Here is a 144179-nt window from a genome sequence, read left to right as displayed (position 1 = left end):
AACAAGATCATCCAACTCAATACCACTTATAGCATAACGCCACATGTACGAACGCCTTTGGAGTGAAATCACTTATGCTTACTCAAAGCACAACGCCACATGTACGGACGCCCTTGGAGTGAAATCACTTATGCTTTATCACACCACAAGTAATACAAGCAACTCATATATGCATACTCATAACCATCTTAAATATCAAAAATACAAATACTTCGAGATAAGTAAGTAAGGATGCACTACATAAAATTAGGAGTAGTAGATAGGGAGAATCTACCGTTCTTCTTGGCGGTAGTGACGACTACGAAAGGCAAGTCGGCTATCGAACGGAGTAACCTCCTACGGAATGCTCCCGGTAGCTTCGAAAGAGAAGGGTCTCTCTCGAAACCTAATCTTGACTAAACTACTTAAGCTTTTTGGATCGGAGGGTGGTCGGGTGGCAGTTTAATGGCGGTCTTGGATGAGTTTCTTGAAGAACACAAGAAGAAGCCAAGAACAAGAAGAACAAAAGAAAGAACAAAGAAATTCTAGAGAGAAGTTGGAGCAAGAAGTGAAGGTGTGAGTTGAAATGCTTGGAATGGGGTCCTATTTATAGAAAAATTCTTGGCTCTCTCTCCTCTCTTCAAGGCCCCCCCCCCCCCCCCCCCCCCTCTCTCTCTCCATAGCTCAAAATTTGACACTTGTCAAGCAATCTTTGAAAGATCAAGGCCTAACCCTAGGCTTGCATGGCTAAGATTTGACCCAAAGATTTGATTATGGAAAATTTTGGAAGATTTGATGGAGAGAAAGGATAAATTGTACAAGATTTGGTGCTTAAACAATAATAGAAGTACAATGGGGAGATAGATTTTGGCTGGGAAGAATATACTCCCAAAGATTTGAAAAGATGAAGAAAGATCATGGAAGGTACAACCAAATCTCCTTCTTTTCTTCTTCCTCTCTCTCTCTCTCCCTCCCTCTTTCTCTCTCGGCTTCCCTCTCCCTCTCTCTCTTAGCATTTCTCTCTCTCTCTCTCTCTCTCTCTCTCTCTCTCTCAAGTACAGTACATATATATATACACATATAATAACATAAAAGTACAAAAGTACTAGATTTTGAAATCCAAATACTCTATTAAAGAATTACAATTAGGCACATGCCTCATTAAACTAATAGATAGAGTACTTTTAGGAAATCTAGGGTCTATATATAATATTGTATATATGTACACATGCCTATATATACCTAGGTACTAAGAATCAATAGCCTAAGATTTCTCCATTAGAATATAATAAAAGTACTAGTACTAATCATCTAATAAGGGTACTAAAAATCTAGGGTTTTGATACATGTGTACAAATACCCAATATTTAAATATAGATGTGGTATCAAATACCCCAATAAAATAAAAGGCTAGGATTCTCTCCATTAAAATAATAATAAAGTATAAGTACTATTTTATTCAATAAAGTACTTTGAAAATCTAGGGTTTAGATATACCTCATTATTTTAATGCATAAAATCACATGAAAAATCCATACTTGATTATTTAAACAAAACCTTGTACCTTGTTGGAAGATTAAGGCTATTACCCAATGAGTAATAATTCTCCTTGTGGTTAATAACCAAAGGATAATAGAGGGGTGAGAGAATACCCAATAAACAAAGAATAAATGTACTTTGCACATGTGAACATACACCATTAAAATACTATATCTTCTAATTACTAAATTATTTAAATAAGAGGCCTATTGTCCAATGGACAAAGATTAACCTAACTTCTATTGACCAATGGGTAAAAGCAAAAGATTCAAAAGGTTCATCTAGTAACTAGGTGAGTTTGGTTGCTCGGTTCCTCCTAGTAGTCGGTTGGAATCTAATACGATTGGCCCCGAAGGACTAGAATCTAATTATAACGGATTATTGAGAGTAAAAATAAGTAATTCAAATAAAATTCAAATATTTAACGAAATTTTTTTACCTTCCAAAAATCAAGGCTGTTACAAGAGGGAAGATCAGAAGTCGCGAGGAAGAGAGAAAGAAGATTCTTTTTTTTTTTTTACTATTTTGTCCTAAATTCAAAATTAAATTATCTCTTATAATCAAGTATCTACTCTATAGAGTCTCAAATAAACAGAAAATACTTAATTAATTATAAGAGCTCTGGAGACAAAATTCAATTATGACTCTTTAGGACAAAATAATCAGAAAAATAAGATCTTTGCACCGGTTCAAAAGGATTGAAAATTGGAGCACTTAATATTTTTAGTGTTTCAATTTTCAATCTATTTGAACCAGTGCGAATATCTCATTTTTTTAATCATTTTATTCTAAAATGTCATAATTAAATTTTATCCCTGAAGCTTTCATAATCAAGTTTCTGCATCATAGAATCCTAAATAATCATTTTCCAACGAAGTGCCCGTGTGGAGTGTGAGTAAATTGTTGAGTTGTCATGCTCTCATTGGGTTGGCGGGAAATTCATTCTACACGGACCCTCCGTGTAGAATTTATTCTCATTTGGGAAAATGGGGTTCCATTTGGGAAAATTTCTCTCAGAATTCCCGGTCAATTGTGAAACTGGAAATACAGCTGCTCCAAGAAGTAGAGGAGTGGACCTCCTGCTTTCCACGTTGGATCCGTCTACAAGTCCGGATTAGTAGATTACAGGCTCTGCTGGTAGCAAAATTGATTGTTTAGACCCACAATCGTTTTCCAAAAGTCTTTGCAACGCCGCCCTTATTTGTTAAGAATATCTTAGAGTTTAGTAATTTGATGGTTTGCTATTGTTTAGACCCACGATCGTTTTCACAAAAAGTCTTATTGGATTATTATATAAGTATAGATTATCTTATTGCATTATTATATAGTATAAATAGTCTTATTGCATTATTGTAAACTCCGTTGGTTAAGTAGATGAAAATATAGTGTAAATTACAGTAAACCACCTTGAACTATCTCTCATTTCCAAGCTGCACCCATAATATCTAAACTCAGACACTTAAGCCCCTCAAGGTACTTGAGTTTTGACACTTTACAGCTTTCGTCAACATTTTGTCAGAATTTTGGATGAAATTACCGTTTTGTGTCAAGTTTTCTATAGAAAAGCTATAGGGACCGACGGGTCCCGTAGGAATTGGCCACTGGACGGCTGATCCGAGCCGTCCAAAAATTCTAAATAAAAACAACGAGGGGGCCTACGCGAGAATCAACGACATCCGATGTGTGTATGATATTTGATCCGACGACGGCCTAGCGCGGCTATCGGTACGATTTTCCTACAGGACCCGTCAGTCCCTATAGCATGACTCATTTCTATTATCACAATTAAAACACTCCTTTTTCAAAACAAAAAAAAAAAAAAAACCCACCAAAACACTCATTCAATAAACTCTCTTTTTCAGCGGATAAAAAAAACAAAAACTCTTTTTTTTCTTTTTTGTGACAATTCATTCAGCAAACTGATTAGTGTACAAAATTTCCAATCTCCTAGTACAATCCATCACCACCTAAAAGGCTAAAACCATTCTAGCCGGCAAGCAGGGAAAGACCCAAAGGGGGTCACGCGGGGTACGTGTCCCCACTCGAAGTTAAAATATATATTTTTATATTTTTGTATAAATTAACATAATTATAAAAGTGTGCTAACATATAAATATACACACTTGTATATATCTCAAAAATACACATATAGAATAAATTTTATGCATGAATTTCATCATACGATACATTTATGCTTGTTGTTTTAGAAGCTGTTTGTCTATTTGGAACTATTATTTCTTGATTCTAACCGTCTGGGAGAAATTTTTCAAAATAAAGTCATTAACAAAACTAGCTCAATCATTCTAAAACTTATTGATGATCATTAAAAACATACTTTAAAATTTGTCTGAGATTTTGTACTTATTTTTACCTAATTTAACTTAAAGTATGTGTTATAAACTTTTGTAATTAGTAATGTATGCCTTAATTTTGTACGATTTTACTGTGGTTGACTAAAAAAATAAACTTTTTCTATTATGATTAACAGGTGTCTCCACTCAACTATATTTCTGCATCTGTCCCTGCCGTCAAGCCGGTGTTCTCAACCATCACGACCTCCATGACCTCCACAAAACCTCCTGATAAGTGTCGCAGCAATAGAAATGAAAAGAAGAATAGATCAGCAAAGAGAAAATAGGAGAATTTTATTGAGTCAATAAAACAGTAAAATGGATCCTTTCATCCCTGCTTAACACGTTACAACTGATTGGATACCCTTTGCTGAGCTCACCCTTCCAATTTTATATAGTCAAGATCAAGCTAAATAATTTTTTTCAGAAATTAATTTTGAAACTCTAGTTTTAACTACTGACATTTGATTTCGTGCTTTGATCATTTGAGATTACAAAATAAAAAGTGAAGTGTCACCGGCTAAAAATGGAGTGCCAAATTCACATCTCATTTTTCCGCCTAAACTACCCACTTGACTCTAATTAAGTACCAAAACGATTGCTAACTAGTTCGCCTAAAAAAAAAAAACCGTATCTGCTATCCATAGCTGGAATCGTATCAATCCACATCCCTTAAGAAAGGCTTGTCCTTAAGGCCAAAATTTTAACAAGGAACACAAAAATCGATCAAGAAGCTGACTAGATACAATGCTAAAATGCAATTGAAATTCCCAAGCCTATGTCCTCACATCTCTTCCACACAGATTTTACTATCCACTTCAATGCTCATTGCTCACCATCCTTTCATGACTGAATCACTAAGCAAACCATTTACCTTGGACAATATTAGCAACAATTTGGCTTCTTCAATTTGGCTTCTTCATCTTCAACTGAGTAACACTCTTTCTTTTACAAACGTAATGAGTGAAGAGAGATCCCTCTAAAAAAGAAAACCCAAAGCAGATCTGGTTTTGGGGAGGGGGGTAGCCGCCTCCCCCTCCGCCCTCCTCCCCCACTCCCCCTCCCCCTCTCCCCTCCTCACCCTTTCCCCTCCTCCTCCTCTCTCTTCTCCGACGGTGTATCTTCTTATCGGTTTTGGGAGCATGTGTTGCAGTGTTCGTGGTGACCTTGTTTCAGGTGTTCCGACCTCCGGCCGGTGACCTGTGGGCTGGATCCATCATGGCTCCACCTTGTCTTTCTAGAATCCGAAGTTTAGTGGCCATTGGAGGAGGTAATAATGGCGGTTTGCGGTTAGGCTCTGATTGGTGCTAGGTTTTTTCTTTTGTTTTTTTGTTTTTTTCCGGCCGATTGGCTCGTTTTCTCCGGCTGGGTCTCCCCCAGTCTGGTCTGTACCGGTCTAGTGCTTTAAATCCGGTGGGTGTTGGTTAGTGGGCAAATAATTTTAGTTAGGGTTTTGGTGGGTGTTCGGAGTGAGGTCTGCGGTGGTTGACGGCGGTGTCGGGGATGCTTTTTGGGGGTTTTCGGCAGTGGTAGCAATGACGCCGCTGTTGGGGTTTTCTAGTAGCAGCTCTGGCCTGCTTGTTCGCCGGTGTTGTTTCCTTGTTCTGGGCCGTCAACGGCAGTTTCAGGCGTGAAGCAGTGTTTGGTCTTCGGCACGGGATTAGACTTCTTTCGCTTGTGATCTGTCTGTTGTTTGATTACAACTGTTTTTATTGATTACTGGTTTTTACTGGGATTTTATTTGATTTCTCTCTACCTAGTCCCGGATGGGATTCTCATATCGGCACTTAGTGCTGATTTGCGTTTGCAGGGTGTTCTGTAATCCCGGAGTAGGTAGTTTGGTGCAATCCAGTATTGTTGCGATGTAATCTTTGCCTTCGGGCTTGAAATGAATTGACTGATTCAAAAAAAAAATCTTCAACTAAGTAGAACTGGAGGTGTCAAATGGGCAATACTGACCCGGCCTGTTTAGCTTTGTGCCAACTGTGTTTCGTGCCGTGCCGACTAGTTTACTCTATCGTGTCGTGTTGTGCCAGTTTTTAATTGTGTCATGACGTGTTGTGTTGTGCCTTTTTTTAACCTATTGTACCCATGTCGGCACATCTCCAACCGAGTTTCGTTGGGAAAAAAAAAAAAAAAACTTCCGAAAACAGTAAAATATTTATCAACACCAAAAGTGCAAAATGTTATGATACATATAAAATTAGTATTTTGTGTGTCATACCCTTTTGTGCCAGTGCTTGTGCCCGTCTATAACTCTGTCTGTGTTGTGCCGGACGTGTCGTGCCGATCAATAACTGTGCCCTTGCCACATTTAAATGTGTCGTGTCTGTCTAAAATTGTGTCCATGTCGTGTCGTACCACATTTAAACCTAACGTGCTCGTGCCGTTCCATGCCATCCCTACCCGTTTAACACCTCTAAGTAGACCACCACTCTAGACAGTAGTTGAGAATGAGTTCTGGGCCAAATCAACACTTTAATGCATTTTGCCTCAGTAATGGACGATGTGAAAACTGGGTGATTATTGCTTGATGTGAATTCAAAGCTGCAATATTTCGAAGAACCAAAAAAAAAAAAAAGAAGGTGAATTTAAAGTTGCAAGACAAAGACACAAGCAAATTCACAATCTTCCAGCATATTTTGATATACGTTTTGAGAGAGAGAGACAGGCGGTAGTCAGTTCGCCAAGGCGGTCGACGGTGGTGTTCCGACGGCTTGCAGTTTAGCCTAGTCAACTCTGGGAGGAAGTCGCCGACGCAACCTACAACACTCACGGTAGGCGGCGAATCTTTTTTAAGAAGACTGTGGTATTACACAGGACTCGATTCGATCCTACGAAATCTGTTTGTATCTCGTCTTTATTTTCTGTCCACTGTTATTGTATTTTGTAACTTGATTTAATCTTGTAATTGTGATTGTTATCAATGAAATTGTTCTCTGGATTTTTGCCTTTTGCCGAATTTTTCCCAACAAGCTTAAGAAAGATTTTTGTTCTCTGATCGGCAATGGATTCCAGAAAAACAATTTCTGTTTTGGACTAACGTTTGGGTTGCAAGAACAGATTCGAAACAGATTAGTTTTCCATGGTGGAGTTCCACTAGTGTATGGCGAGTAATCAATCTGCTCAGCAGATTGGTTGTTGATTGATACGAGATTGTAACAGATGAATTATAGACTTTGTTCGGCTCTGGCCTAGATCAGTCGTGCGCGACCTGATCAAGTTGGTAATGGATGGTTACAGCCTTAAGGCAGTCGTGCGCGACTGGCCTCGAACTGGAGTTGATTGGCCTCTGGAGCAGTCTACTCGACTTAAGCCTTGACGTTGCTCGGCCATAACTCAATGACTAGATGAATGTTTGGCCTCTGGAGTGGCCTGCTCGGCTTATGCCGTGATGCTGCTCGGCCACATCTAGTGTTTTGCTCAGCGGATGCAGTCCTTGTGCATGGCTTTGGAATCAGCCAGTGGTGGGCTTGTTTCGGTCTTATGAGTGCTTGGCCTGAAGCAGATAAGCTAGTGGTAGGCATGCTCAGCCCTTGACACACGACCTGTTGTGTTAGCCAGCACAGGTTCCGGTTTGCTTGGCAAGAACAGTGTAGACACCCCAATCTGGGCTTCCAGATTAGTTTACTTACGGTTTTTTGATTCCCCGATGATGAAACGGATCAAGAACACCCTGGGAATGTCGAGTGTTTGAGCTTTAAGTGTTTGCAAAACCCTTGAACCTAACCTAGCCTAAGCCATTTCAAAAACCAAAAACCCTACTGGCACATGTTGGTTTTGCTCGCACGCGCCAGCCTGCGATCCGCATGCTGGTTAAAGTTGCAGCCGACCTTGTACTTTCCACTTCTGGAAGGTATCTGGAAGCTTTCCACTTCTGGAAGGTTTCTAGAAGCTTTCCATTTATGGAAGGCTTCCATTAATGGAATAGTTTCTATTAATGGAATGGTTTCCATTAATGGAATGGTTTCCTTTAATGGAATGGTTTCCTTTAATGGAGGGTTTCCATTAATGGAAGGGTCTTGCCCTATAAATACCCCACCATATGCTTCCATTTGAAGGGTTAGAAAATCCATTCCTTGGGTTAGAAAAGTTACAAAATCTTACACCCCATTTTCACACCACTTTCAACATCAAAGCTCAAACACCTTTCAAACTCAAAACCGAAGGTATAGCTTACCTTTGTTCTGTTTTCTGTTCGGATCCCTGAGGGGGGCTGGCAGGGCCAAGGCTGGTAATCAATACCAGTTCTGGTCCTAAAGCTGGCAAGGTTTCAAAAACTGTCGTGGTACGGATCAGCGCGCGACGGACCCACTCACGCGCGCGACTGTTTTAGTCTGTGCTCGCTGGTCCGCGTGGGGATTGGTTCCTACTGTTTTGTGCTTTATTATGTTATATATCACTGTTAAGTATGATAAAAATCAGCTTACTGCTTTCCTTAGTATAAAATGTTAGTCTTAGTTCAATATGAGTTTCTGCTGTTTTGGAGAACCCAGAAAAGTGTAAACCAAGCACTGGTCTGGTTGCGCCAGGGCGCGGCCATCTCGCGCCAGGGCGCACCATCGCGCGCCGGACTGGCTCCATCGCGCGACAGTGCGCCAGGGCGCACCATCGCGCGACAGAGTGACTCCATCGCGCGACGGTGCGCCAGGGCGCATCCTCGCGCGCCAGACTGACTTCGTCGCGCGATAGTATGCCTCTGACCAGTGAGTGGCCTTGCACGGGTAGCTTAGTTTTAGGTCATTATTTTGTCCCCACACTGTTTATGGGGTGTTTTATTAATTTGTAAGGCTTTAAACTCCTTTAAATTGTATATTATGCTGCTATAAACTGCGTGGTTTGTCCTGGGTGTGCACTGGTCCTTCCAGAGCCCAGATGGTTTGAGAATAAGAGTTGTGAGTTTGAGCTCACCGGCGCGCGCGTGTCTTGGAGTTGTGCGCGCAGTAGTAAACAGCATGCAGTGACTTGTTCAGTGCATGCTGGTTTCTTCCTGCGCACGTCACTCCAAAACAGGGGCCTCCCAGTTTGTTTAAACTCCCACAGCAGTCTGTTCTCATCCTATACTAACTGCTCATCCATGCTATCATTCACATCTTGCAAACTGTTACAGTTTTAATCCTCTTAAACTGTTCCCCGGCCCTAAATGGCTAAAGAATTGATTAAACAAACAGAATCGCAAACAAACATCTTTCGCAAATGCCTAAGTAGAGACCGATCTCCGGATTGGGCGAGAGGGGTGCCATAAAACCCTTCCCCTCTCGTAACCTGGCTCCCGAACCCAGATATGGTTATGACGGACTGGTTCCTTAAACTTTTTCAAATCAAACAGCGCGGCAAGTGCTTCGAAATACGGTTCCTTGGGTGTCGAACCTTCAAACCCGAGTGGCGACTCTGTATTTTTGCGAGCGCTTGCTTCCCCGCTCGCGCTCCCTCGATCTGGGCACTTGCGTCTCGGAATCCGAAAATTCCAAGGGCACGCTGCCCACAGTGGCGACTCTGCTGGGGATCAAATCAATATTGGTCTATACTTAGATTTTAATACGCTTGAGAACAATCTCACAAAAGTCTGTCAAAATAGTGAGCTTCGCGCTGCTAAAGAAAAGATTGGTGATTTAACAGGACCTCGTGTCCGGCCATCCTGACTGGGGCTTTTCCGATTGTTCTCTCGTGTAGTATCTTCTAAGTATTGATCAATAAAGAGAGCCAAATTTGAAAAGGCATTTGCGAATTTGCGATTCCATTTCATTAATCAATTTCTTTAGCATTCTCATTTGCATCGATGTGGGATAAGCCTCGTTGGATCGTTTTGGCAATCCGGCACGGTTTACCGGAGCTCGGGGACCCCGAATGACCGACAACCTTCGACGATGATGAGTCATTCTACCGCTTGACTGTTGCTTTGCGATTACGCAGGCAGCGGGAGGTATATCTTGGCTCTAGTCCTAGGAACCCGTTACAAGCCAAAACCAGCCTTTGCATATACAAAGCATTAGAACTCTCCAAACTAGGACAGGTACCTACAGGTTAAGATCTACTTGCATCTAACCCCCATATACTGTCTACGTGTTACTGCTTTCCCTATCGCATGCACTGTACATGCACTGTTTTGCATAGGAGCTCGCTTAAGGTGGTTCTTTCTTTCGAGTTTGTCATGCGCGGTCTAAGATGTTGCTAGACCCGATGAGGAGTCGTTCATTCTGTTGAATGTTCGTTATCAATCGCAAAGTCCTTAGTTCAATGAGACTTTGAGAAATCAAAATTTACTACATCCTTGGCTCATGCCCGATTGTGGATTCAACCGAAAATATGGAACAACAAAAGTAGTGATGCCATGTCACTGACGCCACCCAGGTTGAAGTGCGAAGTCACTATACACCGCGGCGTTCAAGGTTAAGGTACCATGTCATCGCCACCGGGTCATTCCAGATTCAAAGTTGAATCTTCAAACGGGACTAGCCAAAGATTTAGTCTATTTTGACTTCTTTTAGGATCTATCGATCTACTCAAGGACACATTGCCGAAAAGAATTCTGAGGATTCCGGCAACGTCTGAAACTCGTGAGGCAAACTCGTCTCTGGAACTGTACATACATACATTCTGTTTTGCGTAGGAGCATGCTTAGGGCGGCTTCTAGGTTGTCTCTCTCTTTCGAGTCTGTCTTATACTTATTAGGACGCTGCTAGACCCGATGAAGAGTCGTGCATCTCGATGGTGCATGTTGTTAATTTTTCAAAGTCCTTAGATCAGCAAGAATTTGAGAAATCAAACCTTATTAAGTCCTTGGCTCATGCCCGATTAAGGATTCGACCGACAATAAGGAACCACAAAGTATTGATGTCGTGACATTGATATCATTCAGGTTACAAGTGCCTTGTCATTTACAACCACCCCGGCTAAAGCACAGCGTTGCTCACGCCACCCCGGTTAAGGTGTCACGCCGTCAATATCGAGTTGTTTCTAATTCAAAGTCGAATCTTCAAATGGGACTAGTTAAAGACTTAGTCTGTTTTGACATCTCTTAGGATCAGTTTGATCTATTCAAAGGATACACCCTCGAAAAGATTTCCGAGGATTTTGGTAGCGTCCAAACATCATGAGACAGACTGGTCTGTAGTTGTAGAGTCTAGGAGGACACCGACGACGATGTGTACATTGCATTATTTTTGTACATAGCATGCCGCGGGAACGTCACTGAGCCTTCAATTGCTTTACTGTCTAGTTTGGAACCATTGCACCGAACAAGAGAGTACCGAAAGTAAGAGCCAAACCTACTTGGGAACGTCTGCATCATAATCCGATTCAAAGGCTTGTCAGGCTAGATTCCCTGTCAGTCACAACGGAGGCTTCTTCAGGTTCACTGTTGGCCGCCCTACAGTCGGGTTCGCCATCGATATTGCAAAAAGCCACGCCGCCGGCTTCCCCATCTTCAGCTTCTTCATCAAGCTCTATTGAAAAACCTGCGATGACAGATCAACCGCTCACTCTGGAAACCATGCTCATGAACCTCCAGAACAGTATCACTGCTATGCAACGGAGGGCTGCTCAGACAGATGCTAACATCACTCGCCTAAATGACCTTATCAACACTCGTCTTCCACCAGTGGCCGAAAAGGAAGGCGAGGACGATGAGGATGTTCATGCAGAACCCGTCTTTGTTGAGGATCCAAACCGTGAAGGCCGGCTCATTGTTCAGCCCACCCCTAGAGAGGTTCGTGTGCCTGCTCCAAATCCAAACCCCGCTATTGTTAGGCCTGTTCAAAACCCTGACATAGCTACTCTCATGGCCAAGATGGCTAAGCTGGAAGAAGCTATTTCAAAATTCAAGAAGATCAGTGCAGGGGGAATCGACCTGGATCGCCTCTGTTTGTACCCTAATGCTAGGCTTCCTGACAGATTCAAGATGCCTGACTTGGTTAAATTCGATGGGAGCGGCGATCCCAAAACTCATCTCTTTGGCTACCATGCTGCCATGAAGCTGCTGGGTGTGGAAAGTGAGGCCATGTCTCAGCTTTTCCCATAAACTCTCTCTGGGCCTGCCTTCCATTGGTTTCTGTCGCTTGACATCTCCAAAAGAAGAACTTGGGAAGACATAGGGGCTGCCTTTGTCTCGCAGTACAATTATAACTCTCAGCTCAAAATGACTACTCGTGAGTTGGAGTCCACCAAAATGGAAGCAAAGGAGTCCTTTGCGGATTTTGTTAAGAGGTGGAGAGCCAAAGCCGCTCTAATGACTGAGCGCCCGAGCGAGAGGGATCAACTTCGTATCATCTCCCGCAATCTTCAGCCTGACTTCGCCAAGCACCTCGTGTTGGTTCAAGCATCTGCAAACTTTGAGACTTTCTTCGAGTCAGGCCTAGCCATTGAGGATGCACTGCAGAGTGGAATTCTGCCTAGGGGAGACTCTTCCTCACAGGAAGCGAAGCCGCGGCCCTATTTCGGAAATAGTAGTGCTTTGTTTGGTAACAGCAACTACTCCAATACAGCTACAAGTGGGAGCGATGCTCTCACTTTCGACTCCAATCGCGCTGCCGATGTCAACCAAGTTCAAAATGCCCAAAGCTACCGGGCCCGAACCCAGCCTCGGAATTTCTCTGCCTTCGAGGCATCTCTATCCGCAGTGATGGAAAAACTCGTCAAGTCTGGGCATCTCAAGCCTTTGACCCCAACTTCTCCGCCAAAAGTTCTACCTTTTGGTTACAAACCTCACCTCTTCTGTGCCTTCCACCAAATGCCTGGCCATCCCACTGATGCATGCTGTCGTCTTCGACATGAGATTCAAGATCTCATTGACAATGGCATGGTTCAAGTTTCACCAAAGCCCAACATCATTTCCAATTCCTTGCCTCAACACAACTCTGACCCTCTGGTTGGTCAGATATCTATCACCTCAACTCAAATCAACCCGAGCTCCACCATATTCAACCCTAGCCACTATATCGTCCCAGAGAGCCAACCCAAACCAATCGTATCCATCCCGTTCGAACCGGAGATTAACATGATGGCTGTAGGTTGGGCAATTGAGGTCTTCACTGCCGACACCTGGATTGACAGTAATGAGGAGCTTACAAAGGAGTGGACTGGCCGGCTGAGGTCCATTGTTCATTGGAGCACCGAGTAGGTTTGGTCAAAGAAGCTGAGGAAGCCGAAGTGCTGTTGCTTAGGCCTGACACCCGCTGGATCCTACCTCTTTTTGCGGAAGCTATGGGTAGCTTTTTAAATATTGCATTTTCAAACCGTGTCTAGTTTGCATTGGCGTTTTGTCTGAGTCTGACACGGAGTCTTTTGCACTTGTCTAGTCTAGCTCTGAGTCGGAGGTTGTGCCTCTTGGCCCTCCACGTTGTAGCTTTTGTTTCAGGTTTCGAGTCTGCTGTACTTGGCAAACCCCGAGGGTTTTTATGATATGCTTTATCTTGCTTTTAAGTACTTCGCTAGCTTTTATATAAACTGTGTCGACTCTAACGACGAAGGGATAGATTTCGATGGGATCATCCCCAAGGAAATGTGTTCCCTCGCCGAAAGGGAAGACAAAAGGCGTGCTCAGCCTATTAAAAGGAGAAGTAGTTTCAAATAAACTTGAAAGACAAGTATAACCTCCCAAATGGTTCAAACTGATTCAACGCAGTCCCCCGAGGAGCATTGTGCCCAGTCAGAAAGGCTCAAAGAATTCATCGAAATCTTGGCATGGTCCCTCAAAGACATGCCTGGTGTTGATCCCGAGATAAAGGAACATCAAATCCCATTGCTACCAGGTGCCAAACCATGTGAAGCAAAGCTCAGAAGGTCCAGTGCCTCATACCATGTTCAAGTTTGCAGGAACAGCGTTCCACCAAGTACAAGTTAGCAAGTTCAAAATTGGTCTGGAACGAGACATGTCAACCGAAGCACACTGGACTCTGCGCTATCAAAGCTGTTTTATCTGAGGCTGTGGCCAGAGATCATCGATCTCGACGACCTCGATGGCAATCAATTTCAAATACCTTGGTCAACATGGATCAATTCAAAGTCTTTTCCCTGAGAGAAGCTCGTTGGGCTGAAAACCCCAAGGGTGGGCAGTTCCAAGCAAAAGTTAGAGCAGCCTGCTAGACCAAGAACCTATGAAGGAGGTCTAGGCAAAAGTAAAGGCAACGTTTGAAAGCTCGCTAGACCGAAAACCCGAATGGGCGGTTCTAGGCAAAAGTTAGAGCGTAAAAGGTGAGGTAAAATACTCGAGTGAACCTTAGCCTGAACTACGTTCTGACCTGATTCCCTAGCTTGGGATACGTAGGCAGTCTCTCTTTGAGACTCGGTCACATTCTATCAATTGGATCCATGGTTGACATTTTGGGTACACATCAAAGGTCGAAGAGGATCGAAGATCAAATCAAGCTGCATTGGAGGAATCAGAAGGGGGAAAACCTTTGTTTTTCAATTTTATTACAAACTGCTTCTTCAATTTACAGGCTGAGCATAAGTCTTAAAATATTTGAAGCATCAAAAACAGAACGAAATGCTAGTGGCCTTAACCGGCTCACAATTTATTCTAAGTTCAGCGAAGTCTGGTATAAGCAACCGCAACGCGTTTGTTCGAAGTGATGCGCGTTGGTCTCAAACCTGCGCACGCTTCTTACAACAGACAGTAGCAGTTAGCTACTACCCTCGAATGTCATTCCAGGGGCTTCTGCCAAGTCTTGTCATACCATGCAAGTCATATGGACTTAATGTGACTGCACGGGGGTGTCGGTTTCAGTCTGGGCCTATACAAGTCATTATCTGCGTCTTATGTCCGTTTTTGCGACATTTTTCCAGCTTTTCAATCAACTGTCGTTTCGAGATGCTTTTCTCGATTTTGTTTGTACAGGTCTTTGTGCCTTTTTGCGTCTTTCCCAAGTGTCAGTTTCACCTGTCTAAAGGGATATTGTGAGTTTTGGCACGTTAATGCCCAAAATTTCATTATCTTCCATTTGTCTAAGGATCCGCATCGTATCCTGGGGCTCTTTCTCCCTTTTCGTTCGACCTAGGAGAGTCTGTACATGCATGTGTCTCTGTGTATCGACTCAGTTCACTTGTCAATGCAAATTAGATATTAGCGGATGGTTTACATATCGATAAACTGGAAAACGCAATTGTTACATTGCTACCCTAGTATCAGTAATCCGCAAGCAGCGGAATCTCTTGAAGCAGCAAGGGCGCGTCAGCCCAAGGCCAAGCAAAGCACATCCATGGGGCTCGTCCGCCCAAGCATCAAAGAAAGGGCACGCAAGCCCACTACTGTTGCTACACGTCAATTGGGCACGCCAGCCCGCTCAATGTCTCTCTATCTTGGTGCGCATCTCCAGGGCAAAAGGCAGTAAAGTACTTGGGCTCAGTGGTAGTCCTTAGGCATTGTTGTCCTCCTAGGAGCCGCCCTTAGCTTGCATCTACATTTTCAATTTGTGCATTTTCTTAGTATGCATCTTTGCATATTGTATATCAAATGTTTAAAGCAGGAAAATTCTATGACGGAATCGCTTCTGTGGGTTAGTGCAAGTATGGGGGAATGACACACGCCACTTTCCTTGTCTCATTTGCCATGGTAACCATCAAGCGCACAACCTCGCTGTCCTGCTCTGTTGGCACTTAGAATGCATTTTGGGGAATCAGAATTCAATCCAATTCAATGGCTCGATCATTTTGTATGGTGATCCGCCCTTTTCGAATCAACGACAGCCGGTCCTGTCCATTTCTCAACGGCTCGATCATTCTGCACACTGATCTGCCCATCTCCATCAACGACAGCCGGTCCTGTCCAATCTTCAACGGCTTGATCATTTAGACTGATGATCCGCCCATCTCAATCAACGACAGCCGGTCCTGTCCAATCTTCAACGGCTCGATCATTTAGACTGATGATCCGCCCATCTCAATCAACGACAGCCGGTCCTGTCCAATCTTCAACGGCTCGATCATTTAGACTGATGATCCGCCCATCTCCATCAACGACAGCTGGTCCTGTCCATTTCTCAACGGCATGATCATTCTGCACACTGATCTGCCCGTCTCAAATCAACGACAGCCGGTCCTGTCCATTTCACAACGGCTCTATCATTCTGCACACTGATCTGCCCGTCTCAAATCAACGACAGCCGGTCCTGTCCATTTCTCAACGGCATGATCTTTCTGCACACTGATCTGCCCGACTCAAATCAACGACAGCCGGTCCTGTCCAATCTTCAACGGCTCGATCATTTAGACTGATGATCCGCCCATCTCAATCAACGACAGCCGGTCCTGTCCAATCTTCAACGGCTCGATCATTTAAACTGATGATCCGCCCATCTCAATCAACGACAGCCGGTCCTGTCCAATCTTCAACGGCTCGATCATTTAGACTGATGATCCGCCCATCTCAATCAACGACAGCCGGTCCTGTCCAATCTTCAACGGCTCGATCATTTAGACTGATGATCCGCCCATCTCCATCAACGACAGCTGGTCCTGTCCATTTCTCAACGGCATGATCATTCTGCACACTGATCTGCCCGTCTCAAATCAACGACAGCCGGTCTTGTCCATTTCACAACGGCTCGATCATTCTGCACACTGATCTGCCCGTCTCAAATCAACGACAGCCGGTCCTGTCCATTTCTCAACGGCATGATCTTTCTGCACACTGATCTGCCCGACTCAAATCAACGACAGCCGGTCCTGTCCATTTCTCAACGGCTCAATCATTCTGCACACTGATTTGCCCGTCTCAAATCAACGACAGCCGGTCCTGTCCAATCTTCAACGGCTCGATCATTTAGACTGATGATCCGCCCATCTCAATCAACGACAGCCGGTCCTGTCCAATCTTCAACGGCTCGATCATTTAGACTGATGATCCGCCCATCTCAATCAACGACAGCCGGTCCTGTCCAATCTTCAACGGCTCGATCATTTAGACTGATGATCCGCCCATCTCCATCAACGACAGCTGGTCCTGTCCATTTGTCAACGGCATGATCATTCTGCACACTGATCTGCCCGTCTCAAATCAACGACAGCCGGTCCTGTCCATTTCACAACGGCTCGATCATTCTGCACACTGATCTGCCCGTCTCAAATCAACGACAGCCGGTCCTGTCCATTTCTCAACGGCATGATCTTTCTGCACACTGATCTGCCCGACTCAAATCAACGACAGCCGGTCCTGTCATTTCTCAACGGCTCAATCATTCTGCACACTGATCTGCCCGTCTCAAATCAACGACAGCCGGTCCTGTCCAAAACTCAACGGCTCGATCATTCTGCACACTGATCAGCCCATCTCAAATCAACCACAGTCGGTCCTGTCCAATGTTCAACGGCTTGATCATTTATACTGATGATCGTCCCATCCTGTCAAATTCTTCAACGGTTTGATCACTCAGCTCATTGATCTCTCCGTCCGCATCCACGACAGCCGGTCCTGTCAAGTCCAATGACGGTCAGCCATATCGTCCGATCCAATCAACCCGATGGTCAGCCATATCATCCATGACGGTCAGCCATATCAGTCATTCAACGATGGTCAGCCATATCATCCATGACGGTCAGCCATATCAGTCATTCAACGATGGTCAGCCATATCATCCATGACGGTCAGCCATATCGTCTATCTCCACCAAATCAACGGTTCGGTCATTTATACTGATGATCCTCCCATCCAGACTTCAACGGTTCGATCATTTATACTAATGATCCTTCTTGTCAAATCCCCCAATGGTTTGATCATTCGGTACACTGATTAGCCCGTCTCTTATCACAAATCCCCCAACGGTTTGATTATTCAGCACATTGATCTCTCTGTCCACATTCACGACAGCCTGTCCTGTCCAAATTCGATCAACAAGCGGCGATTCGCACGTCCACTTCTACTTCCATCCCCGGTAATGGACAGCCAGTCCATTCCGCCGATCAGGTTCTGTAAGTATGCTTGTCTACTTTGCTAGTATGTTCTGCTCTGGATTGCCTTGAGGGGTGTCTAGAAACCTTTGACGTTACTTGTACCAAGTCAATGGTGCTTCAAGTGCCGTCAAAGGGGGGCTACTGTAGACACCCCAATCTGGGCTTCCAGATTAGTTTACTTACGGTTTTTTGATTCCCCGATGATGAAACGGATCAAGAACACCCTGGGAATGTCGAGTGTTTGAGCTTTAAGTGTTTGCAAAACCCTTGAACCTAACCTAGCCTAAGCCATTTCAAAAACCAAAAACCCTACTGGCACATGTTGGTTTTGCTCGCACGCGCCAGTCTGCGATCCGCGTGCTGGTTAAAGTTGCAGCCGACCATGTACTTTCCACTTCTGGAAGGTTTCTGGAAGCTTTCCACTTCTGGAAGGTTTCTAGAAGCTTTCCATTTATGGAAGGCTTCCATTAATGGAATAGTTTCTATTAATGGAATAGTTTCTATTAATGGAATGCTTTCCATTAATGGAAGATTTCCATTAATGGAATGGTTTCCTTTAATGGAGGGTTTCCATTAATGGAAGGGTCTTGCCCTATAAATACCCCACCATATGCTTCCATTTGAAGGGTTAGAAAATCCATTCCTTGGGTTAGAAAGGTTACAAAATCTTACACCCCATTTTCACACCACTTTCAACATCAAAGTTCAAACACCTTTCAAACTCAAAACCGAAGGTATAGCTTACCTTTGTTCTGTTTTCTGTTCGGATCCCTGAGGGGGGCTGGCAGGGCCAAGGCTGGTAATCAATACCAGTTCTGGTCCTAAAGCTGGCAAGGTTTCAAAAACTGTCGTCGTACGAATCAGCGCGCGACGGACCCACTCACGCGCGCGACTGTTCTAGTCTGTGCTCGCTGGTCCGCGTGGGGATTGGTTCCTACTGTTTTGTGCTTTATTATGTTATATATCACTGTTAAGCATGATAAAAATCAGTTTACTGCTTTCCTTAGTATAAACTGTTAGTCTTAGTTCAATATGAGTTTCTGCTGTTTTGGAGAACCCAGAAAAGTGTAAACCAAGCACTGGTCTGGTTGCGCCAGGGCGCGGCCATCTCGCGCCAGGGCGCACCATCGCGCGCCGGATTAGCTCCATCGCGCGACAGTGCGCCAGGGCGCACCATCGCGCGACAGAGTGACTCCATCGCGCGACGGTGCGCCAGGGCGCATCCTCGCGCGCCAGACTGATTTCGTCGCGCGATAGTATGCCTCTGACCAGTGAGTGGACTTGCACGGGTAGCTTAGTTTTAGGTCATTATTTTGTCCCCACACTGTTTATGGGGTGTTTTATTAATTTGTAAGGCTTTAAACTCCTTTAAATTGTATATTATGCTGCTATAAATTGCGTGGTTTGTCCTGGGTGTGCACTGGTCCTTCCAGAGCCCAGATGGTTTGAGAATAAGAGTTGTGAGTTTGAGCTCACCGGCGCGCGCGTGTCTTGGAGTTGTGCGCGCAGGAGTAAACAGCATGCAGTGACTTGTTCAGTGCATGCTGGTTTCTTCCTGCGCACGTCACTCCAAAACAGGAGCCTCCCAGTTTGTTTAAACTCCCACAGCAGTCTGTTCTCATCCTATACTAACTGCTCATCCATGCTATCATTCACATCTTGCAAACTGTTACAGTTTTAATCCTCTTAAACTGTTCCCCGGCCCTAAATGGCTAAAGAATTGATTAATCAAACAGAATCGCAAACAAACATCTTTCGCAAATGCCTAAGTAGAGACCGATCTCCGGATTGGGCGAGAGGGGTGCCATAAAACCCTTCCCCTCTCGTAACCTGGCTCCCGAACCCAGATATGGTTATGACGGACTGGTTCCTTAAACTTTTTCAAATCAAACAGCGCGGCAAGTGCTTCGAAATACGGTTCCTTGGGTGTCGGACCTTCAAACCCGAGTGGCCACTCTGTATTTTTGCGAGCGCTTGCTTCCCCGCTCGCGCTCCCTCGATCTGGGCACTTGCGTCTCGGAATCCGAAAATTCCAAGGGCACGCTGCCCACAAACAGAAGGGGAAGTTGAATGGCCACAGACTTGCTAAGTAGCAGATTGTGTATACCGTTTACCTTTCGGGGGCGCGACCCCCTGGACCCCCGTGACGGTCGATCCCCGCTGAGGGCCAGCCCTCAGACTCCCGCCCGGGGGCACTGCCCCCAGGACCCCCGCCAGGGGGCACGGCCCCCTGGGACCCCCAAGTTACATGGTATTGTGGGGATGTCATATTTAGCTTGTTTGATAGATTGTTAATCTATGCATGTATAGCTTGTCAAATTGATATTGAGATTTGTTCTCTTATATGTGGTTGTTCCTAATTTCAGGAAAACTTGACAACTGAGCAAGGAAAAACTACCGTCACTGGCAAAGACAAAGAGGCGGGTGATGTCAGCAGAAGTGGAAATGACAGTGGTGTTATTCCAACTCATGCTCCTATTCCTGGGATTCCCACTGTTCCAATGTCTCACGTGGAGAGGTCGAGCAAATTTGTTGGGGTGGACTTCAAAAGGTGGCAATAGAAGATGTTGTTCTATCTCACCACCTTGAACTTGGCAAAGTGGCTTGTTGAGGAAGCACCTGTTAATGCTGAGGATGATCCTGACACTCAGAAGCGAATTGATGTGGCCAGGTGGAAAGAGCATGACTGTATGTGCAAGAATTATATTCTGAATGCTCTAGATGATTCGTTGTATTCTGTGTATGGCGAGGCTCCGTCAGCTAAGGAGTTATGGGAATCCTTGGACAGGAAATACAAGATCGAGGGTGTCGGGTCCAAAAAGTTCGTTGTGGGCCGGTTCCTTGATTATATGATGGTGGACTCCAAGTCTGTTGCAGTCCAAGTCCAAGAGCTGCAGCTCCTTCTCAATGAGATCAGGACTGGGGGGATGATTCTGAGTGAAGCATTCCAGGTGGCTGTTGTCATCCACAAGCTACCCCCAGCATGGAAAGAATTCAAGAATAAAGAGATGACCTTGGAGGCTCTTTTCATCAAGCTCCGTATTGAAGAGGAGAATCGGGGTATGGATAGGAGTGCAAAGGCCTCCTACATGGCCAAGGCAAATATGATGGAGCATGGTCAATCTTCCAGTGTGAGGAAAAACCAGAATGACAGGCGTTCTGACAAGCAAGCTGGTAAACAGAAGGACAAGAGTGTCAATCTGTGACCGAGAGGTGGTGTTGCCAAGAAACAGAAAGAGAAGTTTCAGGGTACATGCTTGAACTGCAACAAGTTCAGGCATAAAGCTTCGGAGTGTAAGAAGCCGCCTCGCACTCAGGCACACTTGGCTCAGGTGGAGGCAGGAGTGTTCGATATTAGCCTCTCGGCTATGGTATCTGAAATGAACATGGTTGGTTCCAACCCGTAGGAATTGTGGGTAGACGCTGGGGCTACACGCCATATCTATTGTGACAGGCAGCTGTTCACTACCTTTGAGCCAATTGCTAATGGTGACAAGTTGTTCACGGGGAATTCAGCTACCTCGGATGTTGAGGGGCAGGGGAAAGTGGTCTTGAAGATGACTTCGGGAAAAGAGTTGACTCTGAATAATGTGTTGTTCGTGCCAGATATTCGTAAGAATTTGATTTCTGGTTCGCTGTTGAGCAAGCACGGCTTACGCCTAGTTTTCGAGACTGATAGGGTCACTCTAACTAAAGCTGGAATGTATGTAGGGAAATGTGACATGACCGATGGTCTCTTTAAAATGAATGTAATGACTGTTATCCCTACTATCAATAAAAAGAAATCCCTTGTTGCTTATGTGCTAGAGTCTTCCTTTTTGTGGCATGGTAGACTAGGTCATGTTAATTATGATTCTATGCGTAGATTAATTAACTTGGACCATATTCCAGCTTTCCAATTTGATAAGAAACACAAATGTGAGACTTGTGTAGAGGCTAAAATGCTGAGAGCATCTTTCAAAGCCGTACAAAGAAGCATAGAGCCTTTGGGTTTAATCCACACTGATGTGTGTGATCTAAAATATGTCCAAACTTGGGCCGGTAACAAGTATTTCATTACTTTTATCGATGATAGCACTCGATTTTGCTATGTGTATTTGATGAAAAGCAAGGATGAAGCCCTAGACAAGTTTGTTCATTACAAGGCTCAAGTTGAGAATCAACTAAGCAGAAAGATTAAGGTGGTCAGAAGCGATCGTGGTGGTGAATTTCGGTCACCGTTTGGAGAATTCTGTGCCCAACACGGGATTATCTATTGCTTGGCCTTCAAACCTCGCCTTCAAATATAAGGTTGAGAAAACCCCAAGCGTAAGGCTAGATCGTCGACAGCATAATAATCGAAAAGTCCGGGATCGTACCCACAAAGAATCGAATATAGCTTAATCGGATTGTAGGTTTTATATGGTGGTTTCGGCGTTTAAGACGGCCAACTTGGTTTTACTTTAAAAGGTTGAAATGCCAAAGAAAAAGACTAGAAAATTGTTTTATGAACTAAAAGAGGCAAGTCTAGGGATCGTCTTTCCCTTAACAAAGGCCGTTATCGGTTCTTGAATATAACTCAAGTGAGAGTCACGACCGCGCGCTCACACTCGGAAGATTTCACTTTAACGATTATGTTTTTCAGAAGATGTGATTAAACGGAACTAAACTAACCTATTTTTGCTAATGTATCTAACATGTAGGAGGCCACGAGCCCTCGGTATGTCACTTGCCAAGATCGCTTGACTAAACAACATACCAAGGAGTTAACACCCCTCGCTTAGACCAAAATGGCTAGGTTAACTTAATTTCAAAAACCATGATTTTAAGCCCGAGAGTTCGAGAACCAAACAACAACCTAAGTCATTGGGAAAGATTAGCCCAAGACTTACCCAAAAGACTACTCAATCATAGATAAAAGACTAGACATGGTAAGAAAATGGAACGAAAGATTTAACCGAAGAAAACGTAAATAAACTTGATTTATGCAAAGATCCAAAGCGTAGCTACAACATTAATAAACGAGAAATTAACATAAAACAAATACTTACTTGAGTTCTTGAATGAAATTATTAGAAAAGCTTGAAGAACATTAATGGAGTTCCTAGAAAGCAAAAAAGAAAACTTAGGACTAAAAAAAGACTAGAAATGGCCATCCAATCTATAAAAGGCATACAAGCCTATTTATAGGGCTCTAAAGTTAAGTTACAAAGGACCAAAAAGTCCCCAAAATATCCCAAAAATATTTCATAAGTGGAAATTTTTCATAAATGAAAAGTTGAAAAAGTTAACAAAAACCTGCAGATTTTCCCAGGTTGTACCGGTACTGGAAATGCCTCAGTACCGGTTCAAGGCCTTCAAACGGCTAGAAAAATTGAACTCTGGACATCATGTACCGGTACTGGGAATTGGCCAGTATCGGTACAAGCTTGACAGATTTTTGGGCAAACTTCGCGGGCTCGCTCTGGACACTCCTGAACTCGAATTTAGATGTTCTTTAGACCGTTGGAAAGCTTGTTTAGTCTACTCTCTAACCCAAGTGGTTTGGATCAAAAGTAGTTTCTATATCAAAAGTTATGACGATTCTACCCTCAGCTAGTTGGAAGATGAATTGTTTTGATAAAATCCTCACATGTCCTTCAATTCCCTTGACCCTTGGGCGACCCGAGCAACCTCCAAACCACCTTTTCATGACTTTTCGGGCACCACCACGGGATGGCACGTGGTCTTGAGCACTCGGTTGCACCCGAAGCATTCTTTGGCGTTCAAACACACCTTATTTATACGAATTATCTGAAATACACAAAAACCTACCTTACGTGCAATATCGCATAGAAACGATAATATATATGTACAAACACAACATACTAAAGTACTTAAGCACCAAGAATATGCATTATTGGGTGCTTATCATCTATGAAACCACGGCACCTTATTCGCCTCAGACTAATGGAATTGCTGAGCGCAAGAATCGTACATTGAAAGATATGATGAACGCAATGTTGATCAGTTCTGGGTTGCCTCAGAACATGTGGGGAGATGCTGTTCTCACCGCTAATTACATCCTCAATAAAATACCTCGCAAAGATGTTAGTAAAACCCCGTATGAATTGTTTAAGGGTAGGAAGCCTACCTATACATTCTTACGAACATGGGGTTGTCTAGCGAATGTGACTGTACCTCCTCCTAAGAAGGAGAAGATAAGCCCTAAAACCGTTGATTGTGTGTTCATCGGTTATGTAGACGATAGTAGTGCCTATCGATTTTCTTGTGCATGAGTCAGGTATACAAGATATTCCCAAGAATACTCTAATGGAGTCAAGGAATGCAGTGTTTTTTGAACACATATTCCCTTATAGATCCTTTGGAGAGTCAAGTTCTGCTAAATGGACCTTGCATCCGGCTAATGAAAGCGTACAAGGCCAAGAAGAGGAAGTTGATGTTGAACCACGACGTAGTAAGCGTGCTAGAACATTAACATCTTTTGGTCCTGATTTTCTAACTTATCTGGTAGAAAATGAGCCTCGGACATACCAGGAAGCTGTAAGCTGCCCTGAGGGTCCTTTGTGGAAAGAGGCCATTAAGAGTGAGATTGACTCCATACTGCAAAACCATATGTGGAAACTGGTGGATTTACCACCAGGCAGTAAGCCTCTCGGCTACAAATGGATCTTCAAAAGGAAGATGAAAGCAGATGGGTCGATTGATAAGTACAAAGCTAGGCTTGTTATCAAAGGATACAGACAAAAAGAAGGCCTAGATTACTTTGATACTTACTCACCAGTCTCGAGGATTACTTCCATCCGAATGATCATTGCGATCGCAGCTTTGCGTAACCTTGAGATACATCAAATGGATGTAAAAACAGCTTTCCTGAATGACGATTTAGATGAAGAGATCTACATGGAACAACTCGAGGGTTTTTCCATGCCAGGCCAACAAGGGAAAGTATGTATGCTTGTTAGATCATTGTATGGTCTAAAGCAAGCACCAAAACAATGGCATGAGAAATTTGACAATGTTGTGTTGTCAAGTGGTTTCAAGATCAACGAATGCGACAAGTGTGTTTATGTCAAAGACACAGACGAAGGGTACGTCATTTTGTGTCTCTACGTTGATGACATGTTCATTATTGGTAGCAATGAAAGGGTCATTCAATCTACCAAAGACATGTTAAATTCAGAGTTTGACATGAACGATATGGGCCTTGCAGATGTCATTCTGGGTGTCATGATCACCAGAACATTTGTCGGACTTGCATTGTCTCAGACACATTACGTTGACAAGATTCTTAAAAAGTTCAACTCGTTTGATTCAAGTGTCGCAAGAACTCCTGTGGATTTAAGTCTACATTTATCCAAGAATGGGGGAGAAGGCGTATCTCAATTAGAGTATTCTCGGATAATTGGGAGCCTGATGTACCTGATGAGTTGTACATGGCCCGATATAGCTTATTCAGTCAGCAGACTAAGCAGATACACGAGTAATTCAGGTCGTGATCACTGGAAGGCAATAGTCAGGGTTCTGCACTATTTAAGGTATACTCGTGATTTGGGGTTGCACTACACTAGATATCCAGCAGTACTGGAAGGGTATTTGTGATGCGAACTGGATATCCGATATGAAGGACTCGAAATCCACAAGTGGATATGTCTTTATACTTGGTGGTGCAGCTGTTTCTTGGAAATCCTCCAAACTGACGTGTATAACACGTTCAACGATGGAATTAGAGTTTATTGCTTTAGATAAAGCAGCTGAGGAGGTCGAGTGTCTCCGTCAATTTTTGGAGGATATTCCAAGTTGGCCGAAACCTGTGCCAGCGATTAGTATCCATTATAACAGTCAATCTGCAATTGGTAGGGCACAGAGTAATATGTATAATGGTAAGTCTCGACATATTCGACGTAGACATAATACCATTAGGCAACTACTCTTAAGTGGGGTTGTCGCTATTGACTATGTGAGGTCAAAGGACAATATTGCGGATCCACTAACCAAAGGGTTAAACTGAGAGTTAGTTGAGCAAGCATCGAAAGGGATGGGGCTAAAGCCACTACGCTCATAGTTACAACGGTGGTAGCCGACCTAGCTGACTGGAGATCCCAAGATCTAGGTTCAATGAGACTATCTTTTGTGAGTAGCCGAGAACGATCACTGAGGACACTCAGTCTCCTACCCATTCCTATAGTGTAGAACAGTAATACCTGTAAATGGAAAGAGGTTAAGCATTACATTTAATGACTCCTATGCGCTGGATTGCCAGGTAGGGTATAGCAGGATACCCTTTATAGGTAGGTCACCTATGTTAGTATGAAGTGGGGCCGCTTCTTTGAGAATTATGGCGAAATTCTCGAGAAAATACTCGCAGAACCAGGAAGAGGGTGTCATGGCCAAAATGAACCCAACAGTGAGAACTGAACTATGTTAGGAGAAGTCCTGTGTGACATCTATTGTCTCGATTTACATTGGCGGCAGAACAGTTCAAAGCGGGACCGCACACTGGTTTGCCAGTAAACTCGATAGGCTATTACAAGGGAAGGTTCTAGGCCAAAAGCCACCTATCCTATGCAGGAATTATCCATTGTCGCTCTCTCGGATCAACTTTATACTCTGCACCAGCATGCCGGCCAATTCCATTCATGGCAGGGATTGTTGGAAATTTTACGAAATTTTAGATGAATGAAATTGGGGCTACCGGAGGGTCTCTCAAGGCAACCGTGCTCGTTCCGTGTTCGTTGAATCTAGACGCACCATAATCAATAGACGTATTGAATTGTGGGATTCTGTAACTCCCGTAACCCTCCTCATGATGGTGTATTATTCTTGTAACCTCCATCATTTGATGGCAGCATAATGGCAGAATTAATGGCAGCATTACACCTCTTTTGCCTCCTTCACCCTATAAAAGGAGGCTCACGTTTTTGGAGAAGACACAAGCAAATTCACAATCTTCCAGCATATTTTGATATACGTTTTGAGAGAGAGAGACAGGCAGTAGTCAGTTCGCCAAGGCGGTTGACGGTGGTGTTCCGACGGCTTGCGGTTTAGCCGAGCCAACCCTGGGAGGAAGTCACCGACGCAACCTACAACACCCACGGTAGGCGGCGAATCTTTCTTAAGGAGACTGTGGTATTACACAGGACTCGGTTCGATCCTACGAAATCTGTTTGTATCTCGTATTTATTTTCTGTCCACTGTTATTGTATTTTGTAACTTGATTTAATTTTGTAATTGTGATTGTTATCAATGAAATTGTTCTCTGGATTTTTGCCTTTTGACGAATTTTTCCCAACAGAAATAAGGAAAAGCCAGCAGTCCCCAGCTTGCCACCTTGACCAATAGATGCACTAATATGATGCCTCTCTCGATTACTCGTACTATCCATATCCCTCAACCCTGGCATCCCATGTAATAGAATCCTTAGAAGGCATTTCATCAAACATGTTATAAACCTAAACCACCCACCAGTTGAATCCCCAGAGAAAATATTGAGGCAGCATGAAAAGGGAACAAAATATAGAGTGAAAGCAGAGCTTGAAAGGGGAATCACTGATTCTTGAAATGACATCTCCCCAAAAGCATATCCCCCTGGATTCCAGAACTCGTAAAACCAAGAAACGTAAAGGCAATAATGAACTGTCACAGCCAATTTAACCTTTCCAAGAAGAATTATCTGAACTTTTATTGGGTGACCCATATTTACTTCTCCATTTTTGGTTGTAACAAGATTCAACATACTGGGCTTCGAAGCAATACCTCTAAAAATATGGAGACAAAGTAGAAAGAAGCCTTAGTTGAGGGGGTTTAGTGTAATTTACCCAAAAATCTTTACGCCGGCAGGCAAGTTGATCTCATTAAATAATTAAAGTAAGTTGCGTGCACGCCACGGCAACCAAAAATCATTAAATAATTAAAGTAAGTTGCGTGCGCGACCAAAAATCATCCAGTAAAATACCAGAAATCCTATTGGTACCGACGGGTACCATAGGGAAAATGTACCGACGGCCGCCGGACGGCCGTCTCCGGCCACCGGACGGCCGATCCGAGCCGTCCAAAAATTTTAAAAAATAAAATCGAGTGGGCCTACGCGAGAATCAATGGCATCCGAGGTGTGTAGGGTACTTGATCCGAGCACCCATTTTTCGTGTATATTTGTATATACGTGTATATACACGAAAAAGGGGTACTCGGATCAAGTACTCTACACACCTCGGATGCCATTGATTCCCGCGTAGGCCCACTCGGTTTTATTTTTTAAAATTTTTGGACGGCTCGGATCGGCCGTCCGGTGGCCGGAGACGGCCGTCCGGTGGCCGTCGGTACATTTTCCCTATGGTACCGTCGGTACCAATAGCACTACTCGTAAAATACTATGAACGATTCTTCTATCGTCAGCCTTTGGGCAACCATCGGGGAATTCCAATGTTTATTACTCCCTTACTTTCTAAATAGAGGAGAGTACTAGGGAAAAAAAAATTGACAAAGAAAGTTCCTTTAAAGTGTACATGAACAGCTTAGATTCACTGTGCAGTGCATCTGAGTCGTTTATGTATACTTTAAGGGTATTTTCTTCGTCTATTTTCTTTGCATCTAGCATTTCTCTTCTAAATAAGTGTTCGATACGCAAAATTAAACCTTACAAATGATGCAAGTTTTTCATTAAAAATTTTAATATTTTTCACAATCTAATAGAATTCATTGCTATTTATTGATTTGTGAAAAAAATTTGAATTTTTTAAAGAAAAAAATGCATCTTTTTAAAGGCCTAAGTTTGCGTGCCGAACACTTAATTAAAAACAGAAGGAATAGTAGTTTGGGAAATGCTACTCACACTTGGATTGTTATGTGAGTACACAATAATCCAAACGCAATAGGAAGCACAATCTCTTATATATATGTGGGTTTCATTCACTCTGTTAGTGTGAACATCACATGTATGTAAAATGTTGTGTGAATTGTTATGTTTAGATTATTTTGTGAATAGCATTGTCCTAGTTGTTGGTACTAGCTATGTGTGGGCTGATGGTATCTCAGACAGCCAATAACCGAAGGCAAGTTGCGTGTTGCGTGGGACGGCAATCAAGAATTATTTTTGGGTCATTTTCTTTTTTGGTCAAACGGAATAGAATATTTGGGTCATTTTCGCCATCGCATAAGATATTCTTTTGGGCCACTGAAGGTGCGTTAGAAAACATTAAAAATTACTCCCTCCGTCCCTTTTTTTGTGTCCAGTATTCCATTTTGAGCTGTCCCTTAATAAGTGTCCATTTTGTAAAGTTAGGGGGGTAAAAGTTGGTGTATTGTCTATTTTGTCCCTAAAAGTAGATTTTATTTTGAAAAGTTAGTGAGTAAAAGTGTAATGATGATGGGTAAGTAGAGAAAGTGGAGGAAAAAGTTGATGTGAAAGGTGTAATGATGATGTCTTTTTAATAAGTTGGAGTTACGAAGTAGGACACTTAAAAAGGGACGGAGGGAGTACAAGTTTTCGGTTAGAAAACATTAAAAATGATACAAGATTTCGGTATTTAAACAACAGTTTGTCTTGGAACTTCCCAACTTAAAGCCCGCGTCGGAAATTGGTGCGCATTTCTTTGCTTAGCGTTAGAGCGACGCCAGTGTGTAAGCCATGGGTCGCCATACACCTTGGGAAAAAAATTACACCTACATGTGGTAGTTAGGGGTGGGTATCGTGTCATGTCATCGTGTGTTTGTGTCAGAATTTTTTCAATTATGTTGTGCCCGGGGTACCCTCATAGATTTGATTATACAATACCACTTCCTGTGACCGCTCTAAAATCAGACTTGCGGCTGCGATGTCGAATGCCATAAAAGACTTAATTGAAGCCTTCGCTAACACTGATTGGTTTTAGGAGAGATGGTGAAAAAGCAGTCCGATAAGTGGTATTAGAGCCAGAAAGTCATGGGTTCGAGTCGTGGGAGCGTCATTGTGAGGGAGGGATTATTGGGCCCGGAGTGCCCCTATGGATTTGGTTACACAATGCCACTCTCTACGACCGCTCTAAAATCAGACTTGTGGATGCGATGTCGAATGCTATAAAAGACTTAATTGAAGCCTTCACTAACACCAATTGATTTTAGAAGAGATGGTGGAAAAGCGGTCCGACATAACCCGACCTGTTTACCTTTTTGTGTTAGTGTGTCGGGTCATATTCGTGTCCTATGTCAAAAATAGCTGACCCTAACCCGCAAACTTCATATCTGCTTCGTGTCGTGTCGTGTCATGTCCTTTCATAAGTTCCTATCCCATGTCATGTCATGTCATCTCATGTTCGTGTCAGAATTCTTTCAATCATAACCTAATCTATTTAGTTTTTTGTGTTATCGTGTCATGTTATATTCGTGTTCTGTGTTAGAAATAACTTATCCTAACCAGCTAACTTCGTGTCGTGTTCTTGTATCGTGTTGGAAATGTCCACCCCATAGTATACAAGTCTCTATTTCTTTCTTTCTTTCTCTCTGTCTATCTATTTCCATTAGTATGACCCAATGTGGACACTAGACACTTTTATTCGTTACCTCTCCCTCTCTCAGGAATTATGGCAAGGAACACTGTTAAAACTTAACAACATTTTATGGTTTTCGGTTTAAACGTTTTATGGTTTTAAAATTTTTGGCATAAGTACTCAAAAAAGTGCATGTGAGTAAATATACTCAAGGAACATGTAAATTAACCTTGAATGTTGTAGGGAATATATTTTGTGTATTTTTCTTTCATTCAATGTGTAGGTATATAGTTATGGATTTCGAAAAGTAAACTAAATTGATCTTTATATGAACATATATGTACATTTTCAAACTTTATTTTAGTTTGGAAATAAAATGACTGTTTGTTATGGAGTGATTTATCAATAGAACACTTGGAAGCTAGATAAGTGAATGACCCCAAAGATAATTCCTGGAGTCACCTTTGTTTGCGGTGAACATGTTTGAGAGTAACTGCCTCAAATCTCTACATGTGTGACTTGCAATAACACGCAATATTGCTAAAAGGGTGACAATCATTGTATTAAACAGCGGTAGCAATTGAGGTATAATGGTAGTAAAAGTATCGAAATTTTTTGAAATCGTTTTTGGCACCAATGCAACCCTGTAGCTGTCGTGTAGAGGGCACAAAATCGCTATATAAAGCAATACGTAGAAGGAACTGGCCGAAATATTTTTTAGCGACGAAATGCTACATAGAGGCTGGTTTTTAAATCTATGGTGACAATCTCAAACCTGTTGGCCGCTGTACGTGGACGGAACTGGTCGTGTAGAGGGCGAAGAAAAATTCATCATCAAAAGGCACTACGTAGTGACAAAAACAGATTTCATCACCAGGTGAAAATAGAACCCAACCTTTAGTCGACAAAGAAAATTTCATCGCCCATACTAATTTTTGTCACTATTTGTGACGAAAAATTATGCAATCTGTGATGATTTTCATTCGCCTCCAAAGACCAAATTTCTTGAAGTGAACGGTGTTTTGGATCTGTGGTTCTGCTACAATAGTTTGACGGCAGAATTTTGGACTCTTCTGGACTTAAAATATTCCTGTACGTGTTGGAAATAAACTTAATTATGAAGTGGGGTCATTACGTGAGAGTTGAGGATCAAGAAAGGATTTGGAATTGAAGTTGAGGGGTCCAAGCCAAAGATAATTGATACGAGCTGGTTGTTTCGGTGAGATAAAATTAAGGGGGTGTTGAGAGATAAGTTCAGTGGTATAACTATATGTACGTGTAAACTTAATGTATAAGTATGTGCGTATGTGTGGATTGTTCAAGTGTGGATAAATTGAGAGAGAAGAGAGGAAGAAACACGGGAACCCTTTCCCCCATGAGAGCAATTTTGTTTACCCTCGAGTGGGTTTGCTCATTCGTGTTTTATTATGATAATCGGAGCCGTTAATTTTATTTGAATTCATTAGTTAGGAGACTAAACAAAAATTCAGTTTAATCAGATTTTGGAAAGTGTGTGATCTAATAGTTTAATTTTTCAGTGAAGAATTTGAAGGAAAATAAATGAACTCCTAAATGAAGCATTTACCAATGTTTGATTGAGCCAAAATTCATCATGATCTCCTAACAAATGAATTTGGAAAAATTGAACGGTTTCGATCAACCAATTGGGATACGCAATGAGCATACTCTCGCCCAAGGTGAACAAATTAGTGTGGGTGAACAAAATTGCTCTCCATGTTTGTGAGTGAGAGTATTTGTATGTGAGTTGTGAGAGTGATGAGTGCATGTGATTATGTAATTTTGAATGTTATTTGTTTGAAAGTTTAATGAAAAGAGTTGAGTTAGAGTTGAGTTGTGTGAATATCTCTCTTATACCCATTATAATAGCCCATGACATGAACCAAGGTGGTCTTGAAGTTGAAATTAATGGATGCGCGAGAGATGCTTCAACTGTTACAGGATGAAAGGGAACTATGAATCTGAGTCATTCGTTGCCCTTTCATGAACACTTATCATGTATCCTGCCAAACCTCCTTCGAAATTCATGCAGTGTTCAAGATGTGTTGAGCTACTTTCAAGACATCTCCTGACCGGGAGTGACCACAAATTGAATTACAGCAACTAAAAGAAACCTTTTTTATTTACAACTCAAGAAGTACGAATGGTTTATACACATCTTGACTAATCTCTAGAGACTGAATTCCCTAGCGAGGAGTCCAATTATCCGGGCGACCTTATTACCAAAATCCGCTTGTGGTCCCACCCAACTCATCTTCAATCAATCAAGCAAGGAGGTCCTAGTAAAATCTGTGCTCCAAGTGATTCCCATGTATGCGTTTATGTGCTTCAAAATCCCAGCCTCTTTATGCTAGCAGCTAGACTCGGTGATTAGTAATTTCTGGCGGGGAAATGGCGATAATGGAGGCTGAATTCATTGGGGAGCATGGGGTAAATTGACAGCTCCAAAAGGTATGGGAGGAATGGGTTTCAAGGACTTTGAAGCATTCAATTGTGCTCTTTTGGCGAAACACTTTTTGGAGATTGATAAAGAATCCCAACTCCTTTTGGGCTAGAGTGCTGAAAGGGATTTATTTCCTGAATAGAAAGGTTTAACATGGTGTGCGGGGAAGGGGGAGAATATTAAGTTCTGCAACGACAAATGGATTACAAATACCGTTGGGAGCAAGCTTGTTTCACTGCCTCCGCAGGAGTGTGTTTGGTCGAACGTATCAGATTTCATCTATGGTTTGGGATTTCAAGAAGCTAAAGGACTTGTGTTTCATCGGAAGAGGCGAGAGACATATCCAATATGCCAATCAGTTTAACAAAGGCTGCGGACAAGCTTGTTTGGAGCCATTACTCTTCGGGGTTTAGTCGGTGAAGTCAGTATACCATCTAGCTTATGAGGCTCGGACGAGAGTGAATCCCCACCAACCGTTGTGCTCGTACGTTCATCCAAAGGCTTTATGGTCGAAACTCTGGACAGTCCCAACAGCTCCTAAGGTGCGCCTTTTAATTTTTTATGGAAGGTTGTTAAAAGTTGGATTGCATGCGAAGCTACTTGTTTCGGAGAAAATGTGCTATCTAACATCTTTTGTTCCATTTGTGAAATGGAAAATGAAACTATTGAGCATATCCTTTTTCGTTGTTCATGGACTAGGCGGTTTGATTTGGTGGTTTGGCCTTTTGGACAAAACTTCTATGGTGCTCCCTAAGTGGTATGGAAGCACCATACTCCTAATAAACTTACCACAGAAACAAGTGTTTTATATCATTGACTAAGGCAACACTTACTATCTTATAAGGCTAAACTTACTATAAAGTATAACACTTACTCCTTCCGTCCCTTATTTTGTGTCCAGTATTTCATTTGGGCTATTCCTTAATAAGTGTCCATTTTGTAAAGTTAGTAGGTAAAAATTGGTGTATTGACTATTTTGTTTCTAAAAGTAGATTTCATTTTGAAAAGTAAGTGAGTAAAAGTGTAATGATGATGGATAAGTAGGGAAAGTGGAGGAAAAAGTTGATGTGAAAGGTATAATGATGATGTCTTTTTAATAAGTTGGAGTTACGAAGCAGGACACTTAAAAAGGGACGGGAGGAGTACTATCTTAAACATGTAAATCACAACCCTAGGATAAAAACCATCAAACAAAAAGTGGAGTAGTTTTGTTAAAAACGAGATGATTTTGTTAACTTTTAACCAAATAAATATAGAATTACTTGCTACAGAAACAAGTGTTATATATCATTGACTAAGGCAACACTTACTATCTTATAAGACTAAACTTACCATAGAGTTATGACAATACTTACTATCTTATAAGGCTCTACCACCAATGGTTGAGATGAAACCAATAAGATCCAACAGTTCATGAACATTACTTACTATCTTAACTTCTTTGTTTATGTTTAAATGTTTTTGGAACTGGATATTTCAGTGGTGCAACCATTGTTCTTCATGTACGGTTAGTTCAAAACATTAATTTACTCAAATGCATATACAGTTTTTATAGATGTTAATTTTGCGACTATGACATATGTATCATACGCGTAGAGCCTGTATTTGAATTGTAGTTAGTGTAGCATTCTTCGTTTACAATGAATCCATACATTCTATAACTTCTTCTTTTTTCATATGTTGTTTAAAGTCAGACAGATATTCATCATTCTACCTTAAAAGTGGAATTCAACGGTAAATGAGAACGAATTCTAATTCTGCTCTTGCCAATTTAACCCAAGAAGGCAAGAAAGGTTGGCTGAACATCAGAAGATTCAGAACATAGATTGTTAAGCATTGGTAGTACATTATTTGTCATTATATAACAAGTGATATAATTTAGTAACATTAAAGATCTTAGCAATAATAACAACTATGAACTTGACCCTTACCGCTAAAATTGAGAATGATATTCCCATTGTGCAACCCCTCGACCTTTTTGTGCGTTTAAAATTTTCTTGTCCGTTCCAATGAACTGATTTCCGCACCAACGTCCTCACATTCGATCCTGTAAAAGCTGAGATATTTTTAATACAGTAAAGATTGAGGTACAGCAGTGGGTGTACAGCAGCCTCGGCTAAATTCTGAAGCAAAGTTGGATGATTCGTAAACGCCTTTTCCGATATCGGATTGAGATGATTTTTTACAGGGACCGTAAATAATATGTTTTGAACAAAATGAGCGGCTCCGATCATCTTTGCGGGACCTAAAACGGGCGCAAAACCCATCTGTACGGGGCTGCTGTACACCTACTGCTGTACCATTAGCAGCTCTCTTTTTAATATAGGATATAGTAAATAAAAGCAGCTATGCGACAAAGACTTTAGACATATGAAGTGCACACAAGAGTAATGGGGCTTGCTTGAACTTTGAAATTACCTAATTAATAGATTCCGATAGGTTTTAGGAAACAATCTCAGGAATTTTTTTTTATGTTAGTCATGTGGCGTTTCCACAGCTCTCCTCACTAAAGGACCTTTTTGTACAGAGAGAGAGATGTATATATATTGCGAGGCTGAGAGAGGAGCTTGTAGCTGCTCAGTCGTCTATGAGAGAGCAGATTTCTATCATGAGATAGCATAGGGAGAGTTCAACGTTAGAGAGAGGAGAGAGGAGTTGTCGATGTTCTTAGGATAAGGTGATTAACCTTTTAATCAGTCGATATATAATTTTGTATAGGTTTTAAATACGTTATAACCCAAAACATTAAGTAATAAGGAGTACCATATACCGATAAAATTAAAAAAATTACAGATGCACCTCCGTCGTGTTCCCATCTGTGTCCATTTGTGTACCACTTGTGTCACCATGTGTCCCTGTCGTGTCTCACTAAAAATTAAATTAAATTGTTGTACGTGCCACGTAGCATGTCGGACACATTTCTAGCCACTCTCCTGCATGTCCCCGTGTATGAACACGCCAATACGGCAACCTCTAAGACTGTCGGTGCATTCACAACAAAGCTTCCAAAATTTAGATGATAAACATCATTTACTTTTCCATTTGCACAACTTAGATAGAGTGCATAAAGCAACGATAGAAACTTGGTTGTCTTACCCTTTCCAAGATCATCGACATTGGGATGGGCAACTCCCTCCCATAGTAGGATCTCCAATTTACACAAAGGAGGAATTGGAATATCTCCCATTGGTTCCCCCACACCAAAACACCCCAGGGGAAAAAACCTGAATCAAACTCCTTCATATTTCTGTCCCCTCTGATGTGCTCAATCCTCCTTGTTTTTTAATGTAAAAGTTTTCGTTGGAGTTAATTCAACGAACTCTACAATTTGTTTGTTACTCCATATGACAAAAAGTGTTAAAGGTGAGATCTATAAATTGTATGTTAGGAGTGAGATAGAGAGTAAATGGTTCATTTGATATCTTTGGGGTGTTCAAAGGGTGTTTTTTAGTTCGGGTTAAAGTACAAAAAAGAGTAAAAAGATGCAAATACAGACCATTCATATTTGTTTTTATTGTTTTTTTCCTGTTTTTTTTTCTTTTCTTTTGCAAATTTTGTACTTTGAATCCGGTAGCGTCCCTGTGTTGTACTGTGTTAGTTTTGGCTGGGTTTGTTATAATATTGGGATGATTTTGTTTTCTCAAAACAAAAATTTGCCCGTCTCTCTCTCTAGCAAGTCCTCACATTTCCGGAAAATCAGGGGATAGTCTTCTTTCTCCCTCTTTTTTTTTTTCTCTTCTTTCTCTCAAATGGGAACCAGATATATAAAAAAAATATTTGCGTACAAGCCACTGGTAAAAACTCTTTAGGGACTAAAAAAACACCGAAATGGGTCAGAAAAATCGACCCTAAAACAGTCAAATGTAGCACAAAAACTGGAAGTTTCTTGTTAAGAGTGGATAAAATAGTCAAATGGGGATGCTGTTTGGGCTTAATTAGCTTTTGGGTTTAACCTTTTTATTTTATCATTTCTAACTTATCTTTCATTGGCACTTGCATAAAAATGGATTGAGCTTCCGAGGTAACAAGAACGATATAGTGCTTATTGGAGTTCCAACTCCCGAGGAGTAAGGGCTTGTTTGATAACCTAAATTTAACACTTAAAACTAAATCAATTAAGTAATAAATGATTCAGTAGATTTGATAATGACATTATACATTGTTTAACAAATTAAGTGCTATTTAAAATGTTAAAAAAAATTAAGTAGCTTTGAACTACTTAATTCTGACTGAATTCTTGTGTACTTGCATTTAACCACTCCTCCACCACACCACCACCACCACCACCACCACTCCATCACCACCACTAGCACACCGTAGGCGCCGCCACCACTACTACCACACCGTCGCCGTCGCCGCCACCACAATTTCACCATTGCACAACTATCACTCCACCAACACTACTCACTGTTACCATTACAGCATCACTCTACCGCCACCACCACCATTACACCACCACCACCACTCCTCACTGCCACCGTTACATCACATTCACTCCACCACTACCATTATACCACTATCGCTAGCACTCCAATACCACCACCGCCGCCGCCTCCACTTCATCACCACCAACACACCACCACAATCACCATTCCACAATTATTATAAGTACATTGTGACCATTAGTAAATTAAGAGAGAATCCGAACTAAAATTAATTTATTATTTTTTTAATTCAGTACTTAATATGTTTACCAAATAGATTATCAGTTTAAAAAATTCAACATTCAGCTTTCAGTACTTAATTTTTCAGCATCCAATTTCAATTTTCAGCTTTATCAAACATGTCCTAAATCATGGGGAAATGAGTTTGATGAAGCTGATCCCTTGTGCTTAAAGGTAGTAAGATTGACTGATTTTCAGAAAAAGACAAATTACATGGGGCCAATGGCCCTAATTTCTCCTTTGGGAATTGGTTCGCATCTGATTTACTTTTCTTAAAATCAAGGTTCCCAGACTATGCATGTGATTTGAAATATTAAAAATGAAGGTTCTGCATACTCCATTAATATTAAAATCAACTATGCATGTGATTTTCTCAGTCAAACACGTGAACACTCTTTTGAAGAAAACACAAACAAAACTTGTTCTCCTCTCTCTTTATAGGAGTTTTTTTTCTCATCTCAAGCATTAGGGTTTCACAAATAGACAGTGAAACAGAAACATTCACCTTCATACACAGTGATGGAGAGACAGTACATAGAATGGGGAAGTTCCATCGATGGCAATTTGAAGCACAGCAGCATGAGCCATGGATGTAGCCGCAAAAGCAACAAGGGATCTCGATTGCACCCTCCAACCACCTAAACTTGCCAATGGAGATTCGCCGGACACATTGTGTTCGCTTCAGGTTTCTAGAACCAATTCATCTTTCTGCTCACGGTCCTTCATAAGGTTTCTCACTTTTGTGGGTTAGGTTTTGTTTTAGAGCTTTATGCCCTGTTCTCTTTGCTTTTCAAAAAATTCTCCTTAAATTTCTCTCTACTTTCAACATTTCTCTCTCTATCTCTCTCAACTTATTATTCCTACTATTTTTCAAAAAAAATTTCAAAACATAAACCAAACACAACATTCAAATCTGGTTTTTAGGCCTTTGTATGTTTGTGTTGTGTACTGTTTTATCTTGGCGTTTGAGGCCTGTAGGTGTTTGGGCAACATGCCCCCCAGTATATTCACGCTTTTGCCTGTCAGATATTCCATCCAATCTTTGATTGCAATGCCCGATATACCTTTTGTTGAGTTTTAACAAATTTTTTGCCGATCAAAAAAAACAAAAAAGAAGTTTCTTTCCGATTATTACTCTCATTTTGATCTCTACTTATCTCTATCCATTTATTACAACGACAACATCTCCCAAAAAAACCCAAACCAAATAGAGTCCTATTTTCCGCCAGTACTCTGTCTTTTGATCTCGAAACTTTCATAATGGATTGAGTGTCGCCCAACAATGGATTGCAGGATACCAGTCGGAATCAACTAACCATCATCTCGCCCGAGATTGTCTGGAATCACGATAACAGCCATCAACACCAGTATTAGAGCTGAGAGACGGTATTTGATGGTCAGGTACCAATTTCTCACAAATCCGGCCGGTAGCACATTATTGCTTGGTAGCACATCCTTGCTTGTAGAATGCTTTCATTGCAAGGTAATTTCTAACTACGACCCCTCTATTTACATTTACAAGTACGTAAAAATCTATCGTGGGCCAACACTAAAACTGATTTCTCTTAAAGAATCAGTGTTGCTACTTCAATCCATATCCGTTCGTATCTAGTCACGGTTCGTGATATTTAGGTGCCTTAATCCTCATCTTTGTGGAAGATTCCTAAGTTTTGGTATTTATTGGTTTTGATATTTTTGTTCGTACTCTTCAAGTTTTGATAAATTTCTTTCATATTTTTAGAATTAATCATTTGTTTAGACAAGAGATATAAAAGTAAAAAAATTGTGATAAACAACAAATAATAATTCGGGACATTTGGTGCTACCAAACCCAGACTATTAATGGGTATGGATAAGCTTCTCCCGTTTTTTTTTTTTGGTAAATAGATAAGCTTTTCCTTATCAACTCCTTACATCCTGTAAGAGGTATTAAGGAGGGGATATAAGAAGATGTCGGGTATACATATCCGGCCTGTGTGTTTCCGGTGTTTGTTTGGGTTTTGCTATCCGGATATAATTTGGCCGGGATATCTTTATCCCTGGGGCCTTATTTTTGGACACCCCCTTTCTCTCAAAGCAATCCGTTGAAATCACTGACGACGACCAAGAAAACGAAACAAATCGGGGTTGCACAAATTAAACAAAACTAAACAAGAAAAGGATATGAAAATTGGCGCACAAAACCCACCACAACCAAGAAAACAACTAAACAAACCCACCACGACCAAGAAAACAGCCACTATTCTGTATTTATTTTTTTGGTTCTGATAAAGAACTACAGACCTGAAAAACTGGTGTGCACAGATCGATTGCACCCACGAACCTTGTTCTTCTTTCTGAGACGATGTCAGGCGTACCAGATCGATCGCAAACCGACGCCCCGTTACACAGGACGCGTGGCCTGTGTTTCAAGCGTTAGGTCCACTTGCGACGTGGTCCGTGAAGTACACTGGAGGGTGGATCGACCAGAGCACAATACAGAGTATACGGAAGAGGATGGTGTGGAAGTAGATTGGTGGTGGATCGTGTTGACAATTGGCATCAATTCTCCACATGGGCTGCTGAGAGGTGCAGCCTTTGTTGAACCACATGGGCTGCTGAGAGGTGCAGCCTTTGTTGAAAATGGCATGACAGCCATTCTTTGAATGGCCTATAAATGGAGACCCTTTGGCTCAAAGTTTTGTATCAGAAATCAGAGAGAAGAGAGTGATACACGAGTAGATTGTGAGGCAATACTGTGTGAGTCTGAGTGATTGTTGTAATCCTCTTCCAGTAAATATAGTGAATCCGCTGCCCCTCCGTGGATGTACCCGATTATTGGGGAACCACGTAAATCCTTGTGTTTCTCTGTGTTATGTGTTTGTGTTTGCTTGGTTTGACTCTTATTCAGCACTACAATTGGTATCAGAGCACGTAGTGTAGAACCAAGAACACAAAAACCACCATAGTTTCCGACTCTGCTTCTCAGTCCGTGTTCTGTCCGAGTCACAGAGCCACGTTTTTTTCTGATCCAAGAATCCGTTTGACCACTGAGTCTTGTGCGTCCTTGCGAGACGATTCCAACGCACCAAGACCCATCGGAAACGGAGTAACAACGAGGTCACACGCTCCGTTCGACGGTTGAGCGTGAAAGAAGCTGCTGCTCGCCGGATCTGTTTTTTTATCTTTTCAGAAAACAGAGTTTTTTTTACTTTAATATCTGTAAGGAGGAAAACCAGGTGCTGGTTTTTTGACTAGTCAAAGCCAGGGAAAAAATTATCCAGTGCTACTGGCTCACCTAGAGACGCTGATGTCAGCTTGACATCATCGATCCAGAAGCTTCAGAAGGTTACGCCCAGTCAGCACGCCACGTGTCACCCAGTCACCAGACACGTCACCAGCCACATCATCAGAGGGGCTGAGTCATCAGCCACGTCATCAGCCACGTGTCTTTCCACGTCAGCGCTAGGTGTGCGCCACGTCAGCAAAAAGGCCCAGTCATTAGCGCCCAGTCAGCATTTATTGCTGAGTCAGCAGGTCCAGTCAGTCCTAACCAGAGGGAATATTCTCTGATCCAAGGAATATTCCAGAAAGTGTTATTTTGCGATTTCGGAGCCGTTTCAACTCTGATTTGCGCAAGTGAGTAGTCGTTCCTGATTATTCTCGACGTTCCGGATCCAACGCCGCACTCCGTTTTCCGTAACTCAGCTCCGACATTGGTGTTTTTTCCGTTGGTTGGCTAAAAAGCGCGTTTTTGGTGTTTTTTGTGCACCGGATATTCACGTGGGTGGAGTTTAAGGAGTTCTAATGGCGGAAGAAGAGTTTAAGGAGACCTCGGAAGTTTCTTCATCTGCAGAGAAGAATACCGAGCATCCCAAGGTCACTTCGAGCAGTTATGGGCAAAGGAATACGGTTTCCAATGCTAAGTTCGAGGTGGAGAAATTTGACGGAACAAGTAACTTCGGCATGTGGCAATGCGAAGTTTTGGATGTTCTGTATCAACAGGAGTTGGATATTACGTTAGAGGAGAGGCCGGACGACATTTCAGACAAGGATTGGATAAAGCTTAATCGCCAAGCTTGTGGCACCATCAGACTTTGTCTTACGAAGGATCAGAAATACTTCGTGATGAAGGAAACGTTAGCTAAAGAGCTATGGGAGAAATTGGAAAACAAGTACATGACGAAGAGTATTGAGAATCGGTTGTATCTCAAGAAGAAGCTCTACGGGTTCCAGTACGTGCAAGGTACGACTATGAACCAACACTTGAACAATTTCAATAAGATTTTGGCTGATTTGCAAAATCTAGACGTTTCCATAGAAGATGAGGATAAAGCTTTACTGTTGTTAAATTCATTGCCTGATACTTATGATCATTTGACTACTACTTTATTGTACGGTAAAGAAGAAATCAAGTTTAATGACGTTTCAAATGCTTTGATGAATAACGAGGTACGGAAGAGGGATCAGCAAGCTCACCGTGACCCGTCCGCATCAGCTTTGACAACAAGAGGCAGAACCGACACTAGGAGGACTGGTGGTGGAGGGCGAAGGAGGTCTCGCTCAAAATCAAGGGGGAAGTCTGTAGAGAGAAGATTGGAGAAAGACGAGTGTGCCCTTTGTCGTCAAAAGGGGCACTGGAAGAAAGATTGTCCGAACAAACAACCAGCTGCAAATGTTGCAGAGGAGACAGAGGATGATCTAGAGTCAGCACTATTAGTTTCATCATCACCTGACCATTCAGATGAGTGGATACTAGATTCGGGATGTTCCTACCACATGTGTCCCAACAGGGACTGGTTCTCGAGTTTTCAAGATCTCGATGGAGGAGTTGTTTTGCTAGGCGATAACACCGCTTGCAAAGTCCAAGGGATAGGTTCAATCCGTTTGAAGTTGCATGATGGGACGTTTAGGGTGCTAACAGACGTTCGGTATGTTCCGGACTTGAAGAAGAATCTCATTTCGCTTGGAGCCTTTGATGTGAAAGGATACAAGATTACGATGATGGGTGGAGTGCTAAAGATAGTTCGAGGGGCGCTCATTGTCTTGAAAGGTAGCCGAAAAGGAAACTTGTATTTCCTAGACGGTTGCACAGTCACAGGGAGAGTGGCCGTTACTACTAGCTCAGACGAAGACGATGCATCCAAGCTATGGCACATGCGTTTAGGGCATGCTGGCGAGAAGGCCTTACAGGGTTTAGTAAGGCAAGGCTTGTTGAAAGGGGCCAAGACAGGGAAAGTTGGCTTCTGTGAGCATTGTATATTGGGCAAACAAACTCGAGTCAAGTTTGGCACTGGAGTTCACCGCACAGAGGGGATTCTTGACTATGTTCATTCAGATGTTTGGGGGCCGACCAAAAATGTAACTTTGGGAGGCAAACGATGGTTCGTGACATTTATTGATGATTTCTCCAGACGTGTCTGGGTTTATACCATGAGGCACAAGTATGAGGTCCTTCCAATCTTCCTTCAGTGGAAGAAAATGATGGAGACGCAGACAGGAAGGAAAATCAAGAAGCTGAGGTCAGATAACGGTGGCGAGTACAAGTCAGATCCTTTTCTCCAAGTCTGTCGGGAGGAGGGGATAGTCAGACACTTCACAGTTGCGGGGACGCCGCAGCAGAATGGAGTAGCAGAGCGCATGAATCGTACTTTGGTGGAGAAAGTTCGGTGCATGTTGTCAAATGCCGGGCTTAGCAAGGCGTTCTGGGGTGAGGCTCTCAAATATGCCTCCCATCTTGTCAACCGTTTACCGTCAGCAGCAATCGGAGGGAAAACTCCGATGGAGGTATGGTTTGAGAAACCAGTTACAGATTATGATTCATTACATGTTTGGGGTTGTTCTGCTTACTATCATGTAACTGAGTCCAAGTTAGATCCACGAGCCAAGAAAGCTGTTTTCTTGGGTTTCACTTCAGGTGTTAAGGGATACAGGCTCTGGTGTCCCGAGTCCAGGAAGGTGATTCTAAGTAGGGATGTTACTTTCGACGAATCTGCTATGTTACAGCAGGTTCCTTCCAAGGAGAATGTGGAGCCGAATGCCCAGCAGCAGGTGGAGCATTCAGAACAGGCGGAGGTTGAGACTCCCCTTGTTCCAGCCAAGACTGTTCAGACAGTCAGCCGTCCTGAGGATCAACCCGTTGACCAGGATGTCATTATTGAAGAGGAGGCTTCATTACAGGAAATACCACAGCAGCCAGAATCCATTGCAACCAGCAGACCGAGGCGGGAAATCCGGAAACCTGCTCGATATGCTGATACAGTAGCTTATGCACTTCCAGTGACAGACGATGATGTCCCCTCCACTTACCGGGAGGCAGTGCAGTGTACAGATAGTAACAAGTGGAAAGAGGCAATGGATGAGGAGATGGGTTCACTCTCCAAGAATCAGACATGGGATTTGGTTCAACTTCCCAAGGGCAAGAAATCTATTGGCTGCAAGTGGGTTTATGCGAAGAAGGAAGGTACAGGATCTGAGAAAGTCAGGTTCAAAGCAAGATTGGTAGCCAAGGGTTACGCACAGACAGAGGGGATCGACTACAACGAGGTGTTCTCCCCTGTCGTCAAACATTCGTCGATCAGGATCTTGCTTGCATTGGTAGCACAGTTTGACCTTGAGTTAGCCCAACTCGATGTCAAGACCGCTTTTCTACACGGAGATCTGGATGAGGAGATCTATATGGCTCAACCAGATGGTTACAGAATTGCAGGAAAGGAGAATTGGGCTTGTAAACTGAAGAAGTCGCTATACGGGTTGAAACAGTCGCCGAGACAGTGGTACAAGCGCTTCGATCGGTTTATGATGGAGCAGGGGTACACAAGAAGTCACTTTGACCATTGTGTTTACTTCTGCAAACTCCCGGATGGATCATTTGTCTATTTGCTCTTATATGTAGATGACATGCTGATTGCATGTAAGAGCAAGGTGGAGATTGACAGACTGAAGGCTCAACTCAGTAAGGAGTTTGACATGAAGGATCTCGGGGAGGCAAAGAAAATACTCGGCATGGAAATTCAGCGGGACAAGGCGAAAGGCACAGTTTGTTTGACTCAGACGCAGTATCTGAAGCGAGTGTTGCAGAGATTTGGGATTGACAGGAAAGCCAAACCTGTCAGTACACCTTTGGCCGCTCATTTTAAACTTAGTGCATCGATGTCGCCGCAGAAGGAAGACGAACGGAAGCAAATGGCTCAGGTTCCTTATGCCAATGCTGTGGGAGCTTTGATGTATGCTATGGTTTGTACGAGGCCGGACATTTCACATGCAGTTAGCATGGTCAGTCGATACATGCACAATCCAGGGAAAGAGCACTGGCAGGCTGTGAAATGGATTCTACGGTATTTTCAGGGTACTGTGGATGTTGGATTGAAGTACGAGAGAAACAGAAAACTTGGTCAGCATTTGGTTGGTTACGTGGATTCCGATTATGCTGGTGACCTAGATAAGCGACGGTCGACTACAGGGTATGTGTTTACACTTGCTGGAGGGCCAATCAGTTGGAGGTCAACGTTACAGTCAATGGTGGCTTTGTCTACTACAGAGGCAGAGTATATGGCAGTGACAGAGGCTTTCAAGGAAGCTATTTGGGTACATGGTTTGATTGAGGACTTGGGAATTGTTCAAGAAAACGTGGAGGTTTTTTGTGACAGTCAGAGTGCCATCTGTTTGGCGAAAAACCAGGTTCACCATTCCCGCACCAAGCATATCGATGTTCGGTTTCATTTCATCAGGGAGATTGTAGAGGAAGGGGATGTTCTTCTTCAGAAGATTCCGACTGCAGATAACCCTGCGGATATGCTCACCAAAGTAGTTACAGGGATCAAGTTCCAACATTGCTTGGACTTGATCAACATCTCTCGAGCAGTGCGCGCCTAAGGGCGCAGAGGGGCAGTGTTGTGTGTTGGGGGCAACATCGGACCTTTGGAGAATTGTCGTCAAGGTGGAGATTGTTGACAATTGGCATCAATTCTCCACATGGGCTGCTGAGAGGTGCAGCCTTTGTTGAACCACATGGGCTGCTGAGAGGTGCAGCCTTTGTTGAAAATGGCATGACAGCCATTCTTTGAATGGCCTATAAATGGAGACCCTTTGGCTCAAAGTTTTGTATCAGAAATCAGAGAGAAGAGAGTGATACACGAGTAGATTGTGAGGCAATACTGTGTGAGTCTGAGTGATTGTTGTAATCCTCCTCCAGTAAATATAGTGAATCCGCTGCCCCTCCGTGGATGTACCCGATTATTGGGGAACCACGTAAATCCTTGTGTTTCTCTGTGTTGTGTGTTTGTGTTTGCTTGGTTTGACTCTTATTCAGCACTACAGATCGAAACGGGCCCTCTATGTTTTTTTTTTTGACAAGTCAACCGGCCCTCTATTTGATGGCGTAAACGAAAGATGTTTGGATTGGGGGTAATACAGTGGAAGAGGATGGGGGAACAGGTGGGACTCTCGAGTGATTTTTCAGTGCCGAACGGGTATATCTTATATTGTATCCGCTCGACGTATTTGAGCCGTCCGATACACTTTTGGACGTTTTGGATTGACATCCTCTCTCCCCTCTCACTGCAACACTTTCTCATTCCTTTTTTTCTCTCTCCAAATTTGAGCTGTTCAAACACGCAATGAATGGCTTGGATACGCGAACGGATACCATGTGATACCTGCTCTGCACTGAAAAATTTTCCGGGACTCTCAATTCCCGTCCAGTCTAGTCTATCGTCCATTCCGGTTTAGTTTTGGCATTTGTGGGCCTTTGTTAAGCCTGTAACAATAATTGAAATCATTCACGTTTTAAAACTCGTCGAGGACACAGGTTTCAAAAAAATTAAGTTGATCAGATACCGTTTGATATAATTTTAAATGAAAATCTTTGTAAAAAAATGCACAACACTAGATTACATTCAATTAAACACATTTATTTTAAACTTAATACATTTAAAAATCATATCAAAACGGTATCTAATGAACTTGTTTTTTAAGATTCTCGACAGTTCCAAAAGGTGAAAGGGCCACAAATGCCGAATTTGGTCCGTATTGGACAGTAGACTGGACGGGAACAGAGTCTAAAGTGTCATTTGGATTGGCAAAATGCTTTTCCCACCCCCGACACACACCCCAATGGGTCTCATGCAGAAAGTTTAAAATAGGCTTAATTGCAAGAACACTTCATAAACTATTATTTTTTGACAACTTCACTCTTTTAAGTTTAAATTCGAACAACTACACCCCTTCTCCCATTTTCCATCCAATTCTGTTAGGAATTTGGAGACCACCAGAAAACCCTCCCTCCTCCCTCCTCTCACCACCAACACCACATCCACTCACCACCTCAGATCTCCCACGTCCTCCTCCTCCTCCCTCACCACCCAGCACACACACCATCCGATTGAAACTAATTAATTTGTCCGGTGCTTACACCTCTCGCCTATCGAAGTACCCTTTAACCAAAATTCTATTACACACGACTCCCCTCATCTCTCCTCCATTTCCTCTCCAACGCCACCAGATAAACCCAAAAAAGAAAAACCAAACCATATTTTCTCCTTTTAAATCCCCAACCCAAAAAATCAAAAAATGAGTAGCTCTAGTTACACCAATAACTACTTGCAGCACAATGGAGATGAAAGATGCAATTGTGAACGGAAAGCAATGATGAGACCCTCATTGAAATGTTAATGAATGAAAAAGCAACAAAAACTGCATAATACCAATTTAGCAACTCTAATATATAGTGAACAAACTGCCCAAAAATAGCATAATACCAGTTTTTGTAACCACAAAAACTGTCGTTTGAACAACATTGCCCTGCAATTTTAAAACACAAATACCTGCACTTTGTAGCCGTAAAGGAACCCAAAAACATTGCAGTTTGTAACAAAAAAAAAAACTGAAGTTTTGAACCAAAAAAAACTGCAGTTTTTTACCACATTGCCATACTGTTTTGAAGCACAAAAAAACACCAGTTTTGGAGCACAAATGCCTACACTTTGTAGCCCACTTTGTAACCCCAAAAACAGCAGTTTGTAACAAAAAAAACCCTGTTGTTTTGAAGCTCCAAAAACAGAAGTTTTGAACCCTAAAAAGCTGCAATTTTTTACCACATTGCCATATTGTTTTGAAGCACAAAAAACACCAGTTTTTAACCACCAAACCCTACACTTTGTAAGTTCCAAAACCTGCTGATTACACATTCAATCAATAAATCACAATTCCATAAGGCATTCCATAAATCACAATAACAGATGGTCAACAAAGGGACACAATTCCATAAGGCATTCCACAACATAACAGATTGTCAACAAAAGATGAATAAACAGTGCCCAGATTGTCAACATAAGATCAGTACATCAGTGCCCAGATTACACACTGTCATTTGTAGATATCAACACAGTACTTTGAAATAAGTCAACATAAGGTTACAAATACTACTGCCAAACTAAGACAAAGGTTCCAAAGACAGATTACACGTCAATAAGTATCCCAAAAGTACTAAATTTGGTCTTCATGATCAAGTGTTAAGACTTTTGGGTACTACCTTGGGTTGATGCTTCTACCACGAACATTGGGACGCTCTGATTGTTGTTATCTCTTGCCCACTGCATGCATAAGTTGACCTCCAAAAGGACCTTTCAGAAAACAAGCATCGAACCTAATGATTGGTCTACAACTTGCTAGGAAACCCTTCACCTATGCATCATAACTTATGAACATCCTCTGAAAAATGGAACTTGTCCATCCCAGGGTCTATCCACCTTAATTTTAGCCATGCTACCTGGTTCCGCTTTAGCACCGTCTTACAATAGTCCCACAACCTTTTGTATTGTTTAGTATGATCTCCCCGAATCTTTTCAAGAGCCTTTCTCTTTGCCCTATACACCTTGAACACTGAAACATTAATGAGCCACTCCCTCCCCACAATATTCTTCATTGATTTGACCTTAGTCTCTGGTGCATCATTTAGTTTGGCTAAGTACTAATTGGAAAGCCAAGGACCTAGGGTCAGCAATAGTATTTCTATCACCTCCACTTCTAGCTCACAATCCTCGTCAGACTCTACCCCATTGGGACAGTCATAGACAGTAAAATGCTTACAAGAGCTCAATAACAATGAGAAGAAAAATATTTAGTAACTGTTTCTCTTTTCCTTTCTAAAAATCCTAAACAAGAATTGTTATAGCCCATAATGGCATTGGATTTGTTTTTCCTTTTCTAAAAACAAGGTGAAACTGTAAATGCCTACAAGAAAGCTCAATACACAAGCAGAAAATGTTCAATAGTTTTTAATCCCAACCATGAACAACAACATTTTACTCTACTACTACAACACAAGAATTTTTTAATCCCTTAACTGAATACAACTTTTTTAAACCCTACTTTACTATATTAACAACAATATTCTACTATTAAAAGACTGGAATTTTTAAAACTCAACCCTAATTTACTATATTAGCCGTAATCCCTAATCCCCAATGCCCAATCCCCAAAATCCTCGATTCTTTTAAGCCAAATCTCTCAGACCTGTGGATTTGTAGGGGAAATCGATTTTTTATTATTGAGATCTCAAAAATTTAAGGCTTATTAAATTCGAAAACAACAAACAACAATAAATAATTTTTTACCCAGATGCATGTCAATAAACATTAAACCACCCAATTTTGTAGCCCTAAATCTCATAAATTTAGGGCATATTAAATTCGAAACACAAGAAACAACAATAAATAATTTTTTAGCCCTTATGCATGTCAATAAACAACAATAAACATCAAAACACCCAATTTTTTTGCCCTAAACCAACTTAACTTAACAAAGAACTTACAGATGGGGAAGAATCAGGTCGTCGTCGTTGTTCTCTGGGGAATCAAGTCGGCGTTGTGCAGGTCGGCGTCACCTGAAGGAGACGTCTGGATGGAAAAGAGGAGAGGAGAACAAGGAGAACTACGTTGGGTGGGTTTGGGTTTCCATCTCTGAAAGGGAGAGAGACATATGCGAAAGAGGAGGGAGAGAAGAAACAATGAAAAAAATCGAAGGAAGAGAGAGAAGAGATATTAACGTATTTTTTTTAAAAAGTGTACCTACGTAATTTTGTTGGTCTCCATCCAATTTTTTAACGGAAAATGGGGGAGGGGGTGTAGTTGCTCAAATTTGGTAGTTAGTGGGGTGAAGTTGCTCGAATTTAAACTTAAAGGGGTGAAGTTGCCAAAAAGTGATAGTTTAGGGGTGTTCTTACAATTAAGCCTTTAAAATATCCCTTCCTTTTAACTAAATTTCATTTTTATTTAATTTCTTAATTTTCTTATCTTATTTATTTAATTCATTTAAGTAATTATTTATTTTTCTATTTTTCTTTATATCTTTTGTCTCTTTTATTTATTGAATATTTTTTATAAATTTTTTCTCTTTTATTTATCCAAAATACCCCTCCCTTTCAACTAAATTATTTTTTTATTTAATTTTTTAATTCTTTTATCTTATTTATTTAATATTTTTCATGTAATTTTATTTCGTATTTATTTCTTTGTTTATCTATTTATCTATTTATCTCTTTCTATCTCTTTCTTTTTTTCTTCAATCTCACTATTGTAATGTGCGCGCCGATATGAGAAAATTGACATATTTCAAGCCTTGATCGGACAACGTTGATAATTTTGGGCAGTCAAAAATGTGCTCGGGACAATTATAGTACTGTAAAGATCAGTCCATTTAATTACCGAATTTGGGAAGCCGAAAATGTTGATCTGTGTGCCAATTAATAAATGTGGCCTATTGTTAGTTAAAAAAAAAAGACTAGACAGAAAAGAACAAAAATGTTGATTCGTGTGCCAAGAATATTTATTTAATATTTTGTATATCTCTTTTCTCTTTTATCTATTTAATATTATTTAAGTGCTTCCATTTTTAATCCGATTGAACTAGTGCGAATATTTTATTTTTTTGATCATTTTATCCTAAATAATCGTAATGAATTTTTGGCTCTTTCAACGAGCACCCCTAAGACTTCTTATTTAGTTTCAGGGGTCTCATAGGGTGCCCATTGAAAAGTCTTAGAGCCAAAAATTCATTATGACCATTTAGAATGATCAAAAAAATAAGATCTTCACATTGGTTCAACCGGATTGAAAATCCGAACACTTATTTTTTTTATACCATTTATATACTCCATCCGTTCCAAAATGAGTGACCTTTTTGGGAAAACATGTCATTTTCAATTAATTATATCTTTCACTATGAATATTTAAAAAATATGCAATATAGATCTTGTTTGATAGATTTTAATTCATTCTATTAAACAAAATTTTTAAAATCACGTAAAACTTCATAAACCGAAAGATATAAGCATTTTAAAATGACACGGAGTCCCAAAAAGGTCACTCATTTTGGAACAGAGGGAGTATTAAAATGTTTTAATTTTCAATCTGTTTGAACTGGTGCAAAGATATTATTTTTTTGATCATTTTATCTTATTATTTTATCTTAAATGGTCATAATGGATTTTTGGTTCTAAGGCCTTTCAATGGGCACTCTAAGGGAGCCCTGAAACTAAATAAAGACTTAGGGTACTCATTGAAAGGTCTTAGAGCCAAAAATTCATTACAATAATTTAGGATAAAATAATCAAAAAATTCAGATCTTCTCATCGGTTCAACCCGACTGAAATTTGGAGCACTTAATTTTTTAATCATATTTTCATGTATTGTCAATACAAACTCAATTATAACAAAATAAAATTTCATTTAAATTTATTATTATTAATTAGAAGTTTTTTATTTATTTTTCATTGTTAAGACAAATTAATTAACTAATTAAAATTATATAAAGTCAAATTTAATTGAAAATATAATTTGAGTTAACTAAATTAAAATTAAATAAGTAATTAAATAAATAAAGATATAAAATTAAGTAAATAAAAAAAAGAATTTAGTTGGGGGTGGGGGTATTTCTGTCCGGGGATCAGGGGAGGGGGGAAAAGTAGCACCCTTTGGATTGGGGTACTACTGTGATAGGAGTAAAAAGTTACTCCCTCCAACCCTTTTTTAAGTCTAGTATTACATTCTGGATTGTCTCTCAATAAGTGTTAATTTTATAAAATTAGTAGATAGAAATTGATACATTTTTCTATTTTGTCCCTAAAAGTATATTACTTTTTAAAAAGTTAGTGAGTAAAAATGTAATGGTGATGTCTCTATAAATGATAAGTAAGAAAAGTGGAGGTAAAAGTTGATGTGAAATGTGTAATGATAATATCTCATTAATAAGTTGGAGTTACGAAGTTAAACACTTAAAAAAGGAAGAAGTACTAACAAAGGGCAAAATAGAAGTTTTACACAAATGTACATCATCCACCCCCTCATATCCCTATTAAAAAAAAACAAAAGAAACCAAGTAATTTTAATCCCCACTTCTTAAATAATACTTCCTCCAACTATATTCCCTTGTTATTGTATCCCCTCCACCCTTCCAAAACATATCATTCTATCAAACAAGTCCTTAGAGTCTTCAAATGGATTTTTTTTTTTTTTGTGTGGCTATTTTAAGAGCGGTGAATGGTGAAAAGGGTTTCCAGCAGCCCTAATTGAGGCTAGCAAAACTAGGCTAAGCTACGGTACATCGGTAAAACTACCGAGCCACTTTACTCTCAATTCGTTTGTTTATTACTTCGTTTGTCTTAAAAAAGTTAGACAATTTTATGCTTTTGTTTGTTAAATAGCAAAACTTGGTAAACTTTCCATTTTAGACTTTTCTTTTCCGCATTAAACAACAATCAATTCAAGTAGACAAAAGTACACTTATCATTACACATGGAGTGTCAGTTACATATGGCCCATTCAACATATACAATTGAAATTAAAAACAAAAACTAGACTGTGGGTTGAACAACTTGGCCAACAAAAACTCCATATTCTTTCTTTGCAATAACGAAAAATTGGGAATGATTCACTTCAACTTGACTTTAAAAAAAAACACCACAGTTGGCTGAAGAACTTAGCCAAAAAAAAAAAGGAAAATCTTATGGAAAAGGAGAGAGAGCATCACCAATGCATAAAACAAAGAAAAGAAGAAAAATTTGAGAAAAAGTAGAATGACCAGAATGCTGTTATTGGACAAAAAGCATAAAAAAAAAAAATGGAGTACCTTGATTTTTAAGCTATGTAGATGAGCCAATGCTCTCTCTATGATTCCGCTTTCACATGCTAGTTGAGAAGGAAGCATTGCACCTCAAATCAATTGGTTTTTTCCAATGTGGGGCAACTTGTAATTGTTTACCGCATGAACTTTCATCACTTCAACCATACACTCTTGCAATGATACGAATACCGCATCACAAGCTCATCAACAATCTCATGTGCCTTTTGACGTTGCAATAATTGAATCGCTCTAAAAAAACCAAGATGCAAAATTTTCAAGTCTGAACTACTTGGAGGTTGAAACGGTAAATGGATATCAGATCCATCTATCGTTGCCGCTTCATGAAATTCAAGATTGAATGATTGGATATATGGTTTTACATTGTCTTGTTGAATAAATATGGTGTCATGTACACTACAACGTGGCCATTTAGACTGGATTGCTGGCAAAACTTTGTTAATCAAGCAATAGCAACAATACCATTGGTTACCGATATTATTGCCTATGTCTCCAATGTACCATGGGGCGATTTTTACTGCATCGCGGGGCTTCTTCTTTGTATATAAGAGGAAAAATATCAATCTTACCAATTAATTCCTCATTTTGGTTAGCATAAAATCGAGGCTGAGCTACCACGACCAAGAACATGACTTTTGCGATGAATATTGGGATTTGTCCCACATCGGTTAATTATCTCCGATAAAACTAGTATATGAGCTTGGGTAGCCTCTCCGCTCTTTGCAAATTGATTTGGAGTTGGATGCTTTAACAATGAACCTTTTACTTTTGCAAGTGGGTGAGGTTCTTCTTCTTTTGGAAGTAGGTAATACTTCTTTGATTCTTTTGTCATGTAGAGCCATTATTCATCAATGTGAACATAGTTGTACATGCACATGCTCTTGAATTTTCTTGGCTGATTTTTAACATTACTGGGCTTGAGCATTGAAAGGAAAAACTTGAGCTTTGCCTTCTTAGCTTCTTCTGATAAATATAGTTTCAATGCGTTGGAATTAATAGAGCTAGATTTTACCTTCTTTGATTCGCCTTTGAAGGGTTGATTTTGGGACTTCCAATGCCGCTGTCAACAAGCGAATATTTGTCCGGCGGAAAAGAGGAATTTCCCTCATTTTGGTGAAGTCCATTTATACTCATTTGCAACCGCTTCAAGGCATTTTGCTGTAGGAAACATTGATCATCACTCCATTAACAACATTGATCATCACTCCATTAACAATACGAGCCATCCCTCGATTTCAAATTCGTTCTAACATTGGTCGAGACAATTCAAAAATCTCTCTTACAGAGCTTCTCTTTAATTTTCCATCTACACTTTATAGCAAAAGTTTAAAAGATTGCTTCCCTTCCAATTTCTTTTTCATCCTACTCTTATACAACTTCTCTTGGATTTTCCATCTACACTTTGTAGCAAGAGTTTCAAAAATTGCTTCCCTTTGTTGATTGGTTAGATTTCTTTTTGTCTTGGATGAAGAGATGCAATTTCAAGTGCAGGACTCAGGATTGATTTTGGAGGAGGAAAGTATTCAGGGTATGTTTGGTTCGATGAAATCAAAGTTGGAAAGGAATGGTCATTCTAATGGCATACTAATTTTTAGGTTTGATTCACCATTAAATAATGAAATGATTATTTCAATGGAATTACTATTCACCTTAGTGAAAGAATCGTCATTCCACTAAAAAACAAAGGAATTGCCATTCCATTTTTTTGTCACACCAAAATTACTAGTGCCACTCCAAGATTCATTATTGTCACTACGAAAATTACTATTGCCATTCCAAATATTACTATTGCTACACCATTCTTTTGTGGACGAAAATGGCTTTTCTTAAGCACAACCAAACTTCACCAATTGCATTTCAACCTCAATTCATTTCATTGTCAATTCCATTCCATCAAACCAAACATACATTAGAGTAGGAAATTACCCGGTAGGAATAAGTTCGGAGAGAGAGAGAGAGAGAGAGAGAGAGAGAGAGAGAGAGAGAGAGTATAACGATCTGCTTCCGCCTTATACAATATTGTTCGCTTTGAACACCAAACCCCATCAGACTTCCCAGTGAGGTCACTCATCCCTGAATTACTCCAAGACGAGCAAGCTTAACTGGGAAGTACCGATGAGTTTTGATGCCCTTATGGCTTTAAAATGCTTTGTACAATGTAGGATGAAGATCTATTATTTATAGCACACAACTTCCACTTTACCAAGCGATGTGTGACCACCCCCAATTGACCCCTCTAGTCACTGGTTAGATAGCCCCCGTACAAGTTCCGACCCCCCTCAGGTCGGTCGACCACTACCTGGAACTTCCAGGGGTGGGGCATCAGAGAGAGAGAGAGAGAGAGAGAGAGAGAGAGAGAGAGAGAGAGAGAGAGAGAGAGAGAGAGAGAGAGAGAGAGAGAGAGAGTGTGTGTGTGTGTGTGTGTGTTTTTTCTTGGTAAGTTGTATATTTAGAGGAGAAATCTCATTTGTTAAGAAAGTCTTTAATATACTACTTTCTCTGTCCCGCAAAGTTTGACACTTTCTGAAATTTCAACTTTTAGGAGAAAAAATTTGATGTAGACTTGAAATGCAAACTTTCCAATATTACTCATGTGTACTTTCACCGGTACTTTTGACTATTTCATATTTGGTGCCCAGAATTATGGGGGGTTGTGATGCCAAAAGTTTTGGCGCTAAGAAACGTTTCAATTTTTGGCTTCAATTATAAAATGTACTTTTCCAAAATTGTGGTTCCAGAATTTCAAATTGAAAATTCAATGGAGCCAAATATTGCCTCTTGATTACTATGCAGAGACATGTGGTGACAAACTACCCGCCATTGTAGAGATATACGACCCATATGCATTCAACACCGCTGCCAAATGGGAACCTGCTTGACAGGTCCCGGGTCCAATTCAATGTTTCCTTCTCCAAATGACTCTCTCTCACTACTTCTCCTTTCCATATCTTCCCGGTTCCTACTTTTCTCTCTTTCCCTTGTCTTTTCCTTAATTTCCTTCTCCAATCACAATTATTCCCCTCATCCAAGCATAATTAATTTGTTCCCAAAATCAAGCCCCCGTTTCTCTCACACTACCCCCCTCTCTCTCTCTCTCTCTTCCAACTTATTTCTACTGGGTAGTTCCTACTCTAAATACTTTCCTCTTCCAATTTCAATCATTAATCCTGCACTTGAAATTGTTTCTCTTCATTCAAGAACAAAAAGAAATCTAATCAATCAACAATGAGAAGCAATTTTTGAAATACTATTGCTACAAAGTGTAGATAAAAAATAAAAGAATAGCTTTGTAAGAGGTTTATGCATGGTTCTCGACCAATGTCAACAATGCGCCAAATTTGGAATCGAGGGATGGCTTTTATTGCTAATGGAGAAATAGTCAATGTTTCCAGCAAAATGCCTTCAGGCGATCGCAAACGAGTACAAATCAACTTCACCAAAATGAGGGAAATTCCTCTTTCCTGCGAAACAAATATCTAGCAGCGGCAATGGAAGTCCCAAAATCAACCCTTCAAAGGCAAACCAAAGAAGGTAAAATTCGGCCCCATTCTAACGCATTGAAATCATATTTATCGGAAGAAGCTAAGAAGGCAAAACTCCAATTTTGTCTTTCAATGCTCGAGCCTAGTAATGTTGAAAATCAGCCAAGAAAATTCGAGAGCATGTGTGTATACAACTATGTTCACAGTAATGAAAAATGGTTCTACATGACAAAGAAGCAGAGAACTATTATCTACTTCCAGAAGAAAAAGAACCTCAACCACTTGCCAAAGTAAAAGGTTCATTGCGAAGGTCATGTTCTTGGCCGCGGTAGCTCGGCCTCGACTTGATGCTAACTAAAATGAGGAATTATCCGTTAAGATTGGTATTTTTTCATGTATATACAGAGAACCTGCCCGACGATGCAGTAAAAACAGCCCGGCGGGTACATTGGAGACAAAGACAATGAAATCGGTACCCAAAGGCATGTTTTGGATAAATGTACCCGAAGGTATTATTCACTTTTGCACGATTAACAAAGTTTTGCCTGCAATCTAGTTTAAATGGCCACGTTGTAGAGCACATGACACCATATCTATTCAACAAGACAATGCAAAACCACATATCCGACCATTAGATCTGAAATTTCTTGAAGCGGCCGCAAAAGATGGATTTGATAGGCGTTTACCATTTCAACCTTCAAGTAGTCAGGACATGAATGTGTTGGATCTTGATTTTTTTAAAGCGATTCATCATTGCAACATCAAGAAGCGCCTAAGACCGTTGATGAGCTTGACCATGCGGTGGAAAAACCTTTTGAACCATTGTAGGCGGATTGTCTTAAACGTGTGTTAGTATCGTTGGAAGCGTTTATGGTTGAAGTAATGAAAGTTCATGCGGTGAACAATTACAAGTAGCCCACGTTAGAAAAAACCAATTGATTTAAGGTGCGAATCTTTTTTCTCAACTTGAATGTGAAAGTGGTACCGTGGAAATAGATCATCTACAGAGCTTAAAATCAAGGTACTCCATTTTTTTTTCTTCTTTTTGTTGAATAACAACATTCTGTTCGTTCTACTTTCTTCAATTTTTTCTTCTTTCTTTGTTTTATGCATTGGTGATGCTCTGTCTCCTTTCTTTTTCAGGTTCACTCTCGAAGACTTTCCTAATTTTATTGGGCCAAGTTCTTCAATCAAATGTGGTGTTTTTTTTTGGAGTCAAGTTGAAGTGAAGCATTTTCCGGTTTTTTCTTTTGTTATTGCAAAGAAAAAACATGAGTTTTTGTTGGCCAAGTTCTTCAATCAAGGTCTAGGTCGAGTTTTTGTTGTTGTTAGTTTCAATTGTATATGCTGCATGGGCCACAAGTTATTGGTACTCCATGTGTAAATGAACAATGTATTTTTGTCTATTTGAATTGATTGTTGTCTAATTTGCAAATGAAAAGAGTAAAATGAGATGTTCACCAAGCTTTGCTATTGAGTTTTCAAACTAGACAAATATTATGAGACAAGTAAAAGTACAAAATTATCCAACTTTTTGAACGGATGAAGTATTTTACTTGGTGGTTTAATTTCTCAATCATTTTTATCAAGTCATGTGTTGTAAACATGTGTTTGGTGTTAATTAGATAGAACCGAAACTGAATAAAAATTGGACCAATCTTTAGTTTGGTTTTGGTTAGGCTCCACAACTATTCTTATAGCAAGTACATCAGCATAGGTGAAATGCCTTTTTAGAGTCTGTTCCAGAAACACAATAAGAACTTATTTTTTGTGTAATAAGAAAGCTTGTTCTGAAAAATAAGAAGGTTGGTACTTATTTTGGAAGAATTTATATAGGTACCGACCGGCCAGGGAGGGAAATCGTACCGGCAGCCGCGCCGAGCATTCTCCGGCCACCGGACGGCCGATCCGAGCCGTTCAAAAATTCTAAAAAAAAAAACGAGGGGGCCTACGCGGCAATCAACGGCATCCGAGGTGTGTAGGGTGCTTGATCCGAGCACCCATTTTCCGTGTAGGGTGCTTGATCATATATATACACCAAAAAGGAGTGCTCGGATCAAGCACCCTACACACCTTGGATGTCGTTGATTTCCGCACCTGCCCCCTCATTTTTTTTAAAAAAAAAATTTTGGACGGCTTGAATCAGTCGTTCGGTGGCCGGAGATGGCCCGGCGCAGCCGCCGATACGATTTCCCTCCGCCTGCGCCCATTATCATAGCAACAGTCTTATTTTTTGTATAAGGCAACTTCAAGCTCAAAAATCACGTATTTACACAAATAATTTTCTTACCACTATGGATCTTGTTTGATAGATCTCATTGAGATTTTTAATACGGTGCAAAAAAATTTGAAATTTTTTTTTTCATTTACATTATTTTTGAGTTTGAAAATGTGAAAGGAACTTTTTATTTGAATTTTGTGGAATGACCTTTCTTATTTTTTAATGAGAAGTGACAAAATAAATACTTATTTTTTAAGAAGATTTCCGAAACGGAGCCTTAGCTACTTTGGAGAAGAAAAACTCAGAAAACATAGCTGCATCAAATTAGGTAAAAAGGTAGGTAAAATCTATTTATGAACAGTACTTCTCTACTTTTACCTAAGCACTGTTCACACTCATTTCTTTTTTTACTATTTCTTTCTCTCTCCTCCCTCCTTTCTCCTTTGTTTTTGATCTATGAACAATACTCCTCTGTTTTTTAAAAAGAAAAAAAATAATATTTTAATATATGGTAGGTAAAATAGATAGTATTAATGCAGTATTGAAAATGATGAATAGCAAATTGTGCACTATTCATTGTTATTTTTAGCTCAAATTTTACATATGCCTGTAAACTTTTTTTTTGTTTTTTGATAATCAAAAGAGTAGGAGAGAACGACCGGCGTAGCAACCTCTTGAGCGTGACCAATATGCCTGTAAACTTGCTCTCAGTAAACTTGCTCTTATATTGGTTAGGTTTTTCTTTCTCAATATTTTAGAACCTACCGACCACGTTAAACAGGAAAGAGATGTGTCTGGTTTCCTGCAGAAAAGTCTCAAATTCTTTTAAATGCCTATTTTGCCCTTAAATATGTATTGTACATTGTTTTGTACTTTTGTGCATAAACTTTGCTGAGTCAGCAAACTTTGCCTACTTCACTTCCTTTGATTTATTCCTCTTTCACTTGTTAATAACAAGACGCAACAGGAGAAAAACACCAACCATACTTCTTTTTTATTTTCCCCCCTTTTTAGGCATGTTTGGCTAAATAAGCAAAGTGAGTTATTTACTATTTTTATTTATTTTTTGGCATTTTTTAGTTTCGCGTAAAATTTATGAATCATTGATTAATGTCTTGTATTTTCCTCCCTTTTTAGGCATCTTTGGCTAAATAAGCAAAGTGAGTTATTTACCATCTTTATTTATTTTTTGGCATTTTTTAGTTTCGCGTGAAATTTATAAATCATTGGTTAATGTCGATGGGAGGGGTTGGAACAATTAAACAATTATGAGCCAAACTAATGTTTTGTTTGGATTGGAATTTAAAATTTTTTTTGAAAAATAGTAAGAATAATAAGTGGAAAGAGAGAGAGAAATATTAAAAATAGGGAGAATCTAAAAGGAATTTTGTGAAAATTTCTTTTTAAGTTGCAAAAAAAACAAAATATTGATTTTTTTTAAAAAAAGAGAAAGATAGGCCAAAAGATCCGCAATCCAGTACAGCAGCGGGTTTTGGAAGGAGAGAGAGATTTTGCAAAATACTTTCCAACGGTTTGGGAAGAAAGTGGGTTTAAGGAGAGAAGAGAGTGGGTTTAAGAAGGAGAGGGAGAGAGAGAGTCTAGTGTAGTTTACCAAAAAAAAAAAGGGAGAGAGAGAGAGAAGTGACCCACTCCGCTGACAGCTGGAATCAAGGGAGATACGTTTCATGTGGGCCAATCATTCCGAAGTACCTCGGAGTAACAATAAAAAAGAAGAAGAAAAAGATATGTTACGCGCCACGAGATCCGTTCCCATGCCAAGGATGTGCGTATCCGACATAAAATTTATTGACTAATAGCATTCCCAATGAAATTTGGTATATTTGTGTATAAAAATATGTATTAGGATAAAAATCGATCCTATAAATATGTGTTAGATATTGCTGATATTGGAGTGTGTTAGAATATCCATAATAAATTTGATAAATTTATATGTTAAAATGTTTATTAGGATAAAAAATGAATTTCACAAATGTATATTAAAAATAATGAATATTTATATTTTATGGTTAAAGTTTGAATGATATAGGTGAAACTCGCTTATAATTTGTTAGCATAGTTGTCAAAATTTTGCACACTACAAGATTTAACACATTTTAACACATAAACTAATATAAATATTGTGGCATAAAAAATACATTTTTATTTATTAAATCTTAACACGCATAATAAAAACACTAGTTACTAAACCTGCTCTAAGACACCACCGACTTATCACTAAATCCTCACTAAAGACTCTTAACTTCTAATAAAAAAAGACTCTTAATTATGCTGTGTTTGGTTTATAATTTGAAATTTTTTTTGAAAAATAATTAAAATAATAAGTGGAGAAAGATAGAAAGAAAAATGTTAAAAATAAAAAAATATAAGAATAATTTTTTAAAATATTCTTTCTAAAAAGCAAAAGAACACAGCATATCGCCCTAGAGAACTCATCAAGGTATGATCCCCTTCTCTCTCTCTCTCTCTCTCTCTCTCGGTTCATTCCTCTCTCCCGCTCTCTCTCGGTCTGATTTTCAAGCAAGCAAAAGCTTGGTTCTGTTTTTTGAACACCCCATAACAGTCAAAGGCGACAAGGGCCTTCAATTAGCTTTCTTTACACCATATAAAGGTGAGATAATGGCCTTGGGCTCTACTTTGAAATTAAAAATTCTAAATCTAAATCAATTTAGGACAAAATTGGTTGATTTCTTAGATTTACCTCCTTTTTTTTTTATTTCAATTGTTGAATTTTTAATTTAGGAAACCTTTTCGGTTTTTTTCTCACAGGTCAAAAGTGATAATATTGTAGGGTTGTTTTTCTCACAAATTTCCTAATAATCATTTTGTGTGATGATGTAGATTCTTGACCACATTATCTGAAAATCCTTGCTGCGGCTACGCTTGTTTAATTATGGTTAGAGTGACCAACAAATCAGGAACGGATATCGTGCTAGTCTTGGAACGAGGAGATGGAGAACACTACCACTACGATAAGATTGAACTGAAAAAGGAAGAGACGACGGCGAAGGTTGACGGGGGAGAATTGCGCAAAAAATTCCGTCTAACAAAAGAAGTTTCAGTTTGGAAAGTTTACTGTCTTGAAAACTCAAAGCCCGGGATGTATATGGGGGTAGAGTTCCCACCACATAAACTCATTTCCGGCAAAAACATACACATCAAGAAGACATCTGACGAGGATAGATGGATTGCTGAGGAAGTACGTCCGACCCCCCAAAACTGGTATCTCTCTTCTCTCCGATCTATCATTAAGAGTAATTCTTTTTATGAACCTTCTTTTCTTAATAATAAATTGAATAATCAGATTTCTTTGTATTTGTTAAAGCATCCAACTCCAAACCAATTGGCAAAGAGTGGAGAGGCTGCCCAGGCTCATATACTAGCATTGGAGGAGATAATTAACCAATGTGGGACAAATCCCAACATTCCCCCGCACATGCAACCCCTGACTCGCACATGGAGAGGTAAACAAAGGATCCGGAACACACGGATCACAATGAAAGAAAGTGCAACTATGGCACAGACAAAGAGAAAAAGCCTCCGAAACTCTAGCTCTGATACCATGTTAAAGCATCAAACTCCAAACCAATTGGCAAAGAGTGGAGAGGCCGCCCAGGCTCATATACTAGTATTGGAGGAGATAATTAACCAATGTGGAACAAATCCCAACAGTATTTCAGGTTGTGCCTTTTTTTCTCATGAGCAAGCTCAATGAAAGGTGGGTAAAATAATCTGATAGCCCAATATGCATCATCCTATATGCAACATTGTTCAGTTTGTGGCTCATGTTTTATAGTGTATCCACCGAAACAATACAAATGAGATAGATGACTAATAACAAAGCTGTACTATTTTTGTGGATCATAGCTATAAAAAGCCATTAGACAACAACCACGGCCTATTTGGGTGAATTCTGAACCAGTTTCTTGTCTGTCTTCATATACATATATTTTGTCATATGTATAAATAGGCCCAGATAATTTTGCAGGTTTTATTTAGTCTTAGTAGGAAATTCACCTTAATTTGTGCATTTATATAGGCGATATGGGACAGGCCTATCAACCTCAGTAGTCAATAATACACTTCTATATGTTTAGTGTGCAGAAGGCTAACTCTGTCGCCGTACACAGTCTCTTCCATTTCAAACCTTTACATGACCACCTTTTTTTAGTCTGATTCTTTTCAGTCTTCTGTTTGTTCTTAGTTCTTACACGATTTATGCTTAGCTTTTGTTTTTATATAAATTTTCCTTAAGCTTGGTTTACATACATGGAATGTGAACTGTATCTTTGTGAGACTTCTGTTCTTTGTTTTATTCTTGAAGTTTCTCTCTGTGGCTTGTCTGTCTTTGTATTCTATTGTTTCTTGCAAGGGTTTCGGTTGCAGTTGGATTGTCTGCCCTTTGGGCATTGTATCCACACTGTATCTGTTTTAGGGTGGCTGCTGTTGGGGTGCTTGGTTATATTTTGAAGTAAATTGGACAAGAGAGTGGGAAAGGATGAGTGAGAGATGTTATAAGGAGGAGTTGTGAAAGGCTTTTAGTAGATTTTCATTACACAAAATGAGTACAACAAGGCTCTATTTATAGAGCACTTCTACCAACCTACACTTGTCTAGAATTGTCTAGAGATAAGCACATGTGCTTAATTTCATGAAAGATCTCCCATCTTCTAGAATCATCTAATTCTACCCATACAATTATTACTTCTACACACTTCTAATACAATTATTACTTCCACACACTCCTAATTATTTTTAACTTAGACACTTATTCTACATTATTCTAGAAGATTACAAATTACATTTTTTTAACACTCCTCCTTAATTTGTAATCTTCATGATCTCTTGAAATTGAGAGAATTTATCTGCTGCCACTGCTTTGGTCATTATGTCAGCTAGCTGCTCCTTCGTGTTGATGAACTCAAGCTGAATTTCTCCTTTCTGCACTAAGTCTCTGATAAAGTGATGTCGGAGCTCAATGTGCTTTGTCCTGCCATGAAAGACTGGATTTTTGCTCATTGCTATGGCTGACATATTATCGCAGTAGATGACTGCAGGGCCTTCTTCTTTATGCTCCATATCAGAAAGTATTCTTCTGAGCCATACAGCTTCACATGCTGCATCTGTTGCTGCAATATATTCTGCTTCTGCTGAGGACAAGGCAATTGTCTTTTGTTTTTTGGAATTCCAAGATATAATTTTAGTTCCCAAGCAAAATACTTGGCCAGATGTGCTCTTTCGATCGTCAATTGATCCGGCCCAATCACTATCGGTGTAGCCAATAAGCTTGCAGTCATTCTCTTTTGTATACTTGATGCCAAATTTCTTCGTCCCTTGGAGATAACGGAGGATTCGCTTGGTTGCTGCATAGTGTAGCTTGCTCGGCTCGTGCATAAATCTCGAGATAAGATTTACAGAATACACAATATCAGGCCTTGTATGAGTGAGATAGTTTAGCGATCCAACCAATCTTCGATAGGCCGTAGCATCGACCTTCTCCGCTCCATCATTTAATTGCAACTTCTCATTTAAAGAGAGGGGTGTAGAGATTGGTTTACAGTCGCTCATGCGGAATTTCTTTAATAAGTCTTCAAGATATTTTTCTTGAGAGATAAAAATCTCTCCTTTAGACTGCCTTACTTGAATGCCGAGAAAATATCTCATAAGGCCTAGATCTGTCATCTCATATTCCTTCATCATAGCATTTTTAAATTCATCGAGCATTGCTACATTGGTGCCTGTGTAGATTAAATCATCAACATAAAGGCAAACAATGAGAAAATCTTGCGTACCTCCTTTTTTGACATATAAGGATGGTTCACTTTGGCTTCTTTGAAATCCGCTTTGACAGAAGTACTTGTCAATATTGCTATTCCAAGCTTGCGGTGCTTGCTTCAAGCCGTAGAGGGCCTTCCGAAGTCGATACACTTTGCCTTCTTTTCCTTTGACTGTATAGCCTTGTGGTTGCTCCACGTAAACCTCTTCTTCTAGTTCACCATTGAGAAAAGCAGATTTAACATCGAGCTGATATACGGGAAGCTCGTGATGTGCTGCCAAGGCAAGAACTGTTCTGATGGTCTCCATGCGAGCGACAGGAGCAAATGTTTCATTGAAATCCACTCCAGGCTGCTGTGAGTAGCCTTTTGCTACTAAGCGTGCTTTGTGCTTCTGGATTGATCCATCTTCTTTGTATTTTGTCTTATAGACCCATTTGAGTCCGATTACGTCCTTTCCTTTTGGTAGCTCCACAAGATCCCACGTGTGATTTTTCTCGATAGTTGCAATTTCTTCATTCATTGCTTTTAGCCAAATTTCTTCTTTTGCTGCTTCCTCAAAATTATGTGGTTCACAAGTGAAGAAGGCAAAATCACAAGAATCATATATATCTCGTAAGGAACGTACCTTTCTTATTGGATTGAGATCATCCGACGATGAGCTCTCTGAATTGGTCCATGGGCTTTGATTTGGACCTGGGTCTGGAGTCAAAGCTTCTTCCTCATGTCCTGCATTATCAGCCTCAAAAAGCTTTGGCTCTTGGAAGGAATTGTCCTCCCACTTCCACGCCGCAGCTTCATCAAATATTACATCTCGAGAAATAGTAAATTTATTTGTGTTTGGATTATAGAGACGATAGCCCTTGGATTCGTCACTATATCCGATGAAAATATATTTCTCCCCCTTTTCGTCAAATTTTTCCCTTTTCTCTGAGGGAACTAATGCATATGCAATGCATCCGAAAATCTTTAGAAAATTTACCTGAGGCTTCTCTTTGCTCCACGCCTCATATGGTGTCTTGTTTCGAACTGCCTTAGTGGGAGAACGGTTGAGGATGAAAACAGCAGTATTGACAGCTTCGGCCCAGAATGTGTTAGGAAGCCCTTTGCCTTTAAGCATGCTCCGTGCCATCTCTGCAATTGTCTGGTTTTTTCGTTCTGCCACTCCATTTTGTTGAGGTGTTTTCCGGATTGTAAGTTGCCTCTTGATTCCTTTTTCCTGGCAATAGTCCATGAATGGAGTGTAGATGAATTCGCCACCACGATCTGTCCGAAGTGTCTTTATTTGTCTTCCGCTTTGTCTCTCCACCAATGCTTGAAATTTGAGGAATACAGAGAAAGCTTTTGATTTTTTGTCAAGGATGTATAGCCACATCATCCTTGTATAGTCATCAACAAAGAGGAGAAAATATCTTTTTCCACCAAGAGATGGTGTTCTGGTAGGGCCAAAAATATCAGAATGCACCAATTCCAAAGGCGCTTTAGCTCTCCAAGCGAATTTTGGAAATGGTAGTCTATGCATTTTTCCATATATACATCCCTCACAAACTTTATCAATTTTATCAATATTTGGTAGCCCTTTCACCATATTTTTCTCCTTTAGTAATCTCATGCCCTTGTAGTTTAAGTGGCCATATCTTAGATGCCACAAATATGAGTCATCAATTTTTTCTTCTTTAAGGGCAAAATTTTCATTAAGTGGCATTATTAACGGAAAAACTTTATTTGGAGTCATTTTGACTGTTGCCATTTTAAAATTTTTCTTTTTGTCAATGATGGTGCACTCATCACTATCAAAGTTAAGTGCATAGCCTTTTTGCAGTAATTGCCCCACGCTTAATAAGTTTTGAGTAAGCCCCGGAACATAAAAGACATCAGAAATTAGTCTTTTGTTACCTCCCTTGGTATAGACGGCAATAACTCCTTTTCCTTCGATATTCTGCAGCTTTCCATCTCCGAGCTTCACTTGTGAAGAAACTTTATCATCCAGCTGCACAAACTTTTTACGATCGCCTGTCATATGATTACTGCATCCACTATCCAAATACCAAATGTTATCTGACTCTTGTTGAGCATTCATGCAAGAGAATAGGTGTTCAGCTTCATTTTCTTCTGAAAAATTAGCTTTGTTTTTTTCTTGATTGAACCAGCAATCTCGATCAGAATGATTAGAAACCTTGCATCTCTTGCATTTAAATCTGCAATCTTTGGATGCATGATTAGATTTTTTGCAAATAATGCAAGAAGAGTTAGAGTTATCGCCATTAGGATTTCTCTGATTGTCGTATCCTTTTCCTTTGTTCCGAGCTTGAAATGCATTTTGGCCTCCCCGTCTTTGTCCGTTCATGCCTCCTCCTCGAGATGAGCCCTTCTCTTGATCTTCTTGATTCTTTCCTCCAAAATTGATTTTGCTTTGAAATGCTTGCTCCAATGATTGATTTGTGAACCTGCTCATTCTTTGTTCATGGGCCTCGAGAGAACTCATTAGTTCATGTCGAGTAAGTTTAGACAAATCCTTGGATTCTTCAATAGCGGCTACAACATGTTCAAACTTTGGAGGCAAACTCCTAAGAACCTTTTCAACGATTCTTTTATCCGGAAGGGTATCTCCATAACTTCGAATTTGATTGATAATTCCAGCAACTCGGGAAAAGAACGTTTGAACGGATTCATTTTCCTTCATTGCTAGATTATCAAAGTCTCTCCAAAGTGTTTGAAGTTTAATGGAGATAACCCTATCATAACCTTGATATTCAATTTTTAATGTCTCCCATGCTTCTTTTGAAGTTTTTGCACCCATAATTCGTGGAAAGATAGATTTGCTTACCCCACGTTGAATGTTGAGGAGGGCCAAAGCATCTCTCTTCTTGTTCTCCTTGAATTTCTTCTTCGGCATTTGCCGGTGCCTCGTATCCGCTTTCAACAAGATCCCACAATTCTTGTGAGACAAATAAAGTATGCATTTGGATGCTCCAATAGTCATAGTTCTCTCCCTCAAATATAGGGATGAGATTTTGTGCATAGTTGAAAGTGGAAGAGTTGGTCTCCATGGTGGATGAAACAAGGACAAGGATGGATCGGTTAAGCCTGCTCTGATACCAAAATTGTTGGGGTGCTTGGTTATATTTTGAAGTAAATTGGACAAGAGAGTGGGAAAGGATGAGTGAGAGATGTTATAAGGAGGAGTTGTGAAAGGCTTTTAGTAGATTTTCATTACACAAAATGAGTACAACAAGGCTCTATTTATAGAGCACTTCTACCAACCTACACTTGTCTAGAATTGTCTAGAGATAAGCACATGTGCTTAATTTCATGAAAGATCTCCCATCTTCTAGAATCATCTAATTCTACCCATACAATTATTACTTCTACACACTTCTAATACAATTATTACTTCCACACACTTCTAATTATTTTTAACTTAGACACTTATTCTACATTATTCTAGAAGATTACAAATTACATTTTTTTAACAGCTGCCTTCTCTGTTTTTGATGTTCTCTTCCTTAGGGCGACTGAATCTACAGTGACCTAACCACTTTTATCCAAAGCCCAGACACAGCTCGAGGTTCTTGCACTATCCAACGGCATCTCAAGGGCGTCATCCTTTCATAGGGAGATGTTTCTTCTAGCGAGAAAATTCCACGTAATTCTCTATCACTGTTACTATGGGTAAGGAGAAGTTTCTTTAGAACAAGTACATACCAATCAAGGTCCTCCCAACATCTCACAGTTTTCTCACCTAGTTTGCAATTCAAAATTCGCATGGAAAACTATGGTTGTGCACAAGATCCCTCCTTGACCCTCCAGACAATTGATAAAATATTAGCATAAGAAGTTGGAATTTGGAATCGAACATCTTGGATCCAAGTTATATTGACAGCAAACTATGCTGAAAGACCATCCTTATCAACACCAATCTTGCACTTCCATTTTTAGTACAAGAGCTGCATTTTTAGTCACTATGGATCCCACTTCGATATTTGTTTTGTCACCCCCTTCCCCCATAAAACAAGGTGCAATCCACTTTGGCTCTCTCTTTTTCTCCATAAAATTTGGTTTTTGTTTTCTCAAGCCCTGAATAATCCTTGCTGCAGTTAGTCCAAACCTTCTATGTTGAAATGGGGAGATTAGCAAGGATTGGTTTCACCAAAAGCTAGTCCATAGATACTTAGATCTCCATGTAGTGAATTTCTTCTTGTGCTTATCTGTCTATTATGGGTTGCACCAACAAACCTTTGTTCTCAGGTTCCTCATCATCCAAGTTACCATAGACAGTACTTATTCCGAGCACCATTGCCACACATTTTTGTACTCTTTGTCAAAACCATCGCCCCAAGATGACATTCTGGTGCTTGATTTCTGGAACTTAGAGTCCACCTTAGGTTGCATTCTTGAGTACTCTTTTTTCCAGAACTTTTTTCGGTATTTTTTAATTTGTCGTTTTGTTTTGTTTAGCTTTTTGTCCTAATTTTTAGGATTAATCAATCGTCTCGACGAGAGGAATCCGAAAAGTATATAAATATGGACGATTTTGAAAAAAGTAAATATAAGACCACACTTTAAACAAAAAAGACAGATGCTTTATACATTTTTTGTCTTTATTGACTTTTTTTTTTTTTTTTGCTTTTGGTCATAATTTTTTCTTTTTTGATTCCTGGTTGTGACGGATGATTAATCCAATGAATATTAGGCAAATCTAACAAAAGTTTAAAAAAAACTAACATCACACAAAAAACGAAAGTATCACAACCCCAAGGTGCTATTACTTTTTTGGGGCTCATTCTTAGGGGGCTTTTTCCCCAGCTTTAAATTGGCCCCATTGTGTGGACAATGGTATTTGTCCCCCACTAGTGTAAGCTTGTTTTTGGACACACTGATTACGATGCACTGATGCAGTGACAAATGTACTATATATATTTTTATTCTTGTTTTATGTCCATGGACTTTGTCTTTACCTTTGAGACTGGTATTCTCCGTTTTATTGACGTTATTCTTGCCGTGGCTTTTCTTACATGTAGATTGTGTATCTTTGTGCATTGTATCTGTTGAAGTGCTACCCATTGTATCTGTTGTAATGCTGCCTATTGTTTGGTTGCAAGTGCCATTAATACCAGGTGCAACTAGAGTTTGTGCATCTTTGTGATACTTAATGTTGTCTTGTTGATTTATTCCTGATAAAAACTAATGAAATAAATTTTCCAATTAGTTTAATTTCTATCTATATCCGACACGGTGGGGACATGGGACATACCTTGTCCATTGAACTAAATAAACATCTTTATTAGGGGACGCAGCGGGGACACGAGACTCACACGGCAGGGGTTAAATATGCAATTTCTAAATTTTTTTGTTGAGGTAAATGTGTATTATTTCTGGTATTTTGGGTTAGAAGTGTAATATGATGCATATGATGTTGCTTCTATATACAAATAGATGCTTCATGCTTCCACATTAACCATGTTTGCCGTGTGCACATTGTTCTAGAAAGCCCATGTTTGTGTCCACAATTCCATGTACATATCTGTCCTGTATGGCTTGGAGGACAAATGCAGGAGACTAAGATAAGTGTTTAGGGTATTAATAAACCCTAATAGAAATACGATCTTGATTTTGGCACTCCAAGTTTTACTGCTGGCACTCTATTTGTAGGAATGCCGGCAGTAAAAATTTGATTCCCAAAATCAATATCTTAGAAATATTATGAACTTGTATATTGGGAGTTCAAGATACAAGGTCTCAAATACCCTCTAGTCACTAATTCATGAACTCATATGGACTCAACACCTAATAAGTCATACGAGACAAGAGTCCTATGTCTCTCTTCTTTTATCTTTTTCTTTTTTCTTGCATATGTTTGGCAAGATAAGTCAAAAGTTCTTCCTTGAGATTAGCATGGAAGTTCCTATCCTATTTAGGAATATGTTAAAGCGTCGATGGGAGCGTGATGGTAGTAGAGTTTGAGGGCAAGATTTGATGTACAGGTTCTGCTTGATTTGATAGCCCAATATGCATCGTGCTGTATTTGTTTACTCTGTGGCAAGATTTAGACTCATCTCTGAGTAATTCGGGGTGGTGGGAGTTGGGAGATGTAGGTTGGCAGTCCGAGCCACAAAGTTAAACACGTGAAATCTGTTGTCTCAGTATTTGTGCTTGTGCATGTGTGATTGTTCTGCGTGTCCCGGGGCACAACATTGGTCAGTTTGTGGCTCATGTTTTATAGTGTACCACCGAAAGAATACTAAAAATATTAATTTTATTACTAATATAATAATATATCCATCTAAAATAGGAAAAAATCTTGATGTTTTTTTAAATATTTTGAATATTGTTTACTAATGACAGATGACTGATAAAAAAAACTATACTCTATTTTTGTGGATTGTAGCTAGAAAAAGCCATTCGACACCAACCACGGCCAAATTGGGTGAATTCTGAACCGTTTTCTTGTCTATCTTCATGTACGCACAACAAGAAAAATTACATTGATTGACGAATGAAAATCGTCACAAATTGCATGTTTTTGTCACAAATAATATAGGTGATGGAAAAAAATTTTGTTGACTAAAGGGTGTCGAGCATTCTACCTGGTGGCAAAATCTATTTTTTGCCACCTGTAGTGCCTTTTGACAACGAAAAATTTCGTCACGGAAAAATGACTTGTTGACGAAATTTTCTGTCACTTATGGTGCTTTTAGACAACAAAAAATTTCTTCACAAATTATTCTCTTTGGCAACGGAAAAATTCGTTGTCAAAGGTGACCCATCGGTGATGGAATTTTTCGTCACAAAAGACATTCTCATTTGTGGAAAAAATCCCACTTTCTTGGTTTCGAACCCGCGTCTCCTAGATTTTGCGCGGAAGCTTCAACCAACTACACAATACACACTTTTCAATATATGTTTGAAATATCTAATATATAACACATATTTAACATTAAAATATATTTTGAACGGCATTTTGAACTTTTAAACATTAAAATTAGCAATTTTGATAAACATGAAAATTGTAGCCCTTTGAGTTATTGTTCAAACCCAATTTAAATTATCTCAATTAGAGTTTTGAGTAAAGAGTTATGCTCGAAATATATTTGGTGAAAAGCGTAGTTCATAAATTTCGTCACCTAAGGTATCCATATGGCGACGAAATAAATTTTTCGTCACTGAAAGCTTAAAAAAGAAGACGAAATTATTTTTCGTCGCCAAAAATAACAATTTGGTGACGAAAAAAATATTTCGTCGCCAAATGGGACCAATTTGGCTACGAAAAATAATTTCGTCTCATTTTCTACTGTTTCGGCGACGAAAATTTTATTTCATCACCAAATAGGTACTTTTGGAGACGAAAATATCTTTTTCGTCGCTAAATAGTTATAATTGGTGACGAAATAATTTCAAAGCGGAAGCTGTCAAAACAGTGACGAATTTATTATTTCGTCGCCACTTTTTCATCACTAAATATACTTTTTCTTGTAGTGACAAATAGTTTCTTTTTTGTATAAATAGGACCAAATAATGTTGCAGGTTTTATTTAGTCTCATTAGTAGGAAATTTGGCTTAATTTGCGCAACTATATGGGCAATGTGGGACAAGCCTTTCAGCCTCATAAATCAATACAGTTCTAAGACGCCCAAAAAGCATTGTTTTTAGGTGTGTAGAAGGCTAACTCTGTCGTCATAGCCAGTGTCTTCCATTTGAAACCTTTACAAGATGACCTTTTTTCTGTACTCCAATTCTTTTCTCTTTTGTTTTTTTTTTCCTGTTAGTTCTTACAGTATTTATGCTTAGCTTTTGTTTTTCTAATTTTCTGTAAGCTTATTTTATATCCATAGACTGTGGTATGTATCTCTGTGTGGCTGCTGTTTGTTGGCATTTTCCTAGCCTAGCCTTGATTGTTAGTGGAGAGAATAGCAAAAATGGGGGCAAATCATGGCTGGCCCAAAACGGTAACAGCAGCCGTAGGAAATAGATAAAAACAGGGGAGGAGAGCGGAAAGGCTCTGGATCTCAAAAGGGGCAGCTCACTCTTCGGCCGCTGCTTACGTTTTTTCATTTCCCACAAACTTTAAATACTAGGGCATTACACATATAAATAAACTTGGGCCTATAATGCACGGACACGGACATGGGGACACGGAAATTCTAAAAAAATGGAAAAACGGACACGACGGAGGACACGCCACATGTATATTTATTTATATTTTTTTCAATTTTTTCTAGATTTAAATGGCAAAATGTGGACAAAACGAAAATTCCATTGTTCCAGTACCATTTAAACAAAACAAGACATCCATAAGTTCAATACAACCCTATTGAAAAATTACAGTTTAACCCCTAATTTTTTAAAAAATTTTACAATTTGTCCCCCAAAATTTTAGAAAATTACAGTTTGACTCCAATTTTTTTTTTATAAAAAAATTACACTTTGACACCTGCCATGTCCCCAGTCATGTTCCCATCGGTGTCCCACCGTGTTCCCTTCAAAAATTTATATTAAATTATGGGACACGCCATGTGGCGTGTCACATACGTGTCCCCAAGGTGTGCCCGTGTCTAGACACTGCAAAACGTTGACCTCTAGAGGTGTCGGTGCTTCATAGACTTGGGCTTACTCTAACATTGGGCCCCATAACAAGACAAAAGGTACTAGTCCAATACACAATAATACTTAGCCCAATTACAAACATGGAACTTGGTCCCAATAAAATAAAAAAGACAACAAGGAGTTAATTTCAACACTCCCCCTTAATGCCTTGTTGTAACACCCAATATTTCTCTAAAATATTGAAACTTTTCCTTTGAAAAAGCTTTGGTGAAAATGTGTCTGCCCCTTGGTCTTCGGTTGCACAATACTTGAGTTGAATCTCTTCATCTTCCACGGCCTCTCGGATGAAGTGATGCTTGATCGCAATGTGTTTGGTGCGGCTATGTTAGATGGGATTCTTTGTCATTGCAATTGTGGACTTGTTGTCACCACAAATTGGAGTAGCTTATCCTTGCTTTTCACCAACATCCTCCTTAGCCATATTGCTTGAGAGGTTGCCAATGAGGCCGACACATACTCGGCCTCGGCGGTAGATTGTGCCACAGTTTGTTGCTTCTTAGATGCTCATGAGAAGACACCCAAGCCAAGAGAAAAAGCATATCCGGAAGTGCTCTTCATATCATCAACACATCCGGCCCAGTCACTATCATATAATCCTAGCAATTTTGTATCAACATTCTTCTTATACAAAATGCCATAATCAAGTGTACCTTGTATGTATATCAAGACCCTCATAGCCACTCCAAAATGAGTGTGGCTTGCCTTGTGCATGAATCGGAATAACATACTTGTAGCATACATGATATCTGGCCCTGTGATAGTCAAGTACAACAAGCTTCCAACCAAGCTTCTATAGAATATCGGTACTTGACAATGAAGCCTTGAGGTTGATCAACAAATACTTCTTCCTCAAAGTACCATTCAAAAAGGCCAATTTCACATTGAGTTGATACAAGAACCATCCCTTCGATGCTGCTAAGGCAACAAGAGATCTAATTGTGTCATGTCAAGCCACCGGTGCAAATGTCTCTTGAAAACCAATTCTGGGTTATTGAGAATACCCTTTCGCAACAAGTCTTGCTTTGTGCTTTTGAATGGAATCATCGGGGTTGAGCTTTGTTTTGAAATCCACTTCACATTAATAACTTGTCTTTTGGAAATGACTCCCGGTGATGCTTTCCAAGTGTACAACGCCACAACCTTCACAAACTTGCTTGACTTCACGAATAGTTGGCAAACCATACACCATGTTCTTTTGTTGTAAGTTCGTCAAGCTTTGGAAATTCAAGTGTCCAAATCTTCTATGCCAAAGCCACGAGTCATCAAGCACATCCACCTTCAAGGCCACATTTTTGGAATAGCGAAAAGTGAGAGGGAAGCTTCTATTCTTCTCCATCTTGACTTTTGCTACAACTTGGTTTCTCCTCCCTTTGTCATAAATCTTGCAAGAGTTTCCTTCAAATTGGACGGTGTACCCATGCTCTATTAGTTGCCCTACACTCAACAAATTTTGCTCCAAGTCCGGAACAAGTAGCACATTCGAGATATTCCTTGTACCCTTCTTTGTCTCCACGGCAATAGTACCCTTTCCCTTTGCTTGGACCAAGGCACCATTCCCTATCTTTACATGAGAATTTGAGGAAGTATTGATCTTCACAAAGATACTCTCGTCTCCGGTCATGTGGTTACTACAACCACTATCAAGGAACCACACGTCATTCTTTTGCTCGGAAGCCGCTTGACAAGCATAAAACATGCACCCTCCACCTTCTTGCTCTTTGGTGTAATTAACTTGTTGATTGTTTGTGACTCGACAATCCTTTTTGACATGCCCAAATTTGTTGCAATTATAACATTGTGGCTTCCCTTGAAACCAACAATCTTTAGCAACATGACTATCCCTTTTGCAAATTCTACATCTTTGTTGAGTGGGCTCATCATTTCCTCTTGCTTGAAAATTGTTTCCCATTTGAAAATTGTTTTTTCCTCTTCCTCTATCATTTCAAGCTCTTCCTAGTTGAAAATTTCCACCACTTGAAAATTGCCCTCTAGATTGATTATGACTTGAAGAAGATCCTTTCACATGGGCTATGAAGCACCGACCCCTCTAGAGGTCAAAGTATCGCAGTCTTGGACATGGGTATTAAAATTTTTTATAGGGACACGGCAGGGGCCAAACTGTAATTTTTGAGGGGCCAAATTGTAAATTTTAAAAAATTTAGCGGTCAAACTGTAATTTTGTTTAAATTTTTGGGGCCAAATTGTAATTTTTAAAAATTTATGGGTGTCAAACAATAATTATTTAAATAAATAAATAAATAAATATACACGTGGCTGTCTCCCGCCGTATCTGTATCCCCATTTTTTTAGAATTTCCGTGTCCCCGTGTTGGTGTCGGTGTCGGTGTCGGTATCTGTGTCCGTGCATCATAACACATGGGGTTTAGGCGTACTAATATCATGCTTAGATTGAAAGGCACTCTCAATTGACTTTTCAGATTGCCTATTCAATCTTTGCATTTGTTTTAATGGAACCCATCAATTCTTCAACACTCATAGTGGCTAAATTTTGAGTATTTTCAATAACAGCAACAATAGGGTCATACTTCAGCAGCAAATTAATCAAGATTTTCTCAACAATTTTTTGAGTAATAACATACCCCCATATGTTTTCATTTGATTCATAACATCCATAAGTCTAGAAAAATAATCATTCAACAATTCACTATCCTTCATTTTCAAATTCTCATAATCTCTTCTCAAAGATTGGAGTTTGATGATTTTTACCTTCAAGTTGCCTTTATACTCATTGTAAAGAATATCCCATGCTTTCTTGGCTTTTGTTTCATTGATAATTCTAGGGAAAGATGTCGGAATTGCCTTGTTGAATCATGGAGAGGGCTTTTGCATTCATCTTATTATCCACCTTCAATTGTTTCCTTTGCTCGTTCGTCAAAGTCTCCACACCTTCATGAGCTTCAAACCCATCTTGAACATATTCCCAAACATCATTTGACATGAGTTGGATTTTCATCTTCACACTTCAAAAATCATAGTTTTCTCCATTGAGAAGTGGAAAAGAAAGTGGTAGAGCTCCCATGTTTTGATTGCTTGAACTTGCCATTGTTGTAGACTTTCTAGGGTTTTGTTTCCCCTTCACAAATCTTCACTCCCAACTTGTTATTGATCCAACAAAGTTCTGATACCGCTTATGTTGACATTTTCCTAGCCTAACCTTGATTGTTAGTGGAGAGGATAGCAAAAATGGGGGCAAATAATGGCTGGCCCAAAACAGTAGCAGCAGCCGTAGGAAATAGAGAAAAACAGGGGAGGAGAGCAGTAAGGCTCTGGATCTCAAAAGGGGCAGCTCACTCTTCGGCTGCTTCTTACGTTTTTTCATTTCCTACGAACTTTAAATACTAGGGCATTGCACATATAAATAAACTTGGGCTTACTCTAACATTGGGCCCCATAACAAGACAAAAGGTACTAGCCCAATACACAATAATACTTAGCCCAATTACAAACATAAAACTTGGTCCAAATAAAATAAAAAATACAAGAAGGAATTAATTTCATCACTGTTCTCATTTTTATTCTTGAAGTTCTCTCCATGGCTTGTCTGTGTTTATATCCTTTTGTTTCTGACAAGGGTTTTGGATACAGTTGGATTGTGTGCCTTTTGTGCATATTGTATCTGTACTGTATCTATGGTGGTGCTGCCTTCTGTGCTTTCTTTGTTTTTGTTGATGAATTTCTCTTCCTTACGTGGGACGTAAACTTTTAAAACGATTCTATGAATTCAATGTCCGGCTTCATGCTTAGGATCAAATCCTGTGCAGAAAGAAACCAATGTTCTAAAAGTTGCTAGGCGCTAGTCGGGCGGTCAACCACCTTCGAGCGATTAATCGGATTAATCGGCAATTAAGCGGTGCATATTAATTAGTAATCGGCGATTAAATGTTGGTCGGACCTAATTGGATAGGCCCCGCCAGTGATAAATCAGTGTTTAATCGCTGATTAATTCCTTATTTTAGAACACTGAAGGAAACTACAGTGAACAAACACTTTTATCCGAAGCCCAGGCAGAAATTTTATGTTTCCCACACTATCAACTACATCTCAATGCCGCCATCCTTCTAGAGGAAATATTTCTTCTAAAGAGTCACTACACTAATGACATGTAAACTCTTCCTAAAGACAAATGATTATACTGTTTGTGAAGTTTCTTTAGAGCAAGTACTTCTCAATCAATCCCAGAATCTCACTGAGTTCCTCAACCAGTTTTCAGTTAAAATTCTCATGGAAAACTTTGGTTCTGCACAATATCCCTCCTGGAACCTCCAGACAATTGAGAAAAATATTAGCACCTGTAGTTGAAATCCTTCTTCTTGGATTTAAAAGCAAATTATGTTGAAAGACCATCCTTACCAACACTAAACTTTCGCTTCCATTTTAGTAGAAGAGCTGCATTTTTAGTCACTACGGATCTCACTCCAATTTTGTTTTGTCACTCCTCTTTGGCTCTCACTTTTCTCCTTTGTAATTGGTTTTAATTTTTTCATGCCATGAACGTACAGCCCTTGCAGTTAGTCTAGCCAATGTCACTAGTAAATGGGGAGATTAGCAAGGACTGGTTTCACCATGCTATAGATTCTGGGATCTCCAAGTAGCAATTTCTTCTTGTATCTGTCAATTACAGGCTGCCAGCAAACCTCAGGTCTCAGGTTCCTCATCATCCAAGTGAGCATAGGAACACATAGTATACTGTTTCCGAGCACCCTTGCCCCACATTTTTGTACTCTTCGGCAAAACCATCCAATCATCAATCAGTCATTCTACTTCCCACCACCCAAAGACATTGGTTTGGTGGTTGATTTCTGGAACTTAGAGATTTGCTCTCTCCTCGGTCTCAACTCCGATCCTCAAAGGTGCTATCAACTTTTGTGGGGCATCTTTATAAGGGGCAAACCCCAGCTTTAAATGGCCCCACAATCGGTCACCTGGGGATTAGTTGAGGTGCGTCTAAGCCTGTAAGGTTATCCGTTATCCGGACACACTGAGTTATCAAAAAGGAAAATACTAAACTGACAACAACGAAGTAACAAATGAACATTTTGTTTTAATTTTTTTCCCCTACTTTTTGTTTTTTGTCCATGGATTGTGTACGTTCTGTGCATTGCCTGCTCTGTATCTATTGTAGTGCTACCTTTTGTGTGTTTAAGGTTTGGTATTTTATGCTGTCAATTGCCATTATTATCAGGTGCAACAAGAGTTCGTGCATCTTTGCGATACTCAATCTTGTTTTGTTGATTAAATCAGGTGCAACAAGAGTACGTGCATCTTTGCGATACTCGATCTTGTTTTGTTGATTAAGTCTTTGTAAAACCTAATGTATGAAAATTTTCGATTAGTTTAATATCTATACTCGTGAATGTTTTATTTGTTAAATGTTGACTACCTTTGAGACGTTTAGCATACATAATGCACTTATTTCGATACAATTCACATTTTGGTTAGTACTTTTGGTAATTTCTTAACTAAATCTTTACATGTGGTGACTCTAAGTTCGATATTGGATTCAATTTTGAGTTTTTTTTGTTTTGTTTTGTTTGGCACATGGTAGCATTTGGTTGGGTTCTCCATTCTTGTTAGATATCATGTTGCGATCACCATTGCAATTCATTATTGGTTAAATGATTTATTGGGCTGATTTATTATTTTGTTGCATGCCTTGTATGCCAAATATATGTTAAATGCGATAATTTTAAATCCACGCTTAAGAGTTTTATTTAATATATGTGCTTTGCCTTTCATTTTGTTTTAAGCTGACAAATTTATTCCAACATTTTTTCTCAGATGAGTCAGGAGGTGAGGCAAAGATTGGCAGCATCTTGGGATGTCTCATTCTTGGCTTAATGTCCCAGTTATTGCTTCTGCACTTGAAACGTTTGTGATATCTATCTGGAATGTGTTCAGACATTGGTATTGCACTATTGTTTGACTAATGTTTGATTCATGGGAGATTATGACCTATGCTTTTGACTTAGACCTATTTGGCTTTGATGTTGTTCCATATAAAAAGATTGTTGGTTTAGTGTTTTGAGAGGTCTTGGGTTCTTAGTGAACCCTATAGGATTGTAGGGCTGGTGTTTAACCCGGTCGTACTACAGGAATTACATTACTCATTGTACAGTTTCATTTTGTTGGTTGTCCACTACTCCCTCCGTCCCATAATGTTTGGCATTTTCAGGAATGCGTGCCATTTTTAAATTGCATACAATCCATAATGTCTTAGGCAATTTTTTGAACTTTGTATAATAGAACAAATTAAACTCTATCAAACAAGATCCATATTGCTTATAAAAAATATTATGGATTAAAAGATATTGTTAATTTTTTCATAAGGCTGAAATAGTGAAAGTGTCAAACATTATGGGACGGAGGGAGTATTATATAAGGATCCTTTTTTTTTTTTTTTGGCTTGAAAAACTTGCAAGTTAGTTGATTTACAAATGTGTATTACTATATGAACTCTTCAATCACTCATGGTATTGCAACCTTTCTATGCAATATCTCATACCGGCGATGGTTATTGTTGTGCGCCATGTTTGTCATGGGAGGGGAATGAAGGGATGTGTCTGGTCTTGCGGATCTACCTGTTTCAAGCCGCCTTTAGTTATAAAGTTGTCCATTTAATTTGTTATTTGGTTGTAGGGTGTTTTTATTCAGTTGTATGAAGTTTAATACCCACTAGTTCCTTTATTTGTATTACAGACATTAGGCGAAAGTACATAAACACCCACTCAACTATCACTTTGTTCCGAGGAGGCTCCTTAACATTTATATTATACCCTTATTCTATCAGTTGTCGTTCTAATCGTTTTTTTCGTTTTATTCAATTTCTTTTTTTCTTACATCAATCATTTTAAAAAGAACCTTCCGTATATAACAATAAAAAATAGTTCGAAAACAGTGGCGCGATGGCGGCAGGTGCCACGGTGGTTCTTTTGCTGATAAAAAATGAGAAGGGAAGAAGACGAGGGAAATGAGAGAGGTGTGGGAGAAGAGAAGTCCAGGAGAAGTCCAGGAGAATGGTGATGGCAATCGACGACAGCTGCTGCTTTGTTTTTCCCATCTTTATTTTTTTTTTAACTTTTCTTTAGAGAGAGAGAGAGAGAGAGAGAGTGTGTGTGTGTGTGTGTGTGTGTATTGGAGGAGAGAGAAAAAAAGGTCACCAGAACCAGTAGTTAGTCGGTTAGGGTATAGAGAGAGAATAGCTTAGATGGAGATGAGAGATTACCTGTGATTGAGAGGGGGAGAAGAATGTAGTCCTTTTAAGTAATGGTTGAGATGGTGTGTATTTTTTTTAAAAAATTGTGTGGGTAGAACCGGCCTATATATATATATTACAGTAAGCTTCTAATGCGGATCTCCGCATCCAAGCAAAGTGCAAACCACCCCATTTCTCTTCTTTTCCGATTGAATTTTGATGATCCGAGCCGTTCAATGTGTTCAGAACATGATTTTAAGGTTAGCCGCGAGAAATCGGCAAAAAAAATGATCAGGAAGAGCTTGATTTGAGCAGTTTTTATTTGAACCGTTCAATAAAAAATAAACAAAAACTGCTCGGATGAAGCCCTTCCCAGTTTTTTTTTTCTGATTTCACACGGATACCCTTAAAATCACGTTCTGAACACATTGAGCAGCTCAGATCATCGAAATTCGATCTGAAAAGGGGAGGTCCGCGCTTTGCTTGGATGCGGAGGTCCGCATTAGAAGTTTACTATATATATATATATATATATATATATATATATATATATATAAACCAAAGTTTCAGATCTGTTTGTTGATTTTGGGTTTTGATTGAAGATTGTTTGTAGAGGGAAGAAAGAGAAGGGTTAGAGGGGGTGTATGTATGTAATGCAATAAGGGTATTTTTGCTTGATTTATGGATGAGGGGGTTCATCACAAATGGTATAGAGACGGAAGGGTGTCACTTGGATAACGGAGATTAATTGAGTGGGTTTGTATGAGCGCTTTTAAATGTGATGGGGTCTTCGTGAGAAAAAGTGATAGTTGAGGGGGTGTTTATGTACTTTCACCCATACATTAATTAGTGCATTGAAGGCACGAATCAAAATCAGTATGCAACACAAATTTTCTAGTTTTGTTCCTCTAATCTCTTGAAGGCCGAGGCCCCATTCGCAAAATTTCAATTATGTGAAAAAACAATAGCTCAAGTATACCCATCAATTAACCTGAATAAACACATAAACAAACTAACAGTTGTAGTGCTCGTGTTTGAAGCCACTTATCGTTAGCCATTTTAGACACAGTATGTTAACCACGCTACCAACAACGCTACCAACTACTGATCACATCTGACAAAAATCAACTATTAACACAAAACACACTTTCTGGGCTTAGAAATAAATCAAGCTTCAGACTATAAAAAATACAATTATTAAATTTAATAATAATATAGCAACATCTAGTGTGGGCTCTCTGATCGGCGCGCTCGAGAGTCGCCACTCGGATTTTTAAGATGGATGATCCGAAAAACCGAGAGTTTTGTTTGAACGAAAAAGACTTTTGGTTTAGCGAAAACGTTGAGACGTTGGGCCCGGGGGCCACATCACGAATGTAAAAGGTTTTGTTGAAAAAACACCCCACTCACCCGGTAAGAACCGATCTCTACTTGGCATTTTCAAAGGGGAAAACTTTCAATATCATTTGAAAAATTAAACTCTTACAAGCAAAGGGGAAGGGACATGGGATTTAATATTTCACATTGGCGTGTTTGTGGTACTTACTGTACTGTAGATGATAACAAAAGTGATGCGTAGAAATGAAATAACGAGATAACAATGAACTGCCTTGATCACACACAACACTGCGCGGTGTAAAATGGTAGCTCGCACGGTTGTACGATACACCATGCGGTGTGTCAACTCATTATCAGGACATTATTATTATTCAGAACCTCGCGCGGTGTATTCGTTATCCCGTACGATATTCTTCAAAAATACCGTTCAGTATAACTCCTATCATGTTTCAGAATGACACCATACCTACCTCCAAGCTGTTGACTCAAAGTAGCTTTCTTATTTCTTTGATTAAAAATAATTTATAAAACTCCTTTTTGATGCACTTGATCCATTAAGATGATCAAGAAAACTCCTTTTGGAAAATAAAGCATGGCTTTTAGGTGTGACCTCATTCTTAAATACACCTGCAGCAGTATCTAAGCAATAATAATAGACTCAACAATGAGTGGATGTGATCAAGACAGTCGGAATAAATGAACAATAGCCTTAAAATGTCGTACGAGAGTATACCTTACATCGTGCGATGTACAACAACACCGCACAGTGTAATGGATCTAGTACAGTGCTGGTTTTAGTTTTCTGAATTTTTTTTAAATCAGTACTTAACCAAAAAGGTCAAGTGTGACTACAGAAAAGACCCCTCAGGGCCAAAGCTGAGCTTGACCCAAGGAAACTTGCTTTTACCTTCGATTTGGAGCTTGAACAAGTGTGGACGAACGAGGATGAATATGGAATAGTTGTGTGCTTGGAAGTTTAATGGTGGAGTTCCAAAACTAGCAGGATACTAAGCCTTGAAAGAAGAGAAGGAGGGAGTGTTTGGTAGAAAGGGAAATGCCTACAGAATGTCAGTGATAACTTTCTCAAGGCTTTGAGGAAAACATGGGTGTAGAAGGGGGATTTCAAGGATCAAGGGATGTATGTAGAGAGTGGAGTGGAATAGTGAGTGGAATGGAGTATGTAGTAGTGGAGAGAGAAAAATTGGGAGCCCCTTTCTCTTGAGATGAGGGGGTGTATTTATAGGCAAAGGCCAAGAACTATCAATGCAAATGGGGAAGGTGACTTCCAGGTCGACTTTTATTCCCTGCCAAGCCAACTTTGAGCTATGGCTCAAGTGAGCGTGGCCGACAGTTTTCTGAACCAGTCAGAACTTTTCCCAAAATGCCGTGTGGTTTACTTCATGATTTCGTGCGGTGTAATGAATTTCATTGTACCGTGCGGTGTAGAAGTATCTCGTGCGGTGTTCTAGGTTCAGTCCTGGGCCTTATAGACTTTTTCTGGGCTTTCCGGGTTGCGTGAGTCCACATTCAAGCTCTTGAAGGTTTTGTTTGCTTTATTTTATCATCGGGGGATTTAAAGAACCTTAGAAGCCCGGATTGGGGTGTCTACAGTAGTCCCTCTTTAACGGAACTTGAGCACCATTGATTGGTGTGAGTGACGCTTAAAAAATAGGCATCCCAATCCATTGCTCTAGGGTCTTTAAATAGAAACCAAAATGCACAAAAATCAATATGCATGCAAATGGTTAATGATGGTAGCGCTCGTGGAGCTGCCTATGTACCCTGTGTGTAGGGATTAGACTAGCGTAGTTCAATCGGGACAATGCAAGCAAAGCGAGTCTCGGGGGACAAATTACGAAATTATGCAATAAACTTGAGAAGATTGAGTGCATGTAGTTTTAAGCATCATGACAAGCCCTCAGGGGACTAAAACAAGCGTAAATAGCGAGATCAGTTCCTTTGAAGGGCCAAAACGAGCGAGATGAGTCTCAGGGAGACTAAAAAAGGGACGAGCCCTTAGAGGGCTAAAATGAGCGAGACGAGCCCTCGAGAGGCAAAATTTGAGACGAGCCCTCGAAGGGCGAGTCCCGGAGGACGAAAATAAGCCTTTTGACCAAGGCACAACATTCCATTTGATTTTTAATGCAAAATGGCCGGAATATGTCATTCCCAAGGATGATATGGGGGTGGATCGAATGGACCCATAAAAATAATTTAAATTATGGAGTCTATAACACCGTGCCGTTTGGCAGGGTGCCACGTGGTATTGCAACTTTTCATGCAACCCTTCTTCGATTTTCGAGAACAGTTGGTTGTTCAAATGTGCCTCTTAATGGCAGGCGTGCCTCTTCAGTGGCCGAGGCTCTTTTATAAGGATGGTGGTGCCTCATTCCATGCACCACCACCAAAACTCTCCAAACCTCTTTACATTCTCTTTACTTTTTCAAGAACAGGTTGCATCCGCTTTTTCAAGAACAGGTTTCTCAATGGCGGGTCTTGCTTCACGAGCGATTGCTCTGGAAGCGGAGGTGATCACTCTCCACGGAGAGATTCACTTCCTCACTCAACAAATCGCGACACTCATTTCAACAATACGCAACCTTCGCCGTGCCGTCTTGAACCTCCAGGACAAAGCCTTCGATGAGGAGGATGACGAACTCGATCCAAAGTTCGCGGAGGACAAGAAGTCCAAGAGCACGGCCGAGGATAGCGATGGCAACCCGAACGGCTCCGATGATTGTTCGGATGGGGCGGATGATGCTTTCAACGGCGGGAGCGAGTGAAGGAGGGGGATGAAGAAGAAGAAAAGGAAGCAGTAGGAGTAGGAAGCCCATTCCCCCCCTCCCCCTTTTTTTTTTTATTAAGAATGTAATGGAATTCCTGGGGTTGCCCCGGTTTAATGAATGAATGAAGTGCTTCTTTCAATTATCCATATGCTTTTACTGCTTCTGCATGAAATTCAATCAGATTAGGCTGCCATGACTTCGAATGCCAAGAAACTGGTTCTGAAATTTTAATTGTTGCGAACCCCATAATACCGTGCGCTCTTCCGAAGCCACGCACGACTTTGTAAATCATAGCACGACATTCCATATCAAAATCAAACTTTCAAAGAACCTTGAACTACGCAGTATTAAATAGGCACAGGGCCCCAAAGGTGAATGCTAGAAATCCAAACATCTCTTGAATAGGGTACGGGACCTAAGAATTCTAGATATCATAATGGTATGCCGTGCGCTTCAATCGGAACGTTGTGCGGTGTTTAATGGTTTGAACCGGGTCCAAGTTTAATTCTGAAAGAACCGGTCGAGAGGTTTATACAGGGACGGGGCGTACTGTGTACGCCCCATTGTGCAAAAACTCGCACTCTCTCTCTCTCTCTCTCTCTCTCTCTCTCTTTCTCTCGATCACACTCTCTCTCGTAACTCTCTCTCTCACTCTCTGTTCTCTCTCTCTCGTATACATTGATCATGGAGCGGAGCGACGTACTCGGTGGTGATCAACCACCAAGGGTTGAGGTTACACCACCCTCGGTTCCTCCGGAGAGCAATGCCGTGATTGAGGAGGTCTTGGTTTTGGCAGCCTCGGCCGAGGAGGTTGCGGCCTTGGCCGCCGCAACGGACGGCGACGGTGGTGATGGAGGAGTGGTCGGTGGTGACTGGGTCACGGAGAGCTCGGGTGCAATGGCACCAAGGAGCGAGGAGGAGGCCGAGGGTCGATTAGAGGTAACGGGTAGTTCAGAGGAGAGGGCCACGGAGGTTCGTGGTGGTGGTAGTCTGAACGGTGGTGAAGAGGAAAGGGCAGCGGAGGCCTCTCTTGTGAGACAGCCCCAGTCCGACTTGAGGAAGGACCTCATTGTCGATGTAATAACTCTGAATTTTAATAAATAAAAAGTTATTTATTATTCAAGTTATTATTTAAATTGCTTTGATTTTCTTTTATTTTCCTGTAGTTGGTCATAATTACACTTTAGCCCCTCAAGGATAGTTTCTTGACTTTTAAGCCCTACTAAGCAAGTCTAGTTAGCTTCTAACCGGCTTGTTGGAGAAACCAAACTAGGAAGTCACCTAGTTATTTTTCCCTAACCATAGATGGGCTATTTTGCCCATCTTGAACCTTTTGAACCTTTTCAAACCCTAGACTTGAAATTGTTTAATTATTTTCTTTTATTGTTTTGGTTTTATTCTTTATCCTTTGGACGATAAAGGTTAGGAAAACTATTATCCATTGGATAATAGAAACCCAATTCTTTATATTAAAAGGATTCAATGAAAGATTTGAGCAAAGTACTTAAAAAATAGACTTTTATAATTGCTTTAAAGTACTTTTTGATTATTTTACTATAAAATTTCCCTAGTAACTATTGTCCATTGTACAATAAAAGTTAGGGGATTTATTACCCAATGGGTAAAAGGGTTAGTCTTTCATCTAGTACAAAGGATTGAATAATTTAGTCTTTTTCTTAATTCCCATGTGTTGTAGTACACATATTTTATTATAAAAGTACTTATTAGACTTAATAGTCCTAGAATTCTCTAAGTACTCTTATATTATATTATATTGGGGTTTTTGGTACCAATTGGATTAGTTAATGGGAAGATGATCTTCCTAGATCACATGGTACCTAGATATATATAATCTGTGTACTTGGTAGACTTAAATATTGCTTAGGTACACATGTGTCAATTTATTAGTTTAATGGGAAATCTTGACCTTTAAGTCATTTTGGATTTCAAGTACCAAAAGTACCCATTATTTTATTTTGTGTTCTTGCACTAGTAGTATATATATATATATATATATATATATATATATATATATATATGTATGTGTGTGTGTGTGTGTGTGTGTGTGTGTGTATGTACCATGCAGGAGAGAGAGAGAGAGAGGAGAGAGTGAGCCGAGAGAGGAGAGAGAGGGGATTTGATGTGTACCTTGATCTTTGATCTTCCAATGTACTACCAAATCCTTGGTTGTTTACTCTTCCTAGCCAAGTATAACCACCATTGTCCTCTTTTGTACAAGTATCAAATTGTTTAACATAAGAATCTTGTACAAACCTCTTTTCTACCACAAAACCTTCCAAGAATCAAATCTAAGGACAACCCTAGCCATGCAAACCTAGCATTTTAGCCTTTGATATTCCTAGAAGCTTGATTTTGTTGGAATAAAAAAATGAGGAATGGGAGAGAGAGAGGGGGCCGACCATTGAGAGGGGAGGGGGAGTCTTGGCCTATAAATAGAAGCCATTCCAAAGCTTGAACCCACACCTTCTCACTTTGCTCTCACTTCTCTCTAGAAATTCCAAGAGTTCTTTGTTCCAAAGTTCTAGTTTTTCTTGAGTTCTTGAGAGTTCTTGAGCAAAACCACCAAACCATTTTCAAAACCACTTCTAGATCTTTAGAGTAGCTTAATTTAGTTAGCAAGTTGTTTCTAGGAAGAGAAAAGTCCATCTCTCTTCCTTTCGAAGCAATCCGAAGCCGTTACACCGCCGAATCGCAAAATCGACGACCAAAACCTGCCTAATCTACCGCCAAGAAGTAAGGTAGGATTCCTCGACCCTTAATCCGATATACTTACATATCCTACCTTTTGTTTAAAAGCCTATACTTACTAGTTTATAGGATAATGCTTTAAAGATGAGTTTACTTCTCGTTAATGAGTTTGGATCCCAAGATAAGTTTGAATTTTGACAACATGAGTTTTATGCATGAAGTGTTTGCACTACTTGTTTTTAGCAACATGAGCATGTTAGAAGATATAGAATTGGATGATCTTGCTTGTTAGTTTCAAGATTTCGTTAAATGATTTATGTTTACGTATAACCGCGGAGACTATGCATGAGAACGAGACACAAGAACCGAGAAAGTAGAAACATGGCACCTAGGGTGTGGTTAATGAAAGGGAATGTATTCCGAGAATGGAAATATTTTGAAACTAAATAATGACCGGTTTTGGGTGGCATTATGTGAGTTGTGTGTGTGTATGCCAATGGGAACCCGGCGCGGCGGAACTATTGTGAGGATATTCGGGAGACCGGCGCGGCGGAACCGAGGTTGGGTGTATGGCTTGGTTATCCGCGGTACGGAGCCAATGCAATTGTGTGCCAATGGGAACCCGGTGCGGCGGAACCATTGTGAGGATACTCGGGAACCTGGAACAGCGGAACCGAGGTTAAGTGTGTTAAACAAATGATTTTTGAAAGATGGATGGATATGTGAAAACGTTGACACAGTCTACGATGAATCGTGTAGGAGAAACTCTGAAATATTGGACACAGCGATAATAAAGGAAGTTATTGTTCTTCTAATTGTTAAGTTTAAAGAGTTAGTGGGATGAGATGTTCTATTGAGCTTTGTGGTTCACGGTGTTTCCTTTTTGGTGACCCTGGCATATTATATCGATGGCAACGCTGGTATAATATGTCAGATTTCATAGATGAGCAGGGCAAGCTTTACACCTTGGAGGCCTTCGGAGCCGAGGAGCTAGCTATGATGGAAGAATAAGCGGAGCAGTAGTTAGGAACCTTAGTTCCCTTCCGTTTGTAATAAAAGTACTTCTTTTAAGCTTTGTTATAATAAAGAGCCTGACTCAGTTTATTTTTCAATAAAATTTCTTATTTAACGTACCCAAAAATCAGGGCGTTACAGTCGAGGAGGAGCCAGTAAAGGAACATGAGATGCCGACGATGTTTACTGGTAGTGGTGAGGGTCCTAGGTCGTCTCAGCACATAGGCGTGGGAGACTTTCTAGAGACGGCATCCCTCGCCGATTTGGTCGAGACTCTGCGAGGGGTACTTGGGCTAGCGGAGGCTTTACTTGAGTCCCGCGAGAGGGAGCTACAGGCTGAGCTCAAGACTGCAGCAGCCGAGGGGCCATGGGCTGAGGAGGAGGCTGAGGGTGAGGTGGTTCCCCGGAGGATCGTGGTGGACGCAGCGGCTGTAGTCCTTAGGAGCCGAGGGGTTTATGACAAGGCGACTTACGTGCCCTTTCGGCACGTAGTGGTACCTTCACTTCTGGACGCTTACAGGCCCGAGAGGACTACTTACGATGAGGCCTTGGTCTTGCGAGACCCTCAGCAGCACTTGTCTATGCGACGAGACGAGGTACACTTTATTACTTGCATTTCAATACAATGTATCATGCTTTTAAATTTGCCACTTATGAATACTGTTCCTGTTTATTGAATACTATCACTTACTACAACAGGAGATAAAAATCTTGTGCTACGGTGGTGCGGTCGATGTGCCGAAGTTTTGGGAGAGACTCCCGAAGGCGATGAAGATGATAGTGAGGGAGGCTGGCTTTTGGGAGTTTTTTAGTGTTCTAACGAGGATGAGTAATGACCGCCAGGTGGTGAGGGCTCTTGCCAAGAGGTGGTGGGACACGAAAAATTCGTTCCACTTCACTTTCGGTGAGATGATGGTGACGCCATTGGACTTCTCGACAAACACCGGTTTGAGGGTCGGAGGTGATCCTATCCCCTACGATAATGTGACAGGGAGGTGTGCGTAGTTCCAGAGGCTTCTCCTAGGGTATGTGCTGAGGACGAAGAAGGAGGATGCACAATACGCTCAGCTTTTGGAGTTTTGGACGGGGCCTTCGGAGAGGAGAGTTCAGGAAGAGTAGATGGCATGGTGCTTTCTGTTGTACATGCTTTGCGCGTCCCTATTTCCTAAAAGGTGCAACCAAGTACACTTGTCCTTCTTGCCTGCCTTGCGAAACATCGGGGAGATAGCCCGCTTTGACTGGGGTGGTGCGACTTTAGGGGCCTGCTACGCCTTCATGGGGTCTCTTTCTCGAGGAGCGGGGAAGAGCCTCGGCGGCTACTAGCGAGTCTGGGAGGTATAAATCAAAACTTTACTCTTATTGCTAGTTAACTTTCCATTCGCCTTTGCATATCTTGTACTAACTTTGCTATACCTTGAACTTTGTAGCTTTGGATGTACGAGGTGCTGGATATGTACTCTCCCACGACGTCGTGCCCTGACGACGTGATACTTTCTTGGGCCCTTTGTTGGTTAAAGGAGTATCACGGGGTGAAGAGGGGGAAAGGCAATTTGAATGCCTATCGGTTGTACTTGGACGAGCTGCGTCCTGACCAGGTATCCACCGCTTTACTTGATTGTCCCATTCATGCTTCTCATGCATTTCAATCGAATAGTATCCTGATGTATGCTCTTGATTTGCAAGTGTACTGACGTATCTGGGATCACTTCGACGTCCCGTATGTAGCTCGGAGCATGGAGGTGACGAGGGGGAGAGTGCTTCTGGAGTCCCCTTACGGTTGGCAGTGGTACCTGGGCGATTGGGTATCATGTCAGTAATTGAGGTTGGACGCTTTCTTGGTTTCTGGACCATTCCCTCCTCTCTTGCAAAGGACGAGCGAGTACACGCTGGAGGAGGTCGAGTGGTTTACATAGCCGGACCCTCAGCTTGAGCTACTTTTCTAGGCTGGTGCTGACTACGCGGAGTACAGGTTGCAGTACCTGATGAGGAGCTTTGGGATTCAGGTTGCTTGGGAAGCGCATCAGCAGGCGAGAGGTGGTATAGGTGGTAGAGGTGGAAGAGGAGGCAGAGGAGGTCGAGGAGGACGAGGCGGTGGAAGTAGTAGTGGTAGAGGTGGTCAGAGTGGGGCTAGTTTTCTTGCACTCTCCTGGACGGTGGACGTGGTCACCGCTTAGGGGGTCTCTGATTTTGTGGAGGTTTCACACCTGGTGGAGGAGCCTCCGAAGTTCACTATTGCGGTATTGTCATGCTTCAATCTCTCTTAATGCTTGTTACCTTTAATGCATGCTCTGATGACTTTCTCATTGCACAGGTGGCTCCGGAGTATGCAAGGGAGATGGCGGCAGTCGTCTTGGGCCTGAAACAGATTGTTCGGCTGTATGCCATGGGACACGCTCTTCTGGTACATACTCGCAGGGAGGGGACAACGGTAAATTTCTACTTTCGCTTAGCTTTTATTGCCTTAACCTATGAATGCAATGCAAATGTTTTATGAATGCTATGTTTTCATAGGCTAGAGGAGGGGCCTCTCATGGGCTACGCCGGAAGTCTGTTCACATGCCTGCGCTACAGGCTCCTACCGCTATCTCTCGGGAGGAGCGACCCTCAAAGAGACAGAGACGTTCACGCCCTATCGAGGAGGAGCCTAGTGCCGACTCAGAGGAGACTGAGGAGCCAGAGGATATCGACCTAGAAGATACCTCAGAGAGCTCGGTGCTTAGAGTTGCAGTCGTCCATGAGGTCGTTAGCTCCGAGGCAGAGGAGGATGCTTCTGAGGAGGATGACGATGAGGAGGGGAGCGAGGATGATGAGGAGGATTGAGCCTCCTACCTTTTTGCTTTTTACCATTTTGGATGGAGCCTGCGTGCTTCCTTTTTGAGGGCATTTGTATGCCCTGATAGATAGGACCTTGATCACGGGGCCTGCGTGTCCCAATTTTGTACCTTGACTCATGGATGCCATTTGGCTTATATATGCGTAAGAATTGTTTCTTTATCATTTCTGTCATTCAATTCCCTTTATTATCATTGTACAAAGAAAACTGAATCACCAAAATGCATACCAGAACACATGACTAACCATGGAATATGGAACTGAGTCCGTTACATAACTCAAAGTAAAAAGCATATTGACGAGAGAATAGAGATCAAAGATGTATTTGAACAAAGTATGAAAAATTGACACTATATCTAAGAATTTTGTACAAATGACCTTATCAAAGGCTTGAACACGACCACATATGTCAATATCGACTTTTATGTCCCAAGAGATGTCTCGAAAGTTGAATTCATGCCTTGAATATGCTTTGAAAGTCAGGAAATATTGACTTTCCAAGGTCATGACTTCAAATTTTGATTAATGACTCGCACCGAAACTTGGATTAAGTCACTTTTGATCATTTTGATTTATATGACTCGAAAGAACGATTTGAAATGACTCCAAATGGATTTTGATATCCCAACTTGACTCAAGAATAGGATTTTATCGACTTTTCATACTCCAACCTTGAATTTTGAGAATTGACAGGAGGTGAGACATTCCCTGTCAAATGTGTTTTGGCAGTTGTTAGCACACCCAATGGCCTCTAATCCTTTTCCAACCTCTGGTGTCAAAAATTGAAGAAATACTGGCTCTAAAACGCTGTGCATGGCTATGGAATACTGTGCATGGTTCCATAAAACTGTGGGCTACCACAGCCCCGGGTGGATCGAGATGGCCCGAAAAACTATGTTTTTGATTTGAAAATTTGAAGAGTTGCCACCTGGATTTTATGGTTCACCACCCGAGAAATTGTTTTGATTGAAAATGATTATTTGAAATTGAAAACCAAAGATTGTTTTGGGTTCGGAAGCCATGTTACGACGGGGAAGGGTTTTACGGCACCCCCTCGCCCGATACGAAATCGGTCTCTACTAAACATTTGCGGGATTTTTTGAAAGCACTTTGTTGTATTAAACATTTAGTAAGTATCCACAGGTATGTCAAATAGAAAGTGCTGGTATACGATGTATGTTAATGAAATGATGCTAAATAATGCATGAAAAATGGAGATCACTTTCTGAAAACACTCTTGAGCGCTTGGGATTGCACTTCTAAGCGCTAAGGAGTACTGTTATTCCATCCTGCAAATTCTGGTTAGACAAACATACTCCAATAATTGGAACAACATAAATATAAGTCATTTCTCAGCAGTGAATTTGAACAACCAAGAACTGGCCTTGGCTATCCAACTCTTGCTTCATTGCACTTGAAATAAAAAATTGAACAGGTCCTGAAAGTTCTAGAATACTTCCAATATCAACAAAGGCATTAAGAGAGAATTTTCAAGGAAAGCGTAACTGAAGATTCTGGATTATTCAAAACAAAATTTAATGATATGATTATATGATCTCCAGAATGTTCATTTTCCTTGAATATTTGATCAGAAAAATGGAAACATAGACGAAACCACACCTGAGCGCTTTGAAGCATTCCTGAGCGCTCAAGAGTCCCAAAGTGCTCATTTGAAAAACTTGTTTGCAACTCTTTTGCTCTTGTTTTATGATAAGATCATTCAACCACACATCCAACACAAAGTGTTGGAATGGGCTGAATAGCCTCCCTCAGAAGAGAAACAACCTTTAGTGGTTTGAAAAAGTAGAAGAATTCTATCTTCTTGAAACAACCTTTAGTGGTTTGAAAAAGTAGAAGAATTCTATCTTCTTGAAACAACCTTTAGTGGTTTGAAAAAGTAGAAGAATTCTATCTTCTTGAGTGGAACTTTACTTCTTGGCTGGATTTTGAAGATGGAAAGGAGTAGAAAATCCAGGAATTAGGAATGAATATAACTCCTAGCTTCCTGCATTTTCTTCTAGATGAATTTGTGATGGCTTTGATTTTTGGCAAGACTTAGAAAATGATTAATTTTTTTTTTATGTGCCTAAAAGAGCTTTTCACTTGAGAATGAGAAAGTAAGGGTGCAATTTTTCGTGGTACCCCAAATGTGGCATAAGACTGCTATTTATAGGGCAAGGGACAACATTTTTGAATTTTGAAATTTAAAATGAAAATAAAATAAAAAATATTTTGAGAGGGGAAAACAACATGATTTGGTCTTCTGAAATCTCTGATGGAGATTACTGTAGCAAGACCGAATATTTGAATAAACATGGCCATGTGCTTGCTGGAAAAGCTGAAAATTCAGAGTTAAACAGTTGACCCGAGTGCTCAGGAGTGGTCCTGAGCGCTTGGGATAATCACTTCTGAGCGCTCGGGAGCGAGTAAAATCTGCCTTTTTGAAAACAGGTCCTCAGCCCTTGAGAATGGTTCTAAGCGCTGGGAACTTGTTTTTATCAAATTGATTTTGATTTTTGAACAACCAAGAAGCAAGTTCCAATTGAAACCAAGGCTTGTATTAATCCATATTCATCATCGAGGGGCCTAAAAGCTGCAAATTAAGGAATTTCAAGAGGTTTAAATTGGGTGTCTGCAGTTGCCCCTCTTTGGATGGCGCTTGGCATCATGTCTGGATATAAGTGACATTCAAAGATTGAGACAGCCCAATTTGAGCCATATTGAACCCTTAATTCAAAAATGCAAACAGAAGATGCGAAACATTGTAAATTTGAAGTCGCGTCCTTTCGAGTTGCTTACGTACCCTTTTCTGTAGGGATTAGACCAGTGTAGTTCTTTAGGGGAAATGCGAACACGTGCAATGCATGCAAGAAATAGATTCGACACGAGGCTAATGTATGGAGGGTCCATACGTCACCTTAATGAAATTTGAGAAAAATAACTTTCTTGATCGAGCAAGATGATTAGCAAAACTTTGACCGATAAAAAAATTCGACTGACTTCACTGATAAAAATACCCAAATTTTACTCGACAAGGACAATGCATCAATGATTAAGATTATTATCGATAACCTTAATTCAAGGCGAATGCATATCAGGGCTGAGATTGATTTTGTAAAATCAATTCGAGAATTAATACAAATTGGGAAAGAAATGATGCACGAGTAATCGAAAACCTGACACGAGAACCAAAAATAGGGCGAGGGATTTGAGATCACTCCCGAACGCTCAGGAGTGGTTTTGAGCGCTCGGGACCGCTACTGGGCCCAAGGCTCTTCGTCTTCCTTTTTCAAAAATAAGGGTTTCAAACCCTTTTCCGAGCGCTCAAGAACCAGAGCAATTGAACCCACGATCTCTCTCTTTCAATCGACCTCTCTCTCTCTCTCAAAACGAATTCATCCCCTTATTCAGTATGGATCGACTGGGAGAACTCAAAATTTCGGCCATACTACAGTGGGTGGTTATGTGCCAAAAATTTTGACTTAGAAGAAGAATGGGTTCGAGGGAGGAAACAGAGGAGACAGCTGGTGGTGGTGGACATGAGGCGGCGCCTGGCAGCGTGGTGGCTGCCCTGGGCGGTGCGGTGGTGACAGGGGAAGCCGGCCGGGTGTATCGCGGTGACGACAGGAAGGGCCGGTGAAGGTGCTGAAGCTTCGAGTAGCGAAGCGACGAGCGAGGGGGCCCACCCTCACACCCCTACAGTGGAGGAGTTGCTCAATGTCATGATCAGAGAGAATTACCAAGAGTTTGTTTTTTCTTTTCTCAGTGGTCGTTACTTCCCTTAACAGAAGGGAAGTTGGTTAGTTAGTTAGGGCCAGCTGAGTTAGCGCGTGCTTCTTGTAATCCTGTTACTGTGTAACTGTTTTTCCTGTTGCTTTATACCTAGGCTATAAGTAGTGGAAACGAGGGGAAGTAAGGGCATGTAATTTTCTTCTGTAAAATCATTGGGTTGGAATAAGAATCTGTCCTTCTTTTTCCATTACTTTTCCAAAGCTTTCTTCTTCTTAGTCATTACATTGGTATCGAGAGCCAGGCTTTTCTTCGCCTATGGAGAGCCATTGCAATGGCCGATGGAACTAGAGGCCAAGAATTCAAGAGATTGGATGAATCTATTCGTCTGCTTAAGGAGGGTTACGAAGTTCACAGTACCGAGATGGAAGAAATCAAGAATTCGTTGAAGGATCACGGCAAGGAAATGGGGGAAATCAAGCATTCTTTGAAAGATTTGGGGGATATTAAGGAATTGCTGACTGCTGTTACTCTGAAATACGATCAGATAGCTGCTCATATCTATGGAAAGAAACAGCCTCAAGAAGCGCCGAAGGGACGAGACAACCAGTTGGAGATTATTGGGTCTTCTCACCGTGAATTCGATCAACCACAATCTCAATCTTCTCCTGCTTTTGGTACCAGGTATGCCAAGATTGATTTTCCTAAGTTTTTTGGTGAAGATCCCAGTGGGTGGGTTTATAAATGCGAGAGGTTTTTTGAGTATAATTCCATTGATAACAACAATAAAGTGAGGTTAGCAATCTTGCATTTGGAGGAAAAAGCTATACAATGGTATCAGTGGTTTGAGAAAACCCACTGTGTAGTCAACTAGAATTTGTTTAAACAAGGGCTTATTACTCGATTTGGGCCAGATTTGTATGAGGATGCCGTTGGAGAATTGACAAAGCTTAGACAAATTGCATCTGTTAAGGAGTATTAGGAACAATTCGAAATCTTGGCCAACAAAACCCTAAATTTGCCTGAAACCTTCTTTACTAGTTGTTTTATCAGTGGGCTTAAGGAAGAAATTAGGGCTAATGTTTTGATGTTCAGACCTACGACCATATCCCAAGCCATTAGTCTGGCCAAACTTCAGGAATATAGCATTGAGGCTTTAACTAAGAAAACCAGACAAGGGATCAGGATAGGGGAATCCAATTTCGCTAACCAGTTCAAGCCTAGTAATTACTCAAACCCTGTGCGGAAGGAGCTTCCAAAGGAATTAAAGGAGAAAAAGGCCAAGGGATTGTGTTTCAAGTGTAATGAAAAATACACTAGGGGACACCAGTGCAAGAGAAAACAGTTGTATGCCTTGGATGGGGAACAGGAGGACCAAGAACTGGAGCAGTTTCAAGATGAGGGAGAAGAGGAACCTCAGGAACAGAATGAGGAATTGCAGATTTCAATTAATGCTTTCACTGGCTCAACTTCTTACAGAACAATGAGAACTCAGGGCAATGTTAAGAAAAAGCTTATTATAATTTTGATCGATTCAGGAAGTACCCACAATTTCCTTAACCTAGAAGTGATCAAGAGGGCAGGTGTGCAAACTACAGAAACAGATCCACTACCTGTATCTGTGGCAGATGGAACTAAAATGATTAGCACAACACTTTGTAAAGGCTTCAAATGGGAAATGCAAGGCACAGTTTTCCAAGCTGATATGAGGGTCCTACAGCTCAAGGGTTGTGATATGGTTCTGGGCATACAGTGGTTGGCAACTTTAGGACCAGTTAAATGGGACTTTAAGAACTTGTGTATGGATTTTTCTCTTAATTGAAGGAGGCATGTTCTAAGAGGGGGGAAGAAGGAAGTATTGCAGGTGGTTGGCCCAAAAAAAATGCAGAAGCTACTTCTCAAACAACCACAAGGACTGGTGGCACAAGTCTTTGCTTTGCAAGTTGAAGAGCAGTCTGAACCTACAAGCCTTGAAGTGCAGCAGTTGTTAGCCAAGTATGATGGAGTATTTCAAGAACCCAAAGAGTTACCCCCTTCACGAGCACATGACCATCACATTCCATTAAAATCAGGAGTTGAGCCACCCAATTCAAGACCATACAGGTACCCCTATTTTCAGAAAACTGAAATAGAGAAACAAGTAAGGGAAATGATGACATCAAGGGTAATACAAGCTAGTGTAAGCCCTTATTCCTCACCTGTTTTATTAGTTAAGAAGAAAGATGGACCATGGCGTATGTGTGTAGACTACAGGGCTTTGAACACTATCACTGTTAAGGACAAATTTCCTATTCCTGCCATAGATGAATTGTTGGATGAGTTGTGTGGAGCTAAGTACTTCTCTAAATTGGACCTACGGGCTGGATACCATCAAATTAGAGTGTTCCCACCTGACATTCCAAAAACAGCTTTTAGAACTCATGAAGGACATTATGAGTTTGTAGTAATGCCTTTTGGATTGACTAATGCTCCTTCTACTTTCCAAAGTCTCATGAATGAGGTCTTTAAAGCATACCTCAGAGATTTCATTTTGGTTTTCTTTGATGATATATTGGTATATAGTAGTACATTTAGGGACCATTTGAGGCATTTGGACCAGACACTAAGGCTACTACAGAAACATCAGCTCTATGCTAAAAGGTCAAAGTGTGTATTTGCCAAACAAGAGGTAGAATACTTGGGGCATTTAGTTTCTGACAAGGGTGTATCTGTAGAAACTACTAAAATCTCAGCTATGCTTAGCTGGCCAGTTCCTCAAACAATCAAAGAACTAAGGGGTTTTCTGGGGTTAACAGGCTACTATAGAAGATTTGTCAAGAATTATGGTAAAATTTCAGCCCCTCTGAACCAGTTGCTTAAAAAAGACTCATTCCAATGGTCTGCTACAACTACTGCAGCTTTTAATGAACTCAGGACTGCTATGACCACATTACCAGTATTGGCACTACCTAACTACACTAAACTATTTGTGGTTGAAACTGATGCATCTGGTAAAGGTTTGGGAGCTGTGCTCATGCAAGAAGGACACCCAATTGCTTATTGGAGCAAGAGCTTATCAGAAAAGAATCAAGCACTTTCTACTTATGAGAAGGAATTAATGGCAGTTTTATTAGCAGTACTCAAATGGAGACACTACTTATTGGGCATGCATTTTCTCATCAGAACTGATCACCAGAGCCTCAAATTCCTGCTAGAACAAAGGGTTGCCACTCCTTTTCAGCAAAAGTGGATTACTAAGCTCATTGGGGTATGATTATGACATTGTCTATAGGAGTGGACAAGAGAATAAGGCTGCTGATGCCTTATCTAGAAGAGAAGATTCCATTCAGGAAATTGCCACTTTGAATGCCATATCTTCAATGGCTACAAATTGGATGCCTTTTATACAACACAGTTGGCAACAAGATGGTCACTTACAGCAATTAATGGCAGATTTGGCATATGATGGTGCCACTCACCCAGGATTTTTATTAGAACAAGGGATGCTTACCTACAAAGGCAGTCTAGTGGTTGGAGATTCAGCTGAGTTAAGGGAGAAAATCATTGCAGAATACCATAATACATCAGTAGAAGGACATTCTGGTATTGACAAAACCACACGGAGGATTAAGAGAACTTTTTATTGGAAAGGTCTTAAGAAGGATGTGCAGAAGTATATCTCAGAATGTGATGTTTGTCAGAGATTTAAATGGGAAAATTTGCATGTTCCAGGGCTACTGCAACCCCTACCTATACCAAAGAAAGTATGGATAGATATCTCTATGGATTTTATTGAAGGGCTTCCTAAATCCCAAGGTAAAACAACTATATTTGTTGTAGTGGATAGGTTGACCAAATATGCCCATTTCTTGGCCCTTTCTCATCCTTATATTGCTAAAGATGTGGCTCAATTATTCTTGGACAACATCTATAAGTTGCATGGGATACCTGCTACCATTGTGTCAGATAGGGATGCAGTTTTTACTAGCACATTCTGGCAGGAGCTCTTTAAGTTGCAAGGGTGTCAACTCAATCTCAGTACAGCTTACCATCCTCAAACAGATGGCCAAACTGAAATTGTCAATAAATGTTTGGAGAACTATTTGAGATGCATGTGTGGGGACTGTCCAAAACATTGGGCAAAATGGTTGTCATTAGCAAAGTGGTGGTATAACACCTCCTATCATTCCTCCATCAAAACCACTCCTTTTTATGCTGTATATGGGCAGGAGCCACCTGATCACAACTTTATAAATGTTACGACTTCATCAGTGGCAGCAGTAGAAAATTGGGCTAAGGAAAGGGCTACCATTCTGAGGATGCTTATGGAGAATCTACATTCAGCTTAACATCGAATGAAACACTATGCTGACAAGCTAAGAACTGAAAGGGAATTCGCTGTAGGTGATTGGGTGTTTCTGAGACTACAACCATATAGGCAGACATCTCTAGCTCTGCAGAGGAACATGAAGTTGGCACCACGGTTTTATGGACCTTTTCAGGTCATTTCCAAGATTGGCAAGGTAGCTTATAGGTTGTTATTGCCAGATACAGCCCAAATTCACCCTGTGTTTCATGTATTGTTACTGAAAAAGAAGTTGGGGACAGGTGTGGTGGCTACTCCAACTCTTCCACCAGTCAATGAGGAGGGTAACATGCAAATAGAGCCAGTGGCTGTGTTGGAAAGGAAAATGGTGAAGCGTAATAACCATGCCGTAGTTCAGCGGTTGGTGCAATGGTCCAGATCATTCCCAGAAGATGCCACGTGGATCGACTATGAAGAGCTTATCTCAAAGTCCCCAAATTTCCAGCCTTGAGGTCAAGTCTGCTTTTAAGGGGAAGGGAATGTCATGATCAAAGAGAATTACCAAGAGTTTGTTTTTTCTTTTCTCAGTGGTCGTTACTTCCCTTAACAGAAGGGAAGTTGGTTAGTTAGTTAGGGCCAGCTGAGCTGGCGCGTGCTTCTTGTAATTTTGTTACTGTGTAACTGTTTTTCCTGTTGCTTTATACCTAGACTATAAGTAGTGGAAACGAGGGGAAGTAAGGGCATGTAATTTTCTTCTGTAAAATCATTGGGTTCTATAAGTAGTGGAAACGAGGGGAAGTAAGGGCATGTAATTTTCTTCTGTAAAATCATTGGGTTGGAATAAGAATCTGTCCTTCTTTTTCCATTACTTTTCCAAAGCTTTCTTCTTCTTAGTCATTACACTCAAGGCCGCAGAGGAGGGGGATGTTGGTGGCCGAAAGATGGAGACAGGGAGAGAGATTGCGACTGCGGGCCGATTCACTGCCACTCTTGTTTTGAAGACGTCTGAGGTGGCGCCGAGAGAAGGGGACAATGGAATTGGTGCTTCGCAACCGATTCCCTTAGAGGTGGGGGATTTCTTGGAGAGAGCTGACCCTTTAGACATACTTGGGGCTCTCAGAGTTGACCCAAGTGCTGCAGACGTACTGAGGGGAGCCGGATCCCCAGAGGCGAGGGCCACGGCTATGCTACTGGGTGCTTTACTAAGCCGAGGTGGCGAGGAGGCCGGGAGGATGATCTAGACCGGAGGAGGTGGGAATACCTGGTGATGGATTCGAGACAAGGGAAGAGGTAGAGGAGCGAGTGACAGCAGTGGAGGAGGCGAAAGCCTTTCTGAAGGTTACGCGTCCTGCTTTTTCTCCTGAGACTTACGCTCCACCGCTACACCTCTTCGAGCCGGTGGGGATGACTGGTTACATTCCGGCTAGCGCTGACTACCCGGGGGATTTACTCTTGAAAGATCGTAATCATCACATCTCGTCGGAGTGGACTACGGTAATAAGACTTAATAATGCTCTTTGACTGCAAATTATGCTTATTAATCTGATGATATTATTTCTGAAATTATTCTGCTGCTTTGCTTGTAATAGCGCACTACCGACGTATACGGCCATGGAGGCTCGGCCAAGTCCTTAGCGTACTTCAAGCGCTGCCCCAACGAGTGCGAACACTGGTAGAAGAAGCCAGCTTTGGACCATTTATACAGCTACTGACGGTGGTTAGAGTTGATCATGTGGTGCTGACAACTTTGACCAAGAGATTGTGGGACACCACCAACACTTTCCACTTCCGATTCGGGGAGATGACTGTGACACCTCTTGATTTTGCAGCAATCACGGGTCTTAGGGTTGGAGGAGAGCCAATTCCCTATGATTCAGGCTTAGTGAATAATGATGCAGCTTTGAGATGGTTTCTTGGACGGGTCCCATGTCACAGCGGCGGGATGGTGAAGTATGGCCAATTTACGACGTACTGGGACCATGAGCTAGAAAGCGACGAGGAGGAAGCCCAGATGGCCAGAGCTTACTTATTATATTTGTTTGGGGCTTCTCTGTTCCCATACAGACGGACGCGCGTTCATCTCAGCCTTTTGGCGGGGCTGGTAGACTTGAGGCAAGTAGGGAAGTGCGATTGGGGAGGTGCTGCGTTGTGCACACTCTATTGTTTTCTTGGAGCTTGTTCACACGGAGTCGGCAATACCGTTGGAGGGTATTGGAGAGTCGTTGAGGTATGATTTCAATTATTGCTTAAAATTATACCTTTGATATTCGTTTATTGAAGCATGAGATCTTTAGAAATAATTGAATTGACTTAAATCTTGAAAAATTTAGCTTTGGGCTTATGAAGTGTTGGGAATGTTCCCTCCCGAGAACACTTGCACAGACCTGAACCTATTTCCTCGTGGCCTCGCATGGGGGAAAAACAAAAAAATTATGAACAGAGACAATTCGCAGAGAATCACGCAGAGACAAACGCGTTTGGCCCCATTTCGGATCCCAAAAAAATCTAGAAAAATATCCATAGATTTTTGAATATTATTTTATGGGGCCCTGTAAAAAATCAGCTCCAACGGATATCGGTAAGTATTACTTTTTGATTCGTAAGGGCGAACTGACCAGTTTCGCCCCTACGAATCAAAAAATAATACTTACCAATATCCACTGGAGCCGATTTTTTACAGGGTCCCATAAAATAATATTCAAAAATTTATGGATATTTTTCTAGATTTTTTTGAGACCCGAAATGGGGCCAAACGCGTTTGTCTCTGCGTGGTTCTCTGCGAATTGTCTCTGCTGTTAGGAGAGCTCGGGGAAAAAGTATAGGAAGACGAAAGACCGTAGAGGAGAAGTGATGACTTTTTCGGTGTTGGCTGGACAATTTGACATGAGTTTCAGTATGAATCATGCTTTTTCCTTTCTTTCGTTGTGCTCAAAATTTATTCATGCTTATTTTGAGACCCAAGCAGTAAGCAGTTCGGAGAGGGCATACATTGATAGCAGAACCATTGTCAATTAGGATGGCCGGAACCCATTTCCCAAGACACTTCATGGTTAAGTGCAAAGGCTTATTATGGTCGGCTCTTTCTAGTGGGAGGTCCTTTTCGGTGAAAGCTAGGGTACGTTTGGCAAAATTAGGAGTGATGAGTGCAACCATAGCTTTTGGGGTTATGTCAGGGGTGACTTCGAACTTGGTAAGAGTATTGATGAGCCTGCAACGGTGCTCACAAGAAGACGCCAATATTCCCCAAATCGACATAGGGGCTGGGGTTTTGTCAAGCTGTTTTATGATAGGATCGGCATCGGGCGCTGGGTTTTGGTGTTGGGTAGTTTTTGGATTGGAGGTATTCTGGTTAGTGGAGCTTGAAGGGTTATTTTGGGGAATGGATGTGAAAGGGTTATTTGGGTTGGCGGATTGGTTTGGGGTGGCTGGTATGGTGGAGCTGGATGATTGGACTGTATCATTTGAGGTGGAGGTGCTCAAGATGAGCTCCCCTTCTGCAAGTTGGAAGGCCAGTAAATTCGACCACTTCTAGTAAGGTTACTGATGGTCTTGGGGGAGGATCTTGCCTGAAAATCTGGCAGGTCATCCCATAGCTTTGTCAGATTGGCATCTGCTTTCCTTTTCCCTTTATCCAACCTTGTTTTCTCCAAAGTTTTGTTAAGGAGTTCCACCTCAAGAGTGTCCCACAAGTTCTCTTCCTCTAGGGAATCCCAAAAATTATCACTTTTAATCAAGCCTTCATCGACCATTGCCTTCTTAATAGTTAGCTCTTCTCCGTCGACCCAGACAGTGACCAAATCGGCTTTTCCCCAAAGATCCTCAGAATTAAGTACTACAATATGAGGTTCATCCAGAATCTGCACAACAGGCTGTGGAAGTGTATCGTCAACAATGTAACACTGGGGGCAAACGATACTTTGTTCGGCATGCCTAGTTATGTACTCGTGGTAGTCATCCAAACCTTCCGTTACGATGTCAAGGGTTTCATCACGGAACTGGGCGAAAAGAATTCGTGGATTTAACAGGTCAGGTCCTTGTTGAACTTCTTCTCCATGAAAAAGGAGGGGCATGGTCATGATGTCAAGAGGGTCCTCATCTTTTACTGGATGCCACATGGCAGGCTCAGCCTCCCATTCCTAATCGTCCTCTTCCTCATCGGCCAGCTTGAATTCTGAGAACAGGGCGTAGAGCGAGTATCCATCGAATGGATCTGCCTGTCTTTCTTCCCACTCTTCTTTTCATGCTCCATTCTCCAATTCTTGAACATTCTCAAGCTCCTAGGTTGGCCACACACCTTCGAATAGAGCCCGATTTTCTATGTCTTGGAAAGTTTCAATTGCAGATTGCCATCTCAATTCAAACTCCCAGTCTAGCGTCTGGATCAAACAAACAGCATCTCCTGCCGGTACCCCGACAATCGGCTTTGGCTCGGCTTCGCGTACGATGTATTGGCTTGGGTCAAAAGGCAGTTTGAGATCAATGCTGTTAGTTTGGGGGTTGAAGTGCTTTGGTAGTGGGTTGGAGACAGTATTAGGCTTTTGGGGTGGAACTGGGATGGCTTTGTTGTCGATAAAGTCTTGGATGCCATGTCGGAGTCGGAAGCAATTATTGGTAAAATGACCCACATTTTGGTGGTATGCGCAGTAGGCATTAGGGTTATGAGAGGTTGGAGGTTTTTGAGGTAATGGAGTTGGGTTGAGAGGTTTCACGATATTACTTTCAACCAATTTCTCTAGCATTGCGGAGAGAGGTGCCAAGAACTGGGAGAAAATACGGGGTTGGGACCGAGGTTGACTGTTTTGGTGACAATTTGGTTGACAGGCACGGTTTGAGTGGTGTTTATGGAGGTTGGTGAAGTTGGAGTTACCAAATAGCGTGTCGCTGTTGCCAGAGTAAACCTTTTTGGCTTTAGCAGGCGCTGGTTTCGGTTTGTCGAGGATAGCAAGTTCAATGGCCAAGCCTGTGTCGAAGAATGTCTTGAAGTCTGAGCATGCCTAAGCCATGACCATGTGTTTTGCAAGAGTCGATTGCAAGTTCCTCACTATCATCCAGATCTGGTCTTTATCCAATGGCCTATCCTTCATTTAAGCTGCCTTGGCCCTCCACCTTTTCACAAAATCAACAAAGGATTCTTTAGCCTCCATCTTGGTAGATTTTAGCTCACGAGTGGTCACCTCCAGTTGGATGTTATAATCATACTGTGCTATGAAGGCTGTGCAAGTATCTTCCCAAGATCGCTTCTTCCTTTCATCCAGCGATGTAAACGAGTGAAGGGCATGACCCACCAATGTCTGGGAGAACATTTGAGCCATTGTATCTTTTGCTACACCCCACATGGAAAGAGCTCCTATGTACCCTGTCAAGTGAGCCTTCGGATCCCCTGTTCCATCAAACTTTGTAAAGTTGATGGGCCTGAATTTCTCTGGAAGCTTTGCATTGGGGAAGAGGCAAAGCTTGTTGATGTCGAAACCTGTCGCAGTGATCTTCTCACTCCTGGCTACAAACTGTTCCAATTGGGTTATTTTGGCTAGTATAGCTGTCATTTCGGGGTTTTAAGGGTTTTCAACTTCATGAGGTGGTTGTTCAAGATTGGGAGTCGGATTGGGATTTGGGTTGGAATTGGGGTTCGGATTGGGATTGGGATTTGGGAGTCGTCGAGCAACTCCGGTTATCATTAGCATTAACTGGGCGATTTGGTTGTCGATGCGCTCTCCCAGTCTTCTGATGGCTTCCCTAATCTGTCCTGCTTCATTCAACCCTTCCGGATTCGGATTCCCACCATTACCCCCACCAACGCCATTTAAGTTTTTAGGATTCGGATTCCCATCATTCGGATTCAGATTTTCATCTGGCTGTGTAACGACCCTGAATTTTGGTCAATAAAAATTTCGTTAAATATTTAAATTTTATTTGAAATACTTATTTTCTCTTGAGCGGCTATATGATTTCTTGTTAAATTTTCGTCGTAGTTAGATTTGGTCTCGACTAGAAATCCTACTTGACCAATTTAGTTAGTTTCCAACCGACTACTTAGAGGAACCAAGGAACCCAACTCACCTAGTTACTAGTTGAACCTTTTGGACCTTTTGAACCTTTGCCTTTACCCAATGGTCCATAATGGTTAGGGTAATCTTTGTTCATTGGACAATAAGCTTTTCATTATTATATTTGACTAAAAGTACATGTAGTCTTTTCAAAATCTTATTTTAAGATAAAAAGTACTTGTACTTCTTTTATCTATTGGTCCTTACCCGCTAAGGAAATTATTACCCATTGGTTAAAAGCCATTAGTCATTCTTTTGATTGATTTGTACTTGAAGATTTGACTTGTACTTTATTATTATTTAAATGGGGAGAATCCTAGCTTTTTTATTTAATTGGAGTATTTGGTACCACACCTATATTTAAATATAGGACTTTTGTCACATGCTTTAAAGTACTCTTTGATTATTTTAATATAAAAGTTTCCTTTTACCTTTTGTCCATTGGGCAATAAAAGTTAGGGGATTTGTTATCCATTGGGTAAAAGAGTTATTCTTTCACGAAGTACATGGGTTATTTAAATTATTCTTTTATTTTATCCCCATGTGATGAAAGTACATAATATTTTATTATTAAAAGTACTTAGTAGCCTTAATAGCCTTTAAGGCCTAAGATTCTCCTAGTACTCTTTTATTATTTTATATTGGGATTTTGTACCCAATTGGATTAATTTATTGGAGAGTTGATCTTCCTAGAGTACATTAGTACACTAGTTTATTTATTTAATGGGACATGTGTCTAATTAAGATTGTTTATTAGTTTTTGGATTTGGAAGAATCTTGTACTTGTACCTTTCTTATTCTTTCTTGTAATATGTGTATATATAGATATATATATATGTAGTGTACTTGAGAGAGAGAGAGAGAGAGAGAGAGAGAGAGAGAGAGAGAGAGAGAGAAATTGCCGAGAGAGAGAGAGAGAAGAGAGAGGCCGAGAGAGAGAGCGAGAGAGAGAGAGAGAGAGAGAGAGAGAGAGAGAGAGAGAGAGAGATGGGCCGAGAGAGAGAGATAGGAGATAGAGAGGGAAAGATTTTTGTTGTACTTCCTTGATCTTCTTATCTTTTCAAATCCTTGGTGAATCTTCTTCCTAACCAAAACTAACTCTCCCATTGTACTTCTATATTTGTTTTATGACCAAATCTTGTACCATTGTCTCCTTCTTTCCAAACAAATCTTCCATAATCCCATCCAAGGACAAATCTTAGCCATGCAAACCTAGGGTTAGACTTTGACCTTCCATAAAGTGCTTGACAAGTGTCAAATTGTGAGCTATGGAGAGAGGGGGGGGGGCGGCCTTGAAAGAGAGGAGAGGGCCAAGGCTTTGCCTATAAATAGAGCCACCTCCATGCCATTTAACTCACACCTTCACCTAGCAACTTCTCTCTCTAGAAAATCTTGTTCTTTCTTTTGTTCTTCATGTTCTTGAGTTGTTCTTGAGTTCTTCAAGAAACTCATCATAGGCCACCACTAAACTGCCACTCGACCACCCTTCGATCCATAAAGTAGAGTAGTGTTAGTCAAGAAGAAGTTTCGAGAGAAACCATTCTCTTTCGAAGCTCCCGAAGGCATACCGTAGGAAGTTACTCCGTCCGACCACCGACGTACTTTCCGTAGCCGCCCTACCGCCAAGAAGTAAGGTAGAATCCCTTGTCCCCTAACTCTACGTATAGAACCGTATGTTAGAATGGTAAGGAAATCCTTACTTACTTCCTATTTACTTACTCAAGTATAACGTTGTTGTTTTGAACCGCTAATTATATGAAGTGTATCTTTACCTATTTACTTTAAGTATTCGTATTTTGATCTTTAGGATGGTCATGAGTATGCATATATGAATTGCTTGTATTACTTGTGGTGTGATTAAGCATAAGTGATTTCACTCCAAAGACGTCCGTACATGTGGCGTTGTGCTTTGAATAAGCATAAGTGATACACTCTAAAGGCGTCCGTACATGTGGCGTTATGCTATAAGTAGTGATTGAGCGTGATAAGTAATATAGAATTGGATGAACTTGTTAAAATGATTCTTGCTTACTCTTGTCCTACCGCGGAGTCTTTGCATGTAACGAGACACGAGAACCGAGAAAGTAGAAACATGACACCTAGGGTGTGGTTAATAAAAGGAAATGTTTTCCGAGGAAGGAAATATTTTGAAATTACATAATGACCGGTTTTGGGTGGCATTATGTGAGTTGTGTGCGTGTGTAAAAGAAATATTTGAAAAGGGTGAAAAGTTTTGGAATCCGCAATGTGGCCGGACTTGCCCATTGTGTGAGGTGTGTGTGTGTTCCAATGGGAATCCGGAAAAAACGGAACCATTGTGAGGTTATGTGTGTTCCAATGGGAATCCGGGAAAAACGGAACCATTGTGAGGCTGTGTGTGTGTGCCAATGGGAACCCGGCGCGGCGGAACCATTGTCAGGATACTCGGGAGACCAGTGCGGCAGAACCGAGGTTGGGTGTGTAGCTTGGTTATCCGCGGTACGGAGCCAATGCAAATATTTTTGTGTGCCAATGGGAACCCGGCGCGGCGGAACCATTGTGAGGATACTCGGGAGACCGGCGCGGCGGAACCGAGGTTGGGTGTGTAGCTTGGTTATCCGCGGTACGGAGCCAATGCAAAATTGTGTGAGTTAAACAAATGATTTTTGAAAGATGAATTGGTATGCGAAAATGTTGACACGGTCTACGATGAGTCGCGTAGGAGAAACTCTGAAATCTTGGACACCAACGATAGTTGATTAACGAATGTGGATGTGTCATTGATTAGCTGCGTATATATGTATCATGTGGAAATCGATGTGTTCTTATTTCCTGTTGTTTTAAGTTATGGGTTAGCGGGTATGAGATTACTCTGCTGAGCTTTGTAGCTCACGGTGTTGCCTTTTTGGTGACCCTGACATATTATATCAGTGGTGACGCTGGTATAATGTGTCAGATTTTGTAGATAATCAGGGTAAGCAGATCACCGTGGAGGCTTTTGGAGCTGAGGAGCTGGCAAGAATGGAGGAGCAGGAGGAGCTGTAGTTAGGAACCCTAGAACCCCCTCCATTTGTGTAAATATTGAACTCTTATGGGAGTATTTGTTGTAATAAGAGCCAGACTCTATTTTGAGGTTTTTAATGAAATTGTCTTTTTAACGTACCCAAAATTCGGGGCGTTACAGGCTGTTCCATTTCCACCCAGATATCAAAGACGTTAACGGTGTCAGGCTGAGATTCGAGCTGAATCAACCTTTGTCCGATAGGTCTTGTCCAGGAGGGTATGGTCTTCTTCTTTGGCGCAATTGCTTAAGACACGATTTCTGCTTTAGAAAATATTTACGAGATTGAAAATATGCTATGTCATCATGATCGCTAACACCCTAGGGACTCTAAATTGTGATCAGCCAAAGGTTACCATGATCCTTTGAAAGTTTGACGAGCTTTAAAGGTTAGACTTACAAAAATCTTCAAGAGCAGCTGACATGATGCCTTCAACTAGAGGGGTGTAAGTGGCATGGCACTATAACCCAAGGAGTGTTGGCATTATGGCATTTACTCCGAGCGTTGATTTTTTTGAAAAGTTGAGTTGCAAAATAGCTGAATCCTTAGCCAACTTTGTTATCGCAAGGATCTGATATTTCATTGGATCTTGGCAACCTTCGGTGAGTCGCGCGAGCGAGCACCGCAGCATGACATGGATGCAATGCATCATTTAGACAAGATATATCACATAGCCCTAGCCTGTAGGTTCCTGTCCTAGTTTGGAAAGTTCTACGGCTTGCTAAACACATAGAGAGGCCAGGTTTTAGTTTGAAGGGTTCCTCGGACTAGAGTCAAGGTATGCTTCCCGGTTATTGAGCGTACACCCAATAACGATACAAACGACAGGTATGACTCATCATGGTCGAGAGTTGACGAGCATTTTGGGATTCCCTGTCACTGGCAAGCCAGGCAGAATTGCCAAAACGCAATAGCGGGGTTGAACAAAGTATATTCAAGAACAAAAAGATGGACAATGCAACAAAATATTTTTGACAATCCCGCAAATATTTTTCAAGCTTGGCTCACTGGTTTAACCAATACTTAATGAAAGCGAGCGCTTGGACAAACGGTCATGAAGTCCCATGTTGGAATGGCCGGATAGAAATCCAGCTAGAATCGCCATTTCCTTCCTTCGGCAAGCATGGAGCATTACCATTTTTTACAGACTTTCAGGTGCTCGTTTTTCCTACGCACCAACTTTTTTCTCAAGTATTGGTTAAACTCTTCTCCAGCAGAGTCGCCACTATGGGCTACCACAGCCCCGGGTGGATTGAGGCGGCCCGAAAAACTATGTTCTTGATTTGAAAATTTGAAGAGTCGCCACTCGGATTTTATGGTTCGCCACCCGAGAAACCGTTTTGATTGAAAATAATTTTTTGAAATTGAAAACCATAGATTATTTTGGGTTCAGGAGCCATGTTACGAGGGGGGAAGGGTTTTACGGCACCCCCCTCACCCGATACGAAATTGGTCTCTACTAAACATTTGCGGAATTTTTCGAAAGCACTTTGTTGCATTAAGCATTTAGCAAGTATCCACAGGTATGTCAAATAGAAAGTGCTGGCATGTGCTGGTATACGATGTATGTTAATGAAATGATTCTAAATAATGCATGAAAAATGGAGATCACTTTCTAAGAACACTCCCGAGCGCTCGGGACTGCACTCCTGAGCGCTCAGGAGTGCTGCTATTCCATCCCCTACAAATTCTGGTTAGACAAACATACTGCAATAATTGGAACAACATAAATATGAATCATTTCTCAGCAGTGAATTTGAACAACCAAGAACTGGCCTTGGCTATCCAAACCTTGCTTCATTGCACTTGAAGTTAAAATTTGAACAGGTCCTGGAAGTTCTAGAATACTTCCAATATTAACGAAGGCATTAAGAGAGAATTTTTAAGGAAAAAGTAACTTTAGCATGCTGATCTCGATATGTCATTTTCACTTTGCTTTCTGAAAATGAAAATGCTTCGGGAAATATCTAAAGATTCTGGATTATTCAAAACAAAATTTAATGATATGATTATATGATCTCTAGAATGTTCATTTTCCTTGAATATTCAATCAGAAAAATGGTAATGTGGACAAAACCACTCCTGAGCGCTCCGAAGCATTCCTGAGCGCTCAGGAGTCCCAAAGTGCTCATTTGAAAAACTTGTTTGCAACTCTTTTGCCCTTTGTTTTATGATAAGACCATTCAACCACACATCCAACACGAAGTGTTGGAATCGGCTGAATAGCCTCCCTTAGAAGAGAAACAGCCCTTAGTGGTTTGAAAAAGTAGAAGAATTCTACCTTCTTGAGTGGAACTTTACTTCTTGGTTGGATTTTGAAGATGGAAAGGAGTAAAAAATCCAGGAATTAGGACTGAATATAACTCCTAGCTCCCTGCATTTTCTTCTTGATGAATTTGTGATGGATTTGATTTTTGGCAAGACTTAGAAAATGATTTTTTTTTTCTAAAAGAGCTTTTCACTTGAGAATGAGAAAGTAAGGGTGCAATTTTTCATGGTGCTCCAAATGTGGCATAAGACTGCTATTTATAGGGCAAGGGACAACATTTTTGAATTTTGAAATTTAAAATGAAAATAAAATAAAAAATATTTTGAGAAGGGAAAACAACATGATTTGGTCTTCTGAAATCTCTGATGGAGATTATTGTAGCAAGACCAAATATTTGAATAAACATGGCCATGTGCTTGCTAAAAAAGCTGGAAATTCAGAGTAAAACAGTTGACCCGAGTGCTCAAGAGTGGTCCTGAGCGCTTGGGAGTGAGTAAAATCTGTTGAAAACAGGTCCTCAGCGCTTGAGAATGGTTCTAAGCGCTTGGAACTTGTTTTTATCAATTTGATTTTGATTTTGATTTTTGAACATCCAAGAAGCAAGTTCCAATTGAAACCGAGGCTTGTATTAATCCATATTCATCATCGGGGGGCCCAAAAGCTGCAAATTAAGGAATTTCAAGAGGTTTAAATTGGGGTGTCTACAAAAACACCAAGGATTTTAAAACACCATGCGAAGTTTTTATAATGCCGTGCGTCGTGATGTTACACTGCACGGTATTGGTTTCTTGACAATTCTGCAATTTGCTCCTTCCCAAGAAAGATTGCACGATGGCTGAAGTTTGACCCGTGAAGTGGCATGTCTGGGCCCGTGCATGCAATATGTTGGGTTTCTATGCTATGACCAAGCCTTTCTCATGCAGGACTCATGGAAAATATGCACTTTTAGAAACCCGAGGCTCTTAGAAAGTGGAAGTTGCTTCCCCCATTTCTCTTATAAATTTAAGCTTCCATCTTCAAATTTTCTTCACCCCAAACATCCTCCTTCTCTCAAAGACTCTTCTTTAGAATGGCTCTTTCTCTCACCGGTTCACTTCGCCCTTGGTTGGTTGCGATGGACGGCGTTGATTGGCTCAACTTCCGAGCCCATGGCCTTTACTCTATGAGACATCTCTGTAATATTTACCTTTGTCCGTAGCTTTTGAAGGCGGCAGCAAGCTTTTGGGATCCAGAGGTCCATGTGTTTCAGTTTGGTGAGCAAGAGCTTTGTCCTACTGTGGAAGAGTTCCGCACATACCTCAGCAGCTTGAGCTCGGGAGAGGTCATCATCCCTCCTATGCGTGTGAACATTTCTAAGGTCCTAATTGCGGTTCTTGGACTGAGTGGTGGTGTCGCTCGCTACCTGATTAGCGATGGTCATCTCAACACCATGCGGCCCATCGAGATGTTTTCTCCACCTGGCGACCTTACGGACATGACCTACCAGTCTCGGCGCATGTTGGCCCTTTGCATGTGCTTGTTGGCGGCTTATCTCTTGGTTCCGTCTGCTGGTCGTGCTAGCTCGGGATTGGTTAGCGTTGCTATTCAAATCGAGGCTCGAAAGGACGTGATTCTGATGGTTTTAGCTAAGACTTTGATTGGGTTGGGCAAGGTTCATTTTGGAGAGACCAGGGTCTTTGGGGGTAACCCTCTCCTCCTACAGGTAGGCTTCTCACTCAACTCTTCTTTTTTTGGTTTTTCTCACATTCTTATTTTACCTCAACACTCGTCTTGGCTTTCTATAGTTTCTTACTTGTTTTCTCTCTTTCTTGGTAGATTTGGCTCTGTGACAAGGTGAATGTGCTGACCGTTCCCCCAGGCAACTGGACATATGAGGCAAGATTGTTGTCTCGTCGGTGCTTTGAATTTGCGGACTGTTGCATTTCTGAGTGGGTCCATTTCTTCAAGAGGTTGCGAGGCAAGACCATTTCTTGGAGGTGCCCTTGGTTGGACCTCCCGCCCATGATGGTGCACTACATGGGGCCTCAGTGGGTTGTACTTGCTGGTTTGGAGGCCTTCTCGTTCAACATTCCCTAACGGATTGAGCGTCAACTAGGTTTGCGATAGGAGGCGCCTGTGGAAGTCCTGGTGGATGTTGTCTTGGCTCTCTTTCTCCCTTCTGTCCTTTATCACTACCAGGAGTTTTGGGGCAGCCGCGAGGTCACCGATGCAAGCCCCTATCCATCTGTGGTGCCGCATTGAAGCTATTGGAAGTGACTAAGGAGGGACATTGCTGCGAGGGCAAAGGCCCGAGGAAACTGACTCACCCCTACTACTTTGATCAAGAAATAAATCGTGGACCCGCTTTGCTTTATCATGTTGCACTTTTATTTTCAAGAAGTATGCTCAGCCTTATGTAGCAGAAGTAGTAATTTTAACAAAAGTGAGTTATGAAAGGTTTCCCCCTTCTTGATTCTATGCTTTGAGTTCTCACAACTTGGTTTTTAATTTTGATAAGTCGTGACCGGGCCTTAAAGCAAGGTCGCCTATGTATTCTTTTTGCAAAGTAATCATGTCATGACGTAGTTCAGGATAGAGTTCGCTCTGGTTTTAACACTCTCCTTTTGCGCTTTAAATTTTGCCTAGTATTGCCTTTTCGGATTTTCGATCTAGCGAGCTCCTTTATTGTATGCCTTAACTTTTGCCTAGGATGCCCTTGCGGGTTTTCAACCTAGCAGGCTTTTGCTCTAATTTTTGCCTGGGACTGCCCACCCTTGCGATATAGCGAGCCTCTCTCAGGGGTAATAGCACTTGAGTTGATCCAAGTTGACCAAAGTTGAGAACTCATTTCCATCGAAATTGATAAGCTGTGAAGCTCCTCTAGACAGGATAGTCTTGATGATGTATGGTCCTGACCACTTTGGTCAGAATTTTCCTCGTGGATCGTAAACCGGTGCCCGAATTTCCTTCAAAACCATGTCACCCTCTGCCAAGTCCCTGGGTTTCACCTTTTTGTTGAACACGCGTGCAATCCTCCGTTGGTACCCTTGGATGTGATAAAGGGCTCTCAATCTTCGTTCATTAAACAACATGAGCTCTTCGAATCTGTTGCTTAACCATTCTGCTTCTTGAACTTCACATTCAATCATGGTTCGAAGAGATGGGACCTCTAGCTCGATCGGGAGCACAGCCTCCATACCATAAACCAAGAAATAGGGAGTTGCTGCTGTTACTGTATGTACAGATGTCCGATATCCCCATAGAGCTAGTGGCAGCTCGTGCCAATTCCTCGCGGATTCAGTTGTCTTTTCCAGAATTGTTTTGACAGTTTTGTTTGCGACTTCTACGGCTCCGTTGGTATGGTGCCGGTAAGTGGTTGACTTGTGCACTTGGATTTGAAATTCTTCCAAAACTTCCCTGGCTCAGCCCTTGAAATGAACCCCGTTGTCCGACACAAATGCTTGAGGAACCCCATATCGGTAAATGACATTCTGCTTGATAAAATGCACAACTTGTACCGCAGTCAGGGTTGCATAGGAAGCAGCTTCTACCCACTTTGTGAAATAATCAATTGCAACCAAGATGAACTTGTGACCATTGGATGTTGCCGGTGTGATTCTTCCAATAACGTCGACCCCTCATACTAAGAAAGGCCAAGGAGAAGTCATTTGGTGTAGTTCTAATGGTGGAACATGCATGAGGTTGGTATGGATTTGGCTCTTTTGACATCTCCACACATATTCTATACATTTTGTTTCCATAGTGGACCAGAAGCATCCTTGCCTTAGAATCTTCTTGGCGAGCATCATGCCATTCATATGAGGACCGCACACTCCTTCATGGATTCCCTTCATTACCCTTTCGGCTTCTGCTCCATAGATACACAGCTTATGCATTCCATAGTGTGACCTTCGATAAAAATTACCTCCGCAGATGATGTATTGGGCTGCAAGCCTTTAGAGAGCAATTCGGTCTTTCTTTCTTGCGTTAGAGGGTACTCTCCTCTTTCCACAAATCTCCAAATATCATAATACCAAGGGTGACCATCGTCGGGTTCATCAATAACCATGACATGCAGGTATACCGGGGAATCCCTTTGCTCAATCACAATGGGTCTCAGCTTCACACCGATAGGAATTCGATCATGGATGCAAGCGTTGGCAAAGCATCTGTAAATTGGTTCTTAAGCCTCGGGATAGGAGAAAAAGTCACTTTGTTGAAATGAGGGATGAGGTCCTCAAGGTCTTGATGGTATAGCTTTAGCTTTTCCTCCTTGACTTTCCAGTCGCCGTTGGCTTGAGATACAACCAAGTTGGAATCTCTCACCATTTCCAATTTCTCTATGCCGATTTCGATGGCTGCTTCCATGCCTACAATGCAAGCCTCGTACTCTGCCTGATTGTTGGTGACCTCAATGTTTAGCTTGAACTCAAGTGGTATGTGGGATCCATCAGGTGAAATCAATAACACACCAATTCCAAATCCTTTCTGATTTCCGCTCCATCAAAGTACAATTTCCAGACGTCCTCAGTTATGGTAATTAAATCCTCATCAGGAAACTCAAACTCAGTGTCCTCTCCTCCCTCGACTGGATGGTCAGCCAAAAATTCTACAACGGCCTTTCCTTTGATTGACTTCCTTGTGACGTATTTGAGTTCGAATTTTGCCAACATGAGCAACCATCGTGCTAGCTTTCCAGTAAGAGCTAGTTTCTTAAATAGGTACTTTCAGAGGGTCCATTCGAGAAATCAACCTTATCGGGTATGCCAACATTTAATGTCTTAGTTTCTTGGAAGCCCAAAACAAGTGCCCAACATGTTTTTTCCAACGGGGTGTAGCGCTCTTTGCACCCAACCATCTTTTTGCTTGGATAATAAACAACCCTTTCAACCCCATCGTCTCCTTCTTGTGCCAACATACACCCCATCGCGGATGGAGTGATAGACAAGTATAGGATCAAAGGTATTCCTAATATGGGCGATGTTAGTACCGGTGGATTCTGCAGATAAGTTTGGATTGCTTCAAAAGCTTTCTAGCACTTGTCATCCCATTTGAACGGCGCCCCTTTCTTAAGTAAGCGGAATATCGGCCCACATGTCAAAGTCAACTTCGTGATGAACCGACTGATGAACTACACTTTTCCAAGAAAGCTTCTCACATCCTTCTCAGATTGAGGTGGTTCCAGTCCCAGAATAGCCTTGATTTTCAGAGGATCCACCTCAATGCCACGGGTGGTGATCATGAATCCCAACATCTTCCCTGTAGTGACCCCGAACGTACACTTGGCTGGATTGAAACGCATTCTGTACTTTCGGATCCTCTCAAAGAACTTCCTAAGTGATGGCAGGTGCCCTTCTCGTTCCTTTGCTTTGACGATCATGTCATCTACGTAAACCTCTACTTCTTTGTGAATCATGTTGTGCAACAAGGTTGTAGCTGCTCGTTGATATTTAGACCCTACATTCTTCAATCCAATAGGCATGACCCGGTAGCAATACATTCCCCATTCAGTGACAAACGTGGTTTTCTCCTGATCCTCTAGAGCCATGAAGATTTGATTGTAACCTGAAAAGCCATCCATAAAAGAGAGCAAAGCATGTCCAGCAGTGTTGTCTACCAGTACATCGATGTTCGGTAATGGAAAGTCATCCTTTGGACTAGCTTTGTTTAAATATCTAAAGTCAACGCAGACCCTAATTTTTCCATTCTTTTTTGGGATGGGCACAATGTTTGAAACCATTGAGGGTACTCAGTTACTATTAGGAATCCTGCATTGATCTGTTTAGTGACTTCTTCTTTTATTTTGAGTACCCAATCGGGCCTCATTTGCCTTAGCTTTTGTTTCACAGGCTTTGCATCGGGATAAAGAGGAATCCGGTATTCCACAATTTCAGGATCGATTCCGGGCATATCAGCATGTGACCATGCGAGAACATCCTCAGATTCTTTAAGCAAATCTATGTAAGCTTGACACTCTTTTGGAGATAGCTTAGAACTGATCTGGACCATTCGGGGATTCTCCTCATCTCTCAAATTTATTAAAATTACTTCTTCTTTTACAGGCTGAGCATGCCTATCATCTTCCCTTTCGATTAGAGATAGGATTTCTTTAGGGATGTCCCCATCGAAATCCATCTCATCATCATCAGGGTCGACGGAATTTATTTCAAAATCAAAAAATTAGGTGGAATCAGCTTCATTTATTTCAAAATCAATGACGATCCATCCGTCCAATTTTCAATCAACGACGATCCATTCGTCTAATCTCAAATCAACGATGATCCATCAGCCCAATAATATTTGTTTCCCCTGGAGAGTTCACATCGGCAATCGATTCACTCTCCTATCCATTGGTGCTCGGTATTTTTACATACTTGCCTGCATTTTCCATTAATCAGCTCTTGGGCAGGTTTGATGGGTGTCTAGAAACCTTTGACGTTACCCGTACCAATCAATGGTGCTCTGTATGCCGTCAAAGAGGGACTACTGTAGACACCCCAATCTGAGTCTCCCAAATGATTTACTTCGTTTTTCGGTTTCTTGTTTCCCCAATGATGAATTGGATCGAAAAGCAGTCTTAAGATTGGAAAGGATTGAACTTGGAGTGGTTGGAACCTCTTCTAAACCCTTTGAAGCCAAAAACCCTAATGGCCCATTTCGATGTGGGGAAAGAATTGGGGGTATTAATCAATAAGGGGGGATAAGATAGTAGGGAGTATTAGTTAATAAGGGATGGCCTACATTGATGTGATGTTTATGGAGAGGGGATTAAATAGTAGGTTGTTTGGATGAGGTATTAGAGAATGGAGATTAACTAGTACTTCGTCTGGATGGAGGATTAATAGGGGGTATAAGGAATGGTGGATGATGTAAAAATTTGTCAAATGACTGTTTTGCCCTTGTGCAGTTCCAAACTTTATTATGTATTACGTTATATATATAATTGCAAATATAATTAATCTTTCACAATTTAAGCCGTAATATTTATTTTTATTAACAAATTAACTAATTTAATAATATGAAAAAATAAAAAATTCTATTTCCATTTTAAAATATTCGGTTATTTAAAAAATTTTGGTTGTTTTTTTTATTTTATTTTTAAAACTACATTGAGCAAACTCGTTTGTTTGAGCAACCTATTTTCTATGATGTATTTTTTTTCATATATATTCTTTGTGTTTTGGTAAATGTAGTAGGTCTGATGTCTTTTTTAAAACCTTTAATCATCAACTTCTTCTCCCTGATACCAACAGACTACTAGGATTTTTGAAAATCCTCCACGCCATTTTAGCAAGCAAAGCCTGATTTAGACAAGCTAGATTACGCAACCCTAACCCACCAACAACAAATTTTCCAACTCTGCCAAACCATCCAAGAAAAATTTGGATACCACCTTCTTAACTTTATTTAAAAAGTAAATCGGAGCACAGAACACCGATAATAAGTAATTTGGTATGATGAACAAAACATGCTTTGCTTTAATAAGCTTTTGGTATTTTTTGGTCTACATAATACAATATTAATTTCCAAATTCTCGAAGTTATATTTACAATTTCATTCCGAATCAAATAAATGTGCCAGCAAAATACAGCATATGAAACCTACGAAAAAATTACAATGCTCTTCATCTTCTTGGTCTTCCTTTGCTTCTTTTTCTTGTGGGACTCGGTGGCGTGCTTGGATACGTGTCGCACACTTGTTAATATTTGGCTCAGATAATTTGTAAGTTTATAGACCAATTTTTTAAGAACAAGTAGGTTGCAACATTAGTTGCCAATTTGACCTTCTAATGTTGCCTCGCCTAAGTCCTCAAAGCGTCTTGTAAAAATTTATCATTCACTACGCCATTTTTTTCCATTAGCGGCATTAAAAAACTGCCGGTAATAGTCTCAAAACCGCCGGTAAAAGTACATTACCGCCGGTAAAAATAAATTACCGCCGGTAAAAGTTTCGTCGGCAAAACAATTGTCGGTAATACAAAAACGGCGGTAAATTACCGCCGGTAATGGTTTCGGACTATTAACGGCGGTTTTTGTACCGCCGGTAATAGTTTCGGAAAAAAAATTGACATTGCCGAGATTCGAACCCGCGACCCGTTGATTAATACCCGAGCACTTACCCACTGAGCTACATAAAATTATGTGTTTTATTAGAAAAATAATAATATTTATATTATAATGTATTATTACCGGCAGTTTTTGCTTACCGCCGTTAATAGTTACTTTTACCGGCAGTTTTACATTACCGCCGGTAATAGTTACTTTTACCGGCGGTTTTACTAATGCCGTTAATAAACGGCGTTTATAATTACCTTTTTCGGCGGTTTGTCATTACCGCCGGTAATAAGACTCTTTTCCGACGGTTTTATTATCGCCGGTAAAAAAACCGCCGGCAAAGGCAATTTTTGGCGTAGTGATTATAGCCACAAAAATCTGGAAAATGGCCCGATTGGATGCTGCAACCACAATCTTGGACACAGCAGAAATACAGTTTCAACACATCTTGGACATAGCAGAGGATGGACAGAGGTTGGACACAGCAGTAACACAAAAAAACTGCACTAAAACAGCCTCCAATCTTCATTAAAACTGCAGTTTGGACACACACAAACACACACACAACAATAACCCCAGAACAACCCCAAATAGCCTTAGAAATAGCCTCAATTAGCATGTTGTTTTCTGCAGTTTGCACACACAGAACAGAACAGAAACAACGTGGACACAAAGCAGCCAACAACTGGACAGAGGAGCAGTCAATATTGCATAATAGCCCACAAAAACCACTTATGCCATTTGGCTCAGAAAACTATCATCATAGCCCATACAAAACTAGCCCAAATAACTGCAATAAACCAGCCACCTAAATTGCATTACACACCTGAAACCACTTTGGGCTAAGTGTAAAAAACAACATCTACACAACCCAGAAACAACAAGCAGAAATAGCAAGGTAATAAGTGCAGAAAACTGCCAGCTGCACATACACAAACACACACACACACACACACACACATACTGTCCAATGGCCACTCATTGATTGTCCAAAGTTGGAACACAACCACACACACACACACACACACATGGTACTCATGGCTTAAAGTTGCAAAAAATAAGCATTTGGGCTCAGACATTGGAAGTTAATCATAAGGGCACTCATTGGCTGCAACTAATGTTGCCCCGCCAAGGTACCTACCTCAATTAACAAATGAATTGACTCATCATTGCCCTTGTTAGTCACACATTACTTGCCAAAACCTGTCATGCAAAGATTTATAATATTACATCTCCATAATTACCAAATTAGTGCATCAAATGTACCAATACAAGGCCTACACCTATGAACATTCACCATTCTTCATAGGATATTTCCACCCAACGTTCACCTTACACACTATCGACAAGCATAACTATCCAGAACATCCTAGTGCTTAACGGTTATAGTACATTGTCACTTTAATTCAATTTGTTATTCCAGGAGATCAAAGGTGAGAAGGGAAGCAAGTTAAATAGAACCCATCCTTATCTTTTAACAGCAAAGCACAAGCCATCTTTTGAGAGAGTAAAACTAGAGGCATCTACTTCGTATGCACTAAACTAGCATAACGGCTCTTCATCTATTCATTTTCTTTTCAGTTCCTAAACATTGTCTTTCTTCAGCAATACAATCCAACCAAAGCAATTAAGTAAGTTCACATGTTAATATGTGGCAAAAGCTGAAAATGCATAAAGCGAGCTTGGTCATTGGCGACATTACTTTATGAAACAGTATAATCATGGAGTAAGGCTAGATCTCCATGTTATTCTGGTTCACAGCTGCTGATCCAATAGGATCAAATTAAATTGGTTTTGACCATCACTTGTAGAGAATAATGGAACCATGTTTGTCTGTGACCGAATTATGGTTTCGGTTATATGCCCAACAATACTAATTGGGATTTTCTTGCTATTCAACATAACAATTGGATGCATAGCCGCTAGTTGGAGGCTTGGAGCTATAATTCGAGTCTTGATAGTATTTTCTATATTTGTTAATCCAAATAATACATGAGGGAACCATTACCAGCAAGTAGCCAGGGAGGATACCTAGCAGCTACTGAAATATGCTCTCAAATAGATCAAGGCCCATAAGACATTTCACCTACTCTGCATTTCAGCTACACAGGTGCAGAAGGTCAATTATCAATGCTTTCTTAAGTTTAGACCTCAACAAGATCTACCAATTTTATTTCCTCGTCTACATATTAGTGTGTATGTGTGTGTGTGTGTGTGTGTATATATTGCTCCAATTTCTTGTTCATGAAATCAAAATCGAAACAAAAATGAAAAAAAAAAAAACCCAAATCTAGGTTTGTCCTGTCTTCAGCCAGCCACAACCCAATGGGTTTAATCACAACAATGGAGAGAGAGAGAGAGAGAGAGAGAGAGAGAGAGAGAGAGAGAGAGGGGTTTCTACTAGAAATTCAGTATTGCATGTCCAGAATCACAGATCCATGGAGTTAAACACACAAAATCGCAGGCACACTTAAACACCCACACGTCAATGTACTCAAAAACCAAAAATAAATCATTGTACAACATTATCAAACTCCATACCTAAGTTAATTGAACCTCCAAATCGCTGCACTCACCAAATCGCCACAAAACCCTCTCTGCTCAGTCGAACAAAACCAGAAATGGGTAGCGGCAGAAATGGGAAGTTGTGGCTGGGAGAAGAGGGATTGGGAGGGGTAGGATCGTCAGATTTCAAAGGGGATTGGGGGGTATAATTTATAGGGACCTCAAACCCTACCTAAAAATAAGACTGCCGAATCCCCCCATCTCCGGTCTTATAGAAGGAAGAGGATAACCGAAGACCCCTGCGACTTAAGTTCCCAAACGAGGGCAAGAGGTGGGCCCCAGGTCTTGGATGAGGGGTATTATTTATCCCCCCTTCTTTTACTACATCCAAACGACCCCTAAAGTCAAAACCTTAACCCTGGGTTTGACCAGCGTACGTTGATCTGGCTCTCACGCGCGTCAGTCAACTTGCCAGGTGTTGGTCAAAAGTCAAACTTTGACTGTTGACCAGCGCAGAAGTTGGTGGCTCACGCGCGTGCTAGATTGGCTCTCGCGTGCGCTGGTCAATACCTGTCTCCATCACCTTTTTCCAGCTGGATTTTGTGATGATCAAGGGTCTATTGACCTGTGGAACCCCATTTTCGTCGTCAGAACAGCGTCTTGCAGGTGCATGGGTTGCTCTACCCTCACAACCACTCCCATCACCTTGGTGGAACCTTTCTTCACCAAGTAAGGCCAGCCAGCCTTGTTGGCTGGTTGCTAGGTCTAGTTTTCCACCCATCAAGCATTCTTCCATCTCTTATAAATACCTCATTACTCTTCCATTACAAGGGTTACAAAATTTTAAGCAAAAAAGGCCACACAAGCCCTAATATCCTTGATATCCTCTCATCCAATCCACTTTCATACACTCATTTTGCCACCATTACCTACTTTTTCAAGCCATTTCCAAACACTTAAGCAAAGGTATAACATACATACTGCTCATTGTTTTGATCCCTGAGGGGGGCTGGTAGGGTCAAGGCTGGTAATCAATACTAGTCCTGGCCTAAAGGTCAGCAGGGTTACAAGAACCGTCCACTGGCTTTCTCACGCACGTTGGACCCACATACGTGCGCGCCTGTCATGGGTAGCGCGCGACAGTCCACGTGGGGATGGGAAAGCTAGTTATTTCCTGTTTTCATTGTGAACAGATCACTGTGATGCATGTTAAAACCTAATTTACTGCTTTACATGTGAAAAATATTAATTTAGTTTAGCATGTTGTTTTAATTCCTTTGGAATGCCCCAGGGTTGCTTCTGAGTATATTTCAGAGCCCATGCATGCAAAGACAATTCCTAAAAGTCCAGTCATGATCCACGCGCGCTTGTGTCACTCCGCCGCACACTGGTCGTCTGATTTCCAGTGACTGCCTTTGCATGGGCAACTTGGCCCCCTGGTCCTTATTTTGGTACCCCCACTATTTAGAGGTTGTGTTCCAATTTAATTAGTTTTGTTTGTAATTTTAAATTACTATTAGTACATATAAATTGCCTAGTTTGCGCCCCCTGGGTGAGCACTTGTCCTTCCAGAGCGCAGTAGGAGATAAAATTCAATCTGTCGAAAAATTTCAACACACGCGCGCGTGTATGGGTCTGGCGCGCTCTGGAGGACTTGCATGCACATAAATCACTACAAGAAAAATGAAAATTGGTGACGAAAAAGTGACGACAAAATTTAATTTCGTCACTAAATGAGTATATTTGGTGACGAAAAAATAAGGGAAAATTTCAAAAAACCCCCTGAACTTTCTGACAATTTGCAAAAAAACACCTGAACTTTCACTATTAACAAAAAAACACCTGAACTTTCTGACAACTCGCAAAAAAACACCTGAACTTTCACTATTAACAAAAAAACACCTAAACTTAGCATTCCGTAAACAATTAGACCCCCGCCGTCCAATTCCGTTAGTTTGTAATGGATGGAGCTAACGGAAGGCGTTAACTTTTTTTTTTTTACTTTTTACATTAAAAAATTACTTTTAACTCTTTTTTTTATTGGTAAATAAATATGCAATATTTATTTATAAAAACGGGGCGGGGTGCGGGGAAGCAGGGGGTGTTAAAATAATTTTCGTAATAGTTAAAAAATGGGGGTGAATAATTTTTGAAAAAGAGAAAGGAAAAAAGAACTTTATTGCATATTTATTTATGACTAAAAAATGAATGAGTTAAAAGTAATTTTTGAAAGTAAAAGTAGTAAAAAAACGAAAAGGTTACAAAGAGGAGGTTAAAAGAACTTTTGAATTTCTGAAATTGTGGCTAAGGCTTAAGCGGTTGGTTGTAGGGTTAATTGGTGGTGTGGAGTCGATTCTAATAAGAAAAAAAGGGGGAGAGAGAGAGGGGGGAAAGGTAAAATTTGAAAATAAAAAATAGGGTTAAAGTAATTTTCGATAAATAATAAGAAAAAAAGAACTTTATTGCATATTTATATACCAATAAAAAAAAGAGTTAAAAGTAATTTTTTAATGTAAAAAGTAAAAAAAAAAAAGTTAACGCCTTCCGTTAGCTCCATCCGTTACAAACTAACGGAATTGGACGGCAGGAGTCTAATTGTTAACGGAATGCTAAGTTTAGGTGTTTTTTTGTTAATAGTGAAAGTTCAGGTGTTTTTTTGCGAGTTGTCAGAAAGTTCAGGTGTTTTTTTGTTAATAGTGAAAGTTCAGGTGTTTTTTTGAGAGTTGTCAGAAAGTTCAGGGGTTTTTTTGAAATTTTCCCAAAAAATAAATTCGTCACTGTTTTAACATCTTCCTTGACAAAATAATTTCGTCACTAAAGGGTACCCATTTGGTGACGAAATACATTTTTCGTCACCAAAAGCTTAAAAAATTTGATGAAATTATTTTTCGTCACCAAAGATAATCATTTGGTGACAAAATATCGCCAAATGAGACCAATTTAGTAACAAAATATTTTTTTCATCCCCAAATGCTTAACTTTGGTGACAAAAAATAATTTCGTCACCATTTTAACGCTTTTAGTGACGAAAAATATATTTCGTCGTTAAATGGGTACCTTTTGTGACGAAATTTATGAATTGCGCTTTGTCACTAAATATATTTCGGACATAAATTTTTACTAAAAACTCCGATTGACATAATTCAAATTGGGTTTGAACAATAACTCAATTGCCTACAACTTTTATGTTTATCAAAATTGCTAATTTTAATGTTTAAATGTTCAAAATTACATTCGAAATATATTTTCATGTTAAACATATATGTTATATATTAGATATTTCAAATATTTATTGAAAAGTGTGTGTGGTGTAGTTGGTTGGGGCTTATGCGAAAAACTCAAGGGACTTGGGATCGAAACCCAGTAGGAGCAAGAAAGAATGATTTTTTTCCCATATGAAAACGTCTTTTGCAAAGAAAAATTTCGTCACCGATTTCTTCTATTGGTGACGAAAATTTTCGTCACCGATGTGACCCATCGGTGACGAATTTTTCGTCGTCAAACAGCACAATAAGTGAGGAAAAAAATTTCGTCACCAATTATTCACTTTTTGGTGACGAAATATTTTGTCATCTAAAGGCACTATAGGTGACGAAAAATAGATTTCGTCACCAGGTAGGAATCCTCGACAACCTTTAGTCGATAAATTTTTTTTCGTCACCTATATTTTTTGTGACGAAAAACATGCAATTTGTGACGATTTTCATTCGTCACCCAATGTAAATTTTCTTGTAGTGAATCTATGCATACAAGTTGGCCACTATTCGTATCAAATTCATAGAAAGCACTATTTTGGTATATCCTTTCACAGTGTTGGGTTTTATCCCGTTTCTTCTAATCATTCCATCCATCCATGCTATTTCTGATCACATCCTGCAAAAGTTTTACAGTCTTAATCCCCGATTAACTGTTCCCCCGTCCTAATTGGCTAAAAATTGATTAATAAAAGAAGAATCAAAAATATTTTCACAAAATGTCTAAGTAAAGACCGATCTCCAGATTGGACGAGAGGGGTGCCTTAAAACCCTTCCCCTCTCGTAACCTGGCTCCTGAACCCAGATATGGTTATGACGGACTGGTTCCTTAACTTTTTCAAATCAAACAGCGCGACAGGTACTTCGAAATACGGTTCCTTGGGTGTCGGACCTTTAAAACCCGAGTGGCAACTCTGTATTCCGAGCGCTTGCTTCCCCGCTCGCGCTCCCTCGATTCGGGCCCTTGCTTTGGAATCCGAAAATTCCAAGGGCATGCTGCCCACACATTCTTAGCATGTTTCATTTAGGTTTTTTTTTTTTTTCAAAATTATTAGTCTGGCAAATTTACTTTAAAAAAAAAGATTTTTTTTTGTTTGTTTTTGCAATGGGCATGCCTTTGAGGTTTTAAGTTGTTGGCTATGAGATACATTCATATGAGCGTTTTTTTTTTTTTGGTAATGCATGCACATCTTTTCATGATAACATTCATGCGAAGTATTTGGAAGTTAAATGTGACATGTTTCATGATTCTGTGATCTCCACCTCTACAGGTCAAAGTTAGCGAGTTTTTTTTTAGAGGCAAGTTGATTCTCATGTACTTAATTGGGTATGTCACATGTTTTTCCTCGATGATTGACTATTTCAGGCATATTTTTTTTATGGATATGAGTTTCTACATTCTAAAGTTTCGTTAAAAAAAAAAAAAGAAAAAAAAAGGGAGATCATGGATGGTTTGCTAGAGATAATAATGCTTATCCGGGCGTTTATGAGTAACTGGGCAATTGGAGTGAGGAATTCTCCCTCTGAGAGTTCGCATCATATAGTGGATAGACCTTGTGAAGGCATCCGTGTTGGACCACTTGCTTGTAACCGGGTATTGGGTATGAGGTATTCTTACTCTCAATATTCACGTCAAACGACAGTGGGGTAGTAGAGAATACATTCTTGTTATCATGAGAATCAATAAAAAAGAAGAAGGATTAATTGATTAAGGGGGAGAGTATTCATTCTTTGAAGGGGAGTTGTATCGAATTCTTGGGGTGTAATTCGTATCACTATGCATGGTTTGACTTTGTAAGGGGGAGAGTGTTTGACAATCCAGAGTTTACATGAGAATTCTCAAATCCTTGACTGATAATCTTAATTTCTTGAGATGTGTCACACACTCACCTTATCACGGACTCATGTCGCATGTTACAATTACTTCTAAATTAATCCATGATTGATTCTCATGAAAATTTGCTCATGCATTTAAAAAAAAAAAACTATTCATATTCCTTGGGTCTCATATTCAAAAACTCGTCCTCCATTGGTGTGCTCCCTTGTTGCATTATTTTTGTTGGTCATTATTTATTTCTAACTTATCTATGTAGGTTTTCAGTTCTCGTAGTATTGGTTATTTGTTTTACGGACTATAATTGCAGCACTTCTTTTCCGGCTATTGTTTCATGAGTTTATAATTTTTTCATTCTCCTAGCTCAATTCTTGGCTTTTACAAAACATGAATATGTTTGGTTATGCCATTGATAGTTCTATATACTTGGCTGTTGATATGTTTGGTTCATGATGAGTTTCGTTCAACTGCTGATGGGTTATTCATTCTTTACAATATTTTTTAGTTGGCATTTGATTTCCTCTTCTACCTTTGTCATTCCATGACAAAAAGGGAGAGTAGTTTATTGGTTCTAACAGATTGTGCTTTTAAGTGTTGTTGAGTTACAGCTTTGCAGGTGATCACATTCTGTTAAGGGATAGTACTTATATGTTAGTGTGTTTTGTCATGAAAGTGTCAAAGGGGGAGATTGTTAGGACCATATACCATGGGCTATCTGTGTTGGCAAATTCCACGACAAAACATATATTTATTTGTTTCTCCATTTATCGAGTTGTATTTTATTTTTGTTTATAGAGTGCCTGTTTAGGAAGTGAAAGGAAATCTTTATTTGTAATTGAGAGAAAGTGATTCGAATGACTATAGGTAGGATGTCTTTGCGAATGGAAGGAGCAAAAACGGAACGAATTGATTGGGTTATCAACCGGACATCAATCGGAGCAATCTGTCTAGATAAGACGAATTTTGGGAGGGGAACATATCGGTCTTCCAGAATCGCAAATGTTTTCGTAAATGCCTAAGTAGAGACCGATATCTGGATTGGGCGAGAGGGGTGCCTTAAAACCCTTCCCCTCTTGTAACCTGGCTCCCGAACCCAGATATGGTTATGACGGATTGGTGCCTTCACTTTTTCAATTCAAATAGCATAGAAAGCGTTTCAAGTTTGGTTCCTTGGGTGTCGGACCTTCAAACTCAAGTGGCAACTCTGAATTGAGCGCTCATCCCGCTAGCCCTCCCTCGATCCGGCCTTCTTAAAAACAAAATTTTAAGGGCATGTTGCCGATAATGGCGACTCTGCTGGGGATTGATCGAACCAATATTGATCTATACTTAGAGTTTAAAACACTTACGAACAATCCCTTAAAAGTTTGTCAAAATGGTGAGCTTCGCATTGCTGAAGAAAGGGATGGTAATTTAACAGGACCTTTCAGTCTGGCCAATCCAATCTGGGACTTATCCGATTGTTCATTAGTGTAGATTTCTCTAAACATGGATTAAATAAAGTGAGCCAAATTTGAAAAGGCATTTTGCAATTCTTCTTCTTTCAATCAAATTTCTTAGCATTTCTCATTTGCATCGATGTGGGATTTAGAGGCGTTGTAGCGTTTTGGCAAGCCGACATAGTTTACCGGAGCCCGGGGACCCCGAATGCCCAACAACCTTCAACAACAATAAGTCATTCTACCGTTCAACTGTTGCTCTGCGGTTATGCAAGCAGCAGGAGGTATATATTGGCTTTAGTTCGAGGAACGCGTTACGAACCAAAACCGGCCTTTGCATAGACAAAGCACTAGAACTCTCTAAACTAAGACAGGTACCTGCAGGGTAAGATCTACTTTCATCTAACCCCCATATACTGTATATGTGTTATTGGTTTCCCTATCGCATGCACTGTACATACATGTCGTTTTGCATACGAGTATGTTTAGGGCGGCTTCTAGGTTCTCTCTTTTGAGTCTGTCTTAGGCTTATTAGGATGCTGTTATGGCCCGATGAAGAGTCATGCATCTTGGTGGTACACGTTATCAATTTTCAAAGTTCTTAGATCAACAAGACTTTGGGAAATCGAAACTTTCTAAAACCCTTGTCTAACCCAATTGAGGTTTCAAATAGAAAACAAGAAATAACGGAGAGAATGTCATGATACTTGTACCACTTTGGTTATCGTGCGAAGCATGTACACCATTTAGGCTAATAGCGTTGTGCCGCTCACGCCACCTCGGTCCCGGTATCACGTCATCTACACCGAGTTATTTCGAGTCCAAAGTTGAAACTTCGAGAACGGAGTAGTCAAAGGCTTAGACTATCTTGACATCCCTTTATGTTGTTTGATTCAACAAGGATACACTATCAAAAAGATTTTTGAGGATTTTAGCCGCGTCCGAACATCTTGAGACAGGCTCGTCTTTTAGTTATAGGGTCTAGGAGGACACCGACGATGATGAGTGCATTTGTACTTTATTCTTTTATTTAGATAAAATTGCTGTAGGACCACTATTGAGCCTTCTTTTACTTTGCTGCAAGTTTTGAATCATTGCATCAAGGAGAAGAGCACCAAAGCAAAAAGGCAAACCCGCTTGGGAACATTTGCATCAGAATCCGATTCAAAGACTTATCTGGCTCGAATCCCAGTCAGTCACAACGGAAGCTTCTCCGAGTTCACTGTTGGTTGCTTTACAGTCAGGTTCTTCATTGATCTTGCAAGAAGCAACACAACCAACCTCCCCATCTTCAACTTCTTCATCAGGTTCATCTGAAAAACCTGCAATGGCACTCCATCCACTCAATCTTGAAACCATACTCATGAACCTCCAAAACAGTATCACTACAGTGCAGCAGAGGGCTATTCAAACAGATGCTAACATCACTCGTCTGAATGATCTCATCAACACTCGTCTTCCACCAGTGCTCAAAGATGAGGGTAATGATGATGAGGATGTTCATGGAGACCCTATTTTCATCCCGGATCCAAATCATGAAGGGCGTCTCATTGTTCAGCCTATCCCTAGAGAGGCTCGTGCGCTTGCTCCAAACCCGAACCTTGCTATTGGTAGACCTGTTCAAAACCCTGAAATGACTGCCCTTATGGCCAAGATGGCTAAGCTAGAGGAAGCAGTCTCAAAATCTGAGAAGATCAGTGCAGGGGGAATAGACTTGGATTGTCTCTAGTTGTACCCTAATGCTAGGCTTCCTGACAGATTCAAGATGCTTGACTTGGTTAAGTTCGACGGGAGTTGTGATCCCAAGACTCATCTCTTCGGCTATCATGTTGCCATGAAGCTATTAGTTGTGGAAAGTGAGGCTACGTCTCAGCTGTTCCCTCAAACTCTCTCTGGGCCTGCCTTCCATTGGTTTCTGTCGCATAACATCTCCAAGAGAAGGACTTGGGAAGACATAAGGGCTACATTTATTTCGCAATACAACTACAATTCCCAGCTCAAGATGACTACTTGGGAGTTGGAATCCACCAAAATGGAGGCTAAAGAGTCCTTTGCGGATTTCATTAGAAGGTGGAGAGCAAAAGCCGCTCTAATGACTGAGCGCCTGAGCGAGAGAGATCAGCTGCGCATCATCTCCCGCAATCTTCAGCCCAACTACGCCAAATACCCGGTGCTTGTTCAAGCGTCCGCCAACTTTGAGACCTTCTTCGAATCTGGCCTGGCCATCGTGGATGTGCTGCAAAGTGGGATTCTGGCAAGGGGGGAGTCTTCCAATCCTCCGAAATCAAAGCCTCGGGCCTACTCTGAGAACACCAATGCACTCTTTGGGAGCAATACTTACGCCAATGCGGCATCAAGTAGCAACAATGCTTCATCTGCTAATACTGCTAACCACATTGCAGATATCAATCAGGTGCAAACGTCGTAGTATAACCTGCCTCGTACTCAACCCCGCAGTTTCTCTACTTTCGAGGCACCACTGTCCTTTGTCATGGAAAAGTTGATCAAATTTGGGCACCTAAAGCCTCTCAATCCAACTCCACTACCCAAAAATCCACCAACCAACTTCAAACCTAACCTCTATTGCGCCTACCATCAGGGGGCTGACCATCTTACTGACTCTTGTTAGAGCCTCTGTCATGCGATTTAAGACCTCATTGACGAGGGCATGCTTGAAGCTCCACCTCCACCACCTCAAAAGCCAAATGTCATCTCCAACTCCATGCCTAATCACAAAGCTGTCCCACATATCGGCTAGATATCTCTCAGCTTCACTCATATCAATCCAAGTTCCACTATATTCAACCCCATCGACCATATAATCCCAGCGAATCAACCCAAGCCGGTCGTATCCATCCCTCTCGAGCCCGAGGCTGAGCTCATGTACATACATCTGGAGGTGGGACAGTCGTCCAATTCCATTATAACTCTGGAGCGTTTGCAGAGGTGTTTGGCAGATCTCAACACGCACTTTGTCGACTTTCAAACTAATCGGGCCTACTCTGCTCAACTCGACTCTACCCCACTACAAATATTCCGTACATCTTTGTAACTGACCCTAACCCCTCTCAAAGTCTGGTGAGTCGGTTTAGGTCCTTGATGCCTGCTTTGCCCGAACCAGAGCCGGAGATCGACATGCAAGCTATGGGTTGGGGAATAGCCGACAATGAGGATTATGCCACTCCTATAATCAATGAATGGTGTAAGCTCAAGCTAGATGGGTTCCCATAGAACCCAGAGTATGTCTTGTTTGATCACGCCTGGAATGAGGAGTGGTTGGCGGGCTATCATGAGGCAATGCTCAATCCCTTGGATGGCATCTCCTTGTACATGCTCTTTCTACAGCCAAAGCCTATAGCCCCCAAAGAAGAGTACTATTGGGATCTCGAGCCTGCATGGCATGTAGCAATGGACTTGAATCCTAATCTCCTCCAAGGCTATGCCATGCCAGATTATGAGGCACATTATGTAGAGAAGGATCTTGTTCAAGAGGAATCCCATGTTCTAGGGGAATGTTTTTTCCCTTCCTCTTTCAACTTGCTTATCAACTTAGTGTCGGATGCCGAGTATGACCCCTCTTCCTACATTATCGATGAGGGACTCCCGCGCCTTATTGCTTCTCAGCTCGGTGATGGGAATTGCAGCATTATGGTTACAGATCTGGTTCCACCTACTGATATTTGGGGTGTCGACGAGATAGTCGATGTCACGGTTGGGGCGAAAGTTTGGGCCGTCAATCGTTCTCTGGTAGATAGCGGTCTTTGGGATGTTCCCTTTGTTGCGAATCTTGCCCCTGTTATAGAAGAAGCGATAGTCAAAGATCTTGGCTTTTGGGACTCGTTGCTGATGCAAGACTTGGCCAATGATTTGGGTTTGGATGGTGTAGTGTCAGTGCAGCTCTGGTCAATGATAAGGGAAAGCACAAACTGGGGTAGGTTCCTGTCGATCTCTGGGATGTATGCGAAAACCCTCAGGTGGTGCCTTTCTTTAGGAACGTTCATAACGTTACGAGGAGTGGACGAATTTTTTAGCCTGCTAATTCGCAGCTGGTTCTCCAAGTGCTGATTTAATCCAAAAGTAGCTTGAGCGGATTCCTGCTCCTATCTCAATCTGTGGTCTGATATGCTCCTCTCGCTAGCATCGTCAGAAGTTATGCCACACACTCTCTCGCCTGGAAGTGCTTGCTGATGTCACTCTCAAGGCCATGATATCCCTCATCTTACCTCATACTTCTAAGCATACTATTGTCTTCACTGACAAGGATCTACCTGTCGAAGGGGTTGCTCACAACCGCCCTTTGCACATCACTGTCAAATGCCGAGGACTCTGGGTTCTGACTGTTCTCATTGACAACGGCTCAGCGATCAACGTCTGCCCTCTTAGGGTGGCTTATCGCTTGGGACTTACTAGAAAGAACCTCGTGCCTTCAAACTTGGCCGTCAAGGCGTACGATAGCACTCGTCGTGTTGTCGAGGGGACTTTACTTCTCAAACTCAATGCTAAGGGTTTTGAGATGGATGTTGAGTTTCATGTAGTCGACATCCCCGTTACATTCAACCTGCTGCTAGGTATGCCTTGGCTCCATAGATCAGACATCATGGCTGTGCCGTATACTCTCCATCAAAAAGTCATGTTCGGACTCCCTTCCGGCACATTTACTATCTGCGGGGACTCTTGTATTCATCCGCACAAAGAGGATGGTTCGCCTATCTTGGGAATCATGCATGACGAAGAAGACGTGGATCTCGGGGGTTTCTCTTTTGATACATTTGGCTTAGTACTTGCCATCAACATTGATGATGACTTCATTATCAGCTCTATTGCCTTTGACATAATGAGGAGTGTAGACACCCCGATCTGACTTCCCGATCGTTTTACTTTGTTCTTCGGTTTCTTGATTCCCCGATGATGAATCAGGTTGAAAACAGTCTCGAGAACTTGGGATGGCTTGAGTTTGGTGTACGCGGAACCCATCCTTAGCCCTAAAACCCTTGAATCAAAACCTGGACCTTGGGTTTGACAGTCGCGCGACACACTGGGATCCTCGCGCGATGGTCCATTTGCCAGGTGGTGGTCAAAGTCAAAGCTTTGACTATTGACCCTCGCGGGGTTGGCTGGATCCTCGCGTGATGCTCTCACTGTCTCGCGCGATGGTCAACACCTGTCATTTTCACCCGGATTGCGTGGTGGTCAGGGGGCTACAGGCCTATGTGACCCCGTTTTCGTCGGCTGAACAGCGTTCTGGGGGGCTCCTCTTGCACCACCTCACCCCCCATTCTCCTATCACCTTTGCCACCCCACTTCTCCACCAAGCAATTGTGACCAGCCTTGTTGGCTGGTTACATGGCCTTGGCTAGCCACCAACCAACCCATTCTTCTATAAACCCCCCCCCCCCCCCCCCATGCTTCATTTCAAAGGGTTACCATTTTCTCTCCAAGAAAGAAGAAGGAAAACTCAAGCACAAACATCCCATACCACACTCACTTCCACATAATCGTCTTCCAAGCCTCACCACCTCATTCAAGCCATCTCCAAGACACTCAAGCAAAGGTATAATACCTTTCTGCTCACTGTTAGAACCCCTGAGGGGGGCTGGCAGGGTCAAGGCTGGTAATCAATACCAGTTCTGGCCCTAAAGCTAGCAAGGTTTCAAGAGCCGTTACCAGGAACACCCTCGCACAATGGTCCCACATACTCGCGCGACAATTCTGTCTGCGTGAGATTGGACCACGTGGGGTGCCTGTTGTAATATTGTTTACTTTCAAGTACTTATAAACTGCTTGGTTTGCACCTGGGTGAGCACTGGTCCTTCCAGAGCCCAGAAGGGGGTGAAATTCAAACCATTGGTGAAGCATCAATACTCGCGCGAGTGTATGGGAGTGTCGCGCGATGGTTGGCTTGCATGTAGATGGTTTCACGCATGCAAGCTGTCCGTTTGTTCGTGCCAAAATCATACACAGCACTGTCTTGATGTATGATCGATGTTTTGAACTTTAGTCCATTTATTACTTGTCATCTCGCCAATCCATGCCATATCTTATCACATCCTGCAAACTGTTACAGTTTTAATCCCCGATTAACTGTTCCCCCGCCCTAATTGGCTAAAAATTGATTAATCAAACAGAATCGCAAACAAACATTTTCACAAATGCCTAAGTAGAGACCGATCTCCGGATCGGGCGAGAGGGGTGCCATAAAACCCTTCCCCTCTCGTAACCTGGCTCCCGAACCCAGATATGGTTATGACGGACTGGTTCTTTAACTTTTTCAAATCAAACAGGGCGACGAGTGCTTCGAAATACGGTTCCTTGGGTGTCGGACCTTCAAAACCCGAGTGGCGACTCTGTATTTTGCGAGCGCTTGCTTTCCCGCTCGCGCTCCATCGATCTGGGCCCTTGCGTCTCGGAATCCGAAAATTCCGAAGGGCACGCTGCCCACAGTGGCGACTCTGCTGGGGATCGAACCAATATTGGTCTGTATTTAGATTTTAATACACTTGAAGAACAATCCCACAAAAGTTTGTCAAAACGGTGAGCTTCGCGCTGCCGAAGGTTGGAATGGTGATTTAACGGGACCTCGTGTCCGGCCAATCCAATCTGGGGCTTTTCCGATCGTTCTCTCGTGTAGTTTCTTCTAAGCATTGACTAAATAAAGTGAGCCAAATTTAAAAAGGCATTTGCGAAATTGTGATTCTGTTCCATTAAATCAATCTTTAGCGTTCTCATTTGCATCGATGTGGGATAAGCCCCGTTGGATCGTTTTGGCAATCCGACACGATTTACCGGAGCCTGGGGACCCCGAATGACCAACAACCTCCGACGATGATAGGTCATTCTACCGTTCGACTGTTGCTCTGCGATTACGCGGGCAATGGGAGGTATATCCTTGGCCCTAGTCCGAGGAACCCGTTACAAGCCAAAACCAGCCTTTGCATATATAAAGCAATAGCACTTTCCCAACTAGGACAGGTACCTGCAGGATAAGATCTACGTGCATCTAACCCCCATATACTATCTACGTGTTACTGCTTTCCCTATCGCATGCACTGTACATACATACCGTTTTGCGTAGGGCATGTTTAGAGCGGCTTCTAGGTTGTCTCTCTTTCGAGTCTGTCTTATGTTTATTAGGACACTGCTAGGCCCGATGAAGAGTCATGCATCTTTGCGGTGCGTGTTATCAGATTTTCAAAAGTCCTAGGATCAGCAAGACTTTGGGAAATCAAAACTCTCTTAGTCCTTGTCTATATCCCAATTGAAGTTTCAAACAGAAAACAAGGAACGACGGAGAAAATGCCGTGATGCTTATACCACCTGGTTATCGTGCGCAACACGTACACCGCTCAGGCTATGGCACTGTGTTTCCTACGCCGCCCCGGTTAAGGTATCACGTCATCCACCCCGAGTTATTCCGAGTTCAAAGTTGAAACTTCAAGAACGGAAAAGTCAAAGGCTTAGACTATTTTTGACATCTCTTAGTATTATTCGATTCAAACGAGGATACACTCTCGAAAAGAAATCCGAGGATTTTGGTAGCGTCCGAACATCATGAGACAGACTCGTCTGTAGTCTTAGAGTCTAAGGGCGACACTGACGACGATGGCTGTGTTATCACTTTAAGTCTTTTGTTAGAGTAGGGTTGCTGCAGGGCCCTTATCGAACCTATTTTACAGCAAAGCAAGGCAGGATTCTGAACCATTGCGCCACCAAGGAAAGTATCGAGGCAGAAAGCCAAACCCACGTGGGAACGTCTGCATCAGAATTCCGTTCAAAGGCTAGTCAAGTTGCAAGCTCAGTCAGTCACAACGGAAGACTCTCCGTGTTCCCTGTTGGCCGCTTTACGATCAGGATCACCATCAGTCATCCAGGAAATTGAATCTCCAGCGTCACCAACCTCCCCGTTCTCGTCAAGCTCATCCGGAACCTCCATTATGGCAGATCATCCGCAACCGCTAAGTCTCGAAACCATACTCATGAACATCCAAAACAGCATCGCCACCATGCAGCAAAGGGGTGCTCAGACTGATGCAAATCCCACTAGGCTCAATGACCTTATCAACACTCGTCTTTCGCCAGCTGCAGAAGTGGGAGGCGAGGTCGATGAGGACGACCATGCGGAGCCAATCTTTGTTGAAGACCCCAACCATGCAGGGCGGATCATAATTCAGCCTAACCCGAGAGAGGCTCACCCGGACGCAGCGAATCTGAGTCTCGCTGTGGCAAGGCCCGTTCTGGATCCTAACATGACTGCTCTCATGGCAAAGATCGTCAAGTTGGAGGAATCTGTGTCCAAGTCCGAAAAGATCAGCGCTGGGGGAATTTATTTAGATCGCCTCTGCTTGTATCCCAATGCTAAGCTCCCCGACAAGTTCAAAATGCCTGATCTCGCCAAGTTTGATGGGAATGGTGACCCGAAGACTCATCTCTATGGTTATCATGCCGCCATGAAACTCTTGGCTGTTGAACCCGAGGCCATGTCCCAGCTGTTCCCGCAGACTCTCTCGAGACCCGCTTTTCACTGGTTTTTGTCGCTTGACATCGCTAAAAGGAGGACGTGGGAAGACATCGGTGCTGCGTTTATTTCGCAATATAGTTACAACTCCCAGCTCAAGATGACAACCCGAGAGCTTGAGTCCATAAAAATGGAGGCTAAGGAATCCTTTGCGGATTTTGTCAAAAGATGGAGGACGAAGGCTGCTCAGATGACCGATCGCCCGAGTGAGAGAGATCAGCTCCGAATCATCTCTCGCAATCTTCAGCCTGATTATGCTAGGCATTTGGTTCTTGTCCAGGCCTCCTCGAACTTTGATACTTTCTTCGAATCTAGGATGGCTATCGAGGATGCTTTACAAAGTGAGATTTGTCAAGAGGAGAGTCCTCTAATCCTCCGAAATCAAAGCCCCGGGTCTACTCAGGAAACACCAATGCGTTGTTTGGCAGTGGGACATCTTCCAACGTAGCAACCAGCGGCACTAACGCCTCCTCTTCCAATGCAACCAATCACATCGCTGAGATTAACCAGGTGCAAGCCCCTCAAAACAACCGACCCCGCAGTCAGCCCCGTAGTTTCTCTGCATTTGAAGCTCCACTGTCATCTGTCATGGAGAAGTTAATCCAGTCAGGGCATCTGAAACCCCTTGACCCAACTCCTCTGCCTAAGAACCCTTTACCTAACTTCAAAGCCAATCTTTATTGTGCCTACCACCAAGGGGGTGGACATCTTACGGACTCCTGTTTCCGTCTTCGACATGCGATTCAGGATCTTATAGATGAAGGGACTCTCCACGCTCCACCTCCACCAACCCAAAAACCAAACATCCTTTCCAACTCCCTACCAAAGCACAATGCTGCTCCTCGTATCAACCAAATATCCATCAGCTCCACTTATGTCGACCCTAACTCCACCATATTCAACCCCACCGACCATATAACCTCAACAGACCAACCCAAGCCAGTCGTGCCCATGCCTTCTCAGCCCGAAGCCGAGATTTTCTACATCCATCTTGAAGAAGGACAGTCGTCCAATCCCGATGTGCCCCTCGCACGCCTGCAGAATGGAACGTTTGTGTTCAACGCCTCCATCAGCGACCTGTTTCACCAGTCCATCCCTTTCGTGCAGCTCAACTCTGTTTTTTCCTTGGACAGCCCGTATTTTGATGTGACGGATCCAAACTCCTCTCCAAATTTGATAAGCCATTTTAGGTCTGCTGTCCCTCTTCTACCGGAACGACAAGTTGATATGCAAGCAGTGGGGTGGGCTATTGCCGATAATGATGACTATGCAGCCCCCATAATCAATGAATGGACGGAGCTAGAATTAGACGGCTTCCCCCAGAACCCCGAATATGTCCCATTTAACCATGCTTGGTATGACGCCTGGATGGCTAATTATAAGGCAGGCATGCTTGATCCTTTGGATGGATTCTCTTTGGGCATGCTATTTCAACAGCCTGAACCCGTTCTGCCTGAGGAGGAGTACTATTGGGATCCCGAGCCCGCGTGGCAGTTTCCATTGGAGTTTGACCTCGATCCTCTTCAAGGATACGCTCTGCCCAATCATGAGATTCAATTCATAGAAGAGGGTCTCGTTCAGGAGGAAACTCGCGTCTTAGGGGAATGCTTTCTCCCTTCTACTATTGACAGCCTGGTTGACTCTGTAACTAACATTGAGTACGACCCTACATTTTACATTGTTAGCGAGGAACTCTCGCGCCCCGCACCGCCTTGTCTGACCGAGGAAGATCGCAGCATTATGGTTACAGACCTTGTTCCGCCGGCTGACCTCTAGGACGTTGATGATGTGGTTAATATCCAAGTTGGGTCCGAGGTTTGGACTGTCAACCGCTCTCTTGCCGATGGGGGACTTTGGGACGTCCCATTTATTGCTAACACGGAGCCCATTGGGGAGGCTGTAACTGTTAAGGATCCAGATTTCTGGGAGTTGTTGCTGTTGAACGATTTGGCTCAAGACCTCGGTCTAGGTGTGGAAGTACCTATAGCCCCACCACCTTCTGACAAAGGAAAACGCAAATTGGGGGAAGTCCCTGCTGATCTGTGGAATGACAGTCAAGACCTTCAAGTGATACCCTCTCTAAAGAACGTTCTCAACGTTACGAGGAGTGGACGGATTTTTCAGCCTACCAATCTACAGGCCGGGAGTTCGTCCAATTCTTCTAACCAAAGGAACGAACCTTCTGCTTTCTCAAGGTCTGCACCGTTTGAGGCACCTCCCAGCTCCCCGAATGATGACATGATTCAGAGGCAGCTGGAGCAGATTCCTGCTGCTATATCACTCTGGGGACTAATCTGTTCCTCCCGCGAGCATCGTCAGAAGTTCTGCCATACTCTCTCTCGCCTTGAGATCCAACCGAATGTCACGCCTGAAACAATGATATCTATAATTCTCCCGCCTACTTCTAAGCACACCGTGGTCTTCACTGACAAGGATCTACCGATCGAAGGGGTTGATCACAATCGCCCCTTGCACTTCATTGTTAAGTGTAAGGGACTCTGGATTCCAACTGTTCTGATCGACAACGGATCGGCAATCAATGTTTGCCCGTTGAGAGTGGCTTACCGCTTGGGACTAGCCAAGAAAGACTTTGCACCTTCTAATCTGGCTGTTAAGGCATACGACAGCACTCGTTGCGTGGTCGAAGGCACACTCGTGCTCAAACGGGATGCAGAGGGTTTTGAAATGGACATTGAGTTCCATGTGGTCGACATCCCTGCCACCTTTAATCTTCTGTTGGGAAGGCCATGGCTTCACAGATCTGACATCATGGCTGTACCGTCTACTCTTCACCAAAAGGTTATGTTGGGACTCCCTACTGGAACTTTGACTATCTGCGGGGACTCGGGCATTTGCCCGCTTAAGGAAGATGGCACACCTGTTTTGGGGATTGCGCATGGCGACGAAGATGTTAATCTCGGGGGTTTCTCTTTTGATACTTCTGGTTCGATTTTGGCCATCAATGTGGATGGGGACTTCATCATAAGCTCTGTCGCTTTAGATATCATGAGGAGGATGTCCTATCTACCTGGTCTTGGTCTTGGGATTCACCAACAAGGGATCTCGGAGTTCCCTGCCTTTCCTTCCTGCGAGGGCCGCTTTGGTTTGGGGTACTCCTCCTCTACCAAGGATGCCAAAAGAAGGAAATGCACGGGAAAACCTCGATCTCTCTATGGTGAACCCGACAGCTACTTTGTGCGCGAAGTGGGGAATGACGTCTACACCGGGCAACCTGAGCCTTTCGTCGATTCAGTCACTGGGGAGTTGCTGCCTGGGTTTGAGGTTTTCGCTGATGACACTTGGTCCTCTAGTGATGAAGAACCAGCAAGGGCAGGGTTCAAAAGGAAGCTTAGCCAGCCTAAGCTGAAGACTGATTGGCTGATGTCTTTTGATCAAGGGAGCTTGGAGCAGCTGTTTTATGAGTTCTCCCAAGTGGGTTTGGCCAAGGAAGCTGAAGAGGCCGAAGTGTTCATGCTCGGTTCCGACGACCTCAAGGATCCCCTCTCCCTCATCACAGAAGCAAAGGGTAGCCTTAAAAATTGCATTTTCAAACCACGCCTAACTTGCATTGATGATGTATCGGAGTCTGACACTGAGTCTGTTGAGTCGTCTGAGTCTAAGTCTAGCTCTGAGTCGGAGTTTGTGCCTCTCGGCCCTCCACATCATGGCTTTTACTTTGAGTTTGATTCCCTTGTACTTGGCGACCCTGCAGGGTCTTATGAAATAAAGGAATCCTCTTTTGACTACTTGAATGATCTTTATATAAACTGTGTCGACCCCGATGATGAAGGGATAGATTTCGATGGGGACATTCCCAAGGAAATCCGTGCCCTCATCGAAATGGAAGATGAAAGGCATGCTCAGCCGTTAAAAGAAGAAATAGTCTTAATAAACTTGAAAGACGAGAATGATCCCCGAATGGTTCAGGTGGGCTCAACTTTATCCCCAGAGGAACATCACGATTTCAAAGAATTGCTCTCAGAATTCAGTGACATTTTTGCGTGGTCCCATCAAGACATGCCCAGTATCGACCCAGAAATAGTGGAGCATCGAATCCCCTTGCTGCCAAATGCCAAACCTGTGAAGCAGAAATTGAGGCGAATGAGGCCGGATTGGGTGCAAAAGATCAAGGAAGAGGTCACTAAGCAGATCGATGCTGGTTTTCTTATGGTCTCTCAATACCCCACATGGGTTGCCAACATTGTTCCAGTTCCTAAAAAGAATGGACAAATTCGAATGTGCGTGGATTTCAGGGATTTGAACAAGGCGAGCCCCAAGGACGATTTTCCCCTGCCACATATCGATGTACTGGTCGACAATACAGCGGGCCATGCCCTGCTTTCATTCATGGATGGTTTCTCCGGATATAACCAGATTCTTATGGCGCCAGAAGACCGTGAGAAAACGACTTTCATCACTGAATGGGGGACTTATTGTTACTTGGTCATGCCGTTTGGTTTGAAAAATGCTGGTCCTACCTACCAGAGAGCCGCTACGACCATTCTGCACGACATGATGCACAAAGAGGTTGAGGTCTACGTAGACGACATGATTGCTAAGTCAAAAACTCGGGAAGGGCATGTTCCTGTTTTGAGGAAGTTTTTCGAGAGGCTCCAAAAGTTTCGCATGCGTCTCAATCCACAGAAATGCACCTTTGGGGTCACGGCAGGCAAGATGCTCGGTTTCATGATCACTTCGCGTGGAATTGAGGTCGATCCATCAAAGATCAAAGCGGTGCTTGAAATGAAGCCACCGGAGACTGAAAAGGGAGTGCGAAGCTTTTTGGGGAAGATTCAGTTCATCAGCAGATTCATCGCCAAGTTAACCCTAACTTGCGAGCCGATGTTTCCTCTACTCAAGAAGGACACCCCGTTTGTATGGTCGGACAGATGTCAGGCGGCCTTCATGTCCATTCAGAGCTATCTGCAAAACCCGCCTGTCTTGATGCCACCGGTGCCCGGAAAGCCCTTGATTCTATACTTATCTGTGAGTTCTACATCCATGGGATGCTTGCTAGCTCAAGAGGGTGACCAGGGAGTGGAAAATGCCGTTTACTACTTAAGTAAGAAAATGGTTGGGTCCGAAGAGCGCTACACCGCCTTGGAAAAAACGTGTTAGGCTTTGGTTTGGGCCTCTAAGAAGTTGAGACACTACATGATGGCTTACCCAGTGAAGTTGATTTCTCGTATGGATCCACTCAAGTATCTGTTCGAGAAACCAGCTCTCACTGGTAAATTAGCATGTTGGTTGCTCCTCCTGGCAGAATTCGATCTCGAATACATCACGAGAAAGTCGGTGAAGGGACGAGCAACTGCTGAATTTTTGGCTGATCACCCTGTGGATGGACCGGAAGATGCATATTTTGTGTTCCCAGATGAGGAAGTGCTAACGGTTGTCGAAGACGTTTGGACTCTTTACTTCGATGGGGCGGCCAATCAGAAAGGATTTGGGATCGGGGTCTTGCTAGTCGCCCCCGATGGTTCTCATATTCCGCTTGCATTCAAACTCAACTTTGATGTTACAAACAACCAAGCTGAATATGAGGCCTGTATTGTGGGTATGGAGGCTGCACTCACGCTTGGCGTAGAAAGACTCGAAGTCATCGGGGACTCTAATCTCGTTGTATCTCAAGCCAATGGGGATTGGAAGGTGCGTGAAGAGGGGTTGAAACCTTATCATCAGGATTTGGAGGGGCTAATTCCCCGCTTTAACAAAGTGACTTTCACCCACATCACCCGTTTGAAGAACCGGTTTGCCGATGCACTCGCGACCTTGGCTTCCATGGTCGAACTACCCTTCGGGGTCAAACTTCGCCCAATCTTAATTGAACAGCGGGACCGCCCCGCTTATCAATATATCAACGCCATCGATGATGTCGATGATGGCCTACCCTGGTACCATGACATATGGAACTTCGTCGAGAATGGCACGTATCCGGCTGAGGCCTCTAAAAAGGATCAGACTGCGTTACGGAGGATAGCTGCCCAGTACATCATTTGTGGGGGAAAGTTATATAGGAGGTCTCATTGCGGAATGCATAAGCTCTGTGTCGACGGGACCAAGGCCGTCAGAATCATGGAAGAAATCCACGAGGGGGTCTGCGGCCCTCATATGAGTGGTGTCATGCTCGCTAGGAAAATCTTGCGCCAAGGCTACTTCTGGTCTACTATGGAATCTCAGTGTGTGGATTACGTGCGGCGATGTCACAAATGCCAAATTCATGCTAATCTAATGCATGTTCCACCCTCTAACCTATTTGGCATGGCTTCGCCTTGGCCTTTCTCCATATGGGGCATCGACGTCATCGGCATGGTCAGACCATCCGCGTCAAATGGTCATAGGTTTATCCTCGTGGCCATAGATTATTTTACCAAATGGGTGGAGGCCGAATCTTATAAAACCCTAACGACGGTTCAAGTCGCTCACTTCATTAGGAAAAACATCATCTACCGATATGGGGTTCCGCAAGCGTTCGTATCAGATAATGGGAGTCATTTCAAAGGCAGGGTCTTGGAACTCTTCGAAGAATTCAAGGTCCAAATCCATCACTCAACAGTCTATCGTCCCCAAACAAATGGAGCGGTTGAAGCGGCCAACAAAAATGTCGAGACAATCATCAAGAAGTCTGCAGAGTCCGCCAGGGACTGGCATGAGCAACTGCCGTTAGCTCTTTGGGGTTATCGAACGTCAATTCGAACATCAACGGGGGCAACCCCCTATTCTTTGGTCTACGGGATGGAAGCAGTTCTCCCTATAGAGCTTGAGGTACCATCTTTGAGAATCATGGTGGAATCGAAACTCTCGGAATCTGAATGGCTCAGTGGGAGATTTGTTGAACTCGTGCTTTTTGATGAGAGGAGGCTCCGGGCTTTGTATCATGTTCAGGGGTATCAGCAGAGAATCGCCCGGGCATTCAACAAAAAGGTGAAGTCTAGAGACTTGGTCGAAGGAGACATGGTCACAAAAGAGATTCGGGCACCAGTTTTTGACCCCCGCGGTAAATTTCGACCCAAGCGTTCCGGACCTTACATCATCAAGACCATCCTTTCTGGGGGAGCGGCCCAGCTCATCGATCTCGACGGCAACGAATTCAGTTCTCTGGTTAACCTGGATCAACTCAAACGATACTATCCCTGAGAGAAGCTCGTTGGGCCGAAAACCACAAGGGTGGGCGGTTCCAAGCAAAAGTTAGAGCAAGCCTGCTAGACCGAAAACCTGAGAAGGCGGTTTAGGCAAAAATAAATAGGCATCAATCAAAGCTCGCTAGGCTGAAAACCCGAAGTGGCAGCACTAGGCAAAATTTAGAGCGTAAAAGGAGAGCTAAAATACTCGAGTGAACCCTAGCCTGAACTACGTGCTGACCTGATTTCCTGAAAAGGGATACGTAGGCAATCTCTCTGTGAGATTCGGTCACAATCCATCAACTTGATCCACGATTTTTCTGTTACCAGAAGTTGACTTGATACTTGGGTGACACGGCGGTTCAACACTCGAATCAAAAGGGGAAAATCCTCAAACTTTCATTTTTATTCAAATTATAACTTCTATTACACAGGCTGAGCAGTCTTAAAAAGAGTAAAGCATGAAAACAGAATAAAGTGCTCGAGGCCTTAACCGGCTCACGGTTTATTCTAGATCATCAGGGTACGTCAGAAGTCAGTTGTTGTTTTGCCTGCTTGCGATTTCCCTTCTTAGCCATATTTGATATTGGTGCGTAAGTTCCGTACTGAAGTCTGGGTCAGCTCCTCCAAGTTGCCGCAGGCCCCAGTTGTGCTCATATCCTCTCAGATTTCGGGCAGTGAAAGCAGGGACTTGGAAATCTTCAGTCCCAGCTCGGTGGAGTCCTTGGCTCATTCCTAGCTGACGAAGGATGCGTCCGGGGATGTAGAACGTGAACGCGGTCAGCCCAGCTATCACTACTCTCTCGAAACCTGCAGAACTCAAGGCCATGTCTAGAATGTTTAAGGCTTCGTGCCGCCATGTGATCTCGTTCGGTAGCATTTCTCTCATAAATGTGCGCCATTGATGCACAGACATTTCCGGATAGATCATACCCCGCTGATGCATTCGGCCGGGCAAATGAGGCCAGCTTGCTTCCGGTGCTGTAAGCAATCCCAATTTGTCGGATAACCAGAGCTGCATGAGTGGAAAAACAAGTGAGAAGTTACATAAAGCTCGAGAGAAAAGACAAGTGAGGAACTTCGATATAGCCTTAGCTGAGAGATGAGGTAAAAACAGAACGTGTGAAAGCCGGAAAAAGGTGAGCTGAGTGAGAGCTAAGCTAACCTGCAGTAATAGTGGACTACCGTCGAACACGTCTGTTTGGCCGGAAGAAACCAAATCCAAACCTATGAGTGTCTCCGCCAGAACCAGTGGTACCACATTTCTTCGGGCACCCATTTGAGCGGCGACGCTCACCAGCATGGGGTTGACTTGCCCATTTGGAGATACCAGTAAATAAGCGGCCAGCACGCCGATTGCCAGGGCAAATCGATGTCGAGCCTGCACGGCTATATTCTCTACGTCTCCTTCTGGCCCATACCACTCCATTAGGCGCATGATGTTGATCTGCCCTCCGGTTAGCAAACTTTCGGCCGCTCCCCGGGTGATGCCAAGACTTGACTGTAAGAGCTTTGGCATGCTTTTCCTATAAGGCAGCACGACAATCACGCTCGAGGCGACTCCTTGGAGGTATGCTTGGAATTCCTCCAAGGTTGGGCACAGCTCGTTAACCCCAAACCTGAACACGTGAACCTCTGGGTCCCAGAATTGTAGGGCTGCCCTCAGAAACTCAGGACGGACC

The sequence above is a fragment of the Rhododendron vialii genome, chromosome 2a (genome assembly GCF_030253575.1).
Source record: "Rhododendron vialii isolate Sample 1 chromosome 2a, ASM3025357v1".
Classification (NCBI taxonomy): Eukaryota; Viridiplantae; Streptophyta; class Magnoliopsida; order Ericales; family Ericaceae; genus Rhododendron; species Rhododendron vialii.
This window is presented reverse-complemented; position numbering follows the sequence as displayed.